Raw genomic sequence first — 122,561 nt, 5'->3', positions numbered from 1 at the left:
GCAGGCACAGGCTGCACAACACCATATACAGTAAGAAATATGCAATAAATACATTACACATGGCAAAGTTAGCAGCACATGTACACTAACTTTGTAATGGAGTATTTTTAAAAGATGGTGTTTCTACTTTTACTTCAGTAAATTATTTGAATTCTTCCACCACTATGTAAAAGTCAGGCACTAAAATATTACCTGAGTTACCATGCACATGCATTATCAGTACTTTAAACATCACAGTAGTCAGGGAGCAGAATGGTCCCTATCAGTTATATTATTATACACCGATCAGCCAAAACATCAAAACAAATAACACTGATCATCTTGTTACAGTGCAATGTTCTGCTGGGAGACCTCTGGTCCTGGCATTCATGTAGATGCTACTTGACGTGTTCCACCAACCCAAACACCGTTGCAGACAAAGTAACCCCCCCTCTTGGCAATAGCGTTTGCCGAAGGCAGTAGCCCCCCCAGCTATGACACACCACAGAAACTGCTCAGGAATGACCCGAGGAATGGGACACAGAGCTCAAGGTGTTGACCTGGCCTTCAAATACCCCAGATCCCAACCTGATCGAACATTTGAGGGACGTGCTGGTACCCAAGAAATACCCCTGATCCACAGTGGGTCCTTCTTGGACCAGACTTGGCTCTGACCTGTCAAGGCATGGACACAGGACCTCTGCAGGGTGTCCTTTGGCGCCTGGCATCGGGCGTTAGCTTCAGATCTTTTGAGTCCTGTGGGCTGTGAGGTGGCGGACAAGTACATCCCAGAGATGTTTGATCAGATTGGGATCTGGGGAATTTGGAGGCCAGGTCAATGCCTTGAGCTCTTTGTCTTGTTCTTCTTTTGTGTTTTTGTTTTGTGTCTCCTTGTTCGTTTGTGTCTTATTGAAATAATTTTGTTTCCCTTTGGGGTAATTTCTTGTCATTCATTTTCATCTTTGGGGTCATTTTGTGTTATTTTGAAGTAATTTTTTTGTCTTTTTTGGTCGTTTTTTGTCCCTTTGTAGCCATTTTGTGTCTTCTTGTGGTTGTTTCCCTATTTATGCAGTTATTTTGTCTCTTTCAACTTCTTTTGCATCTTTCTCTGGTCATCTTAGTCTCGTCGTGGTCAGTAAGTGTTTATTTGAATTACATTTTGCAAGGGGGCCCCGACACCTCATCTTTCATATTTCAATATTTTTTTCAAACAACAGAAACGTAAAATCTATAAATTCTATAGTAACATCAAATCATAGGATATTTGAAATCAGTCAAGCATACAATTAAAGTACAAAATACCACCATGTAAAATTATTTTTAAGAAAGCATTAAATACATTTTCTAAGCATATTAAAATGGAAGCAATAAATATACTCAGGTAACATTACTCACTCTTTGTCGCCTCGGTGTTACATCATTGATGCATTAACCTGAAATAAGTCTTTAATGCAGCATGTGGTCCATTATCACCACCAAATGATGAGTCACCGTGCTTTTATCTATTCTTAATATGCAAAGCCTTCAGATAAATGTAGTGTAGTACAAAATCTTCTTATGAAATGCAGAGGTGAAATTACAGCGTTTCACAAAAAGAAAATAAAGTACCTTGAAATGTGACATGACTATAATAAACTTTTCTACCCTGTAAACTAAAAAAAAACAGATGTATAGTCGATGTTCAGCTAAATCCCAAACAGAGAACACAGTTATTTCACATCAAATGTCATACTTAATTGCTATACAGGACACAAGCAGAGGCAAAGTAATATGGCGGCTGGAATCCACAGTGAGCCTCTCAGTTAGGAGAGCTAATAACAGCATGGCAGTGACAGCCACCAGAGTGATGAGCAGAGACGTAATAAGGTTACCGGCAGCATGTGGTAGCTGGTGCTAGACTAACTGTGCCTTTTGGGATCTTACCAGCTTCTCCTAATGCATAGCTTTGGGGGAAGCTGTCATTGAGATGTCAGATGTAAAAAGAGGTGATTTTTATATCATCTGGCCAACTGTGAATTACATGTTTCTGTTTCAAAAGGCAATCTGTTCACTTTAGGCCTTGTTTTTGAGAGTAATAAAAGCTGTGGAGTGCATCTGTGTTGTTGTTATTGATAACTGCCCTTTATGTTTGATATGAATGGAAAAGTGCCACTTTTTGTGTGTAAGAAAAGTAAGAATATAAACTCAACACTGCACACTGAAGCATTTTAACTACATTTTTTAATAAAAGATTGCAAAAGACTCTTTGAAGAGTTACAATCATTTTCTTCATTGTCTTGATGCATGTACAGTTTTCGAATAGGTTTTACACTCCTTAAACAGAGGACAACACTGTGGTGAAATAATGCAAAAAGAAAACATATGAACTGTACATCTATGCCCATGTCAGGTCACACACACTCACACATTCTGATAACACTCTCCACAAGCACACCTGGACATCAGTGGTTACTCTACGGCTCACTCGCTGTGTACCGTCCTGCTATCGCTATCTCGTAAGGTACTATAAACATACACTGAAGAGTATCACAGCCAGCTTACAGTGAAATAGTATGTACATGTTTTACATACAAAAGGTTGACAAAAGTTTTTTATTTTAAAAAAAAGGTGAGAATCATCATTACGCAGAGACTTGAGAAATCAGGTCTTCAGTTTGTTGTATTGTACGACTGAAAACAGGAGGATGGTTTCCTCTCAGTTCTTTTTGTGGAGAAACTTCATTTTACTTCCTGAAAACAATCAGAACAAGTCCATTAAATCATGTGAATGCATTAACATCTGAGAGGTTCAGTTTAATTCAGGTTATTATACAGTATATGGGGATTAAACCAGGATGAGATTAAGGGAGGTCTGGTGTGATTTAACCCTGATTCATCTGTGTGCAGTGCGTGTAGACATCTGAGTATCTGCTCAACTGTGTGGTTTCCTGATAACATTCTTAAATATCTCCACCAGACATGTTCAATGAAAAATGATACTCATAAATCTAAACTACGTAAAATCCTGCTTGTATGTAGCTTTACACGCCTCATAGCTGTAGCTGGTAACATTTATGAAAAAAGATTTTGTCATATTTGCTCAAACTGTCACTTTATCCACACAGCAGTGCATGATAATCTGTAAAAAAAAAAAAGTGCTGTAATGGCATTACCACATGTAAATGGCCAATCAGAGCCAAGGAGTCTGAGTCATAGCTGTCAACAGAGCGCGACAGAGATGAGATTTTTCTGAAGGCTGACGCGGAAATTAGTGTCGGTGTCCCCATCAAAAAGCCAAGGGGAGTTTTCCATTAGATTTTGTGGAATTGAGAAAATTAGCTCTTTGGCAAACAAAAGTTTATGATACTTTCATGATATGTTCACAATTAAACACAACTTTTAGGATTTTTGAAGCATAAATGCAATTGCCAGAAGTAGAAAGCTAACATTAGGCTATAATCGAACTACACTACAGCTGCATGACTTACGATGCCACCCCAATGAGGCTGTAAAGCTGTCTTTGGTGTGACTACGTCCTGTATTTAGCAACCACCTTTTCTGAGACAACTAAAGGCCTCAAACTTCATGAGTGGGGTATTTACTGACGTATTTTACGTCATAGATCAAAACATGTAAGTCTCATAAGCTTTTGTTAACGACAGACCATATTTCAAGCATTAAACAAAAAAAACACTGACTTGAAGATGAGGAGACAGTGAGTGCTAAAATGCTAACTCATTTCTACCTTTAAGGACTCATTCCTGCAAAACTGTATCATGTCACATCACTGCTTGTGAACTGCGGTAAAACTGTCAAACTAGGCAGCATTGATCCAATATGAATCAAGATTCTGTTGCTGCATTTGCCTATTTCTTGTCTCAAATGTCTTTAGAAACATGTTTTAGTGTACTGTTTAGCTGTAATATGAGAAAGCTAAAAACAGCTATTTTCAACATGGTGGCTGGGCAACAAACATTCTCATTTTACAGCTAAACAGTACATTAAAATATGTTTCTAGTGCTCTTCAGTGCTGCCTAGTTTGACAGTTTGACCGCAGTTGATTTTTTTTTTTACAGACTATCTGTCTCATATAATACTTTGTGGATGTAATAAGTTTCAACAAATATGAAGAAAAAAGCTTATCTTCATAAAACATATCAACTGTAGCTTTAAACTAAGATTTCAGACGAGCAGAGAAACTTTCCTTCTTCAGCAGATGCGTGTGAAACTGCACATAGATTATTCTGCACAGTGAAGCTCAAAGATCCAAGTAACAACTGGCAAAACACATTTTTGACTTTATTCTGAACTACTGACAGACTTTCTGTAATGATTACATAATACTAGTTACTGATGAGTTAAACTTTGAAACAGAGCAAATGAATAGCAGACACTGAAAGTTGGGAAAGTTGTTTTGTAGCTCCTTTTGGCAAGAAAACAGCACTAATTAAGAGTCGTGTGTGATCCAGTATTTAAAGTGTGAGAGTTTTCAACAAAGTTAGAGAGGAATTATTTGAACATCCTGATTTTAAAACTGCTTAAATGTAGTCAAACTTCTGCAGTATGAATTTAGCCTCATGTGTCTACTGCAGGACTCACCAAGGCCTCGCAGAAACTTGTTGACTCCACTCTGCTCCGTGTCTGGCAGCTCCTCCAGATACTGATCCACCCTCTGCTCAAACAGACCTGTCAGCAGGACAATGCAAGAGAAAAAACCCCCAGAAAGAAATAAGTTATGAGACATCTCTGTATTCCAGGAAGTTACAAAAACTTGTGACTGCCAAGGAGCAGACAAATGTGGTGAGGGAGTGTGCTGATGATAACTTTCAGCCACTAGAGATCAGTGTTACTGCAGTGCCCTCTCCTGCACAGTGAGTAAAGCAGTCAGCACAGGGGTGGAAACCCTCAGAGAAAAGTCTACACACATGGAAACAACTCGGAGAAGGACAGCCTACCTTTTGCCCGGGTCTTCCTCAGTTCCCGATCTTGAATGAACCCTGCAAACATCTGAGACTCCATGAAGACACCCAGGAAACGACGGATGCTTTTCGACGCCACGGACTTGCGGAAGGCCTCTCTTTGGAAAATGCGCTCTCCACGCTCATTCTGAGTGATAAACAGGGAGTAATGGCCGATGGTCTCCAGGAAGAAGCGGATAAAGGCCTCTGACACCAGGCTGTTCAGGGAGTTATACTCTGTGGGCACAAAGGAAAAGGGATTTATCACAGTGCTTGGATCAGTTATTCATAATAGAATAACACAACAGATATGTCACACGCAGTACGGCATGTTGACATTTTCCAAGAAAACAGATAGTTCTCAAAGTCCGAAGTACAGATTGAAGTAGAATACATGGTTTGGCTTGACGCCTGCACCAACATAAGTAATAAAAAATGCCCACAGCTGTTGTTAACTGTGTGGAGATTCAGGGACGTATCCCATCATACCCATGCAACCACAAAATAAGAAATAATAATAATGTGGTTGCCTCTTTATTACAACGATTCCTCTTACACTGGTGTTGTCAAAGTATGTCAGAAGTATGGAGCTAGAAGAGTAGTGGAAAATCTGAGCAAGTTCAGAGAGAGGGAGGCCTTCATGGCTCGAGAAAAGACTCATTAAAGAGTCATTAGAGGACAATTTCAACATGACTGGGGTTTTTTCTCATTTTCTGCATTCCCCTGCTGTTTTACATTATTGTTGCCATTTGTTATTTCCCTCTCATGTTAGTTGTTTTGTACAGTAAATGTTAAGTGCTCAGGCCAGCTCGTAGGCCTGTCACACTAAATACTCTAAATATCACAAGATGCTTAAAGACGAGACAATTGTGTGTAGTCGTATTGTTATGTAAAGTCAAGCTTAAACATCCATTTAATCTCACAGACTGTCGCTTACACAAGCTTTAGTTTGCACATCAGTGTGAACAGGTTGTGATTGACATGCGGCAGATGCACAGTGTTTGCCGTGGGTTTTATTTTGGAGAAGAATGTGGGAAGCAGAGACAGAGAGTCTGTCCCATGTAGGCTGATTAATGCAGCGATATAAAACAGCACACATGTCTTTGAAAGAGCAAGATCACTTTTTCTTTGTCACTGTCTCTTGAATGTCCGGGTTGTGGTTTTTATATGCTCTGTGAAGCAGTTTGTAACTGTTCTTTGGAAATGTGCTTTACAAATAACCCCTAATATTGTTCCCTGGGGTTGTACCCTCACAAAATCCTTGTTCCCACACCGGGAGTTGAACCCGGGCCGCCTGGGTGAAAACCAGGAATCCTAACCGCTAGACCATATGGGACATACATACGACATAGCAGGCAAAGATACAAAACACAACTATACCCATCTTATTTTGAGAAAATAGGAACTTACATATAGTGTGTTTGACTGTTAATGATATTTTCTTCATATAATTTTATACTGCATAATTGAACCTTCTGTGGCAACAAATAAAAGTACACATAATATGCCACCAGGGTGAAGACTATGGGAGTAAAGCCTGTCACTGGCTGCTGATAAGATAAGGAAGCGGTAACACACCTGCTGTGTGTAACTTTTGAGATCAAACACACCGCCAGATTGCATAGCCAGACCTATCGCCACACTTCGTTTTAGGGCTGTGCCTGAAATAACAACTTCTGAGGCAGCAACCTTTACATTAAAACATTTTTTAATGTCTTTTAATCTTTTGCAGCCATTTAGCCACTTTTAATGAAGACTTCAGCCACAAAATGAAATTAAGTAAGTCATGACGTGTTAACTTGAATTTGTGGGGAAAACTTGAAAGGTGAACATATTGATTTATTGATTGGGGACCAAGTTTAACAACAGCAAAACTATATCAACACATCCAGGTGCAAACTCTCACACAACTCCTGCAGCATAATGCAAGTCTCATTTATCCAGTCATATGCTCACTACTTCCCAAACACATGCATTTTTGCTCAAACCTTACAATTTTTTTTAAGATATTTTTTTGGGCATTTTTTTACCTTTAATAGACAGGACAGTCAAGTGTGAAAGGGGGAGAGAGAGGGGGGATGACATGAAGCAAAACACCACACCCCTGCACATGGGGCGCCTGCTCTACCACTAAGCCACCGACGCCCCGCTCAAACCTTACAACTGACAAATGAACTGAAAGTAAAAATGATCTAAGCTCTCAGACCCCAACACTACGTTTTTTTAAATGCATGTGTTTGGGAAGTACTGAGCATATGACTGGATTAATGAGACTTGGATTATACTGCACGAGTCGAGTGAGAGTTTGTAAACAGATGTTTTGATATAAATCATATCAAGTGATCTAGCACATTTAAAAACAACCGCAGCTGACCAAAGTGCTGTACACATGAATGACACACAAATATATAGCAATATCGAAATTAGACAAATATAAAACAGAATAAAACCGGTAAGACCAAACCAAAGACCATTAAAACATGCACCTATTAAGATTTGTCTTTAAAGTGTCAGTGGAGGGGAGCATTTGATTGACAGCCGAAGGCTATTCCAAAGCTTTGATCGCAGGACAGTTTTAAAACATTGTTCTGAGGATCTAAGAGGTTGGGAGTTAGAGTAGGAGCAGAGAAGTTCAGCAATATACTTATAGTTTTGTTGTTGTTAAACGTGGTCCCAAGTCAATCAATAAATCAATATGTCTGCCATTTTTTTCCACCAATGCATGCATGAAAAACTGTTTCCTTCACAAACCCAAGGTAACACAACATGACTTACTGATTTATAACTGGTCACTCTGTGGGTGAAGTATTCCTTCAATGGCACTGACACAATTTCTCTCCTGACACTATTTTGTAAGAGCCTCATTGCTACATACTGGGCTCAGTGCTGCCAGAGACGATTGTGACTAGTTTAAAGAAACAACCCAGCAGAGCATACTTTTCCCATAGTGCATAATAGTAGTGGGTTCAGCCAGATGATTCTCCAGGGCTGGCACCACACAGTACCACTCATCAACAGAAACACCACATTATGTCACCTTTAAGGTGAGTCTCTGTGACTCACTGTCATGAGAGTCTGTACAGAAGACGTCAGAGTTTCACAGAGACTTGGACTGAACATGTTGTGCCACAGAAACTGTGGCTCTAATTAGCAGGGAAAACATCTGTTTTGGTTGGAAGTGATGATTTGTCACTTATTCACCTTCGTCTGACTCGCTGTCAGAGTCCTGACTGATGATGTCATTCCTCTGCTCCAGCGCTTGCTCAAGAGCTGCCTGAAGTTTCCGCGGCAACAGCGAGGCCTCATCGTCCATCTGTAAACACGAGAAAACACTGCAGTCACCAGTGATAAACAACAGTGTTTGGAGAATCAGTTTCAAAGACTCAGACTTACAACAGAGAACCGCATGTTTTACATCCCTGTGTAAAGCGAGACAATGTAACGTTTGGAAGAAGAAATAACACAAAAGCTGAATTCATGAGCAACAAAATACTCACTCACTTAGCTCAATGCATTTTGGGATTTTGCTGCTTTAGCCTTACTTGGTCTGATATGATCAGTAACCTACGATGGCTAATGTTTGCTAGCTTTAGTTAAACACTTACTATAGATACCGCTGCTGTGTAACATACTACACATTACAGTTTGCTGACTTTTTGCTACAGTTACACTACATTTTAGCATGTCAGAGGTTTTAGTGGTTTCATCACAAAAATAAAATGAGAATTACACACACACATACTTCCCCAAGACATATTTATTTTAGCATGGTGCCCTTCTACAATTGCCTTTATGCTGATTCATTCATTATCCGTAACCGCTTATTCTGGTTCAGGGTCACAGGGTACCCCACTGACATTGGGCAAGAGGCAGAGTACACTCTGGACAGACTGCAGGACTATAACAGGGCTCACACATTGAAACAGGCAACCATTCATGCTTACATTCACTCCTACGGGCAATTTGGAGTCACCAATTAACCTAATGTGCGTCTTTGGACTGTGGGAAACACCCAGAGAACCTGGAGAAAACCAACACTGAAAGGGGGAGAACATGCAACTCCGCACAGTTGCCACTCCGGCAAGTGGGTTTGAACCCAGAACCCTCTTGCTATGAGGTGACAGTGCTAACCAGTATACCACCATGTCACCCAGCTTTATGATGATGCCTTTTTTTTTAATTTTCCTGCATGTTTGCTCTTATGAAATAGACTGATGAAAAGCAGTGCCCACTGTTCAGCTAAAATTACACAGTCTCGCTTTGTCAATTTTTTCATTTCATAGACTAACCTGTCGGATGAATCGGTCAGTTCCCAGGTCGACCATTAAAGCCTGAGAAAAGGAAAAGAGGAGCGAATTATTCATCAGAGGTCATTAAAAACTTTATTTTATCTGCTACAAGTAGAAGTGTATAATCCTCCTGCAGTGAAAACATACATTTGCTCTTGAAAAAACACACTGTAAAATATATAACCTTCAAAGAAGCTACAGCACAATGAATTCAGATATAAAACACATTTCTTAAAGGGTTTTTTTTAGAAATGTTTTCATGAGTCAATCAGCAACAGGAAGAGAAATGTAAACAGACAGCAGATCCTGTTGACATGTTGTTTACTGTGACTGACATTGTCTTACCACACATATTTCCTCACAGGCTGACAGGTGTATGTGGAGACGGTGCCGATTTACACAAATCTTTAACAATTTTCAGCAGCAAACCAGGTGTGAACCTAACACCTGTATAACTGATTAAGACAACGCTTCAGTGGGCTTCTTCAGCCAAAATATTCATTGTGAGACACAATTAGAAAGCGATCAGAGAGAGAGAGAGATCTTTGGCTGGTGCCGCCCTGATACAGACTCTGTACTGGCTGCCTGTTACTACTTCAGGTCACTTGCTGTGTATCAGTGTGAATACTGCCACCTACATGTTCAGTACAAATAAAAAATAATGTATTAAGTTTTTTTCAAAAAACACTTAATAGGTTTGTGAAGAGAAGACTTTCAATCTAGATCTTTTCAGGTAAAAAAAAGTAGCTTGATGAACAAGAATACAGCAGATTCTTTTAGAGAATTTGTTTCATTGTAGAGCTGCAACTAACCATTATTTTCATTCATCCATTAATCTACCAATAGTGCTCTTCATTCGTCAATTCATTGTGTGGTCTGTAAAATCATGTCAAATGTTGATCACAAGATCCCAAAACCCTTTATGACTTTTTTAAATGTCTTGTATTACCTAATGTAACAGTCTAAAACCCAAAGATAGTCATGTAACTATATATATTTGTTTTAAAAAAATATGTTTATGTTTATGTAAACAATGGATGAAATGACGATGTGTAATGTGAGGGCGTTGACTGTACTGATTGAACTGTAAAGTATCTAATTCACCAGATCCATTCAGCTTGGCAGCCTTTTTCATGAGTTGATATAAAGATGGAGGACATGACAACTCCCCAAAAGTGAAGCCAAAACATCTCCATCGCCCCCTAGTGGCTGGCTGCAGTACAGGTTATAAACCCCACCCCTTCCATGTTTGCGGATGGGTCAAGAGCCAAACTAAAAGATCAAAGTACACATCAGAATAAATTTTTCCCAAAGATTGTGTCTGTCATTTTAGACAGTTCTAATCACTCTGCTGTATGTTCAAGTGGCTGTTTTCTAATGGGTTTGGTTATAACTATTCATTCAACACTATAAAGAGGGGGTTTGATGTCATGATTGACAGCTGCTAGAGCCAATCAGTGTGTTCATGACCAGAGGCATTGCTTGCTATTGTTTAGAAGGGTGTATGGGTGGTAACTCAATATCACTGCTGTGCAGAATCTGGCTCCAAATGATGTCACCTGGCAAGATGCCAGAGGCTGTATCTGGGATATTTTGGCATAATTTTTGTATAGTGTAAATAAATACAGTCTACGGTTGTCAACATAAGGTGATAATATGTCAGTGTTGTGTTTACAGCTTGTTCCACTGCCCCCAAGTGGCCAAAAAACAATTTATGCACCTTTAAGTTGTTCTGGTTGGAAAGGTGCAGTCTAAAAATATTTTGAATCCTGTCTGTGTTTGGAAGTCACCTGGCTGTTTCCCTGATATAATACAACTAGCGGAGGAGGAGGTTAAACAGACGCAGCAACAGTCGGCCAATTTCTAATGGAATTACTCTGAATCTGTATTGTTGTAATTTATCAGCCAAGACACTAATATCGACTTTTCCAAGAAACAGGCTTCAATCAGAGAAAGACAAGAACAAAGAGAGACAGAACAATCAGGGACATATGAAGAATGCAGGAGACATCTGTCTGAAATATAACACTGCGTCTGTAAAAGAAACTGCGGGGAGGCAGACACTCTGAGGAGATGCACTCACCTCTTCCACAGGCAGCTCCTTGAGCTTCGGCAAAGAGCTGGACAACAGCCCCACCAGGAAGGGAGTGGGACAGCAAACAATATCCAACATGGACCCCGGCAGCACGGGGATGAAGGTGTGTTGCCATGAGAAGGGGTAGAGCAGCGCCACCACTGCGTGCATGCAGCTGGACAGGGTACTGATGATGATGATGATGATGATAGGAGAGAGAGAAAAAAAGACACACCATCAATCACCTTTACACTGACACAGTAACACCCTGCAGAGGCCACACCAGAGTAAACTGAACATGGTCAAAACAGGACAGATGTTTCACTAGATAATGAAAAACTTTTTTTTCACAGACTGAAAGGGGAGTGTTGGTTTGTATGACAACAACATTTTCCTAAAAGTACTGCTGCAGTCATGAACTTTTGTAGTTGTAAGGGGAAAAGAATCCTTCAACGTGTTCAAATCACTGAACTACAAGAGTACAAACAGTGTATTTCTATCACTAATCTCTCTTCTCAGGTTAAATGACTACTTGATCCTCTTTTCCTTGAAACAGTTACTTTTATATGAGGCATAACAACACAGCTTACGCACTCTGGCTTTGACACTTTGTTCTTCCCGCAACCCATCTGAGGGACAGCATTATCCAGCAGGCCGCTCTAACACTCTGACAAAGACTTCTCTAAAAGACCTCACATTTCAACAATTTCCAGACAAATGAACGCCTTAATCTCTTGCACGTCTCCCTCTTAGAGTTTAACACCGTCTACTGTTCGACAAACCACACCAAAGAAGGGTGAGTGCAATAAAATGCATTATTGTGACATTACTGTACTTTGTCTGCAGGGCTGGCGTGACTCTGACATGTTGCTATAGTTAAGCTGGAAGCTTGTTGACGCAATACCAAAAAGCACCAATTCGGTTTAACTCCGACAGCTGTGGTATAAAATGGAGATCACAAATAGCAGCCCGCCTTTCTCACGATCCGTCGCTTGTTGACAGTGGCTGACCCTCCTCCCCCCCTGTCCTCTACATACTGTCCAGTCCATGTACACAAAGGGAGTGAAAATAAACTGTGGGTCCAATCATACACACAAACACACACAGAGAAGCACTAAATCAGTATGGATCAAGAACAAGACCAGGGATCAAACATGGTATGCAAACGCACCCCACTTGAGATATATACACTTTTAATGAGGAATGTTTTCCGTGGTCGCTGTCATCAACAGCAGACAGAACATCCGAGTAAACAGAAGTTACTCCCTTTTATGTGACCTCATTCACACTGAGTTTCGGCTTACGGAGAACATACAGAGAGCAGAGATCAGTACCCTATGTGCTAAGAAAAATGACAAAACTCCCACAAACCTTTCCACTCCATTCATTCAGGGCTACATCTTTGCCACAGGCCTTTTCATCTTGACTTCCCATGAGTCAAATTGCCAAGATTAAAATGTGTTTTCTTGACAGGGTTAAATAGAATTACACCAGTGAAAACCCAAAGGCTACAATAACCACAGCGCTCGGTCTTTTCAGGCCTCTTCCAGATCACTCATACCATGGAGCACTTGCAGCTCTGCTTTGGCCGGTCTGATTTCCATTTGCCTGAGGAGGGCTTGATAATTCCTAACAGATCCCGTCTCCTGGGCTTGACGAGTTCCAACAGGGAGTGATGGGGCACAGATCTCAGAAAACCTTCGCCACAGGCTACACGCGGCCCTACACACCACTGATACCAAAAGGATCAATTACACTCGTTCCCCAACCACACACTCCTGGGACAAGATGAACTTGCAATGAAAACACTCTGCACTACCAGAGGTTGCCACTCAACTCTGGAAGGAGAGAGGGACATTCCCGTTAGACAAAACTTCAGACCCTTAGACCACACATGGGTCTTAACAAAAGAAGGAAATACTCCGTGTCCAGGTCCAGAACAGGTAAGAACAATATTAATTTACAAAAAATTAAACATCTTAAACCCAGGGGGTCAAAGACAAACCCTTTTCTCTGCTGAATTTGATGATGTTTTATTGTTTTGGGTTTGTGTATGCAGATAAGTACAGAAGCTACAATGTAATTGTAATAGATTAGATTGGCTTCTAGAGATGGAAATGTTCTCTCAGTTTGTCAGTCTGTCCACCCCTTTGGTCCAGAATTTAATATTTTAGCAACAACTGGATTGTCATAAAAATTGTTCAATACTTTGGTTTATGACCAAATACCTGCAAAACCAGTGAAGTTCCCATCAGCTGCAGCTGTACTGTGTTAAATGCTAATGTTAACATGGTACTATCCCAGCTGGCTACTAATGTTATTAGATATTTATAATTAGTTGTGACGTCAGGTGACCAAATTCCAATGTCAGGACAACATGTAATGCCAACGTCAATTTGACGCAGAATACTGACGAAAGATGTAATTGATATTTTGTTGGTTTTAAGTTGTGTTGGTGAGTTAGCAAATCCAACATCTCATGCCAACATCGTTTTGATGTGGAATAACGACATTTAGTCATAAAGACCAGAATCCAACGTCTGCAAAATGTCATATGTTAACATCCACACATGAAATTGTGACGTCATTAACGTCATTTTCATTCCAACAAAAATTTAACGACTGTCCGATGTAAGAGTCCAAAGTCTTTCTGATGTCATGCTGACATCCGGTACCAGCTGGGATGTTAAATCAAGATGGAAACATGGTAAATATCTGCATGTTGGCATGCTTGTAGGGATTTAGGTAGGTTAGGGCTTGTCAATTGGACACAATGATGTTGGATGCAGTTTGGGCAAAGTGGTCATGGGTTGGGTATGGTAGTACTAGTTAATACAAGCATGTCAGGACAACATCTATGCCAATGTCAATTTGACGTAGAATACTGACGACAGATGATGTCGATATTTTGTTGGTTTTAAGTTGTGTTGGTGAGTTACCAGAATCCAACATCTCATGCCAACATCATTTTGACGTAGCATAACCACATTTAGTCGTAAGGTATTAAGAACAAATCCCAAAGTCTGCAAGAAGTCACATGTTAACATCCACACAACATGACATTCTAACGTCATTAGACATTTAAAATATCGTCAACCCAATTTACATTCCAACAAAAATTGAATGTCTGTCCAAGGTGAGGGTCCAAAGTCTTTCTGATGTCATGTTGCCATCCAGTGCCAGCTAGGATGTTTTACCAAGATGGCAAACATGATAAACATCAGTTTTCCCTAAGAGTGTTTCGTCTAGTCCTGCACGTGCTGCAAGTCCTGCCGTGCTTCAATTGGCTTGTACTTGTCACTTTGACGCAGTGATGTTGGACACAGTTTGGGCAAAGCGGTCATGGATTGGGGTAGTACTAGTTAGTACAAGCACAGCACAGTAGGGTGGGACTAGGCAGAGCACTTTGGAAAAAATAACGTGCTCAGAGCAAATACAGCCAAGTAAAGCCTCAGAGCTGCTAACGTGACTGCAGAATCTCTTGTTATTTTGCTTTGTGTGGCATTTTTATTATCTTTTCAGGGAACAATAACTTCTGAAAGAGCAGAGCTGATTTCAGCTGATTCTTAAGCAACAACATATGTGTGGATTTTTTGGAAAATAAGACTTTAACATACCAAGGTGCTAGAAAGTTTGTGAGAGTGAACCATTTAAATGTTTAACCCCAAAATTGTACTTGTGAAAATGACACTACAGAAGCATGAACTAAGATTCAAAGATTAATTTGATTATTTCAAACTGATTACACACTTTAAATTCATATAAATTAATGACTCCACTCTCAGGGAAAGAGAGAAGAGCCAGATCCTCAGAGGTGAGGTCTGTGCAGAGCTGTTGTGTATTGAGGTTTGGGAGCTAATCCTGACATATTAGCTCTCGAAGGTCTGCCAGGCCTGGTTTAGTGTGTGTGAGGCTGAACTGGCACATACTCCAGGAAACATGGGATCCAGAGGCTTAGTCTGCGAAGCCCAGAGGAGGAGGGAAAATTTCAGTGTCCGAGACAGAGAGAGGGAGGGAGACAAAAGCCTGCATCACCACATGCTTCACGGCTCTACCAAAGCTCTGCACTGTGTCTACCAGTCCTGGCATGGCTAAGACTGATTCCATAGAGAGAGGACAAAGAAGACTAGACTGAACCACAGCTGTCAGACACCAGCTGTGCTGAAAAACTCGGCAAAAGCATTCTTCAATGTTAAAGCTCTTCCAAAGCTCAAAATAACACCTAGAAATCACATAAAGAGGCAGCAGAGTACATATAGACCTATAGGATTCCTCTGACAAGCTGCACGGGGTGTATTTTTATCCGCTAGCAGAATGTTCTCTGCTCCCTTAGTCCCAAATGGTTTTCCCTCACTTCCTGTCTTTAAGGATCTCCAGCCACCGGCTCACAGTCTCGGCTCTCCGGCTCCACAGAAGGCAACATCAGAAGCCATTTTACAATGAGAAATGGCTTCCCGATAGGAAACTCTATACATGTTCTCATTTAAACCACAGTAACGTCTGAGCTTGATCAGAGCTGTCTAGAGAGTAGATGAATGTGTGCAGGTGTTTGTGTATATGAATGTCCACATGTGTATGTGAGCGTCTACGCGTGGGTGTAAACATTCAGGAAAACGACACTGATGTAAAAATCAGCTGGTCAGGCTCTGGTAATGGCCAAGTCTTTCTCGAATCTTTGAAAAACAGAAACATTTCACATGTTTACAGTGTGTGGATTTCACTCTACCTCTGAGTTAAATACCACATGGGAAACCGGTTAAGTTGTTAAAAGCGGTTTTGGCTTCGTGCCAGCTCTGCAGAGCGTGTTACAGAAAGTGTTTGGGAATAACCGAGAACTAAATGAAGTGAGTGTGCTGCCATTCTCGCTGATTAAAAAAATGCCAGCAGCGGTGGCAATAATTCTACCTGTCTGAGGACTGCAGACACCATTGATCATAATAATGCAGCTGCAAAACGTGTTGGTGCTCTACAGACCTCCAACTCACTTTCAGACTGTTGGATTGTCTCAAAACTAAAACCAGACACCACAAACTCAACATACACAGAATACACCACATCGTACCATTTATCATGTAGTTTAAATACCAGTTTTTAGTCTGCTATTAGACACACACACAGATCATAGACTGTATAATAAAGACAGACGACATGACAGCTCCCCAAAAAAGAAGCCAAAACATCGCCTCCTGGTGGCTGGCTGCAGTATAGACCCTTTTACTATTAGTAAACACCATGACATTTTTTGGTGGGCGAGCCTAGCTGAAGGCAAAACAATTCTCCAAAGACATAGGTTAGCGCTAGCTAGTGAGTTCTGTTGGCTTGTTTTAGACAGAGGAAGATGATGTAAGTGGTGTTTTCAGAAATATTCATTCCAAGTGTCGGAGTGCACTCTGCCATCCAGAGTCCAGTCCTTTTGTCTTATCGCATTTCATCATAGTTGTCTTTGATTTTGTTGACAGGCAGTGGCAGCTGGTATGCGATAAAATTTTAGTTTTGACTCCTTTTTCTCCTCCTTCCATTCTGGCTCCCAATAACACAATAAGACAACATTTTAAGACCCCTATGTAGCCGACAACCCTGTGGTGATGAGTTGTGTTTTGACTCCAGCTAACAAACTGACATCATTGTGACGTTGGCTCTAAAAAGGTCTATATGTCATAACCACTGCTCTCTCCATGTTAGCGTAAGGGACATGGCCCAAACTAAAAACTCAAAGAACACATCACATACATTTTCCAAAAGATGGTTGTTGTCATTTTAGGTAGTTCTTATAAAGTTGCTAAATGCTCAAGTGTTTTTGGTAACACTTTACTTGAAGGTATCTACATAAGAGTGACATGACATTGTCATAACTATGACATGACACGTCATGAACCTGTCATGAACATTATGTACATGTTATAAACGTTTATGACTGCTGTCATTAAGTGTCATTCGGTTTTTGTTATGACAAGTTGACATTGTTTGGGTTGTCTTGATTATGACAACTTGACATTAATCAAAGTGACATTACCAGAAGTTGTCTTTGTCATGACAAGTTGCCATTAAATTTGTTTGGGATGTCCTTATTATGGCAACTTGACATTAACTAGGATGACATTACCAGATGATGTCTTTGTCATAACAACTTGACATTAACAAGAAATGCACCTCTTTTTGTGTTTATGACAAGTTGACATAATGATTATTATTGTTATGATAAAGACATATTATTGTTATTTACATGGCAAATATTTGTTTGCTGCCATATTAATGTTCTGAATGTTACATACAGTAATTTTATCATAATTAAAGGGGAACCAGAGAAGCAGCCTCCTCCTCCATACTCTCCCTCCCCTTTTTCCTCTCTACCATAAGAATTCTCATCTTTCATTAGAAATCTTCCTTTTCTTATTTGCCACCTCAATCAATAGACCTCCTACAAAAGGTCATCTGTAATCAAATATTTGATCATAATCTCACTTTGAATGTGGCAACTCTGATTAAAAAAACACAAGGACGCCAGTGGGATTCAATCACTTAAACAATAGTCATATAGTCAATAATTTAGATCCAATATGCAGTAACACTTACTGTAGAAGTATTTCACTGCCATGCCCGCAGATAAATCCAGACATGCAGATACAGTTTGGTAACCGTCCCCAGCTCTAGCCTGAGGACTGACAAGGCTGTTTACATAAGTCTGCAGCACTGACAAAAGCCATTCTGCATCTGCAGGTCAATCGAGTTAAGCAATTACAGTGAGAGTGACATAGCTGATGATGAATTTATCTGATTAGGCATCTGACTTGTTATTACAGGCAGCGGCTGGTGAGTGATCACTTTTAAAGAAATTGTCTGTTCAGACTTTCATGCAGAGGCAACAACCTCTGTGGAAAAAACAACAGAAGGTTTCAGTGTAATATTCCAAGAGTTAAGTGAACGTAACGCGCCAAAGAAACGAGCAATAGAGGACCCCACAGAAAACTGTTGCCTAACATGGCTGTTCCTCTCGCTTCCTGCTTGTGTTGGATATACATTTCAAGGCAAGAAACATACATCATGTTCTGCTGGTGAAGTATTTTGGGAATGGATTATGAGCTGGAGCCCCAGAGGGAGCAGCCCTTTTATCATAGAAGTCATTAATGCTGCAGTGAGGGCCTGTCACTGTTTTCAAAAGAAACCAAATCACAGGAGCTTTGCCTGTATGCATGCATGCTAGCACATTTAAATCCACACACACGCAAACACACACACGTGTACACACACAAGGCTTGAGCAGAATATACAGTAAGCATGACTGCATATTTATAGCATTTAATTTTAAAACTCATATTTGTAATTATCTTTTTTGTAGTTATTTCAGTTTTCCGCAACTTAATTTGTGGTTTTGCTTTATGTATCCTTCCTTTGCTGCAATCATTTAACTTGTAACTCAATGGTACACCCTCTGGGTAAAATGGAGCATGAGCTGGACCAGCAGTTGGTGCAGCGTCAGCAGAGATGCAGGCACTGCATTGGACTGTCACGGTGAAGTGGGAGCTGAGCTGGAAGGCGTAGCTCTTGATTTACCAGTCTATCTATATTCCGACCCTCACCTATGGCTATGAGCTTCAGGTAGTGAGAGAAAGAATGAGATCACAGATACAAGCAGCCAAAATGAGTTTCCTCCTTAGGATGGATAACTTTAGAGATAGGGTGAAGAGCTCAGATATCCGGAGTGAGCTGCTGCTCCTTTGTGTCACTAGAGGCCTGTTGAAGTGGTTCAGGCATCTGATCAGGATGCCTCCTAGGCGCCCTCCAGTTAAGAGGCTCTCCAGGCATGTGCAACTGGTAGGAGACCCCGGGGCAGACCCAGAACAAGCTTGAGGGATTACATATCTCATCTGGTCTAAAAAACACGTCAGGATCCCCCAGGAGGAGCTGAGAGGCGTTGCTGGGGAGAGGGACGTCTGGAGTGCCTTGCTCCCCCATGACCCGGCTCTAAATAAGCAAATGAAAATGGATGGATGGAATAATGGTATCATGTTTATCATGGTTACCATCTTTGTTGTTGTTAGCATGCTTACATTTGCTAGACAAAAAGGCCTCTGTGACCAATGGAAATGTAATTTGTTTTCCAGGTGGTTCACTGAAAAATGTCATTCTGACCCAATGATGGTGCTACAGAAAAGTTCAGAAAGTGCCAAAGTTAGTTCAGTTCATCCAGAGGGGAATATGAATGTGTGTTCCACTGATCATGATCCATTCAGTAGTTGCTGAGACATTTCACCAATAACCACAAATGTGAATCTCATGGTGGGAACTTATTAGGATTCATCATCTGGAAACCATGAACGGATGCACTTTGTTGCAAAGGCAAAAGTTTGTCTGAAAACTCACAACATCAATACAGTGAGGGACGAACTGTATGACTGAACCAAGTTTTTTTAATAGTTACTGCACCCCTGTAGAAGAAGGTTTATCTCTTCCAGTAAACAGATATTGCATCTCATCATAAAATGATTGCTCTGCAAGATATCACAAAATTGCCCGTACAAATATGCAGTCACTGTCTTGGGTAATATATGATGATAGTATTGTATCGTGAGCCAGCTCATGATTCCCGCCCAATGACTCCTTGATGTTATCACCTCCAATAATGAGCGACTAAACCGAATTTCTCCAGGGATGCAGAGAGAGCCGTAGCTTATACATAGGGAGTGAACGTGGCATCATAAGTCAAACGGTGACAGTTGAGCCACAGATCACAGAGGGCAGAGTCGCACACACAGGAAGTGCATTCCTTCTCCTCACAGTCACTGCCCCCACTGATGTTTGTTTAAACTGGGCTTTGATACATGGAGAGATTACTTCTCCGCTCATATCTCCTCCCAATCCACCCTCGCCTCCAAAGCTCTAAAAGTACCCCTCTCTTTTCTGTTACAAGAGGACAGACTGGGACACTGAGTCCTCAGGGACTCTTCGCATCTTATCAGCCCCACCCTCTCCTCCTCTGGCAGTGACTCATCGGTGTGACCCACTTTTCCTCTGTTATCCAAACTGGCAGCTGACAACCTGACTGACCTGTTGGCTGACTCTCTGATACCAATCAATACATTATAATAATACAGTTAAAGATGGTGCAACTGTTAAGTCCCAGCTGACAAAAACCACAGTACAGCGCTACGATTATGTGTATTAAGTGTATGTAGACAAGTTATTACAATTCTGTCATCATTAGCCTGAATTAGTCTAAATGGAAACAAGCTGGCAGTCTGTCAAAAGTTTTTGGAAGAGATATTTCTCTGTTCTGGAAAACTACACGTGTGCCAGGACACGTTCCTCGGTCCAGATACTACATTATTTTTGTCAGAAACTTGTATTATGACAAAAATGTGGGACATTTCTATTCCATGGCATTATGGTCTGTTCATAAAACACAATATGTGTTTTGGCAACCTTACTATAATATTTGTACAAAGGCTCAAACAGACCAAATGTCTCATACTGCAAGAGGAAAAAGAACCCAGTGTGACAAAAATAAAACAGGTAAATTACATTGATTATATTAATTTTAAGTTATATGGTGATTGTTTTTTGTTAGTATGCTAACAATATTTTCATGTTTCCAAAGGAGATTATAAGAAAAGGGAACCTATATAATATGATTCATACACTGTAATGAACTTCATGCATGGTAAAAAATATTGTTTTCCTGGGAACTATTCCTTTAATGCACATGTAATGTGTGTAGGGAAACATACAAATGTGAATGTATAGTATTATGTAAATACTTGGTCTAATATTACAATAATTGAGCATTATCAAGTAATCAGAGCCAAATTTAGCCCCAAACTGGCGGTTACTTACCAAATGTAATCATGAAAAAGTATATTTTCTTTATTGTATTACTGGGATCTGTCTTGCGTCAATGTTTTAGTCTAGTCCTGTTATTTTGTTCAGGGTTATATATGAGGTGTTTTGTAAACTGTCACATATGTAAAGTTGTTGTGGATCTCAGGAAGTATAGCTGCTGCAATGCAGTAGCTAATAAGGGCCCTAATAACTAAACTAAATGGAACTGTGCAGGATTGTTGGATCAGACGAGACGCGACGCAATGCGATGCGATACGATATGATGCGATGCAGTACACTACAATGTGATACGATACGATAACTTAAAACTTTATTTATCTAGGGGGGGGAACTGCTGTGCAGCAGTTAAAATACAAAGTTAGAGTGGTGCAGATACAAAGCGTGCAATATACAAGGGCTAAAATAACAAAGCAGAAAAAGCTTTTTGTAAATGCGCTTACCCACAAAAGAGAAAGTAAAAGCCAACACCTGATTTACTGTCATTTGGCGATTTGCCTCACAATATTTGGTTGTGATGGTCTGGCACCTGGTCGCTACCTTTTTATAAAGCCCTGACCTCACCTGAGTGTTGTGGAAGTACACAGCCATAAACATCCCCAGCAAAAAAAATAAGAAGAAAATAAGAAAGTAGAGGCAGAGGGTAGAGTCTCTGCAGATAAATATCCCGCCACACACTTCTAGCGAGTCATGAGTGATGATTGAGAATGATTACTTCTTTATAAGTCTATGCATTGGTTTTTCATATGAAAATCCTGCATAGTTTATCTTTAAATCATGTTTTGGAGTTGACAGTCTTTCTGCAGAGGAGCTTAGACAAACTGAGAGCCTCACCTGAGTTTATCAGCCACAAAGATGACTCTGCGCTCCAGCAGCAGTGAGGCAAAGACTCGTATCACCTGCCGTACACTGAGGCAGCTGAACAGGCTGTCAAAGTCCACATGCTCCAGTCTGGAGTCGGTGGGCCGCCTCAGTTCGATGACCTGAAGGACCACAAAAAATGGGAACTTTATTACAGATTGTGGATCTCATTAACTGAGAAGATTTCACACAACTGTATCTTAAAATTATTTTGGCTAATGGGCGTAATTAAAGAAGTGAAAGAAGTGGCTCTGACCTCATTTCCTGCACCGGGCAGAAAGGTCTTTACTTTAATAATCTTCCCTGGTGCAGGGAAGGGCGACTCCATCAGACTCCTCATGAAGGGGTAGACCAGGGCTGCTGAGACGCCTCGCCGCCGCTCCACCTCATCCAGGATCTGAACATGGGAGCACAGTTTCCTCAACAACACACCAAGTTCCTCTGGAAATTTGTTAATATTTAAAGAACCAAGGCTTTTATCCATGTTGAATGAAAAGCCAAGAATGTGCACAGTCATCAAGGTTATTGACCATGGCCAAAATTTATGGAAACATATTGCTATGTGTTTGAGTGCTAGCAATTGCCTGGAACTTAGTATTCAATTTCTGTTTTGAAAAATAGCAAATTAATTTCTTTCCATGCCTGTGTGATTGGAAATTTCCACCCAGTGTGCCTGTCTGCCTGTTTAGGTCCAAGCTGCCTGCTGTCTGGAAAGTTGATTGGAGAATCGCTTGTTTCAGGGTCATATGATATCACCTCTCTCGTCCTCCCCATCTTTCTGTCTGTCTGTCTCTCACACACACAACTCCCTCTGAAAGCAAACACCTCCTCCTCCTCTCGTGTTTACCATGACTGTCTCAGGTTTGCTGCTGTACTGTTCTCAAAATGGAGGGATTCTTTTCCACTCTTTTATCTGTTGAAGGTCCTAAAAATATCACATGATGAACTAGACAAACTCGCTGGTGAACAATGACTCTGCTTTAACTCTACAATTAAATGCAGATTTTTCATGTTTTGCCGAACCTTCATACAGCCTTTAATCACATCCCGGTGAATTATTAAACAATGAAAACAGTGTATATTTGCACTGTCTTGGTTATTTCTATTTTCATGTCACAGAGCAGCCACTTTGTTTCAACAGTCTGGACTCACTCACTTTGGGTTAATAAGTAATCAGATAAGGCTGGAAAAGTCAAACAGAGTGACAGCTCTGCTCTGTGTTAGCACCACTGAGACAAAAGTGAAGGAAACAATTACTCTGGGAAATCAGGAAGTTAAAAAAAGAGACTGAAATAGGGTTTACCAATGAACAGGCGTTCAGCAGAAGGTCTGCTGAAAGTCATTTACTTCAGCTGTGAGACGGGTTAACCACAGCTACAACACCACACACAGTCTGCGTACTGTAGCTAACTGTCTACAGTACACGTGTGTGTGTGTGTGTGTGTGTGTGTTTGTGTGTGTGTGCATACACATACATGGGAAAGGCTGAACTCACCGTGGAGAACAAGTCGAAACAGCCCAGTCTGCTGATGACACAGTACACCTCTGGAAGGCGAGGTCCTTTCCCAGTCGGCTGTAAGAGACAGCAACACATATTGGACACTGGTGTTGTACAGACACATTCACAGATGTTCTGAAAACTGTCTACAAACACAGATTGTGGGATTTATTCTGTAAGAGACAGATTAAAGGTCCAGTGTGTAGGATTTAGTGGCATCTAGTGATGAGGTTGCAAACTACGAGTAGGAGAACTCAATGGCCTTACAAATCTATAGCCTGTGTTTGTTTTGTCTGTTCTAGGCTACTGTAGAACAACATGTCGGACTCTGTGAAAGAGGACCCGCTCTGTATGTGGATATATGCCTCATTCTAAGGTAACAAAATTACAACAATTCTTAGTTTCAAGTGATTTTAAACTAATGAAAACATAGTCATTAATATTATATACCATTTCTGCCAGTAGACGCCCCTAAATCTTACACAGTTTAACGTCCTTTTTAAGGTTATATTTTAAGGCTTTAGAAGCTCCTCCAGAGCCACAAAATACTTTATACATTTCTTTTCACGGGATGAATAATTTGCCTTGTTTTTTTCATATTTTCTGAAACTGTCACTTTATGCGCACAGCACTAAACGAGACAGATCATCTGTGAAAAAAAAAATCATACTCATCTGCCTACTCTTTTGCCTTGCTGCATTTCTAATGGTCTTACTGCATGTGGACGGCAACAACCAGTCAGAGCGGAGGAGTCGCTAAGGCACCTGTCAGTCATGTCAATCACTGCTTGTTGACTGCGGTCAAACTCACACAAGGCAGCACTGATCAAATGTAGAGAACTAGGCAATGCAGTAACAGAATCTTGATTCATATTTGAGCAGAGCTGCCTAATTTGACATTTTGAACTCTGTTTACGAGCAGTGATTGACATGACTCACAGCTGCATTGGAGAGTCCTCGGCTCTGAATGTTTGTTTTCAGTGCACCGTGGTAAGGCCATTATAAGGAACACAAGAACGCACAGGAATTTTTTTTTTTTTTCCACAGATCATCTGTCTCATGAACTGCCGTGTGGATGTAGTGACAAGTTCAGCAAATATGACAAAAAGTTACGTCAAAGAACCAGTGCAAAAAAAGTCTGATCAATGTCAACTGTGTGAAATTTAACTAATTTAAATACAAATAAATAAAGAGTCATAGACCTTTATTTACCTGTAGACCTGTAGACCATGATAATATCATGTGTAGGTAAGTTGTTTAAATACAGAGGCTTTTTTAGTCTTTAAATCTCAGCTGCGATCTGAGGTGAAAGTCTTTTATGTGGATACAGACTTCCTAAACACAGGTGGTTTATCTGCTCCTGCTGATCATATCTAGCGTCCTCTGTACACTCACACACCATTATGTGCTTTGAGACGCAGACACTCAAACACACAGACACAAATGAGCACAAGCACTCAAGAACCGCCAATCCACTTGTCCATATTAGGTATACAATTTTCTCCTCTTGTTTCTCCTCCGCTTTTCCAAATGGATGATTAAATCAACTATGTGGAGCTTGATTCAAGTCCTCAGGAATGCTCTGTTACTGCCAACGGCTGGTCGGGGAGGAAACAAAGTTACTGGAGGAGAGCAGCTCACCTCTTCCTCTACCTTCATTAAAATCTGCTTCTATCAAGATGAACCTCAGATCAACACAGCAGGTCAGGTTTGAAAACATCTTTTTGTCTGGTCCAAGAATTCACTAAAACATCTGGTGGTCATCCAGCACACACACATTCACAGCAGTGAAGACACTCCCAGTAAACCTCTGAGAACGTACACACTGAGGTACTGTAAACATACTCAGAAATACCAAACGGCAAACAAAATCACCACCACATTCACAGAATCCCATACAGTCATGCGCTCTGCCCGCAAGCTAAATGGGAAGCTCAACAAAAAAACTTCAAAGTGCACTCCGGACTCATTATGAAGAGGAAATGCTCCACAATGACAACGTTAGGATTTTTCATGGTTTGTCTTTGTTTCGCCTCTCCTGGGAAACTCTCATTAAACCCAATGACTCAATCCTAACTGCATTTTTAACATAACTTATTATATTTGTACACACTTTATGACTATGGCTGAGTGTCTGCAGTATTAACATTATTTAAATAGTGTGTAGCTACTGTGTTCCTTTCTGTTCATTTTGAATTGAAATGTATAACAGTTTCACATATTTAATATTAAACCACACTCATGCAGTTTTGTTTTTGTTTTGCTCATGAGCACTGTTTTTCTTTGCTTTTTGTGCTTTACATGATCTGTTTCCTGCCAGTGTGGATGGTATGTATCAGCGGCCCCAGAGGAAAACTGTATCACATGTTCACATAAAAAAAGGTCTGTCACAACAAACAGGGCTCAGCAGGGTGTGAACAGGGAGCAGAGGAAGAGGGGTTGAACGGTGGCTTACCAGCAGGCGTCTGCAGTACCCAAACCTCCTGCTGCCGTCCTCTCCAGTCAACATGAAGGAGAAGGTCTCACTGTAGCAAAAAACAAATGTACGCACATGAGACTGACACAAATACACATGAAGACAATTACACTTAAGACGCTTCGGATTTGTTTTATGGGTGTGTTGGATAAATCTAGAGTTATTTAATTAACCCCAGGGGCTAGATGTTAAGATATCTGCTTCTGCTGCTTTTATTTCTACTATTCTTTTATTTTTAATTCTTTACTTTGGGACAGAAGTTTATATTACAAAACATACATCAGGATAGATGGAAAATTATTTCTCCTGCTGTTCGGATTTTTTAATAATTTAGGAACTTACACATTTTGTGAGAGAGTAAGTGTGCACATAAGAACAATGAAAATTATATCAGAGGGAGACTTGAGAAAAAGCAGAATAGAAATCAATGCTTGCACAAATAAACAGCATCATAGGGTCATTCAGTCAATACATCCACAAATCTGTCCAGCTGTAATCAATCCATGACAGATAGCATTCACTAAATCTATCCACTCCTGTATTACGGGGGGTTCAGGAAGTAGTCAGCACCTTGTGGTCCTGAATAATGTTTGTTATATGGATTGTTTACTGTTCTCAGTTGCTCTTCCTGAGGTTTCTTCTATATTTTCCCCCCGTTAAAGGGTTTTTGAAGGAGAGTTTTCCCTTTATCACTGTGAGGGTACAAGGACACAGGTTGTCAAATACTGTATAGCCCTCTGGGGCAAATTTAAATTGAATTGAATTGAGGGCCTTTTTACAAGCGGATATCAAAACACCAAATATATATTTATCAGGACGCCTTGCCTGAAAATCAACATGTCCTAAAACTAACGTGGAAAAAATTATTAGGGCAGATTAGTGTTGCTATTCTTTATGTTAATAAAGTCTCTCACAAGCCCCCCAACTATATGGAAATGCAATGCTACATTGCTGGAGCACCTCCAAAGCTCCAGTGTGTAGAATTTAGTGGCATTTATTGGTGAGGTTGCACAACTTAAACTCCCTTGTGCCAAGCGTGTAGGAGAATTACAGTGGATGACACAAGAATATAAAATGCGAGTGCCCCTTTCTAGAGCCAGTGTTTGATTTGTCCTTTTTGGGATACTGTAGAACAACACGGTGGACTCTGTGGAGGAGGACGTTCTCCATATTGTATGATATAAACGGCTCATTCAAAGGTAACAAAAACACAACAATTCTTATTTTCAGGTGATAATAAAATAATGAAAACATAGTTACTACTAATAGATGTCACTGCATCCAACACACTGGACCTTTAAATAGACCAGCTAGTAAAAACAAATCACTGAATTACAAAGATTCTTCACCATACCTGGCGTACTCAGATACAGGACTCCAGTCTTTTGCATCTGGGAAACAGAACTGAGGAATGGCTTTGAGTCTCTGCTCTGCCTCCCTCATCTGCTTGGTGGGCCTCTCTAGCTGTGAGAGGAGAGGAATTTCAGTCAGCTCATTCTCCTTCAGATAACTGTGTCTTTTTTACAAGATCCCCATGGATGTTAGCGTGACCAATAGATGACCAGACAACCATTTCTCCCATACAAGGTTAAACCTTTGCCCCCTACGGTTCTTATTAACTCAACAGAGTGAGTGTTTCCCCTGGCTGGCAGAGATGTACTTCTCCCGCAGGACACTTCTGAGGAACCAAATCTTAAATAACTTTAAAATATATCTTGGAATAACTAAAAACACTTCCCTGCAGCAGAAATGGTTCCTGTTATTTTTAACTGTGAGCAGGCTCCCAGACTCCCCGGGCTCTATGTTATTATAGATCTTAATTACCAGGACAGCTTTAAATTGTCAACAACCTGCTCAATCAAGTGTGAACAGCTCATATAAATTTAGATTTTTACTTCAGTTGAAATAAAAAAAAAATTGGCATGGGTGACCGTCTGACGTAACACATCATCGTCATCATTTTCAGCACACACACTTCTGTAGTAATCCATAACTAAAAGCTCAGAGCGGGAAAGCCCACAGTACACAGTCAGATCTTGTTCTGGCAAGTTATTTCTAGATAACTCTGGCCTGCTTTTCCGGTGGAATTAACATTTACATCTTCCGGACTGTCCAAATATGACTTAACCGGATTACATGTGTTTGTGAAAATCAACAGTTCATCTCCACCATCGTCTCCACTTACTCACACATTATTAACTGTCATTAATTGTGTCAAGTTTTGAAAGCTGCTGTCTGTTCTGCTGACACATATTACATGATGTGTATGAGCTCTGCTGATCTGCTCATCAAAATTACTATTATCAAAATAATAAGTTCTTGGCTTTTAACTACAAATTGATTACATTCAGCTTTAGGGCTGACATGTTCCCAAACCATGCCATCTTAAGCAGTCATCTGAACAGACTAACACACCACAGCAGGTGTTTTTAAAGTCACTCCTTGCTGTCAACAGCATTAGTCTAAAGAATTATAATAACATGTCTCTCACCCAGTGTAAGATTTGGATGACAGTGTAACAGTGATGCATCGTATTTCTGATTTCTAATTCCTGAGCTAAAACACTTGAGGTCCTTTGATGCATTTTATGGGATTTATTCAGTTATACATGTCATGCTTTTACCTTGGGGAACTGGTAGGTGACCTCTGGGGAGTAGGAGTTTTTGCTGGGTTTCTTTTTTAAAGACACAACCACAAAATACTCAAAGAGTTCTCTCTCCTGCCACTCGATGAGCTGCAGCTCCAGCGTGCGGTAGCTGGGGGCACGTCGCAGGATGGACTGCAGTTTCAACAACCTTTGGGTGTGAGCTGAGGAAGGAAACAAACATTAAAGTGAGAGTTCACCCCGAAATCCAAAATGCAAATTTCTTCTTTTACCTGTAGTAATAATTAACAGTCTAGGTTGTTTGGGTGTGAGTTGTAGAGTGTTGGAGAAATCGGCCGTGGAGATGCCTGCCTTCGTTCAAATACAATGGAACTAGATGGCACTCTGCTTGTGGTGTTCAAAGCACCAAAGAAATAATTGTAAAAATTTCAACAACTATGTCTTTTTCTGGAAATCATGACTCAAGATAATCCACAGACCTTGTTGTGAGCAGTTTCATGTACAAACTATTTTCTTTCTGCTGAAGTACACCCGCCAACCACTGCACAGAAGAAAGCGTACATCCACTGCTAGCTCACCTAGCACCGCTGAGCTAGCAATCGTTAGAGCTCAGCCGAGGAGGACACCATTAATGTTTACATCTGGCGCTGTCACAAGCAAGAGCCTCTCAATCATGAGTAGATGCACACTTCCTTCTGCGCAGTGATACAGTTAACAAGAGTAGCTCAGTGGAAAGAAAATAGTTCCTGCATGAAACTGCTCACAACAAGGTCTGTGGATTATCTTGAGTAACCACATCATGATTTTTGAAACAGACATTGCTGTTGAATTTTTTTTTTTTTTTTTTTTTGGCACTTTGAGCAGCACAAGCCGAGCGTCATCTAGTTCCATTATATTCAAGAGAAGGCAGACATCTCTACGGCCAATATCTCCAACACTCTCACTCCAAAACAGAGAGAAAACATCACTAAATCACATAAGTATTCCTGTTACTGAGACAGGAGATAAATGTTGTGTGGTTTACTAATAATCCCTGCATATGGCAAATGCAGGGTCACTTGTTAAAAACAAAACTGGGAAGCTGTTGCACAACTACTGAGAAAAACAGCTCAAAACATTTCAGAGCTGATGGAATTGTAGCACCTAACCACTGCAAATATAAATGCTGTGGTCACTCACCTTTGAACCTGTCATCAGAGTCACTCTCACTCTCACTGTTGTCATCTGGAGGCAGACATGAGACAGACAAGAACGTTTTCTACAGGTCAGAGGGCAATTTCACAAACATGTGTTTATGTCACAAGAAGGACACAGCAAGAACTCTATGTGGGTGGCTGAGACGCAAATATTTACTCGCTTATCTGGCCAGTGGATAAAGGGAATAAAGAGAGCCCTTACCTCTCAGAGATGCAGTCTCAACATTGGACATGGACAGCTTCTTCAGCCTCTTCTTCCCACGTTTAGTGCAGTAAATGGAGTTGATCCTCTGGACCAGCTGTAAACATTAGAAAGAGGAAGTTCTCTGTTGGGGGATCTGAAGTTTTGTTTCTTTTGATCCTAAGTATAGAAGAAGTACGTGGTGTTCCTGGCCAAAAGTAATACAGTGCTGTGCTTTAAGGGTTACTGAAAAGCTTCAATGCAAGTTCTTGAGAAAAAGTACCACAAGAGAAACCCAAGTGGTAATAAAGCCCATCAAGGCACTGTGTTTTGAAAATGTCTCTTCCAAACTGAGGAGTTACAAGTGATCCAGAGCTGCTCTGCCTCTGACTCGGTGCCCACAGAAACCTGAGCTGGTCTGTGAAGCAGGACAGGAAAGAGAGCACAGTCGGAGCTCTGCAAGGACTTAGTGCAGGTGTTTGTGTAGGATCTAGTAGTGTGTACCTTGGGGATCCTCCAGTGCCTGTGTGAGGCCATAGTATCACTGGTGCTAGAGAGGCTATCATCCAGCAGGCCACAAGGTGACGTTGATACACCCCTCTGGTGGAGCAGCAGCCTTTCATCGTGGCTGTAGCGTTTGGACAACTGTGACATCCGGTGGCTCTTCCTGTCACATGGACCAGGGAGGCGTAGGGACTGGCTACTGGGTTTGGAAGGCAACTAGTCAGAGAGAAAGAACATGGAGAGGTCGGTTTATTTATTCCACTTATTTGTAAGCTTTTTAAAAATAGTCAACCAAGTGCGTTCATTCACGATATTTTCCTTTAAAGTAGGAACACCACACTTAAACTCCCCCCGACTTTCCGAGTAGTATTATTGTTTTTGCAAATGCATCCAGATCACTCTCCATTTTTCTCAGAGCCTAACAGCTACCAAGAACACAAGACGCGCTGCATTTTGTTTTCCACAGTTACTTTGGCTGCACCGCAGTCCACCATTTCCACTACTAGGAATAGTAACTGCAAAGAACTAACACCGATACTCATTAGTATCTGGGAATAGCTCTCGATAGCTACTGGGGATAACAAAAGCACTATCCTCTTCCTGTTTTGGTTGCTCAATGGTTGACGCACTTCCTTTTTGCTGTAAAAGCCTTCATTTCCCAGGGAGTTTGTACCCAATGAAAGATAGAAATGCATAGTCAAAGTGAGGCTTATAGAGAACCAATCTACTCGCTGATGGTTTCATTATTCTATAGCCATTACATTGTGTGAACAAAACTTCCACTTTATGTTACACTTTTTAAGAGTTCCATGAGGTCAAACCCTCATTTTAAGGTAAAATATGCAGTAGTTTTAAGTGTTAGTGGCGGGGTCCACCATTCCTGTGCCAGATCCCAATTGCTGCCTAATGAACAGGGGATTTACACAACATAATGCACATATATAATCCAGCGCTACAACTTCTAATTTTATCTCAGGGACATCAGCCTTACTGTTTACTGTTCACTCTCTTTACACTGAATCAGAGCTCCATTAGGTGACTGTCTAAGCAAATCAAACATTAAAAGAATTACAAGCATTAACGGGAACACAGGGTGGCTATTATGGCGAAGCAGTCACAGGAAATGCATTTGTCTCGGAGGTTAGCGCTCACAGAGGCGACTCATCAAAAATGAAAACAAGCGTGGTCACTTTAAAGGAATACTTCACCCTGCAAACGACCATTTGTATATCAATTACTCACTCTGTGTTACGCTGAGAGAAAATAAAGGGAACAATTACTTTGGTGTTTTAAAGGGTTAGTTCTGATTCATCAAAGTCACACAATAACACAAACTAACTGATTGAGGCAGTGGTAGAGCAGCAGCTCCTGTGTTGTTGGGGATGAGATAAAAATTCTGATGCTGTCAATGGAGTCTGGCTTTGAAGTGAGCGTAGATTAGTTTACCTGTAGTTCAGTCACTTAAAAGAAAGGGCTGTCTGTTTGAGAAGGAATAACTGGATAAATGAGACTTGGATTATACTGCACGAGTTGTGTGATTGTTTCTAAACAGATGTTTTAATATAGTTTTACTGCTGTTAAACTTGGACCCCTATGACTTCAATTCATCCAGAATTTTCTCAGTTTTTGGATTCTTTATTCACTGTGGAGGCATGAAAAAAACAATACAGAATTCTTCCCAAATTCAAAGTAACATGGGGTGAGTGACTGATAAACAAATGGTCACTTGGGAGATGAAGTATTCCTTTAAGCTGATAGAAGGACCAGCCACATAGAGCTGTTAGATTAAGAGCTGCAGGGTGACGGGCTGCAAACCTACAACTCCTCAACAAGGTAGCATACTTTGCTGTGCCCTGCCTTTGTAGAAAACTATTGTCATGGTGGGAAAAAAGCAGCTTAGTGACTGACTTCTTGATCTAAATTACATGAGTTTGTTTGGCTGCACTATAAACAGATACAGTAGTTTCTCTCGCGTTAAATTCCTGACAACGTAACTGCTCAAGGAGCATTTGCTGGACTATTAAACCATCGGTAACCATAGGTGTCTTCCCTTTGTAGCGTGAGACAAGTGTTTCTAAGTGAGGAGGCCAGATGGGCCTTTCTGTGGAGAATCACCAGGTCTAAACATATCAAACTGTTTCCTGTAGTGACAGAAGTGAGGTGCGAGATTCTTTAAAAGATCTTGTCCAGGCACTAACACCTAATGAGGGGATTCACATTACAACAGGAGAACATATGTTATGTTTACTACAGGAAAACACATCAGTATTGTTGATCCCAACAGACTTGTGACTTCTTACCTGAGGTGGAGAGTTCAGCTTCCTGTCCATGGTGGTCCACGATCTGTTGCTCTCCACCAGACACGACTTCCGACCCAAACTCTTCCGCTTCAGGTCAACATCCTCATATGGGTTCTCCTTCTCTGTGGGGATGAAGTCAGTATTCAGTGCAGCTCAAATATAATGTCAGACAGCAGCAACTGTCCACAGACAGAGGATGTTTTCAACAGAAAACAGACAAGACTGGGGTCAAAAAGGGTGAACAGGGCCAGGGAAACGTGTCAGAGGCACAAGAGGGCCTCCCTATAGTTAGTCGGAAAAGAGATGAGTCATGAAAGGTAAGTCAAAGGTCGCTCCCGGCTGGCTCAAGTGAACTCCCTTTTTTCAAAACAGTTACTGTTGGCAATGGGCCCCACAGGCCCCAGTGGGCCCAGCTGAAACTTCTGGACACAACACTGCTGGTGAGTCACTGTCCAGGCATGCCAACTGTCTGCTGTGAGAGAAGGAGGAGGATCATCTTCTTAGACTTAGACTTAGAGGAGTTATATTTTTAAGGGCCAGTGTGTAGGATTTAGGGGGTTATACTGGCAAAAATGGAATACAGAAAGTATGTTTTCATTCGAGTATTCGAGTATGATCACTTGAAAATAGGAATTGTTGTGTTTTCCTCACTTTAGAAGGAGCTGTTTATATCTGCATATGAAGCAGGGTCGTCTACAAAGTCACCATGTTACACAGACTTGTTTCTACAGTAGCCCTGAATGGACAAATCAAATACTGGCTCTAGATAGGGCCACTCGTGTTTTCGCATTTTTTTGTCTTTGTGTCAGCCACTGTACTTAGCAACCCCTCCCCGATGAGCCGAACAGCTTTGGAAAAACACTAATTTTTAACATGAAGCTGCTTTATTCAGTGTTTTCAATGGTTTAAATCATCAGATCTGTTTGTTCTGAAGAGAGAGAGACCTCTGCAGATAATTCAGCTCCTGCTAAAAAAAAAAACCCTGAACGTCTGAACTTCTGAAGTTACTGCAGAAAAAAGGTGAACACACATTAGCAGGTGCTAGGCTAGCAGCACGTCTGTGATGAGCCGAACAGCATCGGAGAAACACTGATTTGCAACATGAAACTGCTTTGTTCAGTGTTTTTACTGGTTCTAATCACCTGGTCTGTTTGCTTTGGAGAGGAGGAGACCTCTGCAGATAATTCAGCTTCCGGCAAAAACCTCCTAAACAATAAACACAGAAGGAATCCTAACCAGGAGTTCATACTTGGCACATAGGAAAAGTTTCAGCTGGTTTCAATCTGCAATCCTCACCCTAGATGCCACTAAACCTACACACTGCTCCTTTAAGGTTCACATTTATGGTTAATAATAACTGTTGAAATACACATACACAAAAAAAAACATGCATGCCATGTGCTTTAACATATGTTGGACTTGCAAATAAGGCACAGGCAATAAGGTTTAAAAACCACAGTTTAAACTCAGACGAGCGTCTAAACTGTCAACTGATTTTAAAGACAAACATCTTTTTAAATGCATCACTGTGTCTCAAGAAGTTACAATGAACACAGACGTCGCCACTGCTCTTTAGATGCACTTCAGTGACTAAATGATAGCAGAAAAGGAAAGAAAAGGAACATTACAGAGCGCTGCGCAGCTCTCACTGATGTCACCTGGCAGAGGGCCAACTTCAATAAAGAGAAAACTTGTGTAACGCCACAGTCCATGTCTATTCAGACATGTGCTCTGAGAATAGCTTTTTGGCAAGGTCTGAAAAAGGTTGTGAGAAAGTGAAGAAACCAAAGCGAAGAATAAAAACAGAGCCAGATGGCGTCGAAATGCATGAGGGGAACTTTTTCAAAGAAAGAAAAGCAGTGTTATCTGTCAGTAGAAAGGAAAAGAAGAAGAAATCTATTTGGTAGCTGTGCTCCTTCTTCCTGAGTATATTAGTGGAAAACCCGGTGAACTCGGCATCTCAAACAATGAGTGTGTGTTTTAAAAACATCTTAGAGTAACCCACAGGCACAGCTTTGTTCAGTTATCTATTTTAAGGTTAATTATTGAACCTGTCCGAGGTAAATACACCCACGCACACATACTGCCAGGGCTCCTCAGAGCCTTATGTCGTGTCACACAGTAAATTAGTGCACTGAAGTGATTTTCTGTGCATCATTAAAGCTGAGGAGCAGAATAAGAGGGCTTAGTGTGACCCCACGTTGTGCTGCAACTCCATTAAACTGAAGCAATACTGTAATGAGAACCTGCTGGGAAAATGATATGTCTGCATAGCTGCTTATGTACTGGAGGGTACTAATCTACTCCTCTGATTACAAACATCCAGATCTCTCTGTAACACACCCCCAGACACACAGTATTATGCAGGGAGTGGACACACCTCGGCTGCACACTGTGATTGTGCATTTCTGTGTACACAATGGGCTCTCTGGGCAGGGCGAGGCACAGAACAAACTATACCAACAGCGTCAGTATCAGCTTACACTATAAAGTGGACGAGCTAAAGTATAGTGGCACCGCTCACCGATTCAGTCGTAAAACAGGAATGTGCATAGGATGAAAAAATAGGTTACAGTTTAGTAAAAACAGTTGGTGGCACCACAAACCATACAGTGTGTCCATCATGAAGGCTGCTTGTGACCACACTAGTGAAAGTACGTAGGAGAATTCACATGGCACATTTTAAACCAAAGGATAACAGGATCACAGGTCCAGCTGTGTATGTAGCTGTGTGAGTGTAGCTTTATTAAAAACTGAATCACTCACTACATGCACTAGGCCCCAATCACACAGAAGGGGTTTAGGGAGCTGGAGGTGCCTTTTAGTAGTTGTTTTTAATGAGAATGAAGCTTTTTGCTCACGGTTTTTGCATTGCTACTGGCATTTTTGCCGCAGTGCTCTGAACTCCTCGAGTTGAAAAAAACACCCCATGCCATCTCTTTTCCGTCATCTTTTTTCCCATTGTCCAATCAGATGATTTGAGAGGCGGCGGGCCTTCTGTGGTGGTCACAACAACAAGTTTACAGTTGGTAAACAATGGACGAGAAACTAGTGGAAGTGGTTGCAACATACCCAGAGCTGTACGGCCCAACAATAGACAGCAGGTTGTCAAACTGTCCCCGAGTCATCCTAAAATATGCCTGGAAACAGCCATCAAGGAGGCGAAGCTCCTGGACCAACTGGTGGTTCTCCCTGTGATCCACCCTCATTCTTAGCGCCTTGTGTTTTGCAACCTGCAAAATGCTTTCTGTGTGATCGGGGCGCTAGATAGTCGCTTACATTTATTCACAAGAGTAAGGCCTTGTCTACACATGTACAGATATTTTCGTTTTAGTTTCAGGTCATTAAAAGAAACGCCTTCTAAGTTGCAGATTTCTCAAAACTCCAGTTACTGTGTGTCTGTGGGGACAGAGTAATCTTTTCAATTCACACATGCCTATTGTTGCTTTGTGTAATGAGTATATGCTAGTAACAGGAACAACAATGGCGGACTACCAGTTTTGTTACCACTGCTTGATCTAACTTAACACTTAAACTTAGTATTACTGAACCACTTCACGGACAAATGGAGGCGTATGGTACACCCAATGCTTCTGCTCCACCTCAGCGTCCACAGTTTAAAGTCAGCCAGAAACGATGGTTTCTGTCCCACCATCTGCCAATTTGACGGCACGGCCCAACTAGCAGATGGTGGGGTTGTTGTCGAGACTGGGATTGTTGTCGATGAGAAGTGGAGGAAAAACTTTTGTATGTCCAGAGCATCACTGGTATGTTTGAGTGAGCTCCTTTATCCTTTTTAATTGAACAGGAATCAACAGTAATGATATCTCCAGTTGGTAAATAGGTAACGTTAGCCTGTATACTTAACTACCTTTATGATGATGAGGGAGACGGCTGAAGACAGCCAATGCCGGCGAGCATTTGGAGTTGTTTCTGTGCTCTAGTGTCGACAGAAATATCTTGTAAAATAAAGGTTGTGTGGACAGAATTATGTTTTGTAAAGGAGGGGAAAAATACCCATTTTCAAAGATATCTATACATGTGTAGACAGGGCCCCTGAGCAGGAAACACTTGGGAAAACTACGTCAGCGAACACAAAGCTGGGAGTTTGAACAAGACGATGATGCAGACAGCTGAATCATCGTGTTAGCACAGGGTGTAATTCATTTGCCTGTAAACAGATCACTCATTGACACTCCATGTATCAACCACACTCGTCAAAAGCACTTAAAACAGTCCCCTAATATCACAATCCATCATTCAGCTCTAGAAACACTGTTGCACGGGTTACAGATCACTTAAGGTAAACATCTGGCATCAAGCACAGGTACCAAATGAATGTCCCACAAAGGCGGCTGAGGAAGCCAACATGTTTTTTTCTGGTTCTCTGTATGAAATGCCTGTTAAAATAGGGGCACAGAGGGACCAAAACATGGCTCATTTACTGCTGTGGTTGCTTCTCACATGGATCATCTGACCTGTAAACCACTGTGCATAGCGGTAGTGGAAACCAGTGCTCTCCTCCATAAGGACTCATGTTTGAAAGCTTTGTTTGAAATAGCTGGAGCAATTTCAAATTTGCTCAAAGACAATGTCCTTGTCAAGGAACTAAGGGACTGGCAAAAGTTGTGTCTCCAAACTGCAAACTACACACTCACAGTGCTGGGTGAACAATGGGGACTTTGTTGGGATTCACATGAAAATCAGGCATGCCCTGACGCTCTCCCTGAGACGACTGCACATCCTCAGCTTCAAAAGACAAAAAAAAAACGAAAGTGAGCACAACACTGATCATCGATTTGAGAACAATGCAGCTACTTGTAGAAATAACCATGATGTAATGTAATACTTCATAACCTTATTTGGTCAGAGTTTTTATCATGAAGAATATTTCACAGCGTGAAAACTTTTTACTGGATCTGAAATTCAAGCTTCATCATGAGACCATACTCACACTGACACACATTTCCACCACATTAAGTATGCACTGGGGGAGCTGGCAATTGGACCGGGCAGAAGGCCTGGGGTCATTTGCTAGTGGAAAGGAATTTGGCTCCTCAACAAGACCAGCATTTCATACACACATTATCTCACATTCGAGAACACTTGAGTCGATCCTGTGTACAGCAAGACACAAAACGTGCCACTGTGGAATGCTGATGTTCAACGATCAAAATACAGATCTTCTTTACCGCAAGTTTGGTAGACGACCAGACAGCCTTTACAGCAAAATACAACCTATACAACCACATGTTGTCCATTAATCTCACACTCAGGCTGAAAGTCTACATGAGGCAGATGCAGGAGGAGCTACTCTCACAGTTTTATTTCATTAGGCCATGCTGCATGGGGCTATCACTTTCACTAAAACATCTGCCTACTGTCTTCTAAGGTCACTGTTGCATTCAAAATAACCATGTTATGTATGTTTTTATTCTTTGTAGAAGGTTTTGAACACAAACTAACACATTTTCTTATTTGGAAGTTAAGATCTTCTCATAGAAGGAAATGTCACCTTATATTTAATCTAAGTGTCAGTACTGTCAATTACAGTAAACACGTCAGTAAAGCTGAAGTCATAAATACAACATATGTGTCATAAATACTCCCTCACAGTGTGTGAGTCAATGAGTTACAGCTGAGTAACTTTAATGTTTCATCTTGACCTTTGAAGGACAACTTTCAGATTACAACTCTACTTATAACCAGTATCTAAAAATCACATGATTGTTTAGGTATGAGGTGCACTGAACTGTTTCAGGGCAGCAACTAACATTTCTTTCCACTATCAATTCATTTGACAATTATTTCCTCTTTCAATCAATCACTTGTCTGGCCCATAATATCAGAAAACCATTAAAAAAAAAATGTCCATCCACATCTTCCAAAAGCCCAATCTGATGTATTCAGATGTCTTGTTTTGGGCGACCAACAGTCCAAAACACAAAGACATTCAGTTTAATGTCATGCAAGACTAAATACCTGCCAAACAGAACACATTTCAGCAGCCTGGGGTGGCTCTTTGTAATGGCTTTCAATTAAAGTGAAGCATTTTGTTTGTTGCTTTTTCATTGCTGAGTGCCTTGTGCTTTTCCGCTCTATGCTCCTTGAGTTTTTGCATGAGCTCCCTGAATGCCTTGGGTTGAAAAAACTTCAAGTCTTAACGTAAAAAGTGTCTAGCGTCATTGCCGTTTTTTCCCATTGTCCAGCCACATTAATTAGCCGCTGGCGATGACAACAAGTGGTAGCGTGTTAAGCTAACGTGGCCCTACTAGGCAAGCTACAAGATATACCTGAAAAAATTGTGGGCTTAACTACTTTCTAACTTTTTAACACCTGTAATCAGGTCTGACCACTCACAGCAGATTGCCAAACTGTACTCGATTCATCCTAAAAGGCGAAGCTCCTGGACCAGCTGGTGGCACTCCCTGTGATTTCTCCTCTATCTGCGGGTCTCATGTACAAGCATGTAGATTTTTAATGCAGATTTTAAGATGAGTTCACTTCAGAGCAAAATAGCCGTGAAGCCAAGGACAGATGATTCAGTGGTTGCCCAGTAACAATTAAAAAAAAGAAGGAGCAAGCTGAAAAAAGCGCTCTGTCTGATCAGGGTAGGCCTCAACAAAAAAAGCGGCGTGGTGCATCTAGCGCTTTAAACCCTGCAAAACACACTCTATCTGATCAGGGCCTAAAACCAGCAAATATACACATTCAAGAAGCTAATACCAGAAATATTAAAGGGGCAATCAGCGAAATTCATAATTTCTAGATTGAAGGAATTAAAAAATTGCTATGTGAAGAACTAGAGGTGTAATTTCATCTGGAGTATAGCATGACCTCACACAACCTCTCTTTGTGTTGGTCTCCAGCCCCTTGTTTACAAGCCAGTCCAGCTGGGCGTTCATGTACGTTCATGTGAATCCCCACCCCCACGCCCCCCGGCTCTCGGAGCCCTTGGCCCTCCCTCCCTATAAAGGCAGCGCGTATTTTCGAAGTGAAATGGCGGAGTCAAAGGTCTGTTTTAATTAGTGTTACAGTAACGTTAAGCACATGTCGCTATGTCGATTCAATTAAATTTAATGTTACAATCGTAGCATGGGTTAATGTCCGGAGTTATTAGCGGCTCGGTCCCAGCAATGGGTCAGGCGTTACGGTTGTGTTAGGTGAGTAGCCCGGCAGCCCAGCTAACATTTGCAATTAGCATTGTAAAATGTAGCCCGGCGGGCAGTCTGACGGGCTGTGTTTAGCTATTTCCCTGCCTACTTCAATGATGATGGTCCCTGTAATAAATGTAATATATTTGCTGAGATGGAGGCGAGGCTCAGTGACTAGAAGAGCTGGTAGAAGCGCTCCATAGCTGTAAGTTACTCCAGTAGCCGTAGTAGCTCTAGTGCTAACTCCAGGAGCTAACACTAACGTTCCTACTCTTCTGCGTGAGCCGGAGTCGTGAGCCCGCCAGGCAGAGAGCAGAGGTAGAGGGAGGTGTGGCTCATGACACACTTTGTTTTGGTCTACAGGCAGTGCACAACAGCAAACCTAGCGGTGAAACGATTTCGCTTTTTGCCCCTTTAAGTCATTTTCATTTTAAAAAGTTACTTGTGCAATTAATCATTTATCAAAAGAAGTTGCCAATTAGTTTTATGTTGATCAACTAACTGAGTATTTGAACCGTGTCAGACAGAAACTAGTGACTGATCAAAGTGACATAAAGGTCCTCTCTCCTGTTTTCAAAGCCAGTGAACCAGTGCGCTTACCTACTATGTCCTCATAGGCATTTTCCTCTAAAGTGCTTTTGGAAGTTGGTCGGCTCCGTGTGTCTGTGGTTAGCGTGCCATTCTCTGTGGGTGAGGACGGATATGAAGATGGCAGACTCGTAGCATCCTCCGACTCACACGACTCCCTGGGAAGAAATGAAAAGAATGTAAGATGTTACATAGTCACATACACATAATTACACGGAAGAAAGTCACCAAGTGTCAGTGAATGAGATCGGGGGACCTCAGGTGAGTGAGTAACTGGATAAAGAGGATGTGATACAAAGAGACACTGAGGCTGAGGTTGTAGGTATAGGAGGGTGCATGTTTAAAACAACCCCAGTTCAAAAAAGTTGGCATGCTGTGTAAAACATAAATAAAAACAGAATGCAATGATTTGCAAATTCTTGTTGACCTATATTCAATTGAATACAGTCCAGAGATAAGATATTTCATGTTCAAACTCATAAACGTACTATTTTTTTCTAGAAGTATACACTCATTCTGAATTTGATGCCTGCGACAAGTTCCAAAAAAGTTGGCACAGGGGCATGTTTACCACTAGGTTACATCACCTTTTCCTTTAACAATGCTCAGTAAGTGTTTGGGAACTGAGGACAATAACTGTTGAAGTTTTGAAAGTGAAATTCTTTCCCATTCTTGCTTGACATACAACTTCAGCTGCCAAGACGTTCGGGGTCCGCATTGCTGCATTTTGTGCTTTACAATGTGCCTCACATATTTAATGGAAATCAGGTCTAGACTGCAGGCAGGTCAGTTGAGTACCAGCACTCTTTTACAACACAGAATGTGGCTCAGCAATGTGTTGCTAGGAAGCAGGGAAGTGTCTGGATGGCAGCATATGTTGCTCCAAAACCTTTATGTACCTTTCAGCATTTATGGAGCCTTCACAGATGAGCAAGTTACCTATGATGTCATGGGTACTAACACCCCTTCATACCATCACAGATACTGGCTTTTGAACATGGTGCTGGTAAAAATCTGGATGGTCCTTGTCCTTTTTAGCCCGGGGGACTTTACATCCATAATTTCCAAAAACAATTCGAAATGTGCACTCATCACACCACAGCACACTTTTCCATTTTTTGTCAGTCCCTCTCGGATGAGCTCAGGCCCAGAGAGGTTGGTGGTGTTTCATGATGTTGTTGACATTTGGCTTTCACTTTGCATGGTGGAGTCTTAACTTGCACTTGTAGACATGGCAACAAACTGTGTTTACCGACAATGGCTTTCCAAATTGTTCCCAAGCTCATGTGGTAATATCCCTTACACAATCAGGTCAGTTTTTAATGCAGTGCTGACTGAGGGGTCAAAGGTCACAGGCATTCGATGTTGGTTTTCAGCCTTGCCCCTTACGTGCAGATATTTCTGTGAATTTTCTGAATCTTCTAATGATATTATGGATTGTAGATGGTAAAATCCCTAAATTCTTTGCAACTGTGCATTGAGAAATGTTGTTCTCAAACTGCTGGACTGGTTGTCCATACAGTTTTTTTAACAAAGTGACCATCCTTGCTTTTGAACACCTGAGCCTTTCGAGAATGCCCCTAACATAGCTATAAGCCATACTATCATTTGTGACCAGTGAACGTGTTTACCTGTGGAAGTGTCCAAACAGGTGTTTTATGAGCATTCAACAACTTCCCCAGTCTTCTGTTGCCCCTGTCCTAACTTTTTGTAACATGTTGCAGGCATTAAATTCTGAGTTAGTGTATATTTTAGAAAAAACACTAAAGTTTATCAGTTTATCAAACTTTTTTCTAAACTATACAGCTGTTTCAGTGTGCTGCAGAAAGAGCTCAAAATAAAGCAGTCATTAGACAAATGTATATAGGCTACATGAGTAATGTTAAATTAACAGCCAGCAGGAAATACATAATAAGATGTTAGCGTGATAATGTGACCTAAAGAAGGCCTAATTAAACTAATAATTTTACTGCTACAATACCAGTCATGTAGATGTAAATACATTAACCAATAGCAAGGGTCCCTGCAGTCCAGACAAACAGCCAGAAGCCAACAATTACACAAGCCACAAGCCAATAATGATAACTAATAAGGCTCCAGCCACACACTGTGGCATACACTGAAACAAGAATCATGACCTTTAACTTTTCCCGGAAACAATCTTAACTTGAAGCGAAAGGTATAAAGGGTATTAGAATGTAGACATAACTGAGATGATAAATGTACTCACGTTTGGTTCCATACACACACTAATCAGATGACGCACTCAATGAGCAGAAGAAACAATGTGAGGTAGACAGACGAGAGTAAACAGAAAAAGTCCAGATGGTTTTAAAAATAGTCCAGACGGCCAGCTTTACTTCTCCTCCACTCGCCAACTAGGAACAGAGAAAGTCCAAAGCTTTGTCTCATCCCGTAAAAAAAACCTTAAACGAGGAGCCACTAATTATAAAACACAGAAAAACAAAAACACCATGTTCTCCGATCACGAGGAACTTCCTGATAAGTCACAAGTAAACATAACATATACTATTACTCAGTGTTCCCTGCACAGTGTAATGTCACACATCACATGTCACAAGGCACTGCAGAGGAACTTTGCTACATTAGTGCTGGGATCTACAGTACGGTCGTGTCGCGCCATCGACAGCTTGTGGCTTTTAAGGTTGGCCTGAAATTGCTGGAGCCACAGGAATGTTAAACACAGAGTCCAAGGGATGAACGTTTAAGGATTTCATCCCTATTTTACATAGGGACAATCTGGAGAGGCCCCACCTTCACGTAAAAAAAAAGCTGAGGCCTTCTGATCGTGAGAGCTATAAGTTAAGAAGAAAAACAAGAGCAGACAGGATCCAAGATTCAGCTAATGTTAATGCAACAAAGGGGCACAACAATCCAGTGTTGGATTTCACTGGTTTCTATAAGATATTCATAGAGTATATTCAGTTAGAGGCAAAGTTTGAGTGAACATCTGTTAGAATAAGAATATACTGTAGATTTGGTGGTGTGTGTTTAAAATGCCAAGTCTTTTTATGGACCAAAGTGAATTTCTGGAAAGACTGACATTTCAAATGCTCTGTACAATAAATCAGTTATTTTTAGTATGAGCTGCTTTTATGATACCTGGGGCCAGATGCATAAATGATGTGTATGCACAAAAGCCATGCACACACCTTGACCCACACATAAACTGGTATTTATAAAGGAAGAACGAGCAGCGAGAGTGTGTGCACCTCACACATTCTTAAAACCAGGCGTACACGTGGTTTTAGCTCAGATAGCTGCGGGGGATGTGACGAGGAGGTTTTTAGGTTGTTTGCCAATTTCACTTATTTTGCTAGGGCTATTATTTTTGCAGGTTGCACAGCGCTCTGTAAAATGTCAATCAAAGGCACATTTATAAGGTTAATTTTAAACTACGAGTGATGAATTTCATAATGATTTTTACTGACATTTCTCTCCCTGTTAGTCATCATTTAATTTTTACCTGTGGCACCCTTTGTAAAGTCAGGTACAACATGAGCACCATGAATGAATCATTGATCCTTCTTATGATTGCAGACATGTAATGAGTTTGTTGTACAGACGCTACAGATGTCCACAGATGTGAGTAATTACAGCTGCTTGGGCAGTGTTGGAGAGCCTTGTGATGTGACGCAGTTGGTGAAATTGCGATTTCGTTACCATATTTCTCATTGACGAGTCTAATGAATGGTAAAGTTGCACAAGTATATGCAAACTAATGTTGAGCGTTTTTTCTACATCCATTTATGGCAAACTGTGGGTGTGGAAATGAGACTTGTTCATGTGCACCCAATGTCACAATGATTGAGATTTATGAAACACAATCAGGTGTACACACGGCTTTATAAATCTGAAGAAAAGAACGCGTATTCACATTTCTTTATTTGTGGGTAAATAGTTTTTGTTGTGAATATACATGGAGTTTTAGGCATCTGGCCCATAGTAGGCATTTTTCTCATGATAAACCTGTGATGACATGATTCAATTTGATTAATTTAGGACAGTTTGGGTGACGAGAACTCTGTACTTTTTATCTTAATTAAAAAAAATATATGATTCTTCAGTGGTCTTTTTTAAAACATAACTGATTCAACACTGATCTCTGCTTCAAATTCTAACAAACGTAGGAGAACCAGAGTACATCACGCCGACACCACAACCAGACACACTGAGCAGTAACTTAGAAGACCAATAAAGCAAACTCTTGGCTCGGGATCCAGGTTTGTCTGTCTGATAGGTAACAAAATTACTAAAATAACTTTCCAAAGACATCTAAACAGATTCAAAAGAGATGCACCGATCCAACTTTTTCTCTCCTGATACAGTTTTCGGTACCTCAGCTCAGTGTAGGCAGATACCGTGTACTAACTCACTACCAGAGCTTTCTTTCTTCCTCATTTAAAACCTGTATAACTTACTAGGTAAAAATCATTGGAATCACTTTTATTTAAAGTAACATGGGGCCAGAGATTGCTGTGGTACCAAAGGCTTTGGCGGTCTGCCGTTAAACACTGAATTTCACAACGACATCACAAAGAAACTGCATTTGATACAGATTAGTGGCCGAGACACAGACCACTGATATCCTCACCTGTCCTGCGACCTCACTGGTGCGCTCCCCTCGATCTTCACCGTTCGTGTCATGCTGGGTGCAGGGGTCGAGGGCAGAGGCGGTGGAGACTCAGAGGTTCTGTTTGGAGGTAGTCCATTAGCTGGCGACACACCCTTCTGGTCTCGTTTGGCGTCGTACTCAAAAGTGCGTTTGGGCTTAGGTAAGGGGTTGACCGGTGTGCCGACAGAGGTCTGCTGGCTCGGTGGTTCTGGGCTCTCAGACCTGACTGAGCTCACACTAAACCTCTGTCTGAGTTTAGAGAGCTTATCAGACACCAAAACAGCATCTGGTTCTGTGGCCACTGAGCAAATGCTGCTGCGCTTACTGGTGCATGTACTGTCCAAGTCGTCACCAATAACAAAAGACTTTTGTCTTGTCTTGTCAGGAGCATAGCAATTACTCAGATAACGTGGAGGGGATGGGCTGGGATTCTCCTTCAGGGCCTGCTCTATCTTTTGTATCCTGTTGAGAACCGCTGATGTCTCCTTCCGAGCCGACAGGGAACGTACAAATGCTCCTGACGACTCTGTTTTGCCTGTCCTTTTCTGGAAGCGACCTAGGCCGTCTTTGTCTGAAACTCCTTCCTCTTCCTCTGTGTAGGAACATTCTGAGAAAGCTGTGCTCATCCTGCGAACCCCCTTAAAGTCAAACGTTTTCTCACTACAGGGAGAAGAGAGCAGGCTGGGGCAGCCCTCACTGCCCCCTACACGCTCTCCTCCTCTTTTATCCAGACACAAGCTCATCCTAGGCAGAGACACCCTGCGGCATTCCCATTCTGAGATCTTTTTGCGGATTGTGGCGGGGGGAACACCTGCTACTGAGCGGGTGAGAGAAAGGGTGCGTCTGTGGCTTTGGCTGGAGGAAGGTCCCAGCGAGAGTGTGCTCCAGCTCAGGGGACGACCATTAAGTCCATCGCCCGAGGAGAGATCCCCTTGTTTCTCCTTCTGCTCCTGACTTTCCTGACAGGACTTGGTCTGACTCGGGGGCTTATAGATGGAGAGCCTGTTGTCCAGGCAGCTGATGCTCTTTGACTTGGTGAGACGGCCTTGGAAGTCGGTGTCACCTGTGAGAGACGCACCGCTGCACAGGGTCTTGCTGCTCCAGCCAGCACGTACCAGGAACCTCCCGTCAGTCCTGACGTACCTGCTTTGCTTCCCAGAGTTCTCACCGTCACTGAGGAGAGGCTGCTGGCTCTGCCCCTGACTGGCAGCGAGAGCAGGGCACGGCGATGTAGACTGGCACCTGAAACAAGACAGAGAAAGGTGTGAATAAAATATTGTAAATATTTTAATGTTTCCCTGAGGAGAAAACACATATTAACAACCAAAAGAGATGCCAACAAATCCACTCAGCCCCGCAGTGTGAAAAGCACCAGAAACTCAGTAATGAACAGACGGAGAAAATCTGTAAAGATTCAGCTGAAAATTCTGAATTCATTTCCCAGATCAAAGACAAAAGGAAAACCTGAGCCACTTATTAAGAATAACCACAGGAAAGTATTCTGTCTTTGGCAGCATGGGATTAAAATTAAGGCCAAGGGAAATACAGACTACATTAAAATGCCACAGTGGATTTTTCCACATTATCAAAATAACTTGAGGAGAATCACTGTGGACCTCACACAGAAAGCAGTGTGCCAAGCAGGATTTATTACACCAGTCTTACCTGTTAAAGTCTCACTGCTCCTCTCTCATTGGTCCTCAAAGCCTTTTCTAAGTGATACTAGGCGCTACAGTTGTCCCACGCTCACTGCTGACTCGACCATCATTCACACTAACACACACACACACTTTCTCACGGTGCTCACCTCCTTTAAGATTTCCAAAGAGAGACAAACTCTCCCTTTAGTTCCCCAACACCTTCCTACTCATAGTCTTTCAGGAACCTTGTCATGACTTGGATACTGGCTAAGTCTTGCGAAATTAAAGGTCTGGGAGATCTGATGTCACTGCCATGGTTAGAATAACAAGCGTTATGGGAGGAGGAAGTGGAGGGCTGCGGACTGTGATCCAACAATGCAGGTTGGGACAGATCTCGCTTCACACCTACCTGCCCTTCCCTGGTTTCACTCCTCCTGCTCCAGGGTGGGGAGAATTTTTACAACATTCAGGAACCTGCAAGCTGCAAGCATGATGGATGCATCTTATCTTACTTCCCCTGGAGAAATATGAGACGTTGAGATGACGAATCATGACTGGAAATTTTTACTGCTGGTTTATCCTGAAGTCCAATGAATATATTTATGAGTACACAGTAGTTAAAACACTGTGACTGATCAGACTGATGAACTGATTCATTTATCAGTTTATATCTTTAGTTGACAAAGAAAAGAAATAAATAAATAAAATACTGTTTTTATGAGGCAGGGTCCAATCATTGTTTACTGCTTAATATTTACTGATTGATATTAACTATGGGTTTGTCAGAATTCATGTCATATGAGTTAGGTTTTTTGGTGAAACAGCATTTTTCAGAAAAGAACATAATGTCTTACATATTATGTGACACTGCCAAAAACATGAATATATCGTCTGTTTTGAGCTCTGCAAATTTAATCTGCCATAACAAACACAATAACTTTCTAGCTTAGTTTAGTTTATTTCGGTCACTTTCCAATTTACAAAACACAAATATACTGGTAGGTAGACAATACATTAACATTAAGTTAATCATTTTTTTCCTTTTTCCTTAGCATAAAAAAACAGGACTGAAAATGTCTAGTCTGAAGCCTCAGCTTATCACACCTACCCTTTTCATATTCATTGTTTTGTCCGCTCCCTTTAAATTATACAGAGCAACAAGAAACTGACAGAACTAAGTATTTACATTATATATTTCCAAAACACAACAGTAGTTTCTTTTATCATTATTTAGCATTTATAAGCAGTATATAAACATTTAAAATGTGTAATATACGTGTTTATTAATGTACATTTTTTTGTTAATAATAACAACTTCTCATATGAAGACATGTTTTATATTATTATCACTGTGTTTTACTATATTGTCAGTCATTATCTGTTTATATACCAGCCTCCACTCATAGGTCCCCACAGCCAGAGTTATAGCTGTTGATTCATACATTATTAATAAAAATATGTGCATATAATAACATAGATAGATACTTAATAGTGTGTTATAAACAATTCAACCAGTGTTAATATGCTGCTTATGAATGCTAAATGGGGGACTTACAGTAAAGCAATGCTGAGATTTTACCAGGAGGTATAACCTTTAATCTGCAATCTCATCTAAATCAAATAACAGCCAAAGCTTCAGGTAGATCATTAAACCTGCCTGTTGTTACAGTTACTATGGCTACTTGGTTTAGTTTGTTAGTTTAGTAAACAGGGGCCATGCGCAACACAAATGCTAAGCCAGAGTGAGGTATGAAGCTAAAACAATAGAGACATTACAGTACAAACAATTTAAAGCAAAGCTATTTGCAAATGTACAAACAGTACATCATATATAAAATGTCATACAAAATATGTGTCTCAATTTAGGGGCTGCAGCCACTGAAGGCACGGCCTTTGAAGACCACATCAACCAAAACCAATCAGTCTTCGAAATGGGATGGTCTAGTCTGCGGAAGATCTCCTGGTTGCATCACCAGCTGTTCAGTTGGCGTTCGTGTTACCTAGCAATGCTTGACGAAAGAGTAAGCTCGTAAGTTGATTAGCCCTAAATTATGGACCCAGGGATTTTTAATATATATTGTATATACATTTTTTTTTTTTTTGGATACATGAGAAGATGATTCACCGCCAGAGACAACGCCATTTGATATATTTCAGGCTGATGGAGGACTGTTTTCAGGTAAACTTAGCTGTGTGCTTTTAGCTATAAGCAATGTTAACAACAGTTAATCGTTAGCTAGTTAACAGCTGTTAGTTAATTAAACTTAATATATAATCATTCCTGGTGTGCAATGCATCTTGGGATAGGCTGGGCCACGAAGGATTCATCCATTGCATCATCCACACTCTGGGAAAGAAGGCTGCATTTCTGGGCCACATTTGAAGCACCTTCGAAATGGTACAGCCTTGGTTGCGCCGATGTGACGCCTTCAAATGCAGCCTTCGAAGGCTGAAGCCCCTGAACTGAGACACAGCTATAGTCTCAAAATAAAGCCAATTCAGTACCCAGGTTTAGCTCTGTGATCACATGCCTGGTTTGTCTTGAGCCATGTTTTATGTCTTGTTTTAAAAAGCTACACTGTAGCTGGTTTTCATGAGACATTACTTTATGTTAGGTCTATATTAAACATTAAACTTTGCTGTGAATAAATTAAGCTCTTATAATGATCTCACTGGAGTTATTAATGAAAATATAAACGAACATGAGCCTGAAAAGAGTTCAAAATAAACTCCAATCCCTCAATATATCCGACTTTCATATTTGAAACCCTACAGTGAGTCACACAGGCTGTATGGTTTCATGAAGAAAATACTTTTTGAGCGCTCTGATATTAATCAGCAGTCCCGCACATGACATGTTGCAGTGCATCAGCAGGGAGCTATTAAAATGAGTCTGGCACGTTAAAATCCTACTGGTTCTCTGCTCAAACTCCCAACTAAACTTCTGCCAAGGAGTATGGCCAGAGAGGGAGCCATGTCTCTGAAGTATCAATGGGAATGTTTTAGTAGCAACCAGACCAAACACTCAGTAATCTAAATCTAATGCCAGTAACAGTATGGTTTATTGAGTTAATCACAGCAATTTAAATTTTTTGCTCTTTGGTTTGATGACCACTGGAGTTAGAACATGGGAAGGATCCGGCGCCATCTCCACGCATAGCCATGATTTCACCAATGTGACAGTAAACAAGTCATAAAAAGATGATGTAGACGAAAAGACTGGCTTCATGTTGTGAATGTGAATGTTTCACAGAGACTGCATCTATGTTTTGTTTTATATACTGAGTAGGGCTGGGTGATATGGCCTATGAATAATATCACAATATTTTTAAGCGATATTACGATAAACAATTATCTCGATATTTTGAAATCTCCTCTCAACTACTGTGAACCACTAAAATGCTCAACTACTTAACAAACTACCAATGTATCGCAATATGTTAAACATCTTTGAATATCTTTGGCCTACACACTTATAAAAAGCGCAAGGAAGACGATCAGCTCTACACTCAGGATTTCAGGTAAACTGCCACACTCTTGAAAGACGCAGATTGTGTACGGGCCCTTACGAATGAGGATTTATTCACTGTGAGCAGGAAACAAACTAACAGCTCTCCAGTTCATATATTAATAATACCTACCAGTTGCACTGGTGCTCCATGGTCACAAAATACAATTTAATAGTCGTGGCCTGGAGCCTTGCCTGCTCACACACTATCAGGAGAGAGCCATTTGAGGGAGCCAAAGAACTGAAATGCCAAAGCGAGTCTCATGCCATGACTTAAAAAAAATGATGTGACAATTTATGCTCAATGTTCGCCAAAGAGTTATTTTATACATCCTAAATGAAGCAAGCTACGATACTACGATACTGATATATTGCCCACCCCTAAAACTAAGTGCACGACATACTGTAGTATCTCTAGTCTGAAATGCTCATTAGACTTAAGTGATCTAAACTGAATCTTTAAAAACACTTAATAATTTTATTTAGATGTCCTTACTTGGACTTGTAGGTTCACAATCCATGACTTGGTGACATTGTTCAAATAAATTACATATATGTTTGACTTGTTATATATTTAACTTTTGTGTACTTTGTGTCTTTTTTATGTTTTGTTTGTTTGCTTTGGTTCATACATTGTTACATATTTGCCACACAGTACTAAAATTTGATCTGTTTACAGAGCAGCAGATTCAATCCACAGCTAGGGTAAAATTAGCCACTGAAAAACAGATTTTATAATAACTAGGCTTCATTTAGCTAGAATGACTTATTGTGTAGTAAAACAGAATTTAAACTGCAGTACGAAGACCTCTCGATTAAACACAAAAACAAAATATGTGCAGAATTTCTGTCTATTTTAAGGCCGGGGATTTTCAGGGGGTTCTAGATCATGCTTGTAAAAATAAGTCTCGTTTAGTCAGCTTTAGCGGGGGCTGGCCACACATACTGAACATGGAGTAGGATGCCAGTCACAACCTGGCCTCTGGCTTTCACTCAGGCTTTCAGGGCATGCTAACCACAGGCCACTTCCTGTTACTGACCAGGATAGATGGAGCACACTGCTCAAACAAACAGCACTTCTGCTATTACCGTTCAACATATGTAAACTTTATCATCCATCAGAACCTGTTTATGAATTACCCAGCACAATTTTATTCAAGCCTTTGAGGAGTTTATTTGCTTGCATATAAGTAAACAAAAGAAATTAGGTGAAAGAGTATTATTGGATGTATAAAACACAGCAGCCATGAACTCTATCTCACACACACAGCCTTGTCAGCATGTATTGTGTTGCCAAAACACCTCCCTGGATTATTTTTGAATCTGCTTATGATCTCAAAGGTGCAGGACATTAATTAAAATAATTCCCTCACAGAAGATCACAGAACAAGAATTAAACACACCCTACTTTACTTTTTTGTTTTGCTTTGTATTGCTTTATCCACCATGTTGCTGCATGTTGCCATGTGTGCCACTTGAGGCTACACAGTTCAGTGAAGGTGTAATTTGTCCTAGAAATTCCTCCCTGGTCGATCTCATAGTTTGGGGGAATGCATTGTGTAGCATTATCCAACACAACTAATTTCCCTCCATCTGTTTAAACAGGGGAGCTGCAAAGCATCTCTGTGATCTTTACGAATCTAGGGTACCATGAGCCCATGAGGACGGCAAGCTGTTAATAAGGCTCTGCTAGAATGACAATTAAATTTATCAAAAGAGGCTGAGGTTAAATGCACAATAATCATGTCAGAGGGATGCAGCCAGCGGGGTGAGAGAGCTCTGTGCTACTGTGATTAGTGTCTTCCTCACATTTACATTCACCGGCTTTATCCTGGGAGTAGTGGTGGAGGTGAACATTTACCAGCAAATGATTGCTATTTTTCTCCATCATAATATTAACACTTGTGTGGTTTGCCACTTCCACTAGGCCTAATTTACACCGCAAGCCATTACAGAAACCAGCTGGCACAGCTTACGTTATGTTTTGCGGTGTGTGAAATATTGTCCCGTGTGTGTTTACCACCACTGCCTCATCAGCACAGAAAATCAGGGAGGAATTCATAAACAGCACTGCCAGTCAAACAGTAGCATTACTATGTTACAATACAGATAGCAGCACCATTACCAACAATCATTCTGCTCAGAATCAGCCATCAGGCCGTCACAAGTTAGTGCGAGAGCGTGAACACAGACTATATTTCACAGCTGTGAAGTACAAGGATCATGTGTAACTACTGTATGTGAGATGAAACCAGCCTGCCTGTTCCTAAAAACACTTTCTGGTTTAAAGAAAATGGACAGGATGATAAATTGTAAGAACTAATAGTCTAGATATCGCATATCATCCCCAAAGTTTGTTTTTCTCTCCCAGCAGGACATTGTCAGCTCTCAACATGCTAACACAAGCTTCAGCTCTCTACTCACAGATCTGAGCTGGATGGGGCCCTTGTCCAGGATACAGGATCGTACTTGCCAAAGCTTTGGAAGTCTTATCATGGCAGAAAATCATCAGTCAATCTTTCCCACGGGTGGAAAAAAGAAGAAAAACTACAACAAACTGAGCTTCGATAAGACAGACGTAGTTGAAGATGAATAAACTGATATTAAGTACAGCACTTGATTTTCTTTCTGTCAGATAATCTGAAACCATGTGACTTAACTGAGAGTGCACATTAACCAGCCCACCCCTGATGTCCCACATGTCACTGACCTGTCGGGGATGTCCCGCGGAGCTTTACCCCCTCCTGCACGAGGCGCAGCCTTCGAACTCTTGTTGGCAGTCATGTTTGTCTGCAAACCGCCCACTCACCTGATGGACAAACACAAGGATGTGAGACATTCGAAAAAGCCGCAGCATTCCTCGCATTTCAATAAGCAAATAAACATGAAGTCATACTGCAAGCTCTTTGAAGGCTGTCTGGCTTTGTAAGTGAGCATTATTAGGAATTCAGACTGTGAATAAAGACGTAGTTCACTGATGGAGAGATGGTCTTTTAATAAAACTGGGCTGTTTCCAGCCAAAATTAGCCGGATGACTTGTTTTAGATCATTCAGCAGATTTGAGCTGGGAGATGAGCAGGGAGATCTGGGTGCTGGTAAGATGGAGAGAAGTTTCCCATCTTTTTACAGGCTATTACTAAAATATTAAATGGACATAGGCTTAGTAGATTCACAAAAGCAAATCCAATCCTGTCATGAACATGAACTTTAATCCAGAGCTATATCAAAAACAAGATGGCCAACATTCCTGTAAGACCACAGCTAGGTCCCAAAACAAAATTGGGTGTGCCAACAGTGAGAATAGGTCAACTCATGTTACTTGGCTTTGCAGCTGCACTCACCACCTGGCTTTAATGTAGGTCTGACACTGCTTAACTTTGGCATCAAGGAATGATCACAGGTTCCAACAATAACAACAGGACTTTTATAGGAAATAATAGACTCAATAAATAAACCTATGGTGCCTATTGGCTTAATTTGACACAGTTGACTTTTCTCAATCACAGATTAACATAAGAGTAGGATAGAAAGGTAGTTATTACATTTGGCAACTTTTCATAAGGCAAGCAAATAAAAAAAAAAATCCTACAAAGCAGCACCTCACTTTACCACTGGTGCCATGTTTAATCATCAGTGTCAACACTGCAGACGAATTTCAACAAACTAAAAGTAAGTGGCATAGCTAAGACAACATGTAGATAATGTTGTGCCAAAGAAAAGGGCACAGCTATTCCTTCATAAGAAAAAAGTATATTTTCATATCAAACAACACAGACATTACATTGCTGCAATGAAAACCGCTTAACTGACAATATTAAAACAAGCTCCTGATCCACATTTGGAAAGCAGAAAGCTATTTCAAATGGCTGCTACCCTGTGAATAATGGCAATAACTAGGAGAATATGAGTTATAACTGACCAGTTTGATGAGTGCCTGGACAATGAGGGTTTGTTATTTTGTAGCTATTTTGTGTTTGTTGTGCTCGATTTCATCAAGCTAATGATGGTGGGATTGTTGTGAGTCTGCTGCTGCACTTCAGCACATGTTAATTTCAGAGGGCTGCAGACCTGCTGACTTCAAGTGGCTGCTGATACAGTGCTTTTACAAAGTCTAAAAGCAGCGGCAGATAACAGAGACCGTCTAATTGAAGGGTCGGTTCAATTAAATCACAAAACAAAACACATTTGATCACTTATTCCTAGTGATATTTAGTATAGCCTGACAGTTATAGCTGTAGTCAACCAAAAAAAATCTTAGTCAACTGAAACTGTACCAACTCCTCAACTAATTGATTGGTTGATACTGGGGGGGGGGAATCTACAGGTTATGTCTAGATTAAGGTAGCATTATGTGTCCACCAAACATTTTTCCTAAAGCATGCAGATTTTTAAAATTCTTTGCCATGAGAGCGCCACGTATTTCCACTAGGCTACAAACACCAGCAATGTGACAAGGCGCTGAGTGTCTATTCTGTGCTGAGCCCTGCACATTTGGCATTTGTTTTCTGGTTACCAATAGCTGATACTTTGGGTAAAATGCTACATTTGTCACTATCATTTTTGTGCAGCTGTCCAATCACAGTGGAGGAAGGGCTGGACAAATACCACAAGGACCATCTGTCACATCTTACATGTACAATTGCTGAACAACAACAATGAAGGAGAAATTAATAGTGCTGACCACAAAGACCAGCAGGTCTGTCCTCTCTCTCTCTACATGCTTCAGACTTCCCTTCATCCAAAGCAAGGACCAGAGCAAGTACTCTACCCTGCACCAGAAACCAGATGCAAACAAAGTGTCTCAGCTGAAAAAATGCTGCACCATCAAAGCACACCATCACTCCCAGCTGAGCCTCATGACAGTAACACCAAGAATCGTCCAACTAATGAGAATTTCAGCAGACAAAAGCATACCAATCGGTGAACTAACCAAAAGGTATTAGCTCTACTGACAATTCTGATTTTTTTTTTTACTTTTACTGATGTATCTGCCATAAGCTCATATTGGGCAATAGGCTTTGTCGGTTTAAGGTATATCAGGGTATTTAGAAATCCCAAATGTATGATTTTCAATACCATCAAAAATACAGATGTTCCTCTATCTATTAAACTCATACAGAGATGCTGTATTGAGGATGTATTTTATGTAGTGCACATCACCGGCCACCAGGGGTCAGTCTTTACTGGTAGAAAAGGCAACTGAGCTGGGCAACATGGTGACTGCAAATGGTGGGGATAGCATTAGATGCTCTGTCAAGAACCACACACTAATACAAAATACTCAAAAGATTTAAGAAAGTTATGAAAAAATAGATAGCCTACCACCCACGCCTATTGGGCGATATATCAGCCTGGGAAATTTATCTGTCTAGCTCTACTATCTGACTATGCAAATAGTTTTGGCTTTATTTTCCAAATTTGGTGATACTCAACTCTGAGATTTCTGCCCCTACCATAATATAATGGAGTTGAACATGTTTAAAGCATGCTCTCACAGATGCACAGTGTTATTGCTTATGGACTGTGAATCAGTTTCAGTATAAATAAACTACTCAACACTTAAGAGTCCTAACAGCAGACAGAACTCTTAAGACATCTTTCTTATAATAAACATTTCCTGGACTTCGTCTCAAATTAGAGCAGCAGCTTGTTCAAACTGTTGGCCATTGCCCCTGAAAATCACTTTCTGAAATGCAGCAATGACCCTTTCAAAAAGGCTCAAAGTGATTGTTCTGGTGCATAAGGAGGTCAAATGGAGATCCCTAGGGATCAGAGGTGGAGGATGGGAGGGTGCTTGGCAGCATGGCTTGTTTACAGGAAGTTGTTGTATGAAGAAGCCAGCCAACCACTGGTGGAGCTGAGTCCTATAGAGACAGATGAGGAGAGAGGGAGCATTCCTGCTGTCAGCTATTTCCTGTAACTGTGGACTGTGCAAAGAGGACAGGGCATGCATCATTATTGTCATCAAAGAATGATGTTGTCCTGTCCTACATATAACTCTCTATGAAAACCCATTACACTTAAAGTGTGGTTTTACACAAAAAAGGAGCAAAAAAGCACATGAACATCAGGACTATATTTTCTGTGATGCAGGAACACTGCAGGATTGAAAACTATCGAGACACACATTAGCCAGTGTGTCAAATTTACAGGTGGCATTTGTTACAAAGTTTCTTAAATGATTATAAATTAGAAAGCCTTCGTCACTTCTGGAACAAGAAGCAGATGATCGTCCTGTGAAAATACTTTCTGGATAGTGAAAGGGAACAAAAATGAGCTAGATAATTTATCCCTGATTGCATGATAAAACAAAACAAATCATTCTGGAAAGGCGCAATAAAAAGGAAATTGAGACAAAAATAAGCAGAGTTTAAGAAATACAATCTTTCATTCTCTAAATTAAACCAAATGAAAATACTCTGCTTACATAAAATTCAGACATACTGGCAGCTGTGTGAAATCTTGCGTCTGATTAATACCTGCTGAAAAAATACTTCATGTTTTTGGAGTGACATTCGATATTCTCTCTCTGACTGAAAACATGAAGCTTCTGTCATTTCAATTTGTAACACTTTAAAGGAAACATACAGAGATTAGGGAAAAAGCTGCTATCAGCTGCCAGAAGTGAAGAAAATCAAACTATTTAAAACTGTGTTGGCCCTACACACTTCATTAATATTAAGGAATGGTTATTAGTATGAATTCAACATTTTTAATTTTTTGGACTGGGAAAGCTACAATCACAGAAATGGGTCACAGAGGCCCAAGATGGACTCTGCAGTGTAAACACCAAGGCGTTAGCCAACTGACTTCCTGAGGTCTGATACCATCTCCCTACACAAAATCACAGGCTGTAAACAAGCACTTCTAAGAAAGCTCTAGAGTACCTTTAAAGTGCATTCAACCAGATTCAAGACAAATTTTCTCTTGAGACGACAGAGCCAAAGGCGAGCTAACGGTCAACAGTAAGAAGTCAACCGTTGCATGCCGATCAATTAGTGTTAGCTTGTTTGGTTTCGTCTCGTATATATGACTGCATGAAGAGACGTGAATGCATATGTGCACACTTTGGCTTGAGGGTGTTATTCAGGAAATTCAGATTTTGTTGCTCTATACATCAAATACAAAAGTTCATTTGAGTGAATGTTGTAGTATGTTGCAAAAAGTGCGTACATGCATCACAATATCTCATAGGATGCAATCATTTTAGTTTCAGACTTTTCAGGTTTTCCATAGTGCTCATTGATAAAGATGACATGGCAGAAATTTTAGGCTGTTGCTTATATGCACATCCAGCAGATACAGAACAGCATCATCATTTGTTTGGAGTTTTTATTGTGTTAGTGACCGACTGATGAATAATATAATATATAATTTAAGTCCAACATTCCGCGGCAGTGGCTCAGTCCATAGGGACCTGGGTTGGGAACCGGAGGGTCATAGATTCAAGTCCCAAATATGCAGCGTGGACTGGTAGCTGGAGAGGTGCAAGTTCCCCTCCTGGGCACTGCCAAGGTGCCCTTCAGCAAGGCACCAAATCCCCAACCACTCAGGGCACCTGTCCACGGCAGCCCCCTCTCTCCATTTAGCCTATTGCATGTATAGGTCCTGTTTGTGCATGTGTGTGTATTTTGGGCCTGTGTGTATATGTACATATATATAATTCACCCTCTTTTAGCTCTGTTTTTGGTCTCTACCAGCTCCTGAGGGAAACATCTGACTCTTTAGCTGCTAAATGTTTCACAATGCTAGTTGCTAATGTTGTCTTTATGCTATTAGGTGCTGAGAAGGTAGCGTACTGTTTCCAGTAGGGCTGTGTATTCGTAAGAATTTGGCAATACGTTACACATCATGATACAGAGGTTATGGATTCGATATTGCAATATTCTGCTGTACTGTAAGAAAGGTGATTTTTTTTTAAATATAACTGTCAATGCTAGTGGTGTGCCCTTTATAATTCTGTTTACGCTACCGATAAGTTGTTACATTGGAGTGAAAGAGTCAAATGGTTGAAGATAGATTACGACACAGAAGGATGTAGCAGTTGGGGTTAAACAGTATACAATATAAACCACCGACACAAACCTTTGCATGTAAACTATTCATTAAAAAAATGATATAGTATCTCAAAACATATCAATACTCAAGTGTATAAATATTTTTTTTATACCTGTAGTTTTCAGTGCTTTAAAAAAAATAGCTGGATTCTAGGGGTGGGAAAAAAACAATCAGCATGTATCATGATACTTTTGTGTGGCAATATTGTATCATCACACAGTGCCAAGTATTGATTTTTTTTATTATATAAATTATTAATATTACAAATACAAATCAGCTTTTGGTGGTCTACTAGAATAATATAATCAATTGCTTTTTCAGTCCACTACATACACTTCGCTGCTGCAAAAAAATGGCTGAAGTGAGATGAACAGACTGAAAACTTTATCTTATTAGTTAAAACAGATGTTGACAAAGTTTTCATTTAGAGATGTAATTTACAGTTGGAAAAAAAAGGTAATAAATCACACTATATTTTATGGCAATAGTCAGCATATCGAACATTTTTTATTTATTTTTTTCTTTTAAAGATATTTTTTGGGGCATTTTTTGCCTTTAATGGACAGGACAGCCAAGTGTGAAAGGGGGAGGGAGAGAGAGAGAGAGAGAGAGAGAGGGAATGACATGCAGCAAAGGGCCACAGGCTGAACTCGAACCCGGGCTGCTGCGGTGACAGCCTTGTACATGGGGCGCCTGCTCTAACCTCTAAGCCACAGACGCCCCAGCATATCAAACATTTTTAATATCACAATAATATTGTAATGTGAGTTAAGTATCGTGATAATATCGTATCGTGGATCATCTGGTAATTCCCACCCTCACTGGATTCCACAACTGGAAACTTCACTGATAATCAATTATCAAAAATCTGAAGACACTACAACACTCCTGAGGGGAACTGCAGAGTCTGGTAATTGTTGTGACTTTCTAACAATGACCAACCCTTCACATTCCACCAATTAAATATAAAAATATTGATCAGAATATCTTTAAATATGATTACTATGTAGGAAAGACACAGAGTGGTTGTTTGACCTCATCATTGATGCTTTGCTTTAAAATATACCAACCACATCAGGTGACAAACATGGGAAAGTATAAGGGACAACACACACTAGCAGCATATGACACGTGAAAACACCCACACCCATTGTTTTCCATGTTAGCCCATGCACACACCCCGGTGGCGTCTCGACGTATGTCATCGCATCCTGACAGGATGCGCAACATTGTATTTAACACATCAACACTCCTAAAAAAAAACTACAGGACAACAGACAGGCTGGACTGAAACTTCACAACTACTCCTGCTACTACTTATAACTTTGTCAAACAAAGACATTAAGCCTTGGAGAACTAAGATCTCTTTCCCTACTTTTAATCCCTATACATGTAGCAGTTACTTCCAAAACTTCCATCCAAAGAGATGAAAAAGGCATCCATGACTCTGTCGGTCTTTGGCTCTGACATAATGACAAATCTCAAAAGCCAAACTGTCTCTTTACGATATTCAACATGGCAGGGTTTTTCCTGGTTGTGTCATGTTCATATACCAGAAGTACTAATTGATTAGAGGCATATCAATGACGCATATTTTCTTCAGCAACAAGGGCATATTCATGAAATGGGACTACAACAGTGTCTCCATTAGACTACTGGAGCTGGAATAAAAGAGCTCTTTGTGTCCAATGCGTCCTTGAGAGGGAGATGTGGTTAAAAAGTAAGTCTTTTATCAGCCGTGTGTGTGGGTGTGTGCATGTGTGTGAAAGAGAGAGACTATCAGGTAAAATATCTTTCAAAGGAGAGTCTACATGTCCTTGGCCTTGTCACCATTTGACATATCATCTGATACACAGTTCTCTCCACTATATGCAGGAATGCACTAATATGTTCCCTATCCATCAGACCTGTGGCTGCATTCAAAATATTAAAGAATGTTTTCAGAGGGTGAAAGAAAGCAGAAGGAAGAGGGGCCGAAACACCTGGACCTGATGCCAAGAGCTTGTTTTTCATTCAACAAAGACTACACTCAAATATGCGCTCTCTCAGCACCTGGCACTTGATGCTCAGACTGTGAGAGCAAGGCAAGATTTTATGTAACAACTTTGTGACGTCATAACTTTCATTAGCCAGGGACTGGATTTAGTGTAAGATCTTTGTTCATCCTGAAACACGATCAGAGCCTCTTGCTCCTCTTCTGCTTTTCTGGCTGACCTGGTCCTCAGTTTCTGCTGATCAGCAACCTGACTTCAAGGGTTTTTAAAAACCACCGCAGAACTTACAGGCAGCCAAGAAGGAACGGGGCGAGGAAGAGTGAAAATCTCTGCAAATTCTCAACTCTTTCCACACGTCACAACTTACTGGCAGGCATGAGCCCACACACTGATCCACGCCATTGTTTCAATATCTGCAGAAAGACCAGTTTTGTCTACCGCGGACAAAAAGAGACTTGAGCTGGTTGGGTCGGATCATGTTAAACTGAGAGCGTTGTGGGAGTTCAGCTGAACAAAGGGTATCCAGCTCTTATACGTACACAGATAAAAGCATTTAAACACAAACTGTACATATGAGATGTACAAACATATAACAAAGCCCCTCTGGATGTATATTCTGTACACAACCTGCTGTTTCTTTATACCAGTCTGCGGTGGCCTCACTGTGTCTCTATGTAAAAGAAAACCACCAAGGTTGATGCTACTGGCAGTTGCACACAGCCATACCTATATAATTACCAGCATACTCGACCACTGGTTCGCCATGCAGCCACTGTATAGCTCAATGGACCAGGTGGAACCAATTCTTGGAACCTTTTTTTTATCTCATTTTTAAGCCATTTCAGCTTTTTTTCCTGAGTAATCATGGCATATTTTCTCTTTGTGGAACAGAGGAAAAACCCTTCTGTGTAACCTAGATATGAGCATGCACAGCTGCAGAGGCAGGCATGTGGAAAACAGGCTTAAATCCATCTGAGCTGCAGCAGGGGGGCTGGAGTCAGTGTCACAGAGCTGACCTCTGACACGCAGTCTTTGACTTTTCCAAGGACATGATGTTGATAAGATGTATTCTTGTTTGCTTCTGTCATAAAGTCAAAGTTGAGCCAAAGCCAACAAAAACAACTTGGAAATCACCTTTATTGTTGCTCATTTTCTCTGCTATGAGCATATTTGTCAGGGTTTATCAGCTTCCGGTGGGGTAAAAATGGGAAATCTGGACTTTTTTGTCATTTAATGAGAAGAATCCGAGTTTCAATCTGAATGTTCGATTCACACGTATTTTTTAAGGAAATGAGCAAAATGAAGCAGAACTAATGTGTTTTCCCATCAACAAACGTGATGTAAAAATTCTTAAGATAGTGTAAGAAGATAGAGAAGTGGGACGAGGACATGCAATGTCATCACTTCCATCATTACTTTGTTAAATGCCTCTTTATCAGTACATACAATTTTCCACATAAGCCAGTCATCTGGTTTCCAAAGCTCACACCAGCATTACTACTCTTGACGTACGTAGTCAGTGAATGATGATAACAACAACAGTTGCTGTCAAGCGTTTATGAGCCAAAATATTCACGAACATTGGCACCAGCACTCCCCAACATCAAAGCTGATCATGTACTGCTTGTATCTGAGCAGGCATTCTGAATCAATAAAGGCATCTCATGGCGTGCTAATGTTGGCACAGTGATGTCATTTTATGGTGACATGCTATCGAGCAGATCCCACTGATTCTCTGCAACTCACTGGATGTACAGTACATAGAGAGATCTTGTTATAATGTGACATGCACAAGTTATTTACTTTGCGGCTGCCAGTTAATTATTACTCGACAGGAAACCTAAAGAGTCAATACAGAGATGCCACCGTTTCCCAGTTGCGGCAGAAGAAAATGTTCAATAGCAGCAACTGTCAAGGCAAAGTCAGAGGTTAAACCTAGGATTATAAATCACGGATATATCAGTGTCATCATGGAAGTGTTTAACAGTAGCTCACACTGGCAAACTACCAGAGAGCTTCTCATATTCTCACCAGCAAACAGTCAAACACGCCTCTCAAGAAAAAAAGACATTTCTTTTCTGTAATTTTTGTACTGACAAACCTAAAACAGCTTTAAATACATCTTGAGTCCAACTTCCAACTAGCCTACATTACAATCACACACTACAGCCTAACACTTGTAGCTTAGGTTACAAATATAACTGAACACCAGGATGGATTTGTCATGTGCGGCAATAAAATGTGAAAGTAGATTTTCTTATCTAAAGATGCATTCTTTCTCAGTGGTTCATAGCTTCTGTTGAGCTTGGGGGTTAAAGTTAAGGGTGATGGTCTTGTGACGTGACCAACACTCAGTTGAGAAATCTGCCTAGGAGAAATGATATAGAAATACTCTCTCCGCTCCAAACAGCGGTGACTGTGGTTCCCTTCAGCAAGACCCTGAACAACACTGTTTCTTCAGAGCTGTTCTTTGGCCAGAAGTATCAGACTTTAACACTAAGCAAGTCTTAGGCATGTGTTAAAGGGACAGTTCACCCCAAAATCAAAAATACATATTTTCCTCTTACGTGTAGTGCTGTTTATCAGTTTAGATTGTTTTTTTGTGAGTTGCCGAGTGTTGGAGATATCGGCCGTAGAGATGTCTCCCTTCTCTCAAAGATGGTACCCGGCTTGTAGAGATCAAAGCACAAAAAATCTCAACAGTGATGTCTCTTTCAGAAATCATGACCCAGTTACTCAAAATAATCCACAGACCTGTTGTGAGCAGTTCCATGGAAGAACTACGGTCTGTCTACCAAACTACACCTGCCAACAGTATCACTGCGCAGAAGGATGTGTGCATCTACTACTAGCAAACCACTGAGCTAGCTAAAGTTACAGCTCAGCCAAGAAGGACGCCATTAATGTTTGCACTGCACGCTGTTACGAGCACGAGCCTCATGTTGATGCACGCTTCCTTCTGTGCAGTGATACTGTTAGCGGGTGTAGTTCGGGGGAAAAAATAGTTCCTGCATGAAACTGCTTACAACAAGGTCTGTGGATTATCTTGAGTAACTGCGTCATGGTTTCTGGAAGGAGACATTGCTGTTGAGTTTTTCAAATGTTTTTGAGCACCACAAGCTGAGTGCCACCTAGTTCCATTACATTAAAGAGAAGGCAGACATCTCTAAGTCTAATATCTCCAACGCTCTGCAACTCACACTAAAAACAACCTTGACTGATAAATAGCACGACAAGTAAGAGGAAAAATATGTATTTTGGATTTTGGGGTGATCTGTCCCTTTAAAATGTGTGACTGATGAACAGCAAGCATTCACCAAGGACCACTTCAATGAAGGTTAAAAATGACTGACTGTCTAGCTGCAGGTCTAAAAAGTAGAGTGTTGAAAACAGGAAAAAGGATGTGTGAATTCTTGCGTTGCCACCAAAAAGTAAAGTAGCATTTTTGAAACTGGCAGCTCATATTGTGCAGATTATTCCAAGCAAACACCTGCAGCACCTGAGCTCAACGTAACAGAGCATTAAGAGGATTTACAGAGATGACACTTCCATTTAACTGTGCACTCTTCCATCTCTCCATCATGATGAACAGGCTGCTGAAATTATGAGTACAAAACATGTTCTCAAACAGGTTCAGTTAAATAAATAATTGGTGGATTCAATGCTGGGTGAAACATTTTGCCGACACCCAGTTCAACCTAGTTCAATTTTTCATCATCACGACAACCAGACATCCTTGAAGGGACAGTTATTTCAAAAACATAGAACTAACATTGTGAACGTCATTTGCTCAGGTTTAGAGCCCTTGGCTGTAGCCCCGACACAACACACCCAGTGACATTGACCGTCATATCAAGCACATTTGGAAAAACTATTTCCTTGAGAGTACAGTACACGTGCATGGAAAATATGCACAAAAAATGCTGATTATTTAGTTAACTGGTTTTATTGCAACTGTATGTGCAAAGTTATGTATTTAAGATATTCAGCAAAACTATCTGGATGGATAGACTGCAACAGGAAAGAGGAAAATCCCTTTCATTATAATGCTGAGTGAACAACAGTCCCTCAAAAAGTGTCCGGTGATAGGCCAGGCTCACTTCTGTTTAACTGAAGGGAGAACAGAGAAGAATTTCCTCAATAGCTTTGTGTTGACAGTCCCAACCAGTGAGAGGAGAAGGTCATTGTTTGATCTGCACAATAGAAAGAGTTTAGGAGGAAAAAAGAGAGCTAAAGAAGGCCAGTCACGTCTCTAGAGTTTGCATTATAGTGTGTAGGATAAGATCATAGGATTTAAGTTGTAATCTGTTAAGAAAACTCATATAAACATTCATGATAGACGAAGCAAAGCCTCTCATATTTAAACTACAAAGCACTCAGTAAGAGTGTGCCTTTGCTAGTGTTGCTCTACACGTGTGAATGTGTTAAAACTGCAGCAACTGGCTGTGTTTAGAATTTTTTAAATCTGAAACAGGATCTAGATTCACAAAAGTTTCATGTGACACAAGGCAATCATGTGCTGCATGGACAGGATTTCTTCATCCAAGTAAGTGCAAGAAGTCATAAGACAGAAAAGCCACATCTTTCAGATTCTTGGATCCATATCTGTACCAAAATCCCCTTGTTGCCGAGCCCATGGCCTAAATTCACACCAAATTTCACTATAATCTGGTACTGAAGGTTTGAAATTTAAATAGAGAATAAACTGAGGTTAAAACGATAGCCCCCTAACTAACTAACTAACTAACTAACTAACAAGGCTGTTGGACAACAGAGTATGTCATGGGAAAAAACTACAATACTGACATGAACATAAAGTATGTGCATGTGCATTTTTTTTCTTCAGATTGCTACAACAAACCTTTACTGTTTTGTACATGACATTAACAGTATGCCATATGCATTAGGCTATCTGTACTACATACAGCACATACACTATATACAGCATTAACGAGGAAAACTGCATGCATGCTCTACTGTGTAAAAGCTGTATGTGAGTGCAAGAGGTCATAAGAAAGAAAAAGGCAAATCTTTCAGATTGCTGGATCCACATCTGGATCGAAAATCACTTGTTGCAGAGCCCATGGCCTAAACGTACACCAAAAAACAAGCTAAAGTTAAAATGATAACCCTCTAACTAACTACTGTAGGACAACAGAGTATGTTACAGGAAAAAGTACAATACTGACATGAACATAAAGTATGTGCATGTGCATTTTGTCTTCAGATTCCTACAACAAACCTTTACTGTTGTCATTTGCAGTACATGGGTCTGTACTGTATACAGTACATACAGTACAGCATTAACAATGAAAGCTGCATGTATACCATCTTAAAAGCTGTATGTGACTAGAAGCATGTAAGACATGATACACAGCACATAATCAAAGTTCACACACATTGTTTCATGTGTGATTTATCTCCCAGGATGAAAAATAAAAGTCTCCCCTCCTCAGAGTCCAACAGGAAAAGGACATGTTGAGTTCAGTGGTCTGATCTGCAGTCCTGTTTCTGCTTATCTGCTGCTGCTTTGACTTTTTGGATGTTTTAAGCGATAACTTGGTGTAATTACAATCCACAGAGTTACTGTCTGTATCCGCTGGGACATTTTTCTCCATTCAAAGGGTCAGCTGTAAAAAACAACCCCTGGTGTTTTAGCTGCTTTGCTGCACTTCATCGTTTAAACATGTCGATGACCAAATATGGTCACATGTGGAGATTAGGACTAACACTTAAACGCACCTTGCCACTTTTTGTTAAACAACTTTTAAGGGTGTTTTCGGAGCTGTGTTGTAAGGGTACTTTGTACCGGTTTCCCACCGCTAGCTAAAAGTTTAACCCTCCTGCTGTTAGCTCGTCAATAACGGCTGTTAGTTACCTCCGAGTTTCTCCTCTCATCCATGGCTGCTGACAGTTTGAGGTTATAATCCCCTTCGCGACGCTCAAATCCCGCGTTGAAAAACTTTTTCTGCTTTCTGTCGGATACCTGCCCCTCTCAATAAACTCCGCTTTAAGTCTTTCCAACCAAAACCGAGCAGACAAACACACAGAGCCCTCCTGCCTCCCCTCTCCTCTGTCTCACAGCCCGCTGCGGCGAGTGGAAGGCAGGACTTGTTGCCATGGAGACGGGTTGTTTGCCCCCCGCTCTTCTGAGGACTTGGCCCCCTGCCCTCCTCACACAGGCATTCAGCCTCTCTGCCTTGTTTATTGTCACGGTGGGGCCGAGGAGCATGGATGAATATTCACGAGTTGAACACTGCCGCTGCCGCTGCTGCTGCTGCTGCTGAGGGGATGTTGCCAGCATTGCAACACATTGTCATGCTGAAATCCTCCACACTGGCCCGTAGGAATACATTTCAGCCCCAGCACACAAAGATGCCTTTCATTTGTCAGACAAGCAGCCCAGAGACCAGCGGTGGAGGAAGTGCTCAGATTTCTTACTCTATAGGACATAAGTATAGGCATTAACATGCAGTATAAGTAGCAAAAGTAAAATTAGCCTGCTCATTATACAGAATGTCCCATTTCAGAGCCATACATGACATGAGCTCATAATAATTAGTGATGCATGAATGTGAACTTTAATGCTGCAGCTGTTGAAGGTGGAGCTGCCAGATAGCTTAATCCATGAGAATTCATTATAGTTTTAGGGTTGAGACGAATACTCTGATGAAACGAGTACAGATAATGTACTATGAGTATATTTTGAGTAAACTTTTTGAATATCCATAGTCTGTGTTCAGTTCAGTGTTTTACTCTTGTGATCAAAAATGATCTGACGCTCAATCCTAAGATTGCTCTGTGAATAGTTTTCTAGTAAATTACTAATAATGTACTTTTACGAGTGTCTTTCCAATAAACTTTTTGAATATCCATACTCATGTTGAAGGAAAATCCTCATTCTCTGATCAGTGTTTTACTCTTGTGATCAAAAATGATCTGACGCTCAATCCTGAGTTTGTTCTGTGAGTAGTTTTCTAGTAAATTATAAACATAGCAACTTCTCTTTTTTGGCTTTTGCCTTTATTTGACAGGACAAATTAAGCATGAAAAAGGGAATGACATGCAGCAGAGGGCCAAAGGCCGGGGCCAAACCCATGGCAGCAGCGGCAAGGACACCGCCCCCACACATGGGACACCCTCCCCACTCACTGAGCTACAGTACTAGCCCGATAATACAGAAACTACCAATCAACCCATATCATTTTCATAGATTTAATAATAACAAGACACCGAACCCCAAGATGGCGCCTATTCAGTCCAGTGGAGTTGCTCACCTAGCACATTCACCAAAAAAGTTTTTTAGCTTTACTTCCATGTAGTGCTTCTCCTGTTGGCTCCGCCCACCAGTTCCTGCTTGCCTCATAGATTTTACATTGTGATGAGCTCACAGATTTTTAAATCGCTTTTGTCAGCTTGAGGAAAGTTTTACAAATATACAATGGCTTTAGAATTCAGAGTAGAAAGATTCATCATTGACTTGCAGTTCGAGGTGTCCTGTTGACAGTTTTACAGATGTCTCTTTTACCACGGTGGACTATGGGGGAAATGCTTTTTGGGCTGCAGGGGATTGTTTTGTTTGTTGTTTGTTTTCTGCAATACCGCAAGTGGCCACTGGGAAATTTTGGCTACAAGTGACAAGTCTAAGCAGTGTTCCTGGAGGCCTGGGGTCTGATCAATTTAAGGTTTAAAAGGCTGAATCCAAATGTCTACCCTCTGGAGTTGCAGACCGAGCCCTCGCCAACTTGTACGGCCACTGTAAGTAGTGTGACGTATTTACCATCATCACGTAATGTCTGCGAGGGCAGAGACTGCAAGCAGCTGATAGGCAGCCCTTGACTGTTTTACTTGCTGCTGTGGAAATGTTCAACTATTGCTGCTGTCAAAATGATGTCACATGAGTTGATGAATAATGCTTACTCATCTGTTCCTGCAGATAACAAGATATAAATCCCATGTATAGCCTTCCCAGGAACGCACCCGCAAAGTCCGGGAGTCTGCAAGTGTGGTGAAGTCTGGATATTTGGATTCAGCCAAATATTAATTTCTGGTGAAGCCCAACCCACTTCCAGTTTAAACTCCACCCACTGTTGGGTTAAACTCCACCCATTATCTCTACAAATAGAGATACAGATAATTTAGCTGGTTGAACAGATACAGATAATCCTGCACTCCAGGCATGTCAAAAGTCTTTCAAAATATACCATACGCGGCCACACAACAATGAATGATCAAGTAGGATCACTTTCCATTTTATCCGTTCACCTTACAATGGCAGGACTATCAGAACTATGCAGGTGGATGTAATATGTTTACATAATCAGGCAGTTAACAAGCAAACAAACAGTTACCTAATAGCAGACATTTCCTGCTAGGTAGCAGACATGGCCACAGCAAAGAAGTGTAAAGTCGTCAGCGTGGGGCTGCCATTTTCATGAGCTGAGGAAAGTTTAAAACTTTTTTAAGTGAAAGATGAAACAGTTGCGTTTGTCTCATTTGTATGTAAAATATTTTTTAATAACACACACATGATGGGGGCGTCGGTGGCTTAGTGGTAGAGCAGGCGCCCCATGTACAAGGCTGCTGCCGCAGCGGCCCAGGTTCAAGTCCAGCCTGTGGCCCTTTGCTGTGTGTCATCCCCTCTCTCTCCCCCTTCAACACTTAGCTGTCCTGTCCATGAAAGGCAAAAAATGCCTAAAAAAATATCTATTAAAAAAAAAAAAATAACACACATGATGCAAGAAGCAGCTGGCCCCCAGGTCACATTATTTAATCTGGCCCCCACTCAAAAACCTGTGGACTCCTCTGCTGTACTGGCTCATCCCTACATACTTTATTACTTGACTCAATAATCTGAATCTGCAGAGTAGTTAATAATATTGTGATATAAATCTAGTGGAGTAAAAAGTACAATATTGGCTTCCAAAATGTAGTGGAGTAGAAATACAAAGTAGCATAAAATGGACATTTTCAAGTAAAGTACAAAATTGTACTTAAGTACAGTAATTGAGAGTATATACTTTAGTTACATTCCACCACTGCCAGAGAGTGGTGGAATGTAGACACTGACCCTGTTTTGAGTCAAATACATTTTAATGACATAATTAGATATTTAAGGCATGTCTTTTGTGGTGGAAGACGTTTGGAATCCTTAAGTCAAAACAGTGATGCCTTAAGGTAAAAATACTACAATAAATCTTATTTAAGTGACAGAACATGAATATTATTATCAGCAAAATGTAGTTAAAGTATCATACTTATCATTATGCAGTAGAAAAGCCCCTCTCCAGCATTTTAATGGTCAAGGTGACGTCTGAAATACATGTTTCTCAAAATGTACAGTAGGATATGTATTTAGTGTCATTTCAACAGTGGTCCTGTTTTTTTTAAATCTTACCTAAATATTAGCATATTGTACTTAAATTATCAAAAGTAAAAGTATCATTTTGGAGTAGAATAGCTGCTCTCAGTGTTATGTATTGTGTAGTAAGTTATCAAAGCAACACCTTAATGTTGTAGATGGTCGAGGTGAAGCTAATTTTGAACACTGTGTAGCTGTTTTTAAAATGATGATGATGATGATGATAGGGTCTGAATGTAAAATATTAGTATGAAAAGTTACTTGTAACTATAATTGTCATATAAAAGTTCACATTTCCTTCTCAAATGTTGTGGAGCATTAAGTAATATGAAATAGAGTTTTTAAGTGAAATATATATACCTCAATATTATACTCAAATACAGTGCTTGAGTAAATGTACTTAGTCACATTCTACCACTGGTCATGCATTTAAAATCTTACTTATAAGTGCACTCTCAGGATAATTTACTTCAAGCATCAAAAGCTCATTATGTAGCAGAATTCCCCCCGTCAGTGATAAATAATTGAAGGCCCATTTTTGATTGTAATATAATGATCAGATTCTGTGTACTGTAAAATCTTTACTGCTAATTACCAAGACATGTAGTGCTAGCCATGCACTTAAGCATTAAATAAAAAATGGTCATACTTAAAGGTGCAGTGTGTAACTCTAAAGAAAGATAATTGATCGTTGAGTCTCATTCCCAAGTCATCAAATACCAAAGATTTGTGTTGGTGGTCAGACCAAACCTCCAACCCAAAGCTACGGTATCTGATGACCTGGGAATGAGACTCGACAATCAACTGTCTTCCTTTAGAGTCACATATAGTATTTTAAAGTTAAGTATTAATACATCAAACATAAGTTAAAGTGTACTTTAACACTGCCTGAAAATCCTGTTTTTGCTGACACTGAATGATTTAACTTCTCACCTCGCTGCAGTAGCAGTATATTCCAGGACCTTGTGACATCACATGTGGGTGTGGTTACAGGTGCAACAGAGCACTAATCTGGCAGGAGATCCAGCCTGGTGTTAAGTTACTCTCTAAGTACGGTGATTTAGTAAATGTGTATAGTTACATTCCACAGTTGCATACCTCTCAGCATATTCTAAAACATATCTAAAGTATTTGGGTGTGTTTAGTAGCTGAACCACATGTCCAAACTTGAGGTGACCACAAAAATGAAAATATTCACCCAAAATGTAAAATCCCCCCAGGTTTGAGTTAACTCCAACCAAATTAAACCACTTAACTCTCTCTGTGCTGCGGTTCTGAAGCATTCGCTGAATAACAAAGAGCATCTTTGTAATGTCAGCTCATGTAAACCATTTCAGACTGTGCATGTTCATTTGGACACATTTCCACAAATACCTAAAAAAAAATTATAGCTGACAACAACACAATGAGAAGCCACATGAATTCCAAACTTGCACAGTATGCTTCTCAGTGGTGAGCTGGTCAGTACTCATTAAAATGTATTCATCTGTTCACTATAAAATATAAGAGAGAAAGTTAAGTTTATTTATGTACGACGCTCTGGAGCATACATCACAGTGCTTTACAATAAAAGACACACACAAAACTCATTTCTTAAAGGCCCAGCATGTAGGATTTAGGGGGATATATTGGCAGAAATGGAATCTAAAATAATAAGCATGCTCTCTTTGGTGCAGTGGTTCCCAACTGGTGGGTCGCAGTCCAAAAGTGGGTCGCAAGTCCATTCTGAGTGGATCGCAAGTGACTCGCAAACATGTCAAGTTTGTAAAAAGCACACTTCATTTTGTACAGTACAGTGAATTTCCGACACAAAGCTTTCATTTTGAAGTGCCATTTCCTGTTGTAGATTGAGTGACTGAAAAATACTGTACAGAGACTAGCTTGATGACATGGGCAAACACAAACCAAACACTGGCTCCGGATAGGGCCATTTTTGCATCAGCCACCCTAGTTAGTAGCCCCTCCATTACAAGCCAAACAGCGCAGGAGAAACACTGAATTGCAACATGAAACTGCTTTATTCTGTGTTTTCATCGGTTTCAATCACCTGATCCATTTGTTTGTGAAAGGGGAAGGCCTCTGTGCATAACTCAGCCCCCAGTAAAACCTCCTTAACGTCTGGATCTTAAGTTATCAGACAAAAAAGGTGAGCACACATTAGCAGGTGCTGGGCTAGCAGCCTGTCTGCAATGAGCCAAACAGCATCAGAGAAACACTGATTTGTAAGGTGAAACCGCCTTATTCAGCCATTTTACCGGTTTTAATCACCAGGGCTCTCATTTATAAAACAGTGCATAGGATCCTTACTAAAAATATACGTACAGACAAAAGCCAAAAAAAATTAAATTTGATCATTTCTACAATTAGGCTTTCACCTCACCATCTGCGCTGCCAATTTCCTGTCTCCAAAATGTTCGTGAACAAAGGCAAAAGGTTTCTCTCATCAAATCTGGCTTTATAGATCACAAGTTTTGCATGGGGAGTGGCATACAGCTCTTTCAGGCCCTGTGTGTACGGAATGTTAAAAAATGAGACCCCTGGTCCGTTTGTTTTGGAGAGGAGGAGACCTCTGCAGATAATTCGGCTCTTGGTAAAAACCTCCTGAACAATGAACCCTGAAGGACTCCTAACTGAAAGCTCACGCTTGGCACACAGGGAGAAGTTTCAGCTGGTTGCAATTTGCAATCCTCACCAGTAGGTGCCACTAAATCCTACACACTGCTCCTTTAAGAAACCACCACTGATCAAACCAAACAAACCTTATATGCAATGTGGGGATTACGGGACAGGGATCATCTTCATCAAATGGATAATCTTTTGAAGAACAGATTTACCGTTCAGATATATGAATTATATATAAACTGAATTTTGAATACCTTTTTTTGCAACAGATATATCATCCACTCTCCCCAGACAATAGCTCTGGTGTTTTGTTTGCTAGTTACTTAGAAACTGATGGAAGTTGTCAGTATCTCATTGTCCCAGAAAAAAGCACAACATCAAATAAAAGAAAGTGCAAATGCTTTACAGTAGATTTTACTGTAAAAAAGCTCCTATTCACTGAATATTCCTCATGCTATCAAACAAGAAATCCTTTCACCATTCATGGTTATCTGTCTATGCTGCTTCAACATCTTTACACCAAATGTGGAAGCACTACACATCCATAAAAGCCTCTCCTTCCAGCCTCTTGGGGTCTTGTCTTATCATCCCACAGACTTGGGAACAGAGGAAGTCACAAAACCCAGACATCCGTCATCACAGTTCGTCACATCGAGTCAGCAGGAAGCCTACAAGCTCTGCCACTGTGCAGCTTTTCACAGCGACCCCCTCAAAACCCTTTTCAAGGTCTCGTAAAAGACTGTCCTTCCTGAAAACACTACAAATCCTCACCGCCTGGGCACAAAAGACTGAGGCAGTTACTCCTTTTTGTGGGGACGTTTTACCAGAACGTAACCGAGGTTTATCCTCTCATGGAATTCATTGTTTCCATTGATCGCAGTGGCATCTGCATTTCTCATTAAAAGCCACATCCTCTTCTTGCATGACACGGGAGCATCAAACAAAGCTCTAAACATAACGTAACATGCATCTGCTCACATACATACATAATGAAATCCTTACATCCGTGACACGACGCTCCACAAAGCTCCAAAAACTTGATCTACAGAAAGTTTAAGGATAGACCGCAGAGCTCTGAAGCTGTAAATCTTTCTTCCCACTCTTATGATTATTCACCTGCTAAAGACTCACGGGGGAATGAGTGTTTATTTTCTTAAATGAAATCCTTAAATCTTATGTGTGTTTGTCAAGGATCCACCGTGATTCCCAAATCCTAGAACATTCAAGGGGGATTACTCCACAGCTCTATGGGGATTGTCCCACCTACACCTCAGATTCTTTCTTTCAGCTCCTGGACGTTCACAGCGTTCGAGGGGTCGGGGGGAAGGATGGAAGCACTGAACCCTTTTGAGAATATATTTGGTGCGATAAACACCATATCGGGTTTCAGACCGAAACAGACCCGAGGCAGCTCTTAAACTGGAGGATTAAGTTGAGGCTGACGTGTCTAGTCAACACTCCTGATGGCGCTGACAGAGAAGACACAACTTGTCGAGTTAAGACATCCTCTCCTCTTTAAAACTGAAGGGAATCAGCTGCGAGTGTCTCCTGCACAGTAGCTCAAAGTAATATAACTACAATTCCATGTTTTGTAATATTCAATGCACATGTTGCTATTCTGTGCTTGTTAGAGAGAAACGAGGAATGTAAGCTGTGATTATTCATATTTTCAAGAGTTTACAGCCCAAGGCACATTTCAAACCTGTGTAATTTTTCATACAGACACCATTTTGCAGTTTATGACCAAAGGAGAGAAAAGAAAATGATCAAGGGTGGAGGTTTTGTTTCAGCACTGAGGTTTGGGGGTCCTCTGCCAGAATATTCTGAGCATCAAACATTAATTTTACAGCATTCTGGTGAGTTTTTAAGCACCAATTTGTGCCTTTTCTGCATCAAAATATACTGTAAATGTCTAAAATGTTGTCAGAATAAAAGTCCTCAGCTACTTTCATGCTTTTATTGGGAGGATAAATGCACATGGTTGAAATATTGAGGAGGATGTGTCCCCTGTCTCCCAAAATCTACACCTATGCAAATAATACTGACTACCTTGTGTGTATGTGTTTACTGGGACACTCAATAAGGAAAATAAAGTAATAGAATGATGACTTGATTGGTCTTAATCAAAAACAATCTGCAATAAACCAGCTCATTGTTTTCCTGATGACAGCATAAATTTGCACTGGAACATTTTGTCTGAAAACCAGACGTTTGGATGCTTGCTCAATAACAAGTAACACCATGTCACTGTGTCTAGAAATGCTTTGGATAACTGCAGCTGCAGTGTGACAACACACTGAGGAGCAAAGTTTAGCACAAGGACGGTCCTTTATCTCATGGCATTTCAGCTGCTCACAACACAGCAGCAACAACATCAGTCTGACTCCTGAGTGAGAAACCTTGAAGGCAAATATAGCGTAATGGTGTAATGTTTCATACAGTGACAGTTTCTGCATGAGCGTGTGTGTGTATGTGTGTGTGTGTGTAGGGTGGTTTTGGCAAGATGTCTAAGAAAGACCTACTGAAGTGAAACTTGTAGGGACATGAAGGAAAAAGTAAACACAGGTGAGAGTATCAACAATGTCTGCAGAGTGCAAAAGACATTAGTTATCCTGATGGATCAAATTCAAAGGCTGAGGCGCCCCCTGTAGGCTGACCCAAGCAAATGCAGCCTCAACACTAAGAAGAGCGACTTTTCCATCCGAAACGTCAAAGAGACAGTTTACAACAACATCGATCAAAGTCGTGTATCAATAACTTCATGTCAGTCATGTTAATCATGCCAGCAACACAACAGACTGTTTAACACAAACAACTTTTTTTCCCCATCAACACAACTGTGTAAAGATGCTACACACACTACTGTAAGTTAGTTTAAAATGTTAAATTTAGTCACACATGCAAGATTTAATGAGGTGAAACAAACAGCCTACCTGTGTGTGTGTGTGTGTTGCTGCTGTGTTTGCTCAGTGATCCATTGTTTCACAGAGAGCCTGTGTCGCTTTCTGTCTGTGCAGCCTGAAAACTGATTCTTTTTTTTTTTCCTGCGGAAAAATAGTCTCCTCCGTATAACTGCATGCAATGAGGAGGAGAAAAAAGGAAAAGTGGACTGCACAGGAAATGATGACGCAGCTGTATGAAAATCACTTTGCTTAATAAAAAAAAGAAGATACTGGGCGTCTGCAGAAAAGTTAGTGTAGTTATGGTTTAGTTCAACAGATTTTAATGAAAAGTTGAAGTGTCTACTTTCAGGGGTTTTTGAGAGAGAAAAAGTAAAAGCATGCACTAAGTTATTGAAGATACTTTATAGGAAAATATCCAGAGTGTTTTTCCATTGGCAGTGTCAAATTGTTATGGATCAGAAAACTGTGGCCGCACAGTGAATATAAATCATTTAAAGGATCAAAGATTTACTGAGCCACAAAGGCACCAGCTCACTAGAAATCATTTTATCTGTTTTCTTTAAAAATGATGTGTGCATCCAAGATTGGATCATTAGACTGGCTTTACTTTGTGATATTTCGATTAACCCTCAAAGACCCACCATAAAACCATTTTTGTCTTTTTTAGGGGAGGACAGGAGATCTTTAGGGGGAGATAGTTCCGTGGCAATATGCCACATAGAAGTGGTATATACCATCTGAAAGCTGGGAACCTTGAGATTAATTTGAGGTGCAGCTGTGTCAAGTTTTTCTAATCATAAATACGTTAAATATACGTATACGTAAAAAACAGTGTTTTTTTATGCACCTTTTAAAGTATAGAATGTATAGGGGGCTTAGAATATTATGATAAAAGCATATGATTCCCATTCTCAATACTCAGTTATGTCTCATAGGTTATTGCAGCAACTTTTGGGTTGATACCTTTTGTCAGGTTTGGTGCTGAATTTAAGCATTGATTTGATTAAAAAAAATAAAATAAATAAAATAAAAGTCTGCATTTCAGTCATTACAAACTGCTCTGCTGAGTTTAAAAATGATTTTAAATGCTCAGAAAAGTTTATGGTCTTCTCAAAAGCCCACTCACAGATGATTTTGGCATCTTTACGTCTGGCAGTAAATCCATTGAAAGACTGTCCTCATACAAGTACTTGGGTATATGGATAGATGACAAGCTTTGATTTAATAATAATAATAATAATACATTATACTTAAATGGCACTTTTCAAGGCACTCAAAGATGCTTTACAAATTCAGGGACACAAAAAAACAGACATGCAACAGAACAAATAAGGGATGATGAGTCGAAACTGTCAGTGATTGAAAGCAGCGCTGAACAGGTGAGACTTGAGTGATTTTTTTAATATGGGGGGGTATACATTGTTACTCTAGATGGGAAGCTTAAAGTGAGGATTGGTTTTTATTTTAAATGTAAGTCTTGTTTTACTTTCAGTGCTAAGAAAAAACTTGTGGAGGCCACTTTTTTTTCTGTGATTGATTATGGTGACATATTGTATATGCATGCAGCATCCTCCATTGTATCTAGCCTTGATTCAGTTTACCATGCATCTCTATGTTTTATTACAAATGCAAAGTCACTGACTCATCACTGCATTCTTTATGATTTGGTGGTTGGACATCACTGACCACTCCCAGACAACAGCACTGGTATATTTCTATCTATAAGGCAGAACTGAGCAAACATCCTTCAGCTCTGGTAGTTACCAGCTACGCTCCTCCAGGTGGTTGCTTTGTAATGTTCCCTGGGTTTTAACAGATCTGAGGAAAGTCACATTCTCCTACTGTGCACCTTGGACGTGGAATAATCATCAAAAAAATCTAAAATTAGAAACACTTATATCCATTGATGAATTTAAAGGGACCATGGTGATAAAAACATGTGCTTGTTTTCCTTGAGAGGTCACTATGTTTGATGAGTTATTGTGGACTTTTGTATTATATGTTGTATTTCTTGCATTTTAAATGTGATTTGATTGGCTGCTACATTGTAAAATAGATTTCCAATCTCAATGGGACCTCCTGGTTAAATAAAGGTTAAATAAAAATAGTCAAAAATCACTCTAAAATTACCACATAAGACTCCAAGACCTTGAGGAACACCACAGAAAACCCCATGCTGTGATTTGGTTTTAAAAAAACGTTTGACATTTGGAGATTTTTGTAAGAATTACATTGTTCAGTAATTCCATGGTGAGCACCTCTGCTCTGGAAACTGCTTAGAAACCCCCTTATTGTCAATATGTCCATAAAAGCCATCCCTCCTCTGAATGGCCGAGGTCTGTAGTTTGTGGTTGTAACTTTCATGAGGCTGTGATTATCTTAGAGGTCAAAGTAGGTCATTTTATACAGTGAGGTCCATTTCAAAATGGTCTCTCTACAATGAAATGGCTTCTGTAGTGACTAACATCATCACATATGAATAAAATTGGGCATATTGAATCCACAAGAGTCTCAGCTTTCCAGTAAGACCCAAATTATGCAATTCCAAGACTGTAGGGACCTCAGTGTGCAGAAATATTCATACAACAGCGAAAATTACACACTTATACTGTACTGCATGCAAAAACTATGTCTTTTGCCAGTAACTGCATGGGACTAGCATAAAGCGGGGACTCGTGAGTACCCATAGAGTCCATTTCCATTCAGATATCTTGAAGTAAGAGGTCAAGGGACCCATGTAACAGTTTTTTCCTTGCTGAAATTTGGCCTAACTGTGGAGCATTATTTAGTCCACCTTGGAGTTTCATATGATGCCAGTATCTTCACTCTATCTTAAAAAGTCATCCTGCTACAGCCTCTTAAAGACAGGATTGTCGGCCAGGACTGCTGATGGGTCTCATTAACAACTGATATATTTGGTAATATGCACCATTATGGCCCTAAGTTTGCAGATCTTGAGGCCTTGTCTTACAATTGTGTGTTTAAATGATCACATAAAGCAAACCTGAGACATGGTAATATTCCAGTGCAGAAATACTGGTTGGTTTTAACAACTGGGCAAAATCAGTTGGGGTAAAGTGTGTAGGAGGCTCAGTTTAGGACTACACCCAAACTTGTTTACCCCACTCTGTGTACAATACAAAGTAAAAGCACTGAATAGGCTGTGTCATTTATTTCAAAGTGCATCGCCATATTATTTCTCATGTTGACATAACACCATTAAACTATCTACAGGTAGTATGTGTTCATGTCAGATGAATTGCTGCACAAACTGGTGAACAACACTGGTCTGGTGTTGTTCTTCCAACTGATAGAAAAGTCTCTGGTAAAATGAACCACTCCAAATATTTGTTAGAGCACATGAGAATGAAGCTTACGAAAAGGTCATCTCAAACCTCTACCCGCGCCTTCAACAACTAAACAAGGAAAATACATTTAGAGTTAAAACAAGGTGGGAAACTGGAGGTAATCTGACACGAGGGGAATGAGAAGAGATATTCTGACAACAGTGGAAAACAAGCTCTCTGTTCTGGAGAGAATTTAGTTGGAAGAATGTCATGCGTTACTTTTGTACTCCTGCCCAGAAAAAATCTTTCTCAAACCAAACAAACTGTTGGCGGTCGTGTGGGAACAAAGAAGCAGATCACTTTCATACCTTTTGGGGGTGCCCTTCTGTCGCTCCTTTATGGACTAAAATTCATGGCATTCTTGAAACTGTTTCTTTAACCAAAATAACCTTTAATTTTGAACTGATGTACCTGATCAGATTGGAGGAACTCAAATGGGGGAAAATGGATAAAAATATCTGCTACATTATTAGTGGCATTTAAGAAATTCCTAACCAAGAAATGGCTGCAAAAAGAAATGGATTGACTTGGTATATAATATTTATGTAATGGTTGGTATATGTCTCAAAAATTAGACCTGATTTTAAAAGCCCCCACTGTCCCTACATGTATGTCTTGATTTAACATCCTTGTTTGCACAATCTATTTATGTGTTATTTATTCTCTATCCTTATTTTATGGTACAATTTTTGTTTATGTTATTACTCCTGAAACATTTTATTTCAGTTAAAATAAAATTTAAAATTATTATTATTTTTTTTTTGGTTGAGGATTTTGTTGATAATGTTCATATTGCTTTCATAAACAAATTAAAAAGAGAATTACATAAAAGAGAAGTCTCTGATTAGGCCTGCAAGTAATACAAAGCATGAATAAATTCCAAACTATTACAATCACAAGAATCACAAATATTACATAATTTATTTCAAAGTTAAAGGTATAACATATACAGTAGTTAAGAACACTTTCATAGGTCTGTACACAGCCCAGCTATACACAAAATAAACCTCTCTGCACTCTGAATAACATCATTCTGTCACACTACTGCTGCCTGTGAGACAACAAGGACCATCACAATGGAGCTGACGTTAGACGAAGCACACAGAGGAGCCGAAATAAAAGACTACTCATTAGATTTGTTGATGCAGTTGAAGAGGGCACTGATTTTAAGAGGGTCTTCAACAGACGAGGATCAATAGCACAGCTACGATTACTATGACATCACCGAGAGATTGCATCGATTTCTGCAGCGAGGTTTAGTGAGACTACTTTGAGATATCAAATTCAATGCAAATGATGATTTTCACACCAGTTATCAGACGTTAGACATCATGGTAGGAATGAAGGATTCAAAAGACATTTATAAAAGATTCGTTATAAAACATGCATTTTTCAAAGAAGGCTGAAAGATTTCTATTTTACACTATTTCCTTTCTCCTGTGGTGAGAGCAGCAGGTCCGAGTTGTGTTTGTTTTAGTGTGGAAAATAACCAGCAGCTACATGTTAACAGGTCATTACTGCAGTCAGCAGGCTGCTCAGCTGTCTAGTTAACCAACATCTGGATGTTTGACTCTGGAAGCCAGTTTGGCTTGTAAATGTTGACGACTGGTCAGAGATGGACTGATGATACTCCACCTGACACTGTGGCCACAAGAGTTAGAATATGTTATAAAATATTCACATCAAAGATTTATTTTTATCTCACATTTATTAGTCTCTAACATCAAATTGTTCACTGCAAATTTTCGGGTGACCTGGCACTTCTGCAAACTACACAGCAGGCAGAGTAAATTCTGCTTTTGGAAAAAATGCTGTTTAAGACTCTTCATTCACGACTGTGCAGAAATGAATTCACTGTAATCTCTTGTGCCGCCTGCAGACTAAATAAGAGTTCCCAGCTTTGATTAAACGTTTCACTGGGACTTCTGCTCTACAGATCCACATTTCTTCACCGTGTTCATCTGGGAAGTGTCACACTTGATGAGATACAAACCACAAATGAGAGAAAGGGAGTGATATAAATCGAGGGGGCTCTGTCACAGTGGTTTTTTTTTTATCCTGCTCCACCAGTAACTCTCCTTCGCTGGGCAGTTTAACTGAGAACAACATGGCGGTCGAACACAGACTTCCTCTGTTCCTGGACCTGCCTCCTCCAGCGCTGCTGGGCGTGCTCCACTTTGTTCAGCATGTTGGGTCGAGAGTGTGAACGGGACAGGACGTTGTGAGCGTTGGCAAAAGGCTGCTGATCCTGAAAACACAGAATGGGAAAAACATTGTTAGCCTAAAAGGTGTGACAAACTGTCGGTCAATCATTAGGTCCATCTTGTAAGACTCCTTAATACACTATATGGACACAAGTATTTGGACGCCTGACCGCTGCACCAACACTATAATATGGAGTCGGTCCCCCTTTTGCAGCTACAACAGCTTCCACTCTTCTTGGAAAGCTTTCCACAAGATTCTGGAGTGTTTCTGTGGGAATATGTGCCCATTCATTCTGTACAGCATTCATGAGGTCAGGCACTGATGTTGGACGAGAAGGCCTGGCTCGCAATTTCCGTTCCAGTTCATCCCAAAGGTGCTCGATGGGGTTGAGGTCAGGGCTCTGTGTGGGCCAGTCAATTTCTTCCACACCAAACTCATCAACCACTGGGGCACAGTCATGTTGGAATAGAAAAGGGTTTTCCCCAAACTGTTGCCACAAAGTTGCAAGCATAGCATCGTCCAAAATGTCTTGGCATGCTGAAGCATTAAGATTGTCCTTCAGTGGAGATAAGGGGCCGAGCCCAAACCCTGAAAAACAGCCCCGTACTATTATCCCTGATCCACCAAACTTCACAGTTGGCAGTCAGGCAGGTAACGTTCTCCCAAAGTCTGTCAAACCAAGACTCACACGTCTGACTGCCAAACAGAGAAGCGTTATTCGTCACTCCACAGAACATGTTTCCACTGCTCCACAGTCCAGTGTCGGTGTGCTTTACACCACTCCATCCAACGCTTGGCACTGGGCTTGGTGATGTGAGGCTGCTCGGCCATGAAGCTCCCGCGGCACAGTTTTTGTGCTAACATTAATACCAGTGGAAGCTCAGAACTCTTCAGCGATGGAATCAGCAGAGCAATGGCGACTTTTACGTACCTTAGCAGTCGTTGACCCCGATATGTGATTTTACGTGGCAACATCCGAGTTGCTGTTGTTCCTAAACACTTCAACTTTCTAATAATATCACTTACAGTTGACTATGAAATATCCAGCAGGGATGAAATTTCACAAACCGTCTTATGGCAAAGGTGAAAGCCGCTTGAAGTCACTGAGCTCTTCAGAACGACCCATTTTGTATCACAAATGTTTGCAAATGGAGACTGCATGGCTAGGTGCTTGATTTTACACACCCTTTATACACAACGGGTCTGATTGAAACACCTGAATTCAATAATTAACAGGTTTGGCCAAATTCTTTTGTCCATATAGTGTAGATGAAATATGAAAGTGTTTCATACAAAGGGTTTTTGCTGTTTTCATTCACTCTTTTCTGCCCTTTGAGCGCAGTTCTTTTTGTGCACGGATGTCCTAAAAAAACTGACCTTTTTTTTGTATTGATCGCAGCCTGTGAACCTTTTTTGTGTCGGCACAGTTTCACAAGACTTAAACAGAGCCCTCGAATTAAACAGACTATGTCCACTAACACAAATACAAACTTAGACACTGCTGTAAAATACAACAGAGGCCTTTAAGGAAAACAGAAGGACTCTTTCACACAGCAACAATCATTTGTTTTGGGTTGCTTATCACTTGAGCTACACCACATACTCTTTGTCTGGCCTTCTACCTCTTTAAACTCCTTTTAAAACCAAATTACACTTCCATTTTTTTAATTAGTTCTCTATTCTGTGTCTCTGTGCTTTTATTGCTCTTTTAAAACTTAATTGCATTTGCCAAAGATTTGTTTCTCGTCTCTCTGTAAAGTGTTTTGTAACTTACTTCAGTGCTATAAAATAAAGTCACCATTGTTACTCTCATCAGAAAGACATAATAAAAGTAAATGCAAGAACAGTGTTGGGAGGATCACAGCCACAGCAGACATCTGTGACGAATGTGTTTAGGAAAATAAACCATCATTATCAGCCGGGCCGTCTCTCTGTATCAAAGACTGACTAAACATTACAAGCCCACCATTTCCTCTATAATTAATGTAGCAGCAGTACTTGTGCTTACACTGGTTTCGCTTTTAAGTCTCTGCCGTTTGTTTTGATCCCAGTGACAGTTTGGGGACAAGCTACAGCGCTGCAAATAGTCTCAACTTTGGGTCAATTGAATAATTGTACTGTCAATTCAAGCTTTCTCTGACAGTGGTAATTTTCATATTCAGTTGCTGAGACATAAATACAGGAAAAGCAGAGTTGATTACATATCTTTCATTATTTCCAAAAAGCAGCAAACCAGTGATGTCGTTTAAGTTGCCAGCGACAGTATATTTACCAGAGCTAGGCATGGGACGATTATCCTGGCCAAAATACTTATATTGATAATCATCTGTGGCATTAAAACATACTGGAGTCCCTTCACCTTTTGAGGGCTGGGTATCGCCACTGATTTCCTGATTCAATTTGATTCAATTTGCGATTCTATGGTTGATATTTCAGTTTCAATACCATTTTTGCCAGAATGTGAAAGAGATTGAATAAATTCAGAGCAGAAATAAAACTGAATATTTTATAACTAAATTATGTGTCTAGTTCTGTGCTCATTTATAACATAATATTAACAGCGGTGGATGAGAGACTGCGGACAGAGCAAATTGAAATATTGCTTTCTTACATGTTAACATGTTGCTGATCACGTGTATTGATAAAATACTGACTTCTTCCTCATGGTGGTTTTATTGCACTCACAGTAACAAGCGTAGCTGTCATCAGCTCAAGTTTTCTTCACTTCTCAGTCTCCTCTGTGGGATCTCTACTCAGTGTTTGTGTGTGCGCATAAAAGTGGCACAGCAGCCCCGACGTGCAGACAGCAGGAGGAGAGGCTGCGGCAGCATGATAATAAATTACACCAAAATGTAAAAAGTAAGCTAACAGTTAGACATGGAATGGCCAGAAACATCGGAGCTTCTCAGTACTAGGGTCGTGTTTAATTTAGTGCCGTGGCCCGTTTACTACTGGCGAGATAAACAAGGTGAAAGCTTCATATATCCGTGGGAAAAAGTGTATATAAGTGTATATACTGAATCAGATGGGTCGATTATTTTAACCCAGCCCTTCCTTACATATTGTTTTATTACATCACAGACAGGACAAACACATCTTTTTTTAGTAAACATCATTTTAGTGAAAATCAAACATATTAAAAAGCCAGGCTTCTCAACTATTTGAAATGTCATCATCACCTTTGACATGAAATGCCAATGATTGATTGAGATCTTTTGTGTGTTTTTAGGTTGGTGCAGCCTGTTTGTACAGGGTCTCTTTTATTATTGGTTTCCCAGCAGTCTCTTTGGGTGGTGCTGGACACAATTCACGATTATCCAGATAATGGAAATTCCCCACTATCAACTTTTTGTGAGTGTTTTTTATCGCAATCCGTGATAAAATTGGATATGGTCCCATCCTTAACCAGGAAATGTTCATGTCTCGCATTCAACTCATTCCTGATAGTAATCTGGTTGTTGATTTAATCGCCATCTTCCTTTTCCAATTTAACAAAAGTTGGTTTACCCACATCGATCAACATGTTTCACGTTAACCACGTTAAACATTTTGGTGCTTACTCCTGCTTATATTAGTCACATTTTTACAGGAAAAGCTTTTTTTGTGAGAAACCTCTCACACTTCCTCTTGCCTGAACTCTGCCAGTGAAAACACTGCAGAGAGCTCAGCAAGTCGGCTGCAGTTCCCCTCTCGCCTCAGGCGAAGGCAGTCACTGTTTTCCTTTGTCATATCTAAAATATCTTAGCATCTGAAAGCACTGTCATACTGCAGGAGACAACGTTGATTTAATGCTCTTTGAGGGCACTTTCAGCATTATAATGATGTTTCCTGAAATAGTTAGAGGAGTGAAAATGACAGCTATATCAGCTACTGATTACTGTTAGACATTTAAAGCCCCCCTAACAGTGAGTTTTATTTCCTGTTTAACGGTTAACTTTCTGTCTTAAACAGAGACTGGGGTTGTGTTTAATAGTCAGAGCTGGCCTTTCATTTCAATTATGTCTAAGAATCAGGTTAGTGGCAAAAGCACACAGAGACAGTGTGCTGTGAACAGAAACAGGTTAAAGCTGCCTGCATGGTGCAGTAGTTTGACAGTTTCCTCCCTGCAGCTCTTTGCCTCTGACTGTGGTTACTAATGGTGGTTACTAATGGCTCTGATACACAGTGAGAAAGCACTTTTAAAAATGAATCACTCCATGCATTGAGAGCAGGTCTTACTACATAGTGCTGCCTGCAGGAGCTGTTCAGACTGGACCAGCTGCTGTAACACTCCTGATTATTAACTGGTTTTAAATGTGACTTTTACATGTTCCCTTCACCTAAAGATTTACATTTAAGAAATTAGGTGGTGTATTTTGTTTGTAGTTTGGACATTTGAGAACCATTTTGTGCAAAGGGAGGTAATTGACACATACATGACATTCTCATGACAAGAATGAATTTAGAGAAACTCGTTTTCTTGGTAGAAGTGTTGGGCAGTACCATAATTACTATAATATGAAACTTAATTGTGATTTCTCACTGTGCGCTATAATATTAAGAGAACACATACCCCGACATCATCATCACTCTGGATGAGCTGCGAGTGTCCAAAGAGACGCCTCTTCAGTATGGGTTCCAGGAGAGTCAGGTAGACCATGTAGAGCAGCAGCAGGCCCAAAATGGAGAGGTACACGATGATGGTTACCTGGATATACGGAATAATTACAGATTGGTCAGGTTTCCTTTGACACATGGGATCCAAATATAGAAAACACAGTCAATTAAGTGACAAGTAGTGCTGAAACAATCAGCTGATTGATAGTGTCCTCGACAGACAATACATCTACAGTTTTTTTGGTAATCTATGACTGATTTCAGAATCAGAAATACTTTATTGATCCCAGAGGGGAAATTGTGATTCGTTACAGTTGCTCCGATGTAAAGAATACAGAATTATAAAAAAAGTAAGAATAAGAGTATGAAAATATAAAGCAATAAAATAAAATAAAATAAAATAAAAATGACATGAAATGAAATGAAATAAAATAAAATAAAATAAAATAAAATAAAATAAAACAAATTAAAAAATAGAATGTGCATTATGCTACAGTGTTTCACACACTGGTACTTTAGATATAAAAATATCAAAAATAGAATATATATATATATATATATATATATATATATATATATATATCATCACTGTGTTGAGGCCGCAAGTGTGAAACTTAATTACAACATTTACATCAATAGAATAATAAACACAAACAGAATAAAGTAAACATAAGAAATATGTGCAGTTATGTGCATGATGAAGTCTTATACTGAAAAAATATTGCAGCAGTTGAACAGCTGCACCCAACAGATACTTATGAATCATAACTTCAGAGGGTGAATAAAGTCCAGATGATGTCTGCTGACTCAGAGCAGCTGACACTCTGAGGGAGGAGTTGTATGGGTTTATGGCCACAGGCAGGAAAGACTTCCTGTTGCGTTCTGTGGTGCATCTTGGGGGAATGAGTCTGTCAGTGAGATTTATGGCCATATACCAACCACAACTGCTTAACATTCAGTGTTTCCAGTTTCTCAAATATGAGGACTGGTTGTCGAATTGTTGTAAATTCAGTATCTTTGAACTGCTATTAAGACAAAAACAAGCAACTTATTTTTGTTAAATTAAGAAAAAGTACGATGGTAATTTTTCAGCATCTTCTGGCAAAAGCAACAGGTTACTCAGTAATGAATATAATCATTATGTGCAGCACTAAAATAAAGCAAGTGACAAAACAATCAACAATCCAACTTACCCTAATTGTCCCCGAGCTCCTCTCTTCATATTTACACTCACAGCGTAAACAGTATGCCTCCACATCTTTCCCGTCAACTGGCATGGGCTCAACCACATGGAGACAGTTACTGAAACACAAGAAAAAAAAACATTACCAAGCTGGTACAGTATTAATCAGGAATGGACGGATCATGTCTTACAGAGAGGTGCTCTGACACGTCATTTTACATACCAGTCTTTGAGAGAGACATTTTGTTTGTAGATTTGTCCTTCAATATCTCTGTACGGGGGACAGATGCATTTACAGCGGATGTCTTCAGAGTTCTGTAACAGACAGATCCAATGTATAATATATTTACTCTTGTGTTTTTTCCCTCTTCTTTCTCTTCACACATCCACCTATCAGCTAAAACATCAAAATGACTGACAGGTGAAGTGAATAACTGATCATCTTACAACACAGTGCTCTTCTGGGAAGCACTGGGTCCTGGCATGTGGATGCTACTTGACGTGCTGTACCCACCCAAACACCATTGCAGACCAAGTACAACCCCTCATGGCAACGGCACATCCCAAAGGCAGTGGCCCTCCCAGCAGGACAATTTGCAATGCCACACCTCAAAAACCTTTCAGAAATGTCCTCAGGAATGTGACAAAGAGCTCAAGGCATCGAACTGGCCTAGAATTCCCCAGATCCCAATCGAATGAGCATCTGTGTGACGTGCCAATACCCCAGAGGTACTCCCGATCCACAATGGGACCTCCTTGGATCAGACCTGGCTCTGACCTGTTGAGGCATGGACACATGACCTTTAGGAGGTGTCCTGTGGTGTCTGGCACCAAGGAGCTGGCAGTGAATCCGGTGGGTTGTGAGATGGGGTACCAGCAGGTTCCACGGATACTCGGTCAGACTATGATATGGGGAATATGGAGTCCAATTTGACACCTTGAACTATTTGCCACGTTCTTTGGGCCATCCCTGAACAGTTTTTGCAGTGTGGCATGATGCATTGTCCTGCTTGGGGGCCGCTGCCATCAGGAGTGCCATTAACGTAAGAGGGGGTACTTGGTCTAGAACTGTGTTTGAGTGGGTGGAGCATGTCAAGTGGCATCCACATGAATGCCTGGAGTAGAACACTGTATCGTAATGACTTGATTAGTGTTATTCACTTCATCTGTAAGTAGTTTTGATGTTGTGGCTGATTGTACATCAGGCACTTGTTCCCTGTTGAAAAAAGTCTCAGATTACATCATGAATCATTCATCAATCTTTTTTTCTTCCTGCCTGATCTTCACCACCATTATCACCAACTTGTTGTGATACATTCAAGTGTGCGTGCACATTTCGCTGGTGAGATATACAAAACACACATATAACATATATAAATGTTAATAATAAACTTCATTTCAATAGCACTTTTCTAAACAAGAGTTACAGTAATCTATGCGTGAGAAAATAAGGGAGTGGATAAGTTGTTCTACTATGTTTTTGGAGAGTACTGTTTTGACCTTAGCAACATTTCTGATTTTAAAAAGCAGGATTGAACAACACCCTAAATGAGCTGATTAAAGTTTAGGTATGGATCAAAAACAACTCCTGAGTTTCTAGCTGAGTGTTTCGTCTTAGTTGTTCATAATCCAAAGTAGGGCGTGATACTGTTAGAAATGTGGTCAGGACCAGTAACCAGGACTTGTGTCTTATCTACGTCAAGCTGTCAGAAGTTGTAAGCCATCCAGTCCTGAATGGCAGCGAGGCAGCAACCATGATTTTAAGTTTATATTGATATGTATTTCTTGATTTTATTTTCCTGCCTTTCCTCCCTTTTTCTACTTTAATCATACTGTGTTTCCGTGATAGATTAATGTCCTCAATGTTATGTATTATGTTGTATTCTTATTGTTATAGCTCCAGTCTTGTGTTTCTGTATTTTAAATCATGTAGAGCATTCCGTTGACATCCTTTTTGAAGTGATGTACCAATTACGCTATCTTACACAGATACTGATCAGAGCAGGTTAGTGCAGCTAAGATGGTGTTAGCTGTTAGCTTCTTTACATAAGCACAGGATATACTCAATTGTCAGCTCACTGGCTACACAGAGCTAGAGCTATCACGGTTTTATACAACAGTCCTGCAGTAAATCCTGCCTTCATGGAGGTTATAATGTTCAATTAGTGCTGACAGTGTAGCTACATGTAGCCTTAGCAACACCTGCGACGTATTTGAGTGTTAAAACTAATGTCCCAAAGTCAGGATATCAGAGGTTAGCTCGGATATTACAGTATATAACTGTCAATAACTGTCAAGACTCGAGAGATATTTAATATTTTAGTGAGGTTAAAACAGAGGAGATTTTAGTTTGGTGAGCCATCATCACCATTTTCTCTGCAACGCTAGCTAACCTAGCTAACATTAGCCTTACCTTTGCTGCCACTTGGTCTAAAAACACAAAACAAGCCAAACACAAAAGCTCGAGAAGAAACACAGACTTCATCTTCGGAGTCTGTAAAAGATTTCCAGATGACTGTCGTTAAACTGTTTGCACAAACAACACCAGCAGTGTAAATAACACCCTAACAAGTGACGACTTTAACCATCGAGCTAATTTAGGGATAAACACCTCAGCTTCCCAGCAGCTGACTTGTTGTTTCCGGTGTTCTCGAAATGGCGCTCGGTTATGTAAATCATGAGTTCCCGGCGGGCGGTGAAATGTAAACCTTCTCAAACAGAGGGGTCATTTAAAACAACATATATTCATGTGAAAAAGCCTTTACACAACAATTAAATCGGTTACTTGAATGTTTCCGAGATAACGCCTAAAAACCCGTACAAGCCGAGCTACACTCCGCCCTCGCTGGTGAAGTAGTGAACTTAAAACAAACGCACCTCTTGAGTCGACATTTTTGCAGTCCTATTACCAGACTGTGAGAACGAGAGCATCTGAGGTGAAGACATAAAACTCTCAAGGATTATGTACAGTAATACTGTTATGTATAAGATATATAACAATAAAATGTATTTTTAATGAGAACTTTAATATGCCCTAATGATGTGTCTATTGGAAACATGGTGACAACCTTTATTAATCTTCAGGGGGGGATTAAGCATGACAGGAGCACAAGAAATGGGCCAGAGAAATATGCAAACAAGGTACAGACACGTAGCAAAAAATAGAAATAGATAATGCTTGATACAGCATGCTACACCACACCAGTGCAGGGCCACATGAATTCAATTTATTCCAGCTCTGAGGTAATGTACATCTTTAGTTACATGCAGACAGTCAGCAATTTCCATACCTAAATAAAATAGTGGAGTGTTGTGTTTCTGCCCAAATACTGTCTTCCGAATAGTTTTTTTTAAAGGGAAAGTTCACCCCAAAATCAAAAATGCATATTTTTACTCCTACCTGCAGTGCTATTTATCAATCTAGATTGTTCTTGTGTGAGTTACTGTTGGAGATATCGGCTCTAGAAACCTAAATGCAGTTTTCCACTTGTGACTGTTAAGATTAGGGTACTGTAATTGTTGTATTGTACCTTTAATTGCCCCCTTTTTTACACTCACCAGTGGAGAGAGTTTTTAGATTTGAGAGTTAATTGCAGTAGGGAGTGGAGCCACAGTTTTTTTTGACCTCTTACCTCTTTTATCTTTTTCTTATCTCTCCTTTCTGGATAATTTTGGATTTGGAAATGGACAACTGTTTCTGTGTCACCTTTGACAGCTGAAGTAAACTTTTAAAATATATTAGGTGGTCTGGTACATTTTTTTTTCAGAATTTGGATGAAGACAAGGGGGATAATTAGAGCGTCATAACTACATCAGCCATAGAGATGTCTGCCTTCTCTCGAATATAATAGAGCTAAATGGCACTCGGCTTGTGTTGCTCAAAAGGGCCCAAAAATACACTTGAAAAACTCAACAGCAATCCAGAAATTATGACCCAGTTACTCAAAATAATCCACAGACCTGGTTGTGGGCAGTTTCCTGTAGGAACTACTTTCTCTCTACCAAACTACATCCTTCAAGCTGTGTCACCACTTAGAAGGAAGTGTGCATCTACTCATAGACCAGAGGTTCGTTCTCATGATAGCACGACATGTAAATATTAATGGCATCTTCCTCAGCTGAGCTGTAATGTGAGTGCACTCTTCCTTCTAAGTGGTGATACAGTTTGTGGGTGTAGTTTGGCAGAAACTAAATAGTTCTTACATGAAACTGCTCACAACAAGGTCTGTGGATCATCTTGAATAATGGGGTCATGATATCTGGAACGAGACATTGCTGTTGGGTTTAAAATAAAATATTAATATCATTTGTGCTTTTCTTTAGCACAAGCTGAGTGCCATCTAGTTCCACTATATTCAAGTGAAGGCAGACATCTCTACAGCCAGTATCTTCAACACTCAGCAACTCACACCAAATCAATCTAGACTGATAAACAGCTCTACAGGTAGGAGGAAAGATTTGTATTTTCAATTTTCAGCTTAACTGTCCCTTTAAATGTTAACTGGTCTAATAAGGCAGTCACAGTGCATGTGTGTATGAGAATGAAATTCAGCTGGAACAACTGAAACCTTCTGTTTTGTGCCACAAATACAATATGACATGAAAGTGAGGAAAGGAAACAAAAAACACAAAATAAGTTTCCTATCTTTATTTACAGCATATTAGATGTACAAAACCATAAAAATATACATACATGTGTCATCTAAGACAGGTGAATAGCTCAATTCTATTTTACAGGACTTTTCTTTTCATGTACTCTGAACAGTTGTCTTTGGTTGCTAGGTAACAATACAAAATATACTGATGCGTACTGGTGTAGTCGCACTCACTCACACCTTGGAACATCAAATACGTCGGCCACCAGCGATTGCAGCGGTGCTATACTGTCAAAAATGTACGTAGTTGCTACAATACATTAGCATTTCACCTAAAACTCTTTACATCATATACAAAACATTTATCAGAATAATTGCTTTTGTGGTGCCACTACTTCCTCAGTAGTGCTAATGTTCCCGAGAAAACATTTGTGCTATATTTGTTTCTGACATGTAGCAGTGTTTCTGTCAATGAAGCTCTACCTGTGAACGTAGCCTATGTTAAAACTAGATACACACTCTATATACAGCACACTGACATTCAGCATATATCTGTTCAGCTACAGCGTTTGTTTTTCATTATGATGCTATTAGCAAATGTCTCATAACGTTGGCATGTACAGCATGGAATCCTGAGATGGTCATAATTCAACTGTTGCTAATTAAAACATGTTTCCAATTTTCCAAACAAGCATGTGAGGATGCCCATGTGGGTCTACACTCATTTCTCCCTCTTAAAGCTCCAGTTTAAAGTCCAGTTGCTTGACTTATTCACTTTCTCTTCGGGATCTAATCTGGGTTTTTCATGAAATATCCAGAAACTGCCCATCCTACGGGCGAAGGAATCTCAGGACTTTGGAGCGGAGGAAGCGGATGAAGGATTTGGGGAACATTTCTCTTGATTCTTGTGCTGTGTAGTTGAAGAAGTTCTGTGGGTGAGCCAGCACATCGAACAGCGCCCTCATCAGTTTCTTGTCCTGGTGAGAAAACAGATTGTATTAATGGGAAGCAAAGAAAAGCGATGATAAAGCAGCAGCCTGCATTTCCACAGGTGTCCAAAAGAGGGTGCTACATGCTCACTGAACCTAAATCCATAATACATACATAAACACAAACACACCCCAGTACTCTATAATACCTTAATGCTGCCCAAGCCTATCGTAAATATCAGATCGATATCTATAAATTATCTATAGAATACACAATATAAAAAATAAACTAGAATACAACTACTAAAATATAAACTATACATATACATTAGACAAATATCCAATCCATGCAATGAGGCAGAGTGTAAAAATGTGCAAATTGACCATGTGCAAGGCTGCTGAAGAAGCAAAACCATAAAGCTGAGAGCTCTCTGTTAGACAGAGGTGAGGTGTTGAGAGTTATTATGGGCGGAGAATAACAGGTGCAATACAGATAAAGTGAATTATACATGAAACATTGTAATACACCACTACATGTCAAAGTTTCTGGCTAACTCCAAAGTGAAAACACACAGCACAAAAACATAAAATCCTTGTTAAACATGTACACCTACATACCTTGAGAATTTCCTGGTGATTCTCTGAAGCGTATAATCTTCCATCTCTGACTATGTCTTCTATTAGCTCCTGGTAGTCCTCTGAAACAGTCCATAAACAGCTCATTAAAACAACTGAATCAAATGTATGTAACACACTGAGGTAGCAGCATCATCATCAAAGCACAGAACCTCATATTTCTTCTTACCGTCATATGTCACATACGGGACTTGGAAGCCTTTCCCACTGTTTCCCTCGTTGGACCTGAACTGTATCCAGAGCCTCTTGGAGCGGGAGGTGAAAGCGATGGGACGTTCGTAGGTCTGACAAGTCTCGTAGGTTGTGACAGAGTTGGAGAGAGCTGTGAAATGAGGACGTGAGCGCAAAGGACGACATCGACAGTTAGCTTACAGCAATTACTTCTGGCAGTCTGCTTATAATGACACACAATATTTGTAGTATAATCATAACAATAGAACTCACAGCTTTTTCTCATTACTAAGTAATCGCCACACTCGTCCTCAATGGGCAGGAAGATTTCTGGGACAACAATAAGGATCCTGCGTTTGGGTGGTGGGTTGATGGTCCAGGTGCACTCCACATTAGCTGGGTAGTTCCCAGGATAGTTGGGGGACTCGATGAAGCCGGTAAAATCTCCCAGCTCTCCTCCACACTGTCTGTCTTTAAAGTGACATAGATGTGTCAGATATATCTGAATTACCTGGAACTGGATTTAATTTGGAATTCCTGTGTACAGACAGACATACTTTTGCACTGCATGAAGTTAGTAGAGCCATCGAAGTCGGTGGTGGTGTTCCCCGGGCAGGCGACGCAGTAGTTCTGCCCAAACTCTCCTTGATACGTGCCCGTGGGACAGCGGATGCAGCGGTGTGTGCTGGTGTTGTAGTAATGTCCTGGAGAGCACTGGACTGCAGGAGCCAAGACAGTGATGGAAAACTATTAGTTGATGTAACTGTGATATTCTGTCACGTTCATGCTCATGTGTTGGTGTCCACTTCCTGTTTTATTTTGAAATGTGTTCTCATTGTGTTCAGTGTTTCTTTTACTTCCCTGCCTTTGTTAATTACCTCAGAATAGAATAGATAAAACATAAAAACTCACTGTCATCAAGCTAAAACCAAAAGTTTCTGAAGGCATGACATCTAGGAGGTGCATTCTTTTAAACTGACTCAACCATGCAAGTGTGCAGACAACACAGTGGCTGCAGAGGGCAGCAGAGGGCCTGTCAACACACACTCAAGAGCCCCACAGACTCAGAAACCACATGATACTGCTGTGATGTCAAAAAGAGTCAAAACAACAGATGTTTCCCTTTATCGAATTAGTTTGACAGGTTTTCATAAATATGTTCAGCCTGAAAAACAACCATCTAATCCCTCCATTTATGTCACAACATGAGACATGAAACTAAACTGGGGTCACGTTTCAACTCTGCAACAACAATAATAAAAATGACTTTGGCACCTTTGGTCTCACACTCCTGGAAGGTAATGGCACCACTGCGCTTGGTGACCAGGTTTCCTCCACAAGGGAAGCAGGTGGTGCGTCCCACCTCTGGCTGGTACGTTCCCAGAGGACAGGGCAGGCAGGGGACGAAGCCGTCATGAGAGTACTGACCGGGTGAACACTGACCTGAACACACACAAGCATGCGGTCAAATCAGAGTGTGAACACAGTTTTTGACCTCTCTGGCTCTTAAAAATCAAACCTGCGCCTCTTGGATTAGTTTACATCTAAGGTTTTTTTCCTATTTTTGTAAGTGAAATATACAACAAAATACTCTCCCCTCCTATTAAGATAAGATAAAGCAAAGCTCAAGCACATGTTAATGGAATGATATCATGTTTTATCTGCAGTGCAGAGTGTAACACTGGGTGCCAGTGGGAGTTTTCTGATAGCTTCTTGTTGTTTAGTCTGACAGAGGAGATGGGATCTGGGATTCAGCCACAAAGTGACTCAGATAACAGCACAGGAGGAAAAACATGGAGGCTCCTTCTGCTATTATTCAGGACTGAAAGAAGCCGAGTTCACCTTTTGAATTCAAACACATCTTCAACATCTAAGCTTGAGCCTCTTTGGCTTTACACAAAGCAGAACATCTGCCGGGGAGAGATCTTTATCCTGGCACCATCGCTTCCTGTGTGGCTCATATTCACAAAACAGCTACTGACATTTCTCTGTGCCTTTATTGCTTTTTCTGCTTTTTGTTTACATGTTTCAGATATTACATTATCATTTCCCTTCGGCTTGTGCATTCTGTTTTATTGTAAACAAAGTTCTTTTTCAAGAGCTGCCCAGTTTAAACGATTGTCATTACCAACAGGACGAAATTCTAAAAGCCAACCTTGAGCATTTTTTCTTTTAAATATCAAACCATAAAACTCTTCTGTGATGTATAAAGGAATAGTTAAAAATTGCTGGACATGTGCATATGTGCTTTTTGCTGAGCTCGATCAGAAGGTTGATGCCACTCTCATGTTTGTACAGTTAATATGAAGCTACAGCCAGCAGCTGGTTTGCTTAGCTTAGCACAACGACTGGAAACTGATAGAAACAGCTAGCCTGACACTGTCAAAAAAATCCACAGATCAGCTCCTCTAAACCTTGCTAATGAACACATTTTCCAAAATGTCAAAACATTTCTTTAAGGTTGAGTGTGTAGGATTTTGTGGCAACTAGCAGTGAAGTTGCAGAACTGAAACTTCTCCCCGTGTCCCAAGCGTGTAGAAGAACTGCTGACTGGCTGATGCGAAAAAGGCAAAAACATGAAAACACAAAAAAGCAAATGGCCAAATTAAGAGCCAGTGCTTGGTTTGTCCATTTTGGGCTACTGTAGAACAACATGGCAGACTGTAAACTAATGAGAACATAGTTATGAATATTATAGACCATCTTTGCCAATAGATGCCCCTAAATCCTACGCACTGGACCTTTAATGGGTTCATATTTGAAATGCTTTTAATATGATTATGAATGTTCACAGTCAGGTAGTGAAAAACTGTGCAGGCAGTTGATGACTTACAAGGAATACATCATAACTACTTAAAATAGGTGAACTACAGATGTGCCCTGTTTTCCCATTATAATGCCAGTTACCTTAAATAGTGTTAGAAGAAGCATGGGCTGATTCTGAGACAATGGGCCCCTGGGCACAAATATGCAAAAGGCCTCATCACCTCTTTTACATAGGAAGAAGGCACACACTGTGGTGGTTGTGCCTCTTTTTTGTTGTCTTGCGTCTCTTTGTAGTCATTTGATGTCTCTTTGTGGCTGTTTTGCCCCTTTTGGTAGAGATGTGTCTGTTTGCAGTTCCTCTGCACCTGTTCATAATTTTTTGTGACACTTTGTGGTCGGTGCATGTTAATTTGAGTGGCATTTTGCAGGTGTGAAGGCTAGGGGGGCCCCTGACACTGTGAGCCCCTCAGCCTGTGGGCCGCTGGGCCTGTGCCCCGTAGGCCTGTTCAGTAATCCATGCATGTTAACAAGAGGACTGATTTAATTATGTGGGTTTGTGCTGTCTATCTTACAGCTGTGTCTGGAAAAAATGCCAGTATGTTTCAAATGTAAACATGAAATCATAAACATGATTTTAGTAGCCTGGCGGTTTAAGACACAAATCCCACCATGGAAACGTCCCCTGTTTACTGTTTCTCTAATGTCAACTATTCAATAATGTCAGTATAAGAATATTCAGTTGGACTAACTACATGTTTGCTGTATCTGGACACCATGACATGATTGTTGTAGATTGTTTATCAAACTGTCTTTTGCTCTGTCTATTCTGAACACTATTCTATGTCTGTCCGTCCTGGAAGAGGGATTCTTAGGTTTCCTCAATTTTGTCCTCATAAGGGTCCTGGCCCATAAAGTCAATGGTCGGCCGAAGGTCAACGTCAGGCTGTCGGTTAGCATCTGTCACCCTATTTTTTGCAGTGTGCCCCTCACTGTTGGCACAAGTCTGCCCTTGTTGCCTGTTTTTTGCCCAATTCAGCATGTTGAATTGGCGGTGAAGCCGGCAGAGCCCATTGTTGAGTTAAATTACCCTGATTGGCCGTTTACCTCTGTGCACAAGAAGAAAGCAAACAAATAACTAAAGCCAAGAGGGCATGGGATCAAAAACGTACCTGTTATATGAGGTAAGATTATGTTTTTAGCAGAAACGGTTTGTAAGTGTGTTATTGTTCGCGAGCACACGATAAATATCATGTGTTCCTGTAACATCAGGTTATGTTAATGTGCTAACTGGCTAACTAGCATCTTTCCAGTTTCCATTTTTTGAAAAACAGACTACTGCCGCCTGCTGCTATGTTGTTAGTTGACTGTAGTCTGTGGTGTGTTCAAGTACAACTTTTTGGCTGAGACACAGGCTAAAAAGGCAACCCAACAATCGGCCCTTGCTGCCACTAGTTATTTAATGTCGGTTTGGTGTGTCTGGGTCTTTAAAGGTTTTATGGGAAAGTTTGTCTTTATCTGAAGTTGGAATCTAAAGATAGAGGGTTTCATATGTTGTACAGATTGTAACATTGTGATTTTGAACTTCATAAATAAAATTGACCTGACTGTCTTACCTCCACACTCTGACATGTTTCGAGCTCCAACCACCTTGGAGACTTCTCTTCCTTCAGGTCCAGGACAGACCTCACAAGACATCTGTGCCTCCTCATCCTGATACGTTCCAGCGGGACACAACACACACCTTCCCTGATCCCCATCGTAGTAGGTCCCGGCACTGCAGCTCACTAACACACAGGTGGGGAATGACACGATAGATAAAGGTTATTAACTCAATCAGCATCCCTGACTACACACACAGCAAATGTTAACTAAGGTCTGCTTTGTTTCCTCAAGGAGCGGTAAAGGTTGCGGTTTTCGTCACGTCACCAAGAGCTGATAGTTTTGTCTTATTGCTGTTGTGAGTTTGACAAAACATGTTCTCTAAATACCAAAACACAAATTATCTCAAAAAGACTTCTGTGATATGAAACCAAGTTGGAACAAATTTAATTATTCTAGTCGGTGAAATCAAACATTTTCCTCACAAACTGAACACAAACACTTAAGACACCCAAAACAGAGGGATGTGTCTGAGCTGTAATTTACATCAATTTAGCAGACAGATCAGTGTCAGGAAGGGAGTTAGACAATGTCAAATGCAGACATGAATCAACAAATAGAGCCCTGTCTGCCCTGTAGCTACACATACTCAAACAGTCCTAACCACACTGTAGATTTACAGCATAAATACAGCCGCTCAATTGCATGACAAGACCATTAAAGCAAAATAACCCGGACTTCATCAGCTGCCTCTCAAGTGTAATCAGACAGGACCGTGTACGTACTTGAAACGTATAAACAAACTGAAAAGCATCCTCAACACATCAAAGGCTGAGTCCGATCAATTTATCAATCTGTTGACAGATTTGAGAGTTTTATTTGCACGGCAATGAACGTTACAAGTATAAGTGACCTTGATGCAGTTCAGCACAATGTACACTAGTTTACTAGGGCCTTTAAATGCTGCAACTGGTTAAAGTCAAAGTGTAAGTGCACTCAACAGTGTACCTTCTACAAACAAATAATTCATTGTCATTGATTTATCAAAGTCAATCACACTATATTTGCTTTTTGCCAAGGTATCTCCTTAATGTTTATAAGAAGTTATCTTTACATGTCGGACAGAAAACCTCTAAGAGAACTACTCATAAACACATCATACTTATTGATGCATTATAAAGGGACAGTTCACCCCAAAATCAAAGATACTGCTAGCTCACCTTGCACCTCTGAGCTAGTTAATGTCACAGCTCAACTGAGGAGGACACTATCAACGTTAGATGCACGCTAGATGCACACTTCCTTTTGTGTAGTGATACGGTTGGAGGGAGTAGACCAGCAAGTTCCTAAATGAAACTGCTCACAACAGGGTCCGTGGATAATCTGGACTAACTGGGTCGTGATTTCTGGAAAGAGACATCACGGTTGAGTTTTTCAAATCTATTTTTTAGGGCACTTCGAGCACCACAAGCTTAGTGCCATCTAGTTCCATTATATTTGGGAGAAGGAAGACATCTCTACGGCTGATTACTCCAACATTCAACAACCAAAATAATCTAGTTTGATAAACAGCACTGAAGATAAGAGGAAAAATATGTATTTATGATCTGGGGGGAAACCGTCCCTTTGAGCTCCCACCAACCTTTATACACCCTAAACTCAATCACTAACTTACAAACTCCTTTGAAAGACAGGAAGTAGTAACCAGAGGTCTCATTTATAAACATTGTGTTCGCACAAAACAATGCCTGACAGAGGCATACGCCACTTCCCACACAAATGTGAAAGTTGTGATCTATAAAAACAGACTTGATGGGAGAAACTTTGAGCCATGCTTATGAGCATTTTGGCGACAGGAAATTGGCGACGCAGACGGTGAGGTGGAAGCCTGGTTGTAGAAATCGGCAAACATTTTTTGGCGCACGCTGTTTTTGGCTTTTGTCCGTACATAGATTTTTAGTATGGACTGTACGCAGTGTTTTATAAATGAGACCCCAGGACTATAACTTGTGGTAGAAATCTAGTCATAACTAGAGCACTCCGCCAAGCAGCTCGGATTTTAGTTAGTTTAGGATTTTAGTTATCATCTGTTCCTTGTGCCGTTATCAACCTTTCCTCTCCGGCGATGCTGGTGAATCCCCCCCTTGTGTCCTGGATTGTGGATTACCTCACTGGCTGACCACAGTACGTGCGCTTGCGGCACTGTGTGTCAGACACAGTGGTCAGCAATACCGGGGCCCCACAAGGTACTGTCCTCTCTCCTTTCCTCTTCACCCTTTACACCACGGACTTCAGCTACCAGACAGAGTCTTGTCATCTTCAGAAGTTTTCTGATGACTCTGCTATAGTTGGATGTATCAGCAAGGGTGAGGAGGCTGAATACAGGGCTGTGGTGAATAACTTTGTCTCATGGTGTGAGCTGAACCACCTGCAGCTCAACACAACAAAGACAAAAGAGCTGGTGGTGGATCTGAGGAGAACGAGGACACCAGTGACCCCAGTTTCCATCCTGGGGCATAACGTGGACATTGTAGAACACTACAAGTACCTGGGTGTGTTCATAGACAATAAACTGGACTGGACTAAGAACACTGAAGTCCTTTACAAGAAGGGACAGAGCCGCCTCTATTTTCTGAGGAGGCTCCGCTCCTTTAACATCTGCCGGACTATGCTGAGGATGTTTTATGAGTCTGTGGTGGCCAGTGCTATTCTGTTTGCTGTGGTGTGCTGGGGCAGCAGACTGAGAGTAGCCGATGCCAACAGACTCAACAAGCTGATCAGAAAGGCCAGTGACGTTGTGGGGGTGGAGCTGGACCCTTTGACAGCAGTGTCAGACAGGAGGATGCTGTCAAAGGTGCGGGCGATACTTCAGCATGGCTCTCACCCTCTCCACAACGCTCTGGTCGAACAGAGGAGCACCTTCAGCCAGAGACTGATTGCTCCTAAATGCACCACTGAGCGCCACAGGAAGTCATTCTTACCTGTGGCCATTAAACTGTACAACTCCTCCCTCTGATGATCGGACTCATTTGGCTATTTATAAAACAAAACACACAATATAATTACTCATTCTTATTTCATTTATAACGCTACAACCATTTCATTGTATATTGTATATATTTCAGATTGTCTACTTTACTATTTTATTATTTATTTTATTTTATTGTCTACTTTAATATTTTATTTTATTTTATTTTAATGTCTACTTTAATATTTTATTTTATTTATTTCATTGTCTATTTTAGTATTTTATTTATATCTTCATCTTTATCTCTTGTTTCCATTCATGCTGTATTTATTTTTCTACTTTGCACGGAGCATTGGAACAAAAACAATTTCCCCCCGGGGATTAATAAAGTATTCTGAATCTGAATCTGAATCTGAATCCTGAAAATTTCATCAAAATCCGTTCAGAACTTTTTGAGTTATTTTGCAGACAAACAAACAGACAAACGCCGGCGAAAACATAACCTCCTTGGCGGAGGTAAATATGACACGATACAGGGATTGTGCTCTTCATAGCGTAAACCATAAATGCAAAAAATATTAATTGTGTAAACAATCACGTAGATCTTCTATACTGGCTTTAGGTTATGGCTGAAATGAATTATTACTGTTAAAGATTTTGTTAATCATATTTCTAAAGAATACAGTAACTGACAAAACTATCTTCACAAGTTCCTCAAAGACGTAGAGCTTATATGTAGTATGTTTACATCAGTCAGGTTATTTGTCATTTCATCAGAGGATAGTCTGAATTTTTTCACTTAACAGTGTGAGGTTTGCCACTGAAATGAAGAGTTTTGCTCGTTATTCGTGTTAAATGTAGTCTTATTACACACGTCTTTGCTAAAGGTTAAAGAATCACAAATGATTTTATAATCATGTTATGGATTATGACAAAAACAAAGGGAAGAATATGTTTCTGATCCATTTCAATTCAAAATTTGGTATCAAAAGTAATAAGTGTAGTTTTTAATTGGTAAAACTGACACTGTTATTACTTCAAATGTAATAATATTTTTTTTTGACAATATATATAATAAACCAAAAGGCTGCATGGCCATTCACACACACTCACACAGAAGTAAAGGTCTGCATCCTGTCTTTCACATTAGTTTAGGAGCAATTCAGGACACACACACACTGTAAGCAAATCTGTAGGGACACGCAAATGTGCACGAAAACCCACCATTAAGCTGTTAAAATGCTTTTGCTAACCACCCCGATACAGCCATACCAAATCACTGAGACAAAAGAGCACCAGCCCTCTCCACAGCTGCCCCACATCTGACACGTCCTAATACTTTATACAACATGGCTGTGCATTGGGGAGGAACTTTTAATACCATCATAAGCACCCTCGCCTCTTTTAAAAGCAAACACAGAAGCAAAATCAAAGGGAGTATTTCCCTCTTATCTCACTAAAGTGCAAAGAGTTGATTAAAGGGACCAAAGCACCGTTTTGCTTTGGTTCCTCCCATTCAGAGTGATGCCTGTAATTAATTTGGGAATTACTGCGTCTGTCTGATGGTCTTAAGAACTTGACTTGAAAACTGAAGCTGATCTCACACAAGAATAAATCAATTAAATCCCGGGCCTTCAGTGCAAAATGTGCCCTCGGTTGTAGCCTCTAAGCTGCCTGTAAGCAGAGAAACCACTATCACTAAAAGCTCAACACACAAAAGCTTTAACGTGGATCCATTATACGTGGCTCAGCAAATTGTTAGATTTTCCTCTAAAGGAGGAAAATGTAATTCTCTCAAGAGCAGTTCATTTTTTGAAGCCTATTGTTTATTCTGAAAGACCATGAGGAGCCATCATTGCATTGTCCTCTAACAGCTTTTATTTGACAGAGGGAAGCAGTGAGAGAAGAGAGAGAGTGAGAGTGAAAGAGAGAAAAAACCTTGAAGCCTTTCAAATGCAAAGGACGCTTCTATAGAGTCCTCGAATTGATGGCCCCAAAGAGGTTTAAAAGACCTTTCACCTCTATTCAAGTCGCCAGTCTTTGCCTACTTGATGACATAGGAAAACACTACGGTATCACAGTGGTAAGGAGCTGAACCCAATAAAAGGGGTCAGGTTTCTGAATCCCCCCATTCTGCTTGGCCCAATCGCTGCTCGCGCCCATCAAGCGGAGGCCCAAACAACTGATGCTAATTGATTCCCATGGTGTGGCTGAAGTCAATTCTCTTTTGCAGTTTAGTGGCTGGGGGTCATGCAAAGTGGCCCCAGCTGGGGGGCAGGGGGGACACAGCACTCAAACTGCCAGCTTGAATCAACAGCACTTCCTAAACATCTTCAATGTTAAAACAAACACGCAAACAAGTCGACTACAGGAGTCAAACGGACGTGGATGCGCACCAGTCCCGGCATCTCTGTCTCGACGTTTGCTCTTGTCTTACTTTTTATATGGATATGTCACATTCTGACAAAAGTACGTATAAGCATCTGAACAACAAAATATTTATATAAAATAAATAAATCCTGCTCAATCATTTTATTTAAATAGAAACAACATTCTGTAATAAAAATCGATGCAGCCGAAACAAATCACAGACTCAAAGAGAAATGCTTTTGCTTAGAGGTGAAAGCATATTTTCTCCAAATGCACAGGAGGCTGCGTTGTCATCCCTCTCAGGCAGTGAGAACAAGCCCCAAATGGGGTTTTCAATGGAGTGGGCAAACTGAAAAGGACTAAACTGCACTCCGAGCTAAGCCAGAGCGGGAGGTGGGGGAGGAGGGGAGAAATATAGCTCCTTTAAAGAGCTGAAGGTTAAGAAGAATGCCTTTCAGCCCCCCGCTCCTCCTCTCCCAAATTACATGTCTACACCCCTGCCACGGCCAATAGACTGCTTAATGTTGACCTGAAAGCGTAGCGGGGGAGTTAAGGAATCAAGACACTTAAGACCGGTGTAACTGAAAGATGGAAATAATGAACAGGAGCAGTTTGGGTTTAAATCATGTCGGCAGCTCAACAGCAGAGGTAACTTTGATGTTAATGTAGAGGCCAAAAAAGGTATTACAGGGAGATATATGTGATGTAAATGATTTTCTCCCAACAAATGAAACAGGATACCTTTATTTACATACAAGTTTTGGTCTCCAATTAAAGTGCAAACATTTCCATCGATTCCCAGAAGTTCAAACGGGATAAAACAAAAACCTTAAACACACTAAAAGGGCTGTGCGAAGACTACTAAAGATCTGGGTCAGCATCAGATTCAAACATCCTCAACATTGTTGTAGACATGTGCAAATATCGAACAAAACGCATTCCTTTTGAATAAATATTTAGACATCTCAACAGAAGAAAGGCGCCGGTTTCCTCTTACTGATATAAAGGCGCCGTGCAGCAGGCAGCAAACTTACTGTGAGGCCCGAAACTAGGGGCGCACGGTCCCAACAGCCAGAGAAAACACATGCCAGCCTTCAGCTCTCAAACGCTGACAGTGTGCGGTCTTATTTAATGAACATTTTCTCCATCACAGGTTGTATATAAAAACCAAACCGAGAGGCAACAGCTACCAGGAGACCTGCCATCAGCCCTCATGTTACACTCTTATCCCGGGGAGATGCTGGAAGATCTCACAGCTTGGAGGGCCAACAACAGACTCTCTGTTCTTCCATGCGAGCTCGCTCTCCCCTCCAACTCGCTCATTACAGCATGTCTGCAAACCAAATATGGCACTCATCTGGCCAACACCTGCCCCAAATCCAATCATTAAACCAGCTTGTCTAAATATATCTCACTGGCATGGACCATTTCAATTGCTTTAAGACATGACTCTGAGTCTGCTGTGTGTGGGGCTGCGACGGCATGAGATTGTCACGGTACGATAACCGTCTTAGAAAACATCACGGTAAACGGTATTACGCAATTACTATAATTATTATCAGTTACAATGACCCTTGAAGGAATGAAAACAGAAGGGTTTTTGGTTGAACAAACACTTTAGTATGAATGAAACTCGAAACCATTTTCTAAAAGTTTATGTAAAAAGCCTCCCATAAAAAAATACAAAATAAAGGAGAGATTCTCCGTCTGGTTGTTTTTTAAAATACCATAGATCAGTGATTCCTAACTGGTCCAGCTGTGGGGTCCAGATTCCTCCTTCGTCATTTGTTCAAGGTCCACACAGTTCAGTGTATTCAGCGTCATACTTGCATTTGGCCATGAACTAGTTTGTTGTCTCTGTCATGTAGCTGTCCATTAGTCACTCACTCTACAGCAGGAAACGGCACTTCAAAGTAAAATTTCTGAGCTGGAAATTCCCTGTACTACGTTTTTTACAAACTTGACATGTTATGCGACTCACTTGCGGTCCATTCAGAGTGGACCTGGGACCCACTTTTGGACCAGGACCCACCAACTGGGAACCACTGCCATAGATATGCAAAAACACAGTATAACCATCAATCTTCATACCTGGATATACCGTGAATATACCGGTACACTGCTACAACCCCAACTGTCTGTGTATGGCCTGGTCAGAGACATTGCTGACCGGTTTTAGGTGTAACACAAGTGGCTGAATCTGCACTCAGGCCCTTACACACCACGCCAACAGTCAGTCAATGTCAGGTTGTCGGTGAGTGTCTTTCGCCCTAGTTTTGGTGGTGTGTTTGGCATTAGTCAGCCCTTGTAGGTGTAATTTAGGCTGTTTCAGCATGTTGAATCAGCGTGGGAATGAAATACAAATGGAAGTGAGGAAAGCAAAGAAACAACTTAAGTCAAGAGGGCTTCATATCGAAACTTGTTATATCAGGTAAGATTATTCTTTAAGCTATTGAGCTCTTTAGCAGAAACTTTTCATAATGGTTTGTGTTATTGCTCGCGAGCCCTTGGTAAATAAAACTTCTTTCGACATTGGGTTGTGTTGTCACTGTACTAACTGGCTGACCAGAGTCTTGAAGCCGTCCTGTCGGTCTCCCTGTTTCCTTATTTGAATGACGAATACAGACTACAGCCGCCAGCAGCTATTGAGAGTTATTTCTTCAAATGCAGGCACAGAACATAGGTGCTATTTGTAGTAGTCTAGTCTTTGAGGTGTGTTCAGGTGCAACTTTCTGGCCAAGACATGTGAGGCGACACAACAGTCAGCCTTTGACGCCACTAGCTCTTTAATGTCAGTTTGGTGTGTCTGGGCCTTTAAGAGATGAGAGGCATCACTATCTTCAGTAGAAGTGGTGCCTGGCTGAATGGTGCACGTCCTGACATTTAATATGCTTTTTGTGTTGAATAACGAGTAAATACAAAAACCAAACTCACCACACTTCCTGCCCACTAGCACCTGTCCCGCCAAACAGTGTCCTGGCAGTTCTGCTGGCTTGCCCAGACTCTTGGCGAGCTCATAATCAGATCCGGCGAAGTGGAGGTGGAACTGTTCCCGGTTGATGGACTTCCTGAGGGTCCTGATGGTCTTCCTGAGCCTCTTCTCTGAGCGCCGGCGCACACAGTTCAGGTCACAGCTCTCTGCTGAGAGAAGCATTTGATATCACAACTGTTTCCACAGCCAACATGTCATCTCCCACACCTGTTGTAAAGTGTACATTCATGCGTGGATGCTCGCATGCTTACCTAGACATACACACAAATGCACCATGAAGTCAGAAGAAAAGCAATCCAGGCCAACACTTATAGAGAATTCATGACATAAAATAAACACACCTCGATTCTGACTCCCAACCTAGAGCCCACCACCACAGCCAAGTCAAAACAGGAGATACTTTAACAGTTTGGTCTGTTTAGTGACGAGCAGACAGCAGCAGAAGAAGGACGGAGAACAAGAAGCGAAGGTCGCAGGCAGGCAGAGGGGAAGCGCAGAGAGACCAACCTGTTACCTCCTCTAGGTTCACATCCAGCTCAAACTCAGCTGTTATCGAGGAGCCGTCCTCCTCGCCAGCTTTCCTGCCGTGGCGGCTGCGCGTTCGCTGCCCGGACGAGGTGCAGCGCAGGCTCACGTAGCTGAACTGGACATTTTCAGTGAAGAGGAACCTGCTATCTGTGGACATGGGAGACAACCACCCCCCCACGATCACGCCACAGCCAGCACACACACACACACACACACACACACACACACACACACACACACACACAATCGTTAAAGAAAATCAAAGACAGTCTCACAGTAAACAACAAATTTATTGCTGGTAGCAAACGCCACATCATACCCAGATTTAAAACAGATTTAAAACAGACAATATATGCAGTTGGTTTGATCATTTCTTGTCACCGGAAAGCTGAGGAAAGGCCGAGATGTCACAGTGACAATTTCTTTTATTTGAAACAATTACATGTCCTCTCAGTGACTGTGGGCGATGTTAAAGACCATGCCGAAACCCTTTGGAGAAGCAAAATAATCCTACAATCGGAAACCCATGTGATTGATGGCTAGGTCAGACCCAACTGAAAGGCATGCTATGGCTAATTACATCCTCTCCTGTCACCGCCAGACAAAGTGCTGCACTGAGACATTCAAGACACTCCAAACCACATCACTTTCACCACAAATTTCTTTCACATTTGCCTTTGGTTTTTGGTTTACTTTGAAGCAGCCTTCAGGTCTGCTTTATCTTCTAAAGATTGTGGCTTTAGATGCTGGCAGCTCTTGGTAAACCCTTAATGTTTTTTTAACCAGTAACATGAAGAAGCTGTAATTTTAATCGTTGTCTATCTGTGATCTAAGTCTCGTGTTTGGAGGCATTGTTATGTTTGTTGCGTGGCAACCTCTGTACCTGAGTGTGCTGAGTTTAAGCTCTCCTTCAGTTTCTCCTGACTTCGTTTTAAATTGCATTTTGCTGTGCCGGACCTGAAAGTGGCTGTGGTCTTAATGCGTGGGACGCTGGACATCTCTGGACCTGTGGGACAGAGGAACAGAAAACATCTTCATTCTGATGTACTGATTCATCAACTGAGAACAAGGGAAGCCTGAGTTGCTCCAAAGTAACTGTTTTGTGTGGCAGAGTGGAAAGATAGATGTAAATCTGTGATGTTTTGTACTTGCCTAAGCAATGCAAGCCACTGTTGTTCTTTTGTGCGTCAGCCAAGCAGGGCAGAGGCATTCCACAGGTCACTGTGTAGGAATCTTCCGTCCCTGAAAACACACAAGAGGCCGTGACACACCGACCAACACAGACAAAAGTTAAGGCCACAAAAGCCAAGTCGGAGAGAGCAAACAGGTAGCGTGTAGGAACACGAAGAGTCGCTCTGCAGACTGATGTTTACAACTGGGTCTAGAACAGCTTGACTTACTGACTAATTGCATTCCCATTAGCATGCTTTAGCCACATGCATCACTTTTTTAGGAGATACCTGACCTGCTGTGTGCCTAGGGCTTGGTTATATGGAGTAAATCAATGGTTGTGATATTTTTGACCAAATAACATGATGTCAATATTGTGACGATATTGTGGGGTCAACTATTGGTGCTTTCGCAAATTATTTACACTGTGAGATTTTTGATAAATAATCATCAGTAATGTGGATATAATGACGAAGTGGGTAAAGGCAAACAATTGGACAGTTCAAAAATTACATCACTTTACTGTAATGCAGCCTTTAAAACCAGGAAAAGACAACACTTAGGATATTACACTATTCAAAATCTAAGACAATATCTAGTCTCATAGCATGATATTATATTGATATTTTGCTCAGCCCTAAGTGTGCCATGCTGTTTGGGTCTTAACATGCCATAGAAAGTAATGGTGCACCTGACTGAGGTGTGTCAACTGAAGTCACTGTTCTTACAACTCACAACACCTATAGGAGCCTCACTGTCTGAATGCTTTTTCAGAGCTTTACTGAAGTCCATGCACCATGTGCACTGTTTCAAACCAACCATCCATCCATTTTCATTCCCTTATTTGGGGCCAGGTCGTGGGGACAGCAGGCTAACCAAGGTATTCCATACATCCCTCTCCCCAGCATTGTTTTCCAGCTCCTCCTGGGGGATATCAAGGAGTTCCGGGGCCAGATGAGATAAATAATCCCTCCAGTGTTTTGGGTCTACCCCAGGGTCTCCTACCCGTTGGACGTCTTGTCAAACCAAACCGATTTAAATTCAGAGCATCTACATTTTGACATATATCTGCAAATAATTTGGAAAATCTCTCCACGTTTCTGTTTGGAACATCACAACAGTAAAACCGCCTTCATTACAGCTCTGACAAAGTGCAGCGAGTGGGAGCAGCACAGTGACGCTTTTATGTGCCATGAATAATAACAGAAGGAAGGTATGCAGGACAGTAACAAAACTGAGAGTGTCTCCACGTAATAATGAGACAGTAATTTGTGCATAACCCACATATTTTAGAAGGCTGCGATCAAATGACAAATGCACTGATGAGAGTAAAGAAGGAAGTGGTCCTGAGTAGTCCATTTAGCAGGCAGGTTGGGGTGAGGATGGCTCACAAAACACAGGACTTTCCCCCGTGAGACCAGTGTTTGGAACCGTTTGAACCGAGTGAACTGAATATGTGGCATATTAAGATACATCATCACCGTGTTTCACTTCCTAATAAAAATGACGTAACTTTACATTAAGGATGTAGTGTCATTCGTGGGGCGCTAATTCGTAGAATATCATATGAACCAAATGAACCAAACCATCCTCTGCACTACTTGTTCTTTGACAATACAGCTAGAAATGCACAGGTAAATCATGTTATACAAACATCTGGTTCAATCGACTCACCACTGCTGATATGAACTTGGGACTGGCATGTCAGGAAGCAGCGGTCCCCTCCCTCTTGCTTACTGCAGTTCAGCGTGGGTTTAGAGGGGGGTTTAGCAGGTGGCAACCCCTCAGCCTCTAGATAGAAACCACAACAAAACTCCAAGGTAAAAAAAGAACACCTTTGATTGCAACAACGAGGAAGAGGCACAGAAAGGTCCACCATCCTGACTGCACGAACAACATCGTAGCATTTCGGATGTTTTATTCAAGCACAAGAGGTGACAGAGAATTAAAGAGAAAAAGAGAACAGAATTCAAAGTATCTCCTGTTTTTGTCCCCCAAGTTTCAGTCCAAATTTTGGGATGTCACACAGTTTCAAAAGAGGCAACAGCACTCAACAGATGTGCCTCTTGTATAAGAAGAGGCACTGGCTTACCAGTGCAGTCCTTTTTGTTCCAGTGCAGCTTAAAGCCAGGATGGCAAAAGCACTCATATCCGCCCAGGGTGTTCTCACAACCCTGCTCACAACCGCCATTGTTCACACTGCATTCATTTATATCTGAGAGGAAAAGAGAAAATCATTATCATAATTACAGGGTCCATTACCCCCCAACACATTTGTACCAGTTGGGTTTTTTTTTTAGCTTGAAACATTTCTAAATTGAGCACTTGTGAGTTACGCTCAAATTGTTCTGTGTAGCTCCCCTCCACCCGATGCAGACTCACCTCCGCAGTGGGCCAGCCCATACATGGTGTAGCCTTTGTTGCACAGACATTGAAAACCACCGGGGGAGTTCACACACGTGTGATCACATGTCCGTTCAAAAAAACACTCATCTATATCTGTAATCAAAATCAGGCAGGTGACATAATAGCAGGGCAGTCAGTTGCAATCTTCATCAGGAGGGATTTCCCACCCACAGACACACATTTGATCCTGAATTTTCCCACCCGGTGAAATGTGACGAGTGCAGTGTGCTACATCAGGTAAAACTGCGTTTAACTTTTGATAGTAATTACAGGTAAAAAGATGGCTGTGTTTCATTGAGATGCCTTAAATTGAACTGTAGTTGCATCAGGTCAGCGTCATTAAAGGAACAAACCCTGATGATCCAAAGGTTCGTTACCATAAAAAACAAGAAAGGAAGCTGCTAACGCTGCTCTGATACTGACTTATCTTTTAATACGTAATATAACACTATATATATAACACTAAAATAATGCTTAATCCCAGAGAGATGCTAATGTTATTCAAGCAGAAAAAAATATCCATATTCTCATCATTTTAAATTAAGAACAAAAAAATTAATTCTGACTTTTTTTCCTCTTCAAATATGTGAGTATTCATTAACATATGTGGTCATAAAATAGCACACTAAACCTTTTAGACTTGAAAGAATCAGGATGGACACAGAGGCAATGGACATGACAAATAACTGCTGGTGTTGTGACATCCCTCTCCCTCTTATCTCATTCATTCAGTCACATTTTGTCCCAATCTGTGTTGACTGTCTGGAGTTTAACTAAAACAATCTGGGAGCCATTTCTACCTTGACATGAGCGTTCATCCGTCAGCAGCTTGAAACCTTTTCTGCAGTTGCACTCAAAGCTGCCGATGGTGTTCCTGCAGAAGTGATCGCAGCCGCCGTTGTGATGCTCACACTCGTCAATATCTGCAGGGAAACAGGTGATATCCTGACATGACCTACAACAGAGTTTAAACACTCCACTCCACTCTCTGGGGAGGCTTATTTTGTGGACTGGCAGTCTGACCTTTGCATGTTTTTCCATCCGGCTGCAGTGTGAAGCCAACAGGGCAGCTGCAGCGCACGCCTGTGGATGTGTCTTTGCAGGTGCAGTCACACCCCCCATTGTTCACCGCGCAGGTTTCTGAAATGACGACACACAACGTGTATGTGAACGACCTTTCTGCTTGTGAAAAATGACAGGTTATTCCTCAATGTCAGATGCTAAATCCTTAGCAAAACAGAACCTTGATTTTCTGAACGCTGTGCTCTCAAATACCTGGACGGTAGAGTTGATGGGATATTACAAACATACTGTTTCCTCCATAGGTTTTGAATTATCGTTTGCACTCATTTGAACACTCTCATTCATATACAGTGTTTAATACTGTTTTTGAAAAATCATAATTGCTGATGGAAACAGACAAATGAAACTCTGATGCATGTTTGTGAGGTGCAGAGCTGCGGAGTACATCCATAAGGTACATGTTAACATCAAGGTCAGGGGTAGGCAACCTGCGGCTCCAGAGCCACATGAAGCTCTTTAGCTCCTCTGCAGTGGTTTCCTGTGGCTTCGACAAAACATTATATGGAAATGAATAACAGTTTCATTTTAGCATTTTAATATTCACTTATCATTGTTGTAGGCCTAAAGCGATTCTTGCATTTTCCAGATGCAAAAATGTGCAGCCCAAACACCAAAAATGCTTTGTCAAATATAATGTGCATCATAGGTCCATGGCTTGGCGCCTTTTCAGCTAAGTTTTCCCAAATCTTGGGAAAGCGGTGGCTGGTCTTGAGTCTTCCTAGCTAGGCCTGCTATGGATTCCAAATCCAAAAACAGGAAACATCTCAGAGGAAAGTAGAGAATTTAACCCTATGAAACCTGGAGCAACACCATTTTTCTTGTGCTGCTTTCAGACACCTTCACAAGTATTTAAAACTTTACACCTTTGAACCTTTTTCAAAAAGAAAAGCTAGGAGAAAACTATATACATAATCATTATTAATTATTTAAAATTATGTTTCAGAATTATTAGAATTTTTAATTTCAGTTTAATTAAAAATCATTTTCTTGTTTTTAATTTTCTCTTTTAACTGATTTTTTGCCCTTTTTTTTGGATCATTTCTTCTTTCATTGGTCATTGCCTTCTACCCATGTTTTTGAAAAAACCAAGCCAATTTGCTCAGGTTTCAAAGGGTTAACAGTGCATGGACAGACTGGTTTGCTTTGACCACCAACAGCGTAATGATTAAGTATCAAATAATCATTAATAACCCACTGCACAGTAGCCATTTTGTGCTAAGACATATTAATGAATGCTCATTTAGACCTACTAGTAAAAGACTCAAATATTGTTTGCAGCTTCAGACAGATTTTGTTTTTCAGGACAAAAATGGCTTTTTTGATAGTAAAGGTTGCTGACCCCTGATCTAGACGTACCCTAACAACATGTATAACACAGCACAAGACTCAGCTCACATGCTGGCCGTGCACTTGGTAAGGTGCCAAAGTTATAATGTTCTACGTGTATCGAGTGACCCACAATCACACAAATGATAAATACTAAATATACAAGAATAGATTCACACGCTGCCCTTCCCACATGGAAGGAAAATGTGAAATGTACCACACTGTCACAAATGCATATTTTTCAGGGGGGGAACCGGGGGCGAGACAGCGAGTGCGTAGCCATTTCACAGTTTGCTCAAAAGTCTGAGGAATGCATCAGTTCACTAGACATTAGTCCTCTCCACTGTTTCACACCCCCGGGTGCTTCCCGGCAGCTCAACACGCCGTCACGTAAGACACAGATTTGAGCTGTTAGTTGGCTCTGAATGAAGGAGTGTAATTATTACCCATTAACAGTCTTCGTTTGACCCGTTTGTCCACCTCAGTAAAGGATGTGGCGTTGTGGTCTGCGGACTCAGTGGTGGCTTCATCTCGTTCTGTGACACACAAAAACAAGATCATGATTAAGAATTGGTACATGATTCCACTACATTTTTCTAAACAACAGAACCACTGTGTTTTCTATTGACTTCAGCGGTGGGCGTTTGCGTTGGTCACCTTTCAGTAACCAGATGCATGTTTACACTTGAGACATTCAGCCTGCAGTGGCTCGGCGTGTGTCAGATAACACAGGAGATCAGTAAAGTGAATCTGGAGACAACATCGCAGTGATACGCCTGGACCTCACACACACTGCTGCTGGAGGGAGAGATATTACCCAATATCTGACGGCTGATCCTTATCCCTCATAACCATTGTGTGGAAAAATGCACACTGCCTAACAGGAGAGCTGACAGAGAGAGATGTTTCCAGTCTGTGCTTTCATTCATTCATCAAGATAGCCTCCGCAGTGCTAAAGAAACAAAGTCCAACATACTGTAAGCTGCTCCTGGAATGTGCACTCCTCGGGGTGAAGTCTAGTTTCGTTATATTCTGATCAGAAATTAACAATTTGGAAAAAAATCTTAATCGACACAGAAATCCAGAACATTTAATTTATTTATACATTATTTAAAATGTGTCATAGAGGTTATCGCTCTAATGTAGTGTGGGATCTCGTTCCTGATCTTAAGTGTAACAGAATGATCTCTGACCATAATTGTTTGTGTAAGGTGGTACAGTAATGTGTTGCTGTCTTGTGTTGTGACTTAGAAGTAGAGCAGTAAGTGTTGGATTGGAGTTGTTGTCTAGGATCTGATAATAAAATTTAATGGCTAGATTATTTGTGTAGTTTTGAAAAGTCAGGGCATTGGAGTTTGAGAGTGCTGTGCAGTGATGAGTCCAAACAGGGAGGTTACCATAGATCTTCTAAGCTCTGTTGTATAGTCCTGCTATTGGTTTAATGGTTTCCTTTGGGGTGAGGCAGAAGCATTTTGTCGAGAGAATGATTGCTTGTCAAAATGCGTCCAACATGAATCATACCTTTCTGTTTACATGTGAAAACAACCGATACAAACATAAACTTTTTCCAGAGCTTTCAACCACATGTTACATCTCTTCCTCAAAACTCCATCCACTGATGAAGACCATGAGATGGGGAGAAAGCTGGGAAGTTGGCCTTGAGTTCAAAAACTCCTGTCTCCAAGGTCATGAATAAACTTGGGGCTGTACCACAACATCTCATTCAAATGTTCAAGATGTCTTGTGCATTTTAAATACATTTCCCCAAAATTCAGTCCGAAATATTTGGCATTTTGAAAATGTTGGGATCTTTCAATTACAGCTGCAACTACTTATTTAAATGCCGAGTAATTTGACAATCGATTAACTGGTTTGAGTAATTTTTTTTTTAAAGAAAATGAAGCCATAGAAAAGACTTCCTCACACTGTCTTACTTGCAAAAATAATGATTTTAAATGCTGCAAAGCTTCTATGACGAGACCTTCATCAGGCAAACCTCATTTGTGGGAGTCTTTTCTACAAGTTTTATTCTTCTTGCCATTCTCCTATGCACCTATTTGCAAATACATGTGCGAAGTATTCCTTTGTTTTAAGAAAAAAAAGCCAAAATTCTCTTCCAGCTTCTTAAACGAGAATATTTTTTGGTTTCTTTACTCTTCTGTGACAGTAAACTGAATATCTTTATGTTTGAGGGCGTCATCTTGGGCTTTAAGCAACACTGATCAACATTTTTCACTATTTTCTGATATTTTATACACTAAACAACTAATCGATTAAGAAAATAATCAACAGATGAATCAACAATGAAAATAATCATTAGCTGAAGCCCTAGTTTGAATAATAGCTGCACAGCATGACAATGAAATGACTGAGCTGCTGGCTCAGTTGGATTAACAGACAATATGGCTACACCCATGAGAGGATTCAGATATGCTGTTTATTAAAGGGGGCGTTTTAAGACGACAGAAACTGTTAATGATGTGTGTGAGTGCAGCACTGTGTCTGACACAGCTTTCCATCCCCTCTGTTGAACAACTGAGTCTGCAAACAGTGTGCTTACCTACACATGACCTCTTGTCGGGTTGCAGGGTGTACCTAACGTGACACCTGCATATGGGGCCGTTCTCCGTGTCCTCGCATGTGTGCTGGCAGCCTCCGTTGCCATGGTTGCAAGTTACTGCAAGGTCAACCAAAAGACATATTAGTAACATTCGGAGCCAACCGTAGGCGTGCAGTGTGAAGTCAGCTTCATGCCGTCGAGCACGTACAGATGCAGCCTCTCTGGTTCCTGGCCAGCTCGAACCCTGGACGACACTCGCAGGCCACACCTCCTTTGGGTGTCTCTTTGCAGATGTGGGCGCAGCCGTGCTCCTTATTCATACAGTTGAGGCCCTCTGGGATAGAAAGAGGGAGAGAGGTACACAATGAAACTCTCCTACAGTGACTGACCGGCTTCACACAAAGGCACACATACTGAGAGATTAGTCTGGCATCCTCAAAGACACTGATTGTCCTCACGCCTTCTGAAAAACATCAACTGCTGTGTTATTTTTAGCGCCTCTAAAAAGTCTGTGAGCAGAGGAAAAGTATCTCCAAAGTTCCTTCCCTGAAAACAAAGCTCAGCAAACTCTCCTACGACAAACTCAATAATGCTGCGAGCTGAGAAATGAGATGAAATGAAGCAGCATTTATATAGATGGGTCACAGCTGAGCGGATAGGTCCACGGGATTTAAAAGGGTTGTCAAGACCCGATGGAGTGGAAAGTGCCTGCATTTAAGTTGACTTCAGTCAAGAAGACAAAACAAAGGCACTTCAGACTAATCTGTGACACAGACCACATAGACCCGAGTGATGCAGTTATTAACTTATTTTGTTCTCCGGGACACAGAGATCTTTTTTTTCCCACAGCATGTTGCTGCTGCAGATAAAAGCTCAGTGACGGGAGCCAGCTTGAACCTGTCACCCCTCATTGTGCCGTCAATCTTAGATTTCAATGCAAAGATTGGAGAATTTGCCACATAATTCTCTGTCTTTCTTTGCAGCTTAATACAATTAGCAGATACAAGCGTCCACAAACACACAAATAACACAAACCTCTTAGGGACAGTTTACAGCCTCACCTCCTCCAGACATTTTAAACTGAATTTAAGTATCTTCAGATCATCTGTTTCCTCAAGCTCACAGATGCAGACTGTTTAGAGAACAAGTGTGCGTGTTGATCACTCACCCACAGAGCGGTGGATGCATGTGTGCTGGTTGTCGCTGAGGAAGAAGCCCTCTTTGCAGCGGCACTCGTAGCTGCCCATGGTGTTGACACAAGTGTGCTGGCACCCACCGTTGTTGAACTTGCATTCATCCACATCTACCAGACAGCGAAGTGATTGCATTAGTCGACAGTGTTTACAAAACTCTCTGAAGGGATTTGTTAAATTCACAAATGAGTTTTCAACAAATGAGCTTTTAAATAACACAAATCAAATAAGGCTGTTTGTGTGGAGCTTTGTCCCCCACTCCAAATTTCAGACATAAATGTTTATAAATCTTGTGAATCACCACATGAGGGAAACCACAACTGTTTGCATTAGGCTACGCTTTAAAAAGTCTCCCAAAGAGGGCTCAAGAAAAGCAGCCAGAGCGAGTGTGAGAAACTTCACATGCAGCCCACACAAACATGAACTCTTCAACCATCGGAGCTGATGATCCAAGCTCTCTGTCTGTCACAAAAGGTTATTTACTCTGTGAGTTTAAAGCCGATCTTACCGAGACAGTTGTGTCCGTCATGTGCCAAATTGAATCCGTCGTGACAAGTGCAGCGGTAATTGCCTGGTATATTGTTGCACTCATGTACACAGCCACCATTGTACTCCAGGTCGCATTCATCAATGTCTGAGAAGTAAACATCACAAACTGATCAAGGAGTAGAAATCCAAAATATTTAAGTCTTTACACAGAAAGAACAAGAACTTTAGTGTAAATAAAGGAAGAATAAATTAGTAGATATCACATGCAGCTACAGGAATTCAGAAATGGTGCCACAATTGATTTAAGAATGCTCTCATATTGTAATTACAAACATGTAGTTAGTATTACAAGCTATCCGAATGCCATCCTGCATTAAAACGTGTGCCCAAACATCCAAACTCTGCGATCCCACTGTGATACTTGGATGGTTTTTGCAACCAGACATGAATGTGACTCAAACTGCTCAACAAAAATTAGACACATTACCTTCGCAGTGTTTTCCGTCTCCTTTAAACCCTGCTCTACACGTGCATTTGTACGAGCCTTGGGTAGTCTGACAAATAGCATCAATGTGACAGCCATCACTTCCCTCTGCACATGGGTCTGCTGAAATCCACATAGGTCATGATTACCCAACACGTTCCTACTTTACACATTCAAATAGTCACATAAATCAAATAGTGTAACATTTAAACACAAATGCTCTTTTAAGATTTGTGGGAATGTATTTAAGAAGACACAAAAGTCTCATTTAACACTAAAAAATTAACCTCTATAACAATTAGTAGGCAATTAGAAAAGAAATCTAGTGAGAACCTTAAAGTTACACACATGACAAAGCTTTATGTGTACAGGGAGGACATAAATTCCCACTCGTTTTTTATATAGCTACACATTAAGAAACTAAAAGAAATATTAAAAAGTCACCAGTGGGGAAACAACAAGAGCGCACTCCTGAAAGCGTGCGTAAAGTCTCCACGACTGGAAAACACAACACACACACATGCACTCACACACTCACTACAGTCCCACCTCGAATCTCTGGAAGCGCTGCGCTTTGGCGACTATTTAACAAGAGCAAAAACAAACAAAAGTCCCTTGCAGCCCAAATAGCTCCCATGGTGATATGATCCAAGTTTAGAGGTCTTCTCAAAAGGACGCGTACGCACTGAAGTCGTGACCGAGCGTCCGCCTCATTTTCATTCTAGCCTGTCAATCTGCTTCACAAGGGGCTTTTGAAAAGAGAAAGGAGTGAGTAAGTGTGTGTGTGCGTGTGTGTGTGTGTGTGTGTGTGTGTGTGTGTGTGTGTGTGTGTGTTAGAGAGCGCGAGAATGAGCGCGTGCGTGCGCGTACACATGAATGAAGAAAAAACCGCTTTTGAAGCAGCAAATCAAGTCAGTCAAACAGCCGCTGGAAAACCGGAAGTGTCGACGCTTTGAGTAAAACGTTACAACATAAGTGCGCGGGATAAGCTTTTATTTTGAAAGCCGTGACCGGAAGTCACTTGGTAAACCGGACGAGTTATTTTAAAGTCTCAAGTCTTGTAAACATGGGCCCTCACTAAAAGTTGGTGATGTTAATTTTATGGATAAAAATGTGGTGACAGAATGATTCGTATGGTTTTTAAACCAATAAACTTCGAGGTTTCTTACAGGGAAAACTCATTTTCATTTTATTTATTATTATTTTAAGAAACCAGCTTTTAAATTGTGTCAGCAATATACCCTGTCAATGATTTTTTTTCTCACAAAAGATAAAAATTTGAAGTAGAACCTTGCACATTTTGTTCCTCAGAAGTTCATCTTTTTTCTTAAATATCCATAAGTAAATTTGTTTTGGTCTGATATTCACAACTGGCTGTGATAAAAAAAAAAGTAGATAATACACTGTCATTCAGTCACACTGATATAATTTATTTCATGGACAACCTGGATGCAAATATTTTAGATACTGTTAATCTTGTGATTATTTTGATTTTCACATTGATACTTGTAAGTGAAAAGTATATACTCCCTCTTTCTGTGTTCATAAACAACTTTGCCAACTACTTCATGTCACTAAAATATGTTAAAATTAAATTGTAAAGTCAAATATATAAATAACTGTATACATCTATATCTAGGTCCTTGCTCTTTTAAAGTCTCTTTCCTTGCTCTTTGGTTTACCTCATTGTTTCTCCTTTTTGTTTTTGCTGCCTTTTCATTTAAAAAATCTTTTTGCTCTTGATTTTCACCATAATGTTACCTCCATTGTTCTTTTTTGTATAAATTGTATTTGTATTCTTGTAAACATGGTCGCTGGCATCTGTTTCAATGTCGACTGTGTCAGACTTGTTTTTAAAAAATCTGATGCACATTATACAACCACATAAAGGACTGTTCATTACTTATGAGAGGAGAGGGGGTGGTGCAAAACTAGGAGGGCATATCAAATAATTTTTTAAGCATTGGGGAGGGGCTTATGTTTTTTTTTGTTTTTTTGTTTGCCTTAGGGGAGAGGCATACAACTTAAAATGGTGGTAATTTGTGTTTATTTTACCACAGATTTTTAAAGAAAACATGCTTTCCAAACCTGCGAGGATTTGAAGGGCATGTTTTCTTTAAAAATCGCCAGAATTACACCATTTATCACAGCCAGAAACTGTAAAAACAGAAATTATCATTAGATTTTCAAATTTCTGATGGTCCTTGAACAAATTATGTCAGATGATGACTTCTATCAGAAAAAACAAAAACCTAACCAAATCTGATCTGAGCTTAAAATAGTTATATTTTATCAAAGTCACTTTAGTCTACATGTCTCAATTAAAATGTTGCCATCAATAAACCTTTGCACTAACTAGCCAGCATGCACAACAAGAGTCAAAAACCAAGGCTTTCTTCAACTCCAGGATTTCGTCTTCAATTTTTTACTTGAAACATAAAGGGGGAAGTTTTTAAAATCTATCAACTAATGTATGGTCAATCTAGGGTAATGCATTTTCACCCTAGTCAGCCAGGGAGGCTCAAGGAAAAATATTTGTAGCTTTGGAGAAAAATAAAATATTAAAGGAGTCACACCCCTGCCACCCCCTACTCTGACAAGTACAGAACAGTCCCTAATATGAGTGGTTGTTATCAATAATGGTTGGTTGGTTAGCTAACTTAGCTAGCTGTTAGCTAACTAGGTTGCCATGGAAGATTACAGTTAGCTTAACAACGTAGTTCCTAGGCATCACGTTTCTAATTTATAACGACTTCGAAAGCGACTTTTAGCAGTTGGAAACTGAATTAGCCTGATTTTACCTTCAAATGTATCATTATTTTATTAGCCATACATGCTAACAGCTAATTAAAACGCACATGAAGAACGTGGTCCTCCTGTTTGAAGCCTGAATAATTTAACCGATTCAAATAAATCTTTATTTTTACCTTCAAACTTTTAACAAAACTCTAAAAACTAAAAAAAATATTAAAGTCTACTTTGACAGTACCATTAAGTCGCATTACAAGTCTTACATGTCTGTCCTTCCTTACCGTTGACCTTTTCATGAGTTTCGGTAGTTTATATAATGACAACGAACAGGAAGCTGAAATAATAGCTTAACTTTATATTTTTTAAAAAGTATTTTGTGTAGGTTTACACCTCCCTCGTACAGTTTAATGTTGTCTGTCTGTTTGTTTTTATTTATTTCCTCTTGTTCTGGGTGATATTATTGATTCATATGTTAAAATTATAATTTTCAGTGTTACAAAAACAAATGTCTCTGTACAATGCAGTTTTATTTGAAATAAAATCATTAAAAACAAATAACTTTAATCAATAACCAGGTTTAACTTACCCTAATTATGTGACCTTTCTATTCCTCTTCCACACAGTGAACTGCCTCGTTGATTTATAACTGTACTCTATGTAGCGCTTGTGCACCACCTACCGGAGGACACAAGTATCACAGGTACACCATTTTCCTTTCTTTTTTTTATTACAATACAGATCTACATTGTGGTACATTATACAAAAAAGTATTAAAAACATCTACATTGCAAGTTCAAAAGAAGTGCACAAAATTAAAAACAGACTTTCTGAAAGGCTCTACACCAGTTATCAAAACGTCAGTTTAAAAAAAAAAAGTTTTTGCAATAAATAAATATAAATTACACGAGAATCATAATGACAAGGTCAGGTAATTCATTAAGGCACATCTCACATCCCAAAATGTACCTCGCAAAAACAATATGGCAACTCCCTAAGGACAAAAACAAGCTTATTTTCCCAGCGTAAAAGGGAGCAGCATTTCTCCTTTTAATAAGAATCATAAAACATGTTCAGCATTTAAACTACCCTGCCGCAGAAAAGTTTATATATTAAGCAACTTTACAGAACATCGCCTGTCAATTCATGAAGTTTGAGATTGGTTACAGTAATAGAGAAAAAAAACAAAAAACCACGAAACAAAAAAAAGCAACCGTGTCACTTCAGTATTAATTAGAGAGACAGTATACACCATGGCTTGACCTGCAGTCTGAGCATTATTTTACATGACATACACATGAAAAGCCTTGAGACAATTATGAATTTTGATTAGGAAAATGTAAAATTATTGCTGAGATAATGGATGCTTTTTACAAGCCAATTTGGTTGAGTAAGGATCCATCACTTTACACTATTAGAGTGAAAGCGACAGACAGCCCCAGAGCACTTCTCACATTCAAAATGTCTGCATAGTTTGAACTTTGACAATTGCTTTTGAAAATAAATCACAGCAATGGTAATCACACAATTTCTCTAACAGTATTTTTCTGGCAAAAAAAGTAGAGTAATCATTAAACATGTTTCCTGTATGTTCAGTTTCTGACCATTGCATGCCATTAGCACTCAAACACACAAGCAACATTGCAGCTCACTGATGACGCTGCAATTAAAAATCTACTGTTCCCTGCAGTGTACACATATTTATGCAGAGTTTTAAACGTCTTTACAGAAATATGTCTGAGAAAATGTGTGAAAATGTGATAAAACCTATTAACTGGCTTAGCGTAAAAATACATGTCTTCAGCACCTTTCAGACAAACAAAAACATTTTCTTTACAGAAGTAGTGCTTTGCCATTTCTGTAATTTAAAAGGTTTTGGATGTACCGAGAGCCAAAACACTGTGTATTTACAAAATCCATTTTAAAAACATTTGCTTTATAACATGCATTGTCATTTCATTGGAGGCTGTACAAAAGAAATAAATAAATCACTTTTGTCATTCCAAAAGGCGGAGGAATGTACTGCATGCATGGTCTAACCACATCTATCTGAGTCAATGTGCACCAACAAATCAAAATGGAGTGTTTCAAAACTTGTAGCGTGCTTCAGCTGTGAAAATGACGAGAGATTACACGCACATGCATCAAAAGCTCATTAAATTCATAGAACAGTTGTATTAATGATCCCTGGGGTAAACAACATCCTACAGACGCGTGCATTCACACATATGGAACAAACAGGTTGGAAAACATTGCAGCAACATGTTGAAGAGTCATTCCAACATACACAAACAAAGCTGGTATTAGAATAGCTGGTGTTTTTCATATGCATACTTACAGTTTGAGAAAAATTACGAAGAAAAAAATAGAACAGTCTTGATATGTAAGAAAAAGTGACAAAATATTTACATAACGTTAATACAGAATAACCAAAGATTCAGAATCAGAAACGGAGCCTTGAGAAAAATTCGCTTCCTCAACCTATAAATAACACTAATGCCCATAATACGTTTTTTTTTTTGTTGCTTTTTCTGCTTTCTATAAAAAAAGAAAAATCAACTCTATACAAAAGTTTAAAAAAATACCCATATAAAAAGGAACATTACGTGGAAAAGAAACGTCTAACTAACAGGTCTAATTAGGGGGGGAGTGGAAATGAGAGGTCTGCCACTGGAGACAAATCCAGGTGATGCCATGGATAACCCTACAGGGGGATTCAACAGGAGCAATCACCAGGTTTCTTTCATGTCTTCTGGCAGCTGTGGAGGAAGTGTGTCTGGAAGGTGTGCGGCCGCCTGCGTGGACGCCAGAGTCTTTTGTTTTTTGGAACTGCAGCAGGGCTTGAAGAGTCGAGGATCAATGATCACCTCTCCAAACCGCCCCTTATAGACGATCCCACAGCACACCTTTTGCCTAAACAGGAAAAAAAGACACAGTTAAATCATATTAAAAAGCACAGATTAATTTATTAAACTTGCCCTATCGCATTGCCAAACACAAAGCTTTTCAATGAGAGCAGCA

The 122,561-nt window shown here is 40.5% G+C and overlaps 4 protein-coding genes and 1 non-coding gene across 10 annotated transcripts in view; all 5 read right to left on the bottom strand.

The window, feature by feature from the left end:
- Positions 1–2,181: 2,181 nt before the first annotated feature.
- On the bottom strand, positions 2,182–66,515 carry dennd2b (DENN domain containing 2B). 2 transcript variants are annotated; one of them, XM_050069966.1, is made up of 20 exons: positions 66,189–66,515; positions 52,969–53,067; positions 45,090–46,352; positions 40,487–40,632; positions 32,733–32,854; positions 30,433–30,648; positions 29,950–30,046; positions 29,731–29,775; positions 28,570–28,754; positions 27,301–27,410; positions 25,926–25,995; positions 23,469–23,546; positions 22,230–22,370; positions 21,947–22,095; positions 11,288–11,465; positions 9,205–9,246; positions 8,117–8,228; positions 4,913–5,152; positions 4,557–4,643; positions 2,182–2,708 (listed from the first exon to the last, which is right to left on the bottom strand). In XM_050069966.1, exons 2-20 carry the CDS (start codon positions 53,040–53,042, stop codon positions 2,674–2,676), a joined length of 3,390 nt encoding a protein of 1,129 aa, XP_049925923.1. In that variant the 5' UTR covers positions 53,043–53,067; positions 66,189–66,515; the 3' UTR covers positions 2,182–2,673. The 2 variants fall into 2 exon arrangements, with proteins under 2 accessions (XP_049925923.1, XP_049926007.1); XM_050070050.1 differs by lacking the exons at positions 45,090–46,352; positions 52,969–53,067; positions 66,189–66,515 and adding an exon at positions 42,705–42,956.
- On the bottom strand, positions 6,180–6,251 carry trnae-uuc (transfer RNA glutamic acid (anticodon UUC)). The gene has a single exon. It is a non-coding gene; the product is annotated as a tRNA-Glu (tRNA).
- Positions 66,516–79,445: 12,930 nt separating the features above from the next.
- Positions 79,446–89,169, bottom strand: tmem9b (TMEM9 domain family, member B). The gene is made up of 5 exons (XM_050048375.1): positions 88,941–89,169; positions 86,751–86,842; positions 86,538–86,646; positions 85,301–85,435; positions 79,446–80,791 (listed from the first exon to the last, which is right to left on the bottom strand). Exons 1-5 carry the CDS (start codon positions 89,010–89,012, stop codon positions 80,636–80,638), a joined length of 564 nt encoding a protein of 187 aa, XP_049904332.1. The 5' UTR covers positions 89,013–89,169; the 3' UTR covers positions 79,446–80,635.
- A 1,991-nt stretch (positions 89,170–91,160) lies between these two features.
- scube2 (signal peptide, CUB domain, EGF-like 2) lies at positions 91,161–117,555 on the bottom strand. Of its 4 annotated transcripts, none has more exons than XM_050040205.1 (23): positions 117,342–117,555; positions 116,796–116,915; positions 116,328–116,453; positions 115,795–115,929; positions 114,835–114,960; positions 114,627–114,743; positions 112,513–112,602; positions 110,681–110,797; positions 110,458–110,580; positions 109,634–109,750; positions 109,344–109,466; positions 108,926–109,042; positions 107,234–107,323; positions 106,965–107,087; positions 106,061–106,228; positions 105,496–105,699; positions 97,238–97,408; positions 94,134–94,301; positions 93,416–93,577; positions 93,132–93,329; positions 92,857–93,009; positions 92,670–92,749; positions 91,161–92,099 (listed from the first exon to the last, which is right to left on the bottom strand). In XM_050040205.1, exons 1-23 carry the CDS (start codon positions 117,427–117,429, stop codon positions 91,953–91,955), a joined length of 3,063 nt encoding a protein of 1,020 aa, XP_049896162.1. In that variant the 5' UTR covers positions 117,430–117,555; the 3' UTR covers positions 91,161–91,952. The 4 variants fall into 4 exon arrangements, with proteins under 4 accessions (XP_049896162.1, XP_049896145.1, XP_049896153.1 ...); XM_050040188.1 differs by having other exon boundaries at positions 105,496–105,702; positions 117,342–117,554; XM_050040196.1 differs by having other exon boundaries at positions 105,496–105,702; positions 116,796–116,912; positions 117,342–117,554.
- A 2,681-nt stretch (positions 117,556–120,236) lies between these two features.
- Positions 120,237–122,561, bottom strand: part of sinhcafl (SIN3-HDAC complex associated factor, like) — a 5,470-nt gene continuing 3,145 nt past the window's right edge. For both annotated transcript variants that reach the window (XM_050051385.1, XM_050051395.1), the window contains exon 6: positions 120,237–122,453. In XM_050051385.1, coding sequence (XP_049907342.1) covers positions 122,270–122,453 — 184 coding nt within the window. In that variant the 3' untranslated portion in view covers positions 120,237–122,269. The remainder of the gene's footprint in view (positions 122,454–122,561) is intronic.

The sequence above is a fragment of the Epinephelus moara genome, chromosome 1 (genome assembly GCF_006386435.1).
Source record: "Epinephelus moara isolate mb chromosome 1, YSFRI_EMoa_1.0, whole genome shotgun sequence".
In the NCBI taxonomy this organism is placed as follows: Eukaryota; Metazoa; Chordata; class Actinopteri; order Perciformes; family Serranidae; genus Epinephelus; species Epinephelus moara.
This window is presented reverse-complemented; position numbering and strand designations above follow the sequence as displayed.

Bases quoted from the DNA above. Each gene is read 5' to 3' on its own strand.
- dennd2b (XM_050069966.1), bottom strand. From the start codon at position 53,042: ATGACTGCCAACAAGAGTTCGAAGGCTGCGCCTCGTGCAGGAGGGGGT. The intron at 40,633-45,089 runs GTGAGGATATCA...ATTTCTTCCCAG, and splicing joins CCAGTGAGGTCGCAGGACAG to GGAGTCGTGTGAGTCGGAGG. The intron at 30,649-32,732 runs GTAAGAAGTCAC...CTCTCTGACTAG, and splicing joins AGCTGAACTCTCCACCTCAG to TTGCCTTCCAAACCCAGTAG.
- tmem9b (XM_050048375.1), bottom strand. From the start codon at position 89,012: ATGAAGTCTGTGTTTCTTCTCGAGCTTTTGTGTTTGGCTTGTTTTGTG. The intron at 85,436-86,537 runs GTAAGTTGGATT...CCGTATATCCAG, and splicing joins GGAGCTCGGGGACAATTAGG to GTAACCATCATCGTGTACCT. The intron at 80,792-85,300 runs GTATGTGTTCTC...CTGTGTTTTCAG, and splicing joins AGAGTGATGATGATGTCGGG to GATCAGCAGCCTTTTGCCAA.
- scube2 (XM_050040188.1), bottom strand. From the start codon at position 117,429: ATGGGAGCTATTTGGGCTGCAAGGGACTTTTGTTTGTTTTTGCTCTTG. The intron at 116,916-117,341 runs GTGGGACTGTAG...TGTGGATTTCAG, and splicing joins AGCGCTTCCAGAGATTCGAG to CAGACCCATGTGCAGAGGGA. The intron at 114,961-115,794 runs GTGAGTGATCAA...TTTCTATCCCAG, and splicing joins ATGCATCCACCGCTCTGTGG to AGGGCCTCAACTGTATGAAT.